The sequence below is a fragment of the Chelmon rostratus genome, chromosome 19, assembly GCF_017976325.1.
Source record: "Chelmon rostratus isolate fCheRos1 chromosome 19, fCheRos1.pri, whole genome shotgun sequence".
Lineage (NCBI taxonomy): Eukaryota > Metazoa > Chordata > Actinopteri > Chaetodontiformes > Chaetodontidae > Chelmon > Chelmon rostratus.
In genome coordinates this window covers 11,928,531-12,038,835 of record NC_055676.1, presented here as the reverse complement: position 1 = coordinate 12,038,835, position 110,305 = coordinate 11,928,531, and the positions used below count along the sequence as shown (strand labels likewise).

Below are 110,305 nucleotides of genomic sequence, written 5' to 3'. Positions count from 1 at the left end.
GGCGGACTCACATTAGCTTCTGGACACTCTTGCTGCATGATACACATTAAAAATTAGTTTCAGCACCAAAACTAGTCTGTTTGGTTTAGGAAACGTTGTCTCAGAGAGTGTGTTATTTAGTACATGGGACTCTACATGGGTCTTTCTCCACTAAGTGCACAGATCAAGCGACCCTTCAAAATAAAAGATTATTGAAAAGTATTTTAACTGGATTTTTTATAGTCTGTTTAAATTTCTTGACATTACATGTCAGATTGTATCATTTAAAACATTAATTATAGAATGATCAGTGATGAGGCTCAAATTAACATCCATGGTAAAAACAATGGGGGTTCCACCTTTATTTACATTCAGCATTAATAATATTGTTACTCCAAAATGTATAATATTTATTTAGTATAGTATCTAGTAATTTAGTACAGTTGCATAACTTAGAATGTATAATGTAGGCAGGTTTTGTAACGTCTCATCAGCAAATGTGTTTAGATTTAGTACAGCCTTTGCGTTTTAAGGGCTTTTACTATGAAACTCAATTGCAAGCGTACCCGGAAGTGTGTCGCAACATATGCACCGTTCACGGTGCTCCGGCGTGATTCGACGGTTGAAGAAGTTTAAACAGTTAGTCAGTTATTGTCATTTCTGGTCTCATTGTAGCTTTTGTTAACCTTTTGTAAACAGGAGACGGTTTTACCGAGCTTTCAATTTAGTGTCTGTTAGTGTAACGCCGAGTTTAACTCCGTAAGGACTACTTGTGTATCAACAGCAGACCTCCTGTAGTGACTTTTGAAATAGTGAGTCCATGCCGGTCACTTTACTACTGAGCTCTTTCTCTCTATAAAGTTTTAAATATCAGGCGGTCATTATAGCGTTCGCCTCGACTGTGTAACAAGTTATATTACTACTTCTTTGTTATTCTTTGCGTGAGTGTAAAACCCCGTGAGTGTAACCTTTGACCAAGACTGATAGTGGCTTGTAGTTATTAGCCTGTTTATTCCTCTTGTACAGATGCTGCGCAGTGACACATGGCCACAATGAATCCTGGAACCCTGACCCTGAGGGCGCTGCTGCTCCTGGGGCTCTGGAACACCGGGAGAAGGAGTCTGGCCTCAGCCCCGGAGCTGCATGAGCAGCCCCAAAAGATTGGTAAGCCAGTCCCAGCTCAGAGTGAATGACAGCAGAGCATAAACACATCAGTCCTCCTTTATAAAACTACCTCATCTTTCCATCTTTTGGTCAACTATTTTCCTCCCCAGGATGCTTCATGTAGAGGGTTCATATTCTATATCTGTGGGGGAGACCTTACTGTGAACTCACCTACAGTGCAAGTGCATTGACGAAAGCAGGCAAATTACACAAAACTCACAAATTATGTGAGCTGTCCTGGGCATCCCGCAGTGCCTCCCAGAGGGAAGCTTGTCAGATTCATTAGTCAGTTAGTCAAAATGAAAGATCAATAATCGGATGGAATGGTTTTTGTTTTTGTTTTTGTTTGATCCATAAGATGTTAGATACTACTGTGATATTTTCTTTGATTTAGCTGAATCAGTATTTCAGACTCATGTAGGCCACTTCTAGGATGATCTTGTTGTTAACCAAAACTATGAGGCCTCCTCAGAGGGAACAGAATTGATAAGGTGATCAATCAATGGTGAGAAAATTACAAACAAGGCTGATAACAGACTGATCACTTTAAGTCATTTATTAAGCAGAAATGCCAAACATATGCAGGTTATATCTTCTCAAACGTGAGGATTCTCTGTGTTTCTCTGTGTGAAATTATTGTAAATTTAATCTCTCAGGGGTTTTGGACTGTTGTTGAGACTGAGTAATCTAAAAATAATCTGCTCATTACTCTATAATGAAAGTGATTATTAGCTGTTGCCCTGGTACAGAAGTTTAAGGAGAGTACAGTGTATCTGTGACAAAGTTTCAGGTGTCAGATAACATAAAAATGATGAAAGAAGTTTATTCTGTAAAAGTGCACATGGATCTACAGTATGACCAGTGTTATTAACCAGGTGGAATCTGAAATATTCACTCACGTTCACTCAAAAGAACACATCCAGCTGAGCCTGATGCAAAGTTGGTTAACTCTGTTGTCGCTGCTGCTTTAAAGCTGTGGTTGGAGCAGGCATCGGTGGCACAGCTGCAGCGTATTACCTGAGGCAGGAGTTTGGAGTCTCGGTAAAGATCGATGTGTTTGAACCTGGCGCTGTTGGCGGGCGACTAGCGACGGTGAAGATGGGAGATAACGAGTATGAGACGGGAGGCTCGGTCATCCATCCCCTGAACCTACACATGAAGCACTTTGTGGAAAAATTAGGTAAAATCAACATTTCTTGAGTTAAACAGGCTCAGCACAATACATGAATAGTTGAAACCGTAGTTAGCATGTAGTCCAGTGTATTTGAATCCAGATATGCTTCCTGTTTCTTTCAGGTATTCCTCCGAGGAATGCCGTCCCCTCTAAAATGGCGATCTTCGATGGAAAGGAGCTCACGTTTGAAGAGAGTGACTGGTTTATAGTAAATTTCTTCCGCATGCTCTGGCGATATGGGTTCAACTTCCTCCGAATGCAGATGTGGGTGGAGAGTATTTTGGACAAATTTATGAGGTGAGGGGGAGAAGAGCAGCTGTCATGGCTCTTAAACCTCATTCCTTCAGCACAAGATCCGCAAATCACTGCTCCTCCTCTGTTGGGCGTCTTAATGATCATGTGAATCCTTTCTCCTCACAGGATCTACCAGTATCAGCAGTATGGTTACTCATTCTCCAGCGTGGAGAGGCTCCTGCATGCCATGGGCGGTGATAGTTTTCTTACCCTGATGAATCAGACTCTGGAGGAAACGATGATGGGCGATGGATTTTCACAGATCTTCCTCAACGATATCGTTACACCCATCACTCGCGTCAACTACGGCCAGAGTGTCCGCATCAATGGCTTTGTGGGTATGTTTTACAATGTAAGAATTTGGACTGGTTCATCACATATCTAATAATAATAATATTACGTGTTTTTTGTTGAAAAGCTGTAAAATAAAAGCAAGTTCCTGTATGTGTTGTCTTGTAGGGGCTGTATCATTAGCAGGAGCAGATTCAGGCCTGTGGGCAGTGGATGGAGGCAATAAGAAAGTATGCTCGGGACTGTTGTACCACAGCAAAAGTGAGCTCATCCCTGCCAGAGTGACCTCCATTTCAGTCAAAGTCCGACCATCCAAGAGAGGTATCTTTCTCATTCCTTCAGTTTACTCATTTTCTCTCACTGATGGATTTCTCACGTGTATGTTCACAATTCTTAAATGCCAAACTTCCCTCTGTCTCCCATTTTCAGGCACCACGGCCAGCTTCTATGAGGTGAATTATGTGGGAGAATCAGGCTCAGCACACTCTCTGTATGACATAGTGATAATAGCAACGCCGCTTCACCAGGGAAAGTCTGACATCACCTTCTCAGGTTTCTCCCCTCCGATCCCATCTCACTACCCGGGGCGTTACCACCAGACCGTCACCACCCTGGTCCACGGCCTGGTGAACATGTCCTACCTCGGGACCACAGAACCGGCCTCGGACTTTACCGTGTCCGACGTCCTCACCACAGCCTCAAAGGGTTGTGTCATCAACAGCCTGAGCTCTCTTGACCCTGTCCACATCCCTCAGGGTTATAAGCGACCCCCTGCCAGCCAGCCCAATGTCTGGAAGGTGTTCTCCCCACAGCCGCTGTCCCAAAAGCAGCTGCAGGACATCTTCCTCTCCTGGGATTCGGTGTCTGAGACTCAGTGGCTGGCTTATCCCTCTTACCGCCCTCCGCAGCGTAAGACCCCTCCTTTTATCCTGCACCACCGGCTGTACTACCTCAATGCCGTGGAGTGGGCGGCAAGCGCCATGGAGATGAGCGCCATCTCTGCGAGGAACGTGGCCCTGCTGGCACACCACCGCTGGCACCAGCAGGTCAGCAAGATCGACCAGGAGGACCTGCACACCCGACTACGAGGAGAACTGTGAGGAGGGAGAACTAAAAGCAGTAAAATACAAGTTCACTATAAACCCACATGCCTGCTGCGCTGCAGAAGCACTCCTGTTGGGGCAAATCCCATATCTATGTCAGGTATCTGGGTGTTCTAACCTCTTGTAAACCCCAAAAAACATTCTGTTTGTTTGTTTTTAAACTTGGATCTTATTGGCCTAGTTTGGCCATCATTTCTCTCTTTTACTAAAAAAAGTAAGTGCTGAGGTCTGGAAGCATGGTGACATCGCTATATTAAAGTCAGCAGCCAAACAATCAGACAGGTTTAACCAAATTATCTAGACCACCTTAACTGGGGGTAAGTAATCTCTCATTGCACATGAAAGCTGCTTATGCACACACAACTACTTCAAATATGACATTTTAAAGTTGAACCAGGAAGGTGTTAATGTTTGTTTTCTCTTCAAAATAAGAGGCCAGTCACTCAGCCAGGTTGAGAACACATTCCCTTAACCATGTCTCTGCTTTCCCAGATCTCAGCAGTTACCTTGGTGAGTATAATGTCATTATTAGCAATAATGTGGTTGAAACTATGAAAAAAAAGACACACTAACAGTAGCCACAATTCATCATTCACCAGCAACAGAAGCACAAATCACACTGAAAGGTGGATCAACATTGTACTGTGCTGAATTTAGTAATCACTGTGAAACATGCTGCACTGCAGGGTAGACACACTCCTCAAGTGTTCCTCTGTCTACAGGAGAGTCTTGACCAGATGTATTTTTTAATGTGCTTTCCTGCTGTTTCGAACACGGTACAGCTAACATTCAGGAAATCAGCTTGTCACACAAACCAGTCGTCATTACGTTCTGGCCAAATTCCTTTTTATTGATAGATTTATGTGTATTTCAGTGATTTCTCAGCCGCTCCCTTCAGGTCTTCCTGCGTCATTTTTAATTAAGTGAAATTTGCCATCAGAGTCAGGCCACTAGGAGCGAACTGGAAAGATGCATTTCTCTATTACTGTATACTAGTTAATCAGTTTCAAAGCATTCTGTACCTGTGATTTATCAGATGTCATGTTGCTTAAACCACTTTCATGTTTTTTAGACACTTTGGGAGGAAAATCGTAGTTTGCTAATTGTTTCTCGAGCACTTTAGAGGTGTATTTTTCTCAATCTTTGAAAGTTTCTTGGTTGTGAGTATACGTCAAGACATACTGTAGCAAAAATAATATTAATAGTGTGATTAAGTGACAGTAAACTTTCAGTTTTACACTTAAGTCCTTGACCAACCATGTGAAGTATTTAGACAGGCTTCTTCTGCACAAATAAAATGAGACTTTGACAAATTTAGATGTCAGACAACACTGAAACCTCTCTGATCACACTGTATGTTTTCTAAGTGTTTACGATCGCAATAAAGTGATGAGGCCTTGTCTGCTTTGTACTCTCATTTACCGTTTTACTCCAAGGCCTTCACCTAAGAAGCCAAAGCCTGATTAAATTATGTTTGAATCACTTCTTAAGGCAGACTGCACACATATATGAAGCAATCTGAAGACTCACTTCACGGATAAAGTGTGTGATTGTGATATTGCTGACCGTTTCAGTCTTGTCTTTGTAGCAGAATCTTCATTTCTTTTTACCTTGTTTCACTTTTAAAATCCATTTTAAAATACAGATTTTTCTCATTTTTGAGGGTGAGAAGAGTAAAATGTTCTCCAGCCCCTTTAAGGACTGAAAGAAAGCTGCAGCTGTTTGCACTCTCTCTTTGATCTGCATGATTAATTGAGGAATTGTCTTACTGAGTCACATTGTGATATGCAGTGAAGTCACCATTTCCATCCCTAAAAGGAAATGAACATTGTTTTCAGCTCAGATTGCAAAGACCCCCGTTTTTCAAAAAAATCAGACACAGTAACATCCCAAATAACGGCCCGTGTGACTAAAGAGCCAACAATGGGTGGCATTGACGGCCTGGATAAGGCCACGTCTGTGTGGTGATGTGCCACCCAGCTGTCCTCTCAGGTAGGGAGGGACAATGGTACCAGAGTCGCCTGTCCATGCAAAACATGTGATGCAGCTGAAGATATAAGAGGCTGTAAACTGACAACAACACAACACAGTTTGGAGGGACACCCAAAATCTTCCATCCACAAGCAGACCAGCAGCCAAGATGAAATTTCTAGTGCCGCTATTTGTTTTCCTTGCTGTGGCAGCATTTCACTCCGGTAAGAGGAATAAATAGCTTTGTTTACGATTTTCAAAGAAACTAGAATGTGGCTATAATTTACATGTGATGATCTTTATTGGTGGAGGCTTGAAGGTCGAAATCAGAGCAACATTCTTGTATTTTGTTAATTTTTGTTTATTAGTTGCTTGATAATGTGCCTTTAAACATGCTTACAAGTAAGATTTGATGTTCAGTTTTGCGTTTAATTGAAGCCTGACTGCTGTACTTATGATGACTTCTAGCTCTCTCAGCCTCCCTGGAATCTGCAGAGAAAGAGGAAGTAGCTGCTCAGCACGGTGAGGAAATTATCATCAATAATGAATGTCAAGAATGATAACGTAAAAGTGATACTTGCATGTCTCAAAACAGACATAATTCAATCCAAATGTCTTGTTTTCTTTATGCAGATGGCCTCACTGAACTGCAGAAAATAGGTATTGGTCCCATTGCAAACCAGCTGACTTTGAAACCAGTGTTTGATATGTTATTATGTTATTTTTGTGTGTGTGTTCTCATTCGCCTGAGTTGAGTCTGTGTGTGTTCATGCACCTGACAGTGAGAGCGGCAGCCTTTGTTTTATGATGACCTTCCTGACACTTTCATTGGTTGAATCATTTGATTTTTCAATTTGCTGTCTTTTTACGTTCCTCAATTCATTCATCTTTTTCTCCGTAACACTACATTACTTCACTTCCAGTATTACACAAACTGCCAGTATTCTTGTTTGGCTCTGGTTTTGCGTCATTTTCTCACTCTCGTCTCCTCAGATCAGATGGAGTTCGAGGCCGCTCAAAAGGCCGAGGCCGCTCAGATGAATGGTACATTTGACCAAAGTCCACAGTTCATAAGCAAATATTCCTTTCAGCCACTGAAACAAGTTCTAATCATTTTTTAACCCTTTCCTGTCAAGTTACAGAGGAACAGAATGAGGACAGCCGCTACCTCGGTAAGAGGAACTATGTGACCTTTTGACATTTAAAACTAATAACGGCTGATTCAGGTGCAGCTGGTAATGCAATCTTCCAAATGTTTAACATGCAGAGGCTGTTCAAGATGGATCTGGTAAGTTCAACTTAATCACATGATGAATATGCATATTGATGGTGTGTGAAACACCAGAATCACCTGTTGAAATGTTTCCAACAGTGGAGGAGCGTGTTGAAGCTGAGAGTGACAGCACAGGTGTGTAAATAAACCCCTCGTGCCGGCTGTAATAGGCTACCTATGATCTTTCATTTTCCTGAGAGCATTACATAACTGTGCCTCCTCCCCCTCCTCCTCCTCCTCTAGCAGAGGGAGGCGGGAACTCTGACGCTGCGGCTCATGAAGGTAACAGATGTTTCACTGTTCGAATATCACCCTGTAGATGGCAACAAAGGACAGTTTAGAAGAAAAAGAACTAACATACGCTAACGTTTACAGTAAAATGTCACAGTCCTGTGGCTGATTTGGCTCTTCTGTTCACCACAGAATCAGAGTCCTCTGAGGAAGCAGATGGTAAGTTTGTGGCATGAAGTTTTTTCTGCACATCAAAACTGTAACTTCAGCTTCTGTCACTCTATCAATGGCAGTTTGTCTTTTTTTGATTCTGACAGGGAGACAGAGGCGAGGTAAGTGTTGTAAATCTACATTAAAGCACCATAACTAACAGTCAACAGTAAAACAAACACTACATCATGAGCTATTTTTCTTTGAAACAAGTTATCCCCTTATTCATGAATTACAAATATTTATTCAAATAAATGGAAAACCCTTTTTTTTACTCCTTCGTCATCTTTGTTTGAACTCAAAGTACATTTGAATGTCTTCCCAGAGCGCCATGAGGCAAAGGCAGAGACTGTGAGCAGTGTGGGTAAGAGACAAAAAAAGGGCCACTAAAAACTCACTATACTTATGAATCTCACTTTATATCTACTTCCAACAATTCCTCATTTTCTCATTTCTCCTCTGCAGATGAAGTCAGCCAGGATTCAACCAAGGAGCAAGGTGAAAATGTCTAAATGCTACACACATAGACACAAAGATCCACATCTGAGTGTAACCTGGTCTGTTTACTGTCCTCATCCTGTTTGCTGATGATCTGAACTCGGGGGCTTTTTTTTTTGTCGAGGCGGACTCGCAGTACCTGCTGAGGCAAGATGTGGTGAACTGTTTTGAGCAACGCAATGAGAGTTAAATTGTAGGTTATGCAATGATGGTGAAAACACAGCCAGACAGAGCCAGTCTCAGCTAGATTTAAAGCTTTATAGGTTGGGTTCAGAATAAAATAAACAATAAAATGCCTCAGGAGCAATTACAAATTTACAACTCTGCAGCTTGTAAAAACTGTAGAACTGTTTTCTTTCCCCCCAGTTTAATGTATCCAGACATTCAAAACACATCTTTTGGAGAGCTATTCAAGTCACCACAGATATGACAGAATCTGTTTACTGCTTGACCTCAAAAATAAGATGCTGGATTGTTTATTTGAACACTCCTCCTTGTATGTGAGTAAATCTAGGACAAGAATCCAGGGCACTCCGAGACATCTGTCCCCAGGTGCTTATTGTGCTTGATTTATACTGTATCATCTGCTTCTGGTTATTTTAGGACCAAGGATGCACTGTCCCTGCCCTAAAAGCTGCCCAAAGAACAAAATTGATCCAAGGACATAGATGCTGTGATAAAGGTCGTCTTTATGATTCTCTAAGCTTTCATGGGCTGGTGTAAAAAAGAGAAAGTCAAAAGAGAAAGTCAAGCTGAAGCAGTAACTCCCAGTCCTCTGGGGATAGAGGAGGCCTCACTTTGTGCTCTACAGCAGTAAAATCACACACAGCCATCATTCACCAGTACCTGCACAGGAGTGAGTCATGACAGAAAAACCTAGGAGGGCGGTTATTCATATATGCGCTTTGAGAGTGCTGGAAAACTACTGAATTGTGGTGTGTTTGCAGTGTAAAGCTAGCGTAAAGGAATCCTCTCTGTCTGTCCCTGCGTCACAGATGTAATGGAGTGAGAAAGCACAGAAGCATGCGGATCCCGACGCACATTCATCACCCGGTGCCTGAGCTGCACTGAGCTTACTGTCAATAAAAAGGGAACTATTCCACCTCTCTGCACAACCTGTCTTCTTTTGTTCCATGTTAAGTGTTATGACAAAATACTTCTATTGAGCAGAAATGCTCTTTAGTGCTGCTAATACTGCATTATTTTACCAGAATTGTCCTTTCTAAACTGTATGCTTTAGATTCAGAAGCTCTCCTTTAAAATTAGAAACAAAAATAAGTTCAACACCAGTATTTTCCCATTTTTATTATCATTTTTTTAATCCACAAGCGTGGATTAGAGTATGTTGATGTGCAAATAAAAAAAACAAAAACAAAACTCTTTTCTTTGGTACCTAAGGGAAAATAAAACAGTTAAGGCAACTACAGCATCTATAGGTCTGAAATGCAGTTAGTACTGCAGCCAGATGACTACACACTGGTGGCATGCAACATATGTCTGCCCTCATTCAAACAGAAGACCACATCAGCTCAATATCAAACCACCCCACTGGATAACTTCCAGGTTAAAGTTCACATTCCTCTGATTTACAACCATATTCAGCTTCTCGTGGGCCGAGGGAGAAACAGGAAAGCTGGAACAACCTGAATGTCTAGTTAGGTGCAAATTCCACAGAAAAACCAGACTGGGATGTAGCTGATGCAAGGTCAACTAAAAAAACAAGGCTGAAGCAGCCCTAAAGCACTGAACCCCAAGGATGATGCAATCAAGTTTTAACAGGAGACTTAAGGTCTTATTTGACAGCATGTGTTTGCTTTAGTTGACATTCTGCTGTTACATTTTTTTTAAATTCAAGTAACCAAGTTTTTTTTCCAGGCAGTTATTTCTGTGCTCATCAAGAATGTAGAGCCTCAGGAGTATCTAATGAAGAACTGGATCGCAGATAATCTATCGAATTAAAAATGTTGGGCTTTGTCATTTCAGAATGCCAGAAGTGTGCTCACTTCTTTTGCTAATGATACAGTATTTCACATATCACTCCTCAGGTGGTCATCCAGTGTGTACAATTAGTGCTTCTACCATAGTAAATTGTTAAGGTAGTATGTCGTTAAGACAAAACTGCTAGTGCTGTGAATGTGATCACATTATTTTAAAATATGGTAGAAAACACTGTCACCAACTTCTCTGAATTTACAGTCAATTTTGTTCCATAACAAGAGAAAGGGAAAACCGATGTCCCAATTTTGGGGATACTAGGAAGCCAGATGCAAAATATGAATTCATCAGTAACAAATACTTGGAATTATGGGAAAAAACGCACACATACACACCAATAACCTTGCCTTTCACCTAAAAATGCTCCTTTCGCATCTATGCAATTTTTCAGCATGTTATGACTGTTACATCTGCAAAAGGCTAATACTGCATTTTAATTGTTCATTTCTTTCTAATGTGTAAAACAAAATTAAAACAGAGCATGGTTGTATATACATAATTGCAAAGTAAAAAAAAATGGAAGAATGAGTATTAGAAAAAAACAAATCAGTTGATGCTTTTAGGTTAACTCTTTACAGAATGATGATATGAAAAAAGCAAGTCAAAATAACGAAATGCAAGCTTCCCACTGGAAGTAATGTGGCCCAACTGGAACAGACAGCAAATTCTACGTTGGAAATGATGCAGCCAAGAACCACAGGCCCATATCACAAGTCCTTTCAAACATTTCTTTTTTTTTTTTTCCTTTTTCTTCCAAAGTCGTTGGCTTGAGGTAAGCGATATATTTTGGCCTTCCAACTTTACTCCTTTTCTCACTGGAGCGATTTTTCTTTTTCCTCCCCTGCTGGGGGTGCAGCTGTATGCTCACAGGATGCCATAGATGAAGATAGCCATGATGGCAGCACTGATCAGACCAGAGATGGGCACAGTCACAAACCATGCCATGAAGATGTTTCTGAACAGACGCCAGTCTACTGCCTTCCTTGAGCGCAGCCACCCTACTGCAACCACAGAGCCGACCTGGAAGCACAGCAGTCGTCACATAAATCCTGTCATCTTACTTAACTTTGGGACTAGAAACTGTCTGCAAACCTAAAACGTTACATTATGTTAATTAAGTTGATCCACATTTGATCCGTCTACCAGACTGCGTTTCTGTTTGCTGTAGCCTCCCTCACACTAAATAGTCTCTTCCCCCGTGTCTCAGTCTAGTTCCCAGACCGCAGTATTTGACCAGCTTACCTTGCAATGGGTGGTGGAGACAGGCAGGCCAATGTTAGAGGCTACAACGACAGTCAGGGCTGAGGCCAGTTCAATGCTGAAACCACTGCAGGGGAATAAAAACAACATGCATGTCTCTCAGGTGGATGTGTCAGAGCACACTTGCTAAATTCAAAGACTGGTAATGTCCGAGGAGGATGTGGTTTTATGGCTAAGGAGAAACTGGTTTTGCACTGTCTGGAGTCCATACCTTGAGGGGGTAATGGGGGTAAGGTCCCTGCCCATAGTCTGGATCACTCGGCGACCCCACACCCAGAGTCCAGCGCAGATGCCGACGCCACCGTAGAGCAGCAGCCAAATGGGTGTGGGTTCAGCTGAAGACACGCTGCTGGTTGTGTAAACCAGCCACAGAGCTACCAATGGTCCAATGGCATTACTGCATAGGAAAGAAAGAGGTTATTTCAACAGTGGCCAAAGAAAGTTGAACTTTGATCGGATAAGTCAGAGACAACATGCAGGGGTGCAAACTGGTGATGGTCCAAAAAGGTGAGAACATTTTTTTTTTTTGCCTGAAAACCAAGAAAATGATTAATGTGCAGCTCAGACCCCTTCCCATGATGCATGCTAGTTTTCTATACGAGCTCTGTTCAAGTGAAGTTATATTCAACAATAAAAAAAAAAAACTTGTTTGCATCCATTTGAATTTTTAAAGATGCATTTTTGTTTACAACAGCAAAGTCACTATATATACACTGCATGTCACTGAACCTAAAATGTCAGTAAAACATCAAAATACTGAGTAAAGTTTAGAAAACATGAAGAACACAGCCATCACTATCAGTCCTTCCTCCTGTCCTCCCTCTGTTGATGTGACTCACTTCCTGCACACAGAGAGAGGAGGGCTGCCATCTCAGCCAGTAGCAAAATGGTGCCTGAGAGACAGCAGGCAAAGTAGATAAAGCATAGAAAGTGATATGTTCATCTATTTTGATAAATTACTTTTACTGACTTTTATTCATAAAGACTTTATTGCACTTACATAAACAAACAATCATAGTTATTGTCTGCTTGAATAAAATGTTATCTTTCACTTCAACTGGATTACTGTGTCATGATGTAATGATCCACCCTACTGCGCCTCAGGTTGGCTAGTACTCACTGCATTCGGTTTTTGGTTAGGTGTTTGCACCCCTGATCATCCCAGACAAACAAAAGTACCATCTATTAGGCTGATGACTGGTAAAAACATGACCTTTGTGAAGGAAATCTGCATACCTCACATCGTTTCCTCCATGGGCAAAGGATCCGAAGCAGGCGGTGAGAATTTGGAGGAACTGAAAGAGAGTTGAGACTTCTGGCTTGTCTGCCTCAAGTCCATCTTCATCCAGAGAGCTTTGGCTGCTACCTGCATCCTCCTTGCCCATTTCTAGTGTTACATCACCCTCTCCCAGACCTTCAGGAGTTGTGTGCTCTGCCACAGCATTGCAGTAGCTAGTGTAACTGTCCATACGCACACGCTTCCTGTCCTGACTACCTGACCCTGGGCCCTTGTCACCATCTTCGCTGGCACGGAATTCCCCTTCTTTATGCTTGAAGTCTCCATGCATGCCAATGATGGCCATGGTGTAGGAGGTGTAGCTGTTGTTGCGCCGGATAGGTCGGTCACCACCCTCACCCATGCAATCACCAACCTTGGCCAGGTGAAGCTTGTGCAAAAGATCCTTGTAGAGGCCGGAGTCCTTGTGGACCGTGTGGTACTGGCTGTAACCATTACTTGGTATCTGTGCTGGCCTGTTGTTGAATTGAACCTGATTGTTGAATTGGACCTGACTGGAAGCATTTGTGGAGCCATTGCTGTGCTGGACTTGCTGGTTGTTTACCTGGACCTGACTGTTTGACTGAGCCTGTTTGGGAGCTGCAGAAAAGGGTAAAAACATAAATTAAAACTCGGAAGTCTTAAGTTGTATCAACTTCATGTGTGTTGTTTCATGATCATATATGGAGAAAAGTTACCATTATATACACCAATAAGCTGCATCATTACATACATACATGTTGTTTCTAGGCATACTTACCACCATTTGACATGCTGTAGTCTGTGTCATCAGAATCTCCAATGTCAAATGCCACCTTGCGCTCTTTATTACTGTCAACATCGTCAGAATCTCCAATGTCAAATGCCACCCTGCGCTCCTCGGGTGCAGCCTGGGGCTGAGCAGAGGGGTTCTGACTGGCAGCTGGGGTGGCAGGTGTAGACGTCTCCTTGGCAGTCTGTTTCAGGATTGGACAGTGGGCCTCTCTCAGCTCCCTCTTCTCCATCAGGGGGCTCTCAGAAGGGCTGGAAGACTTAAGATCTCCTATAAGGGGAGGAGATAGTGTGAGATATTGCTTGGACGATGTCTACACATATAACAATACGGCAGAGAAAAACTAGCATAGCACATGTTTTCTTCAAACCTAAGCTGTAGGCAGTCATAAGAATTGCATAACCAGAGTGAAAAAAAACCCATTGTCCTAAAAAGGCAACATTATCTGTGTTCAAAAGTGAGCCGCTGTGTTCACATGATCAGATAAATGGATTATGAACTTACAAGGTACATATTTACACAACCACTAGCAGGTCAACTTATGACAGATGATAAGACTTAACACAGCCTGTGGCTCACATGACATTTGTTTGTGGTTTTAAAAGTGAATCAGATACTTGGTGCCAATATTTTCAATTCGATAATCCTATGAGTATTCTGAACAGTTGGCCAGATTGCATAATACAAACTGGTCAAAGCTGGAGCTGAAGCAGTCAATCACCCTCAGCCTTCTCCCCACACATGATCTGCAAATGCCAACACCTTAAGTCAACCTAGGCTTATTTTAGTCAAGGGGGTAAAGACCAATTAGTGGATCACTATGACCCAATTAGGCTGCTTGTCTAATGGATGGTGGCTGATCTAGACAGATCATGCTCAGTCAGATAAACCTGCTGTTTCTGGTACCAGAAGAGACAACACTTGAGAGGTGGACTATATCTCAAAAATATTTCAATATCTGTCTCTCTGACAATAAGCAGGTTTATTAACATTGCTTTATGTATTGGCTTTAATTTTTGGATTTAGAAGTTTTGCACAAATGTTCAATTGAAAACTAATGGGAAACTACATCTGTGGGCCTACGCCCTAAAATACAAGTCAGATACGGCTATTCCATAATTTACCTTTATAGATTGTTGATCCAGTAACAAAGAGGGCAAGACTGAATCTGACTAAATACAAAAGCACTATATCGTTAATAATAGAGGGAAGGACAAAACATTCATAAAGGTTAAAATGTATGGTGTTACCCTTACACACCAAAACCACACTATTGTTGTGTAAATGCAAATGGATATTTACTTTAATCCAGGATAATAGAATAAAAACTGGTGACAATATTTTTGGATGATTTTTATTAGAGCGACTCCATTATGACAAAACATCCCTCAGCTCCATTTGCTGGATTAATGAGCCCTCACTGTGAAATAGGTTGCTGTTACATGTGCCATGCTAAATCCCTTGCTTGTCCAATGGCTTAAGTGAGGAAACCATCTTTTCAGTGGTTAGCACAAACTGGTGACAGGGATTTGACAACAGTCATCAGCTTGCCAAAAATCAAAAACATGAATGTGACTTACGTTCTATCTTCTTCTTGAGGCGAGGGCACACAATAAACCAGACCACAATGGCAGTCAGCAGAGAGAAGCCCATTGAGATTAGCAGGGTGCCCCACCAAGGGATCTTGTCAAATCCCAGCACTGAAGGGCCGCCAGGTGCCACAGACACAATACAGAAAGACAAATAGAGAAAGGCAGTTTTAAAAAACAAGGCAGCAGGTGCTACCTTCCTTAGTGGACAACACAAAGTTGACTGAAATACCAAATTTAAAGCTGAGCAGTTTTATAAAACTATGCAATATGCAGGAGAAGATAGCACTTACAATCAACATGATGTCATATCAGGAATGAATGGCACCAGTAAATAAATTGAACTGCACGCAAACAGCAATAACTTCAATGGCAACTGACCATGCAAGTTTGGCTGTAGTTAACATTACAAGCATGACTGTGTTGCCTCATTGTGCCACATCCTAGTCAAATGTGAAAAGCATGTGTACCCCTGGATGTGAACAGTTATGTAACACCTAAAAGGTGAAAGAGCACAAGTGTCACCATGACCCCAAAATGCCTTGCTAACACAGCACATAGACAATGAGTTCCTTAAAAGGCGACATTACTTAGTGAGAAAAGGGAAAGGGGAGTGGGGGGTCATTCACTGGAGCTGTTTGCTGTAGCAATAAAGGCACCCTCTTGCCAAGACTGCAGCAAAGCTAATGCAGCAGAGGTAGGTATAATGCAGCACATTGTAGCAGAAAGCAGCTATCTAAATTTCCCTTGGGAAGCAGTCATCTTTGTCATGCAGAGAGGATGCAAGCCAGCAGTGTGGTTAGGAGAAAACAAAAACAAGAGCTGCTGAAAATTCCAACACCAACAACCACAGTGAGGTGAAGTGACCTTGGCCGTGCACAAATAAAAAACAAACAAAGAAACAAACACTTCCACTTAGACTAGCTTGGGACTGTTTGGGAAGTTTAAGATAAACAAAAGGAAATGAGGGCCAAGGCTAAGTGATAAGTGTCTCGGTCACCGTGTTCATTTGAGGGCAGAGTCCACAGTGCACTCTCTCCATTGAGTCACGCTGCAGCATGAGACTGCAGAGCACCTAACTGATGTTTATTTAGTTACGCAATGGAGGCTCACTCCCTTCAGGACTGAGGAGGCACAAGAGGAAAAAACGGAAGGCGGCTCTATAACAGCTGAAGCCGCCGTCTTCCACCAGAGTGTGTTGGCTCACATGTAGTGAGACATCCAGAGACAGGTGTGATTCAGACATTAGTGTACAGTAACTCTACAGGAATTCAACAAAATAAAAAGGAACAAAGACTGTAAAAGACAAAGGGAGCCTAACAGCATTCACATAAATACTTTGTCACAGTGACGTGTTTGTGGGTAACTTCTTAAAAAAAACTATAGAAGAGGATTTAAAAACTAGCCTGGGTCTAGCGGTCTGATAAACACTCCCACACGAAGGATGAGTTTACAGCACAGCCACACAGTGGGATGAATAGGACTGCACAGGAAATTGAACTTAACCACGGCTACGTTCCAAACCCCTCCCTGAAACCTCTGTATTCCATGGCCTACATTACACAACAACATGGTTTGTTGTTTTTTCCACTACTATATATATATGTCTCGCCACAACTTCAATTACAATAACAGTTAAAGTGGCAGTTTATGACTCACTTGGCGGACAACCTTTGGTTATCTGCCCTCACTTTTGTCGAGGACCCAGTGTAGCACTTACCAAGAGTATTCGGACTAAGGCACAGCTGTATTAAGTATCAGCACTGAAAGGATATCAAAGCCGAGTGTTCACACCTTACAATAAGCATCTACCCATGACAATAGCAGCATCTGACAATAGTAAAGATTTTGTTTCAGGACTAAGGCTCATGTTAAAATAAGTCATGTGTTCCGGGATGTGAGTATTGGTTTTATGTGGCTCATTGTTTGATGTCCCCAGAGCAACCAATGCCACAGGGTGTTTTTCAGAAGGTAACCCAGGCAGAAAATTCGTATCCAGCTAAACGCATTGAAGTTTCATCAATGGAGGCTAGTGTGTGGGAGTCAAAACATACTGTCACTATGACACTCAGCACTTTAATACACTGGTGTGCAAAAAAGGCCCTGCATATAATGACAGCTGTGTGAAGGTAGACTCAGCAGATGTAGGGAAGAGTTCTCTGAGATGCTGACTTAAACATTTGTGGAACATTTTAAGAGGGTAGGAATTATATCATAAGTATGTTTCTGGGCAGATTTTAATTTGACAATGAATAAGGATAAAGTGGAGTGAGAGCAGAGTGATTGATGAGGTGTGAAGAAACCAAGTCACACCAAGCCTCATCCATAAAGGATCAACAGCTGACCCTCAAATTCTTTGGCCCAAATTGCAAGCACATGCTGACTTGAGGTCTCTGGCACTGGTGCATATATTGAGTATAGGAATGTGCTGTGGGATGCCTGGTGTCCAATCGCACCACTATGCTAGGACCTACATCAGGGGAACGCCAAGTCCTATCACAGGAAACCAAACATACTGTACTCAGTTGGCTGCAGATAGCACTGTTGCATATGAGTGCATATATCAGCATTAATGAGTGTGTGTGCCAGTGTAATATCTAAAACTGAGCTCGAACTAAACATAGGATTTCTGTGGGGTGGGGGAGCTATGGCTCATGCTTTGTCTCATTATAGGATATTGATCGTGCAGGAATAGATGGTTATTCTCAGTATCAAAACCGGATCCACTGCAGTCTGGAGACTTTCAGACTGACCTGTGAGTGTGTGGTGACAATTTGCTCACATCTCCAGTACATGTGGATACTATGATGTCTATGTGAATACAAACTTGAATCTAAATCCAGCTTCATAGAAAATGCTGTCAGTTTGTTAGGGTGTCTGAAATGCAATTTCGAACCTTTTTCATGTGAGGTACCCAAGTACAGGTCCTCATGTACAGTGTGTTGAGGTGTGAGGGACTTCACACAACTGTACAGAACATGCCTGACTAAGCAGGGATATGGGCTACGCTGGAACTGCAAGTGATCTCCTCTCTGAGTGTGCTACTGATGTGCAGGCACACATCAGCGCACCATATCTGGTCAAACTCTGGCCTGTAGCAGCCATTTAATGGCCCAGGCCAGCTAACATCTTGAACTGTTAGGCCCTGTAGAGAGAAGAGAACAAAGGAGCAAAAGTTGCTCGTTTAATGAAGGGAAGACGAAAAAGCCAACAAGTATTCAGTGCATTACTATACAACTTCTGAGGAGCAATACAACTATGGGCAGCGGACAACTATGACCATTTCAAAAACACCCTCTTTACTTCTCTTTTCCTCCATGACTGAAGGGCACAGACAGTGACGTCAAGAGTTAAGTGAATCTTATTTCCATCTCCCTGTTGTGCTTCGCGCTAAAACTTCATTCCAGATATGACCCACATAGAACCACAAGCAAGAGGGCCCAAAAAAACATGTTAAAATAAACACAGCTTCTGTGAAAATGGTAAACACAGACTGGGTCAGTCTGGAATACATGTGGGCATCCGGCTGTCTGAGGGAGCAGTTTATTTTAAGCTGTGGCTTTGAGCAGGCATGCAGAGCAAACTGACTCAAACAATGATACTCACTCGGTGCTCCTGTGAACATGATGGAGAACAGGTTGATTCCCATAGTCATGGCATAAAAGACAGGCAGGGCCCTCAGTCCATTAGGCACAGGGTCTTTCTACAGTGACAAAGCAGAACACCAAATCAGAAAAACAAAGAAAAAGAAATGCCACATTTTGCTGTCAGGTTACAGCTGATGACATGTCAAGGGCAGAGTGGTAATTTGAACATTGCTGCATGATGCAAGTGAGGAACTGCTTCAGAGGAAGAGTAGCTTTATTCTTGCCATGTAACAAACATTTCCTCAATTTCACTTTGGGTGTAAACTTGTACAGCATTGAAAGTGACCTAAATGTATCATTCCAGAAGGTTCTTGTCTCAGATACTATCTACAATTTGAGTACAGCCAGCTTACCTTGTGTAAGATGAACATGCGCACAAAGTAGAAAACAATGCCTGACATTATTCCGGACAAGAGGGGACTCAGGAACCAGGAACCAACTGCAAATTAAAAGAAATATGAGCATTGCAATTTAGTGGAAATGTAATATCTGACAAACCCCCATCCTCCTACTCCTGTTTGAAATCATTAATCATTTCCTTTTAAGAGATGCACTGCTGTTTTCCTTCTCAGAAATGTGATTCCTGGTGGGACATAATCCTGACATGTCAGGCCATTTCCCTGTTAAAGTAGAAATTTTTTGGCAAATGGCTACCTGTCCTGTTGAGAGGCCAGTTGGATCTTTTTACACTTCATTTCAGCCATTCATTTAATAAGGGATCTTATTGGGACCTCAATATAGAACATCAGGCACCTCCCCCTGAATGAGGTAAAGATATTATTATTTGTGATCGAGTTTTGTTGTTTGTCTAGAAAAGGGGAAACAGTCGGTTTACATCAGGTTTGGGCTTTCTGTAGAGGAACATAGACCTGAAATCCACTATCTAATGCAAATAACGTGAGAAACAACTTGTGATTAGTACTGCTGCTGTATTTTCCTGCAAAGCTGTGAGTAAAATTGACTCAAGTTCTCTTACATGACTTGAGAGCTTATCAAACATCTTCCCCGATCTGGACAGCCCACTCCAAACTTTTCCAAAACATTAGTGAGTACTGGAATCACAGATTTACATATTGAACACATTCCATATTGTTTGTGTTATGAATTTAGCGCTGAACATGAAAGGGTCATTCAATTACTGACACTGGATTGTTGACCTGGACATTGAAGGTCCTAAACACAGACAAAGCACTGGCTAATGTATTACTATAACACTGCATTACCGGTCACACCCTGCCATTACAGTTATATAGTACATGATGCAATTCAACCAAACACCAAGAACATTTCTAGGTCAGCTGATTGGAGTGTCTGACTTACCAATACGGAGGAGTTCAAGCCACTTGACTCCCTGCTGGCCTCTGGCAACCAGCGAGAAGCCGATAGTAGCACCAACAATGCAGTGTGTTCCAGAAATGGGGAGCTTAAGGAAGGAGGCCGCCAGCTGCCACACAGCAGAACCTAAAGAGAATAAATTAATAGATCACATTAGACCCTACATGTTGACCTGACCTTTTCCAAATAACTTGTCAGACATTTTTTTTTTTTTTTAAGTACACACAGTAATACATTAAAGGGCTTCCAATAGCAATAGCCGAAAGTAATTTGGGCATTGTTTCAATTAAATGATTGTCATGAATCAAAAAACTTAAGTGAAAATGATTCAGTAATTTACACAGTTAAGTACAGTCCTATTCCCAGGTCTTGGTTTGACATCTACATTTTGTAGTTGTAATAATCAAATAGTGCCAAGCCCTGCATGCCACCAAGCTCTCTTCACAGGGTTCAATGACCCCAGGTCTAATTACAGTACATATGAGATAAGCTGTCAATACTCACCAAACATGGAACTGATGGATCCAGCCATCAACACATGCTCAGAGCCATTGTACATGCCCACATCGATGATACCCTTGCGGATGGTTTCGCTCACTTTGGCCCCAAGGAGCACAGAGCCCAGAGTCTCAAACACTGTGGCCAGAATGCATGCCTGTCGCAAGGTGACTACTCCAGAGCCTACGGCTGTGCCAAATGAGTTAGCAACATCATTGGCACCCACAGAAAAGGCTAAGATGAAGGCGATGATGAAGCCAACAATCAGCAGCCACGTGTACTCTGTCAGAGCAGTATGGGTCGCCAGCCCTACGGTGGTGGTCAGTATTATTGCAGTTGCAGTTGTTGAAACCATGATTGTAGACTAAAGAGGAATTGCTTCACAATCTTAAAGGGAATGAATGCCTGTCAAAATAGCTATTTATATAATGGTTCTTCAAAGCAGCAGCTAGTAAAATAAAGAGGTAATTGGTAAAATAAATAAATATTCTTTAGGCCCACCTGTTTTAACAGGATTTCTGAGATTTAGCAGTGCAAACTTGTAATGTGTTTATCTGGTACTGACCAGAAAACAATTAAGGTAAATAGAGGTATAGTATGGGCTTATTGCTATCCTGTAATTAAACTAGGTCTGTTGCTGTTTCTTTGGTGCTGAGCTATCAAGCAGAGTGAACAGACAGCCATTGTGCAACTGTAACTGCAGATGAGCAGGAGTACATCCTGAAAAGACAAAAGACAGAGAAGGCCAGCTTTAATAACAGTTTCTCCTCATTCTGTCCTAATGTAAAAGCAGAAAGAAAAGAACGAGACTGACTAACAGGGAGGTAAGGGAGAAATCAGCTCCTGGAAAGACTGAGTAACATAAGGTTCTCATTCATCCAGGTCATGGTACTTCTAAGGTTTTCCAAAAATCCTGTGCACAAGTCCAGTTGCCTTTTGGAAAACCTTAAAAATAACACAATGTAAGAAGCGTGGAAAACCAGTAATAAACGCTTGAACCAGAGCACCACCAACGTCAATAGCTGCCTATTATAAAAACCCAATGGGAAGCCATTTTTAAATGTCGCAGGAGGAAGCCGAAGGTTAACGTTATATTACATAAGCGTCCTGTAATTTTACTCAGACACCTCACTTATTTTTTGGTTCACTGTCGTGTTTGTTTAGCAATCCTTGCCATAAAGACCGTTGTATATGCCGCTAGATAAGGAGTGCCTCAGCTATAGGAGACAATTCTTTCCTGCGTGCGCACGTGTCGTCATCCATTCATAGACCACAGCTCTGAACACGAGCCACGTCTGTTAATACCGCTTAACGCGAATATAGAACAGAAAATTGCTCGACTGGAAAAGACATTAAACGTTTAATTTCGTTATTATCGATATTACCGGCTGCCCTGCCATTATCTACAATTTCATGTGCGTTTGACGTGGTTTTTCGTAAAAGAAGACGCAACCGGATGTAAATGAATTAAGGGAACACAAGCTGTTCCTGGCTAACCGGGTGAGCAGTCACCTTAGCGTGTATCTCGAGCCAGTTTTAATTTAGCGTTGAGTGTGTGCTGGACAGATGGTGAATACTGCTAACATTAACTTAACATTAACGTACAGGACAGTTTTCACTGCATCTTAACCTTGGTTCGAGCCAGGCGTTACACAAGCCTCGTGTTTACGGCATTTCACAGTCACCAACTTAGCGACCAAATCATCAATCTATCCTTGGTCAAGCAAAATGTTTAACATACAATAGCGTTAAGTACCCGTCTTCGTTTATCCTAGCTAGCTAACAAACAGATCACTCAGATCACTGTCGCATACGTAGCACAATGGTTTATTACTCCGGCTAACCTTAGCATTCGAATTACGGTGAAATTAAATGGTGATGTTCTTCTAAGTTACTGTGTTCAGTGAATACACCACAATTAACTCGTTATTCCAATAGGAAGTCCGAATTGTAAAACTTACCACACTTTGCAGTTTTCAGTCCGTGAAGAATGGCGCTTGCTAGCCAATAAGCTAATTAACGATAGGGCGCGCACAGACGTTACGATAGCGCGCGCGGGATAATGGAAAAAATTACACAGATTCTGAAATGTATCTTCAAAAAGCTGCCTTGCGTTAAAAATAAAGAGTTCGTTCCAAAAAAGCTATTTACGACTATCTGATTCGATGTAAAATAAGTCCGTATTTTCAGATCCAGAAATATCTCAGTTTGAATGGAGGTCCGCTACCGCATGTGTAGAACTTGCTCGTGCCGGTGGAGGGAATAGGGGGTTTCTTTTTTTATTGGATGCGCCTTTCAGGAAGCACCGCCCAGCTGTCAACATGACCTTCTTCCTCTTTTTTTTTAACTCGTCATGCGCTCAGTGGATGGTTGCTGTGCTCGTCAGAAAATCCCGATTTAGAGCGAAGCCTTTTTTTCTACATTACGTTTCTCTTTTCTATATCCCTTCACATATAGTTGGCCACAGCCATCACGAATAAAACACGATTACAAACACTACTGAAATAACCGTGACGCTTACTATCAATTTATGTGGTATTAGGACACGTAACTCACATATCACATCGCATACATTACTGTATATTATCTGTGCCTCTGTACATAGCTGTGTATTGTGTGCTGGAATAAATACGTTCCCTCAAATACTGTACCTTTTTTGGGGGTACATTATACTTAAGTATTTCCATGTTGTGCTGCTTTATACCTGGATTCCAACACATTTAAGAGAAAAAACTAAATTGTGTATAATTGCATAAGTTCACCTTAGCTCTACCTCAACCAGTTCATTTGCAACATAGAAAGCTGCACACAAATTAATGCATAACAAAAAATAATGCTAAAATATTATACTTATATTATACTTACATTATACTGATATATAACACATAACATTTCTGCATAACAAGTACTTTTACTATTGACACTTTAAGCACATTTTACCGTTAATACTTAAGATGTACATTTACTTAATCTTCATCTTTAGTGGAGTGTTTTTACAGGTGGTATTGAGACTTTTACTTAAGTAAAGAATTTTAATAGTTTTTCCACTACGTCTTGTCTGATCTATCTATCTATCTCACAAGACTGTGCTTTTATCCACATACTGCCTAAATTGTCATGTGACCATATTTCAAGCCTTGCAGACAAATAGGCACCTATATGAGACAAACATCACAATTACCCCAACTAACCATTGCTTTCCAGGCAAAGGGAAACAAACAAATGTTATACAATGTCGCATTGTCAAATAGAGTCAAATGTCAATGTCAAACAATGTCACGTCAAAACAGTGCAGGACAACAAAACACCCAGAGGTGGTGATGTTAACTGCATCAGGGAGACTCGTCTTCATTCAAGTGCATCCATCTGGAAATGATAACAACATTCACTGACAAAGGTCGTTTACTTTGGTCAGTGTTGTCTTATTGTGTCCAAGAGAGACTTGATGTGCTAAATGGAAGAAGTGCTCAATAAGCATAGCAAATTATGTTTGGCTGATTAACTGTTAAGCCAACACTAGTTTTTCATTTGCATATCAGCAACGAGGAACCAGTGAGAATTTCCTGAACACACCACAGTAGATTATTTATTTACATGGGATAATGCTTTAGTGACAGCACATATGATTACTATTTTACCCCTCCCTTCATTGTCTCTCCCCACCTGACGTCAGTTCTGTAGATGATCGTGGAAGATTTCCTCACTCAGAATCTATTGGGCAATGTTTAGGGTCGGCCATGATCTGTTATAATTACGATTCTTTTCTCAGCACCTGAAGGCAGCATTTCACAAAGAAGGGAGTGGCAACTGCATCCGTTTCAACACCACATGATTGGCGAGTTTTACACTCGCAATTTCCAGACCGCCATACGTAACTCCAAAATATGTAATTTGTGTCTTCTTTAACTCCCTCTTCAGCCAAACATAGCAGTTACTCACCTTAACAATAAGCCTCCTTTTTTTGCTCCCTTGCCAGGAACCAGAGGCCAGTCACAGAAAAGTGAACTTGGTTTAATAAAGAATTGGATTAGACTGGACTGCTAGTGTAAACTGATACTTACTACTGAAACTTTGTTTTTCTAACTTCCACACCAAGAGTCCTGTATAGACTGTGACATAGACCTATTTCAAATGTGTTCAAAATTACAGTGTAAGGCTGCTTAAATTTTAACTTCATGCTCAATGGCCAAATGTCAGACTCACAGAAAGGATACCTGATTGGATCTAACAATTTCCTTTAATACAATATAGCCTATGTCCTGCATGCAAATCAAGGAATCAAGGTCATTCGTTTGCCATTTTATTTAATTCATCGCAGGGTTGCAAATGTAAGTTGTAGGCCCCTTCATGCTACACACATATAGAACAAAAATACAAATATTTTCATTTAGATTAGAATAAAACAAAACAATATACTGTATACAGACATATATAGTGTATATACATGTATAGATGTATATAAATAACTGTATATAACTCCCTTGAGCAGAAAACTAATGCTTATGTGGATTTGTTTGCTTTGGAGATAAGTAAACAGAGATAGAGGCACAGCAGGCTGTGTTCTTTAAAAACATCTTGCCTCATGGTCTCATGATACTGAAATCCTTCACAGCTTTCATAAGCAAAACACACAACTTCAAAGAAATTTGTGATGAATCGAGCTAACACGTGATCTGGAGTGTTACATGAAGTGCTTCCCCTACACCCACTTCAACCATGTAATGCCACTGAAGGGAAAAATAACCATAGAGATTGCGTTGAAATTTTGTTTATTTCATCACCTCTGGCCCATTTTGGGTATAAAAGTTTTTGACAATCTAGGCTGCAAAGGATAACTGAATGAATGACTGAATGCATAATTGAATGACAGGGTTGGACAAAGGGAAATGCAGTACATTAGACGGTTGCTTCCATTGATTCCTTGGGAGCCTAATGGTACCATAAAGCCTTTTCAATGTTAAGTTCAGTGTATACAGTACCTCTGTTGATCAAAACCATTGAGCCTAGTCCTCTGGTGTATTTATTTATTTATCATTATGTAACTTAGAACAAAGAATTAAGCTTGTATCAGTTATACAGGTTTTCTAGACTGACCTATGGCAACGTCACTTGGACTTGCGTGGTTAAACAGCGTCATCTAGCGTATATTACTCTCATAACAGTTTAATAATTAAGATTTGTTTCTTATCCCATATCCTCTCATAATACGATTCCAATGTCAAAATTAGTCTTTTCTTATAGTTTTCACATACAACCCCGTTTTCCTACAAAATTTTACACCGAGGACGTGTTAGACTATCAAGTAACAATTAATCACTGCTACATTTGCTAGTGAGAGAACAACTACGAAGTAATTAATCTATTAACTATCTTGCACAAAAGTTTTATCAGACGTCTAGAAAGTATTGTTTTTACCCAATCGTACGTATATACATACTTTCAGCGAATAAAATAATTTTGCCACAACAATGTAACTGCTCTCTCCAGATGTGACAGATCTTTTCAACTCAAATACACGTGCTAAATCCTTGCTTACTACTTGTGACTTCGGGTTTGAACAGCACCGCTGGGGGGCGACTCTGACTTCCTGTATGGGCTCATCTTTGCCTTGATACTGATCCTGGACGAGGTTTCAACTTCTCGCTATTGACTATAGCTGCTTTCCTGTGCTGCTGGGGCACAAAATCTGATCCCAGTTCATTGATGAACCTGCAGCTTTGGAGGAAGCGTAAAGCTGGACAAGCACACATGCTGGTGCCCTGGCAGCAAAAGTTAAGACAGGCTCCCTCTAGAACCAATCATATTTTCCCTAGTATAACAAACGTCCAATTAACGTCAGCCTAACAATTTGTAAGGCGGGTTTTCCGGGGTGGGTGTGTGAGAGACATTAGCAAGAGGAGGTCAAATGCGCTGCAGGAGTTTGAAGAACTGCGAGGCTGTCTTTTGGGAGTGATACACAGGTAGCTAAATGTGTTAGAGTTATAGCTGACGATACATTTTACTGTATAGCTGTTAAAGTTTCGATTCGGAAATAAGAGCGGCGGTGTCGAGGTGTAGTTTGTCTGTGTCGCACTCGTAGGCAGTTAGCAAAAACGTCGTTAGCTAACGTTGATGCTAACACATGTCGCGTGCTACTACACAGCTCGATAAGTAACCTTACAAGCATAGTAACATTATGACTTTTCCTCCCCAAAAGTATTTATTATCATCTGTTTAAAGGTAATGCATGTTGCATCTCCGCAGACCATTTACGTTGGCTGTGCAATTCGTTAGCTAGCTACTGAAGTCGGTGGCATTTATTTTGTCTTTGGGAACTTGTCACGGTCACACCAGTCATGTTTCACTCTGTTCCTCGTCGTCCGATCTGCGAGATCGGTGTAAACACAATGAGGCTCCAAAGCAGCACGTCATTCAGGCGGACTGTCGAGGAGGGCAGAGAAAAGCTTGACAGGGTGCCATGGTTGGGCAGGAGCATGGGCCTGTTGTTATCCTGGCTCCAGAGGACAAGTGTCGGTGTCAGTGAGGCCGCGGGATCTGGCCAAAAGAGGAAGGGTTTGCTCTCTATTTTTGCGGACCACTGCAGCTTTGTGACCGGACAGAGGCTCCGGCGTGCTTGTCAGATCGGCGAACTTTACTCCAACCTGTACTCCGAGCGGACCAGGTGGACCCTGGTTGGGAACATATGGCGCAGATTTCAGAGCAAGCATGCCCCCACTGGGAAACTTATCGCGGCCATGGCTGGTGTCTTCATGTGGGACAATGAGAAGATTGAAGATGAGGAAATTCGCAGGTTTGAATGCTTACTTTAAAAGCACATATGCATGTATTTATGCTTAGACATACAGTTAGATATGATAAATTACATGAAAAAAAGCTTGAATAAATGATGGGAGATGCATAACAAATACAGATGCGTCTGTACAGGGTTAGAGGGGGTGACTGAATGGTGGCTCAACAACTTACCATACTAAAACACTTATTTTGGTTTCTCCTTTATCACCCATTTGTATTTGCATTATAGCATCACATATTAATGTGACTGAGCTGTGATATCAGCTGTGCAGAATGCTGAATAATCTGTTCTGTTATTTGAATTCCTTTTAAAGATGTGGACTTGAGCTGCAGGCACTGGAGGCTGTGAAATGTCTAAGCACAGATTCAAGGACAATGGCTGGACAACTGGAACCTGGCTGGGAAAGTGTGGTGGAGAAGAAGAACTTCAGAGTGTGGAAGCGCCCTATACCCAATAGTCACCTTTATGAATACAGAGGTCAGCCATGTCACATGTGTAACTAGGGCTCTGAAATGCAGATAAAGCACACATTCTCTGAGTTATCTTTTTTTCCTGGTACTTTTGGTTGTGATGCTATGTGTATGATTTGTTTGAAGACTCAGCGTCCTTTATCCATGTTTTACTTGCAGTGTTGGGCTCCTATGACGATGTCACCCCAAGACAGTTCTTCAATGTACAGGTAAAGACTTTTCCAAATTTTCTAGTGTGGAACTACAGTATGTATAATTATTTGGCAATATTTTTGGCACTCTTAATTCCTCATCAGGATTTTGGATGTGCTGCAATGTCATCGCTCCTGAAGTCTGACATATAAACCGTGTGAAATCTTTGTGTTACTGAAATAGAATTGCATGCAAGTGAATCTCTACTGGTAATGGCAGTGATTTGGTCAAATATATAATATTCATTGCAGTGGGACTTCGGCATGTTTATTTTTTCATGGGTTGAGCTTTGGTATGTTTATGGCAGCTTGTTTTGAGTTTCCACGACCAAAGTACTGTTGCACAACCACCACAAAAGCAACTGTAACACTCACTCTATGTGCTATATTAAGCATCTTACCCTTGACTTGTGTTTTCCCCTTTCCCCCAGTTGGATACAGAGTACAGGAAGAAGTGGGATGCTCTTGTTATTAAGCTTGAAGTGGTGGACAGAGATGTCAATACAGGATCTGAAGTTGTGCACTGGGCTACACACTTCCCCGTGAGTTTCTGTTGTTTGCTATTTTGCCTGAGGGGAGGAGACTATTTCTTCCAGATAATGTGTTTACACAGGGAATGAGCAAACTATGACCTTGGCTTATCATTTGGTCAAGAGCAACCACTAACCAAGTTGCTGTATATTCATTTTTACACCCAGCTGTTACTTGATCTTGTTTAATCTCTGCTCACAGTATCCCATGTACTCGAGGGACTATGTGTATGTGCGCCGTTATGATGTTGATGTAGACAACAACCTGATGGTCCTGGTATCCAGGTGGGAATCGAAAAAATAATGGATTTCTGGAGTCAAATTTGGTTTGGTTTTTGATGCATGACTTGCAAATGAATAACATATCTGTCTTTATCTTCTCCCTTAACTCTGTTGTATAGAGCTGTGCAACATCCCAGAGTCCCAGAGACTCAGGAATTTGTAAGGGTTCATTCATATCAGTCAAAGATGGTCATCCGCCCTCACAAGTCATTTGATGAGGTTTGTTATGAATGTTTTTCAATGTTTTTTGAATGTTCTACAAGGATTAATGCACCTTGCATCCAGGGCACTGTGTTTAGTAGCCACTCAGTTTGACTGGTATGCTTTCGTTTTTAGAATGGATTCGATTACCTGCTGACCTACAGTGACAACCCTCAGACTGTCTTTCCCCGCTACTGTGTGAGCTGGATGGTGTCAAGTGGTGAGCTCTTTTCACTGGTTGAAACTCGTCAGGGTTGCATATAAGTGTACTTCATCAGTTGTTTTTTTTTTTGGGTTCAACCAATAGTCCACAACCCATAGATATTCAGTTAACAATGACATAAAGCTATGCTAGAGAAGCTTAAGGTGGAAAATCTGCATTTTTGCTCTGTTACATTCAGATTTATGTGATTGGCAAAGAAACTTTGCGAATGTATTTTTTTTTCCTCAAATAAGTTTCATGTTTTCCCACTGAGTATGCATATTCTACTCTGATAGTAAGGAGGCTTTCCCCTTGCACCTGGCAGGTATGCCTGATTTTCTGGAGAAGCTGCATAATGCTGCCTTGAGGGCCAAAAACTTAGAAGTGGGGATCCACGACTACACAGGTGTCATTAAATCCAGCGACACCAATCGCCAGCCAAGCCAGGAGCGCCTCAGTGGAGAAAACACACACACAGGTGGTCCTGGACAGATCTATGCTTGATGGTTATTTTATAGACGAGGAGTTATATTGGTGTGTTGTCACTTGCACTTGAATCAAAATCAAACCCTCCAGCCAGCTTTTTCGGTACGTTGCATGAACTGCAAATGGAAGTTGCAACCTACTTTAAAGACAAATATACAGTATGTCCATCCGTAGACATGGTTATATTGGTTGTAGATGAGATCTCACAAGAACAATGGACTGTGTTGATGACAGCATTACTGTCCTTTGGAGAAAACGTTGCCATGGAAATTTTCATCCAGACTCTTGGCATTGGCACTACTTTTGTGTTGCCAAGCAATGCTGTGACATTTTTTGCCTCCTTTGCTAATGATGTATGTCTTTGAACTGTTGGTAAGATCGAGCCAAAAATCGTAATTGTAGAGACGTTTTTGCCAAATCACCATCTCTCCTGTTTTAACATTGTATGTCTTGTCATCAATTGTTTGACAAGGCGTGACTTCAAAAGATGTTCAAATAGCCAGTAGCCAAATCACCATATTAGTGTCTGTGCTGTGATTTCAACAAGATGTTGTGGGAATGGTTGTACAGTATTTGACATAGAACAGTAAGTGTGACTGGCTTCTGGTTGACATAATCGCTGAAACCTAAAACTACAGTAGAGATTTCTGCACTGACAGATGAACAATTGAGGTCTCTCTGTGGAAATCTTTATAACATCTTTCTTCATTTCATGGATTTAAAGGCAAATGGTTTCCCGTTTGCTTGCAGCATTTGATCTTCAAATGAGATGACAATGGGATGGATTAAAAAAAAGAAGAAGAATCTGAGCCAGATGTTGCCATTTTAGGAAGATGTGTCTGCCGAATTGAAAATGAAGACTCTAGGGCTTCTCTTGGTGTTTTGAGGATGGTATTGTTTTGCTGTCAACACAGTTGAGAGTTCACACTGTCCATCTTACCGTGTTTGTTTGAAACTGCCAGCGTTGACAAAGCAGCCTTTCTGAAGATAAACCAGTCCTTCAGCATTAGGGGCATAGTGTCTTATAACAACCACATAAATCCTCAGATACAATGGTACAGAAGCACTTCAGTTTAGTTCTACTCGCAAGAAAAAGCCCCTTTTAGAGGAACGTAGAGTACTTATGCCTCATCACAATCTATTTGCATTTCATAAGAAACATAAGGTTGTCCCATTTCAGCTCTGATTCTTTTGTTATCCTGGTGTTCACAACAGTTGTAGCAGACATCACCATTGGAGTTGTGGGTTTGTATTTTCTGTATGTTACTGTTGATCTTGTATATTCACAAAACAATTGTCAGAGTACTGGAAAACCCTCTTATGACTACAACAAGCTCTGTAACATGTTTGTCCTGTGTTGTCATTCTTCAGTTTAGTTATTACTGTGGGTCCTACTGAAACTCTATAGACTTCATCCTTCCATCATCCTTGTTGCTTTTGTAGTTTAACTGTTTGCAGGGGGTGTTACGAATGTACAGAGAGCACCACATGCTGTGGAATACAACATCGCCTAATAAAGTACACTGTTTACAGCCTGACAATCTGGTGCAGGTGTCATGAAATCCTTTTGTGTAAAAAAAACATCTCATCTTGTAAGAATGTTTAATGTCATAGTTGTTGTAGGTGATGTACGTTAGATTGAATCAGCTGCAGTAACTGTCTCAAAGCAGTACAGTGGGATCCATGTTTGTAAAGGACTACAAACTATTATCCCCACTGTCTCAAAAATATGTATAATTCTGTAGTGAAGTATCTCCTGCTATTTAATTTTAAAAAACAATGGCGATGCGAGATACACTCGACATGTTGAAAGTGTGAGTGAGGAAATAAAATGCTTGGTTTTGATATTTATCTCTTGTGTGGTCAAACAAAACTGACATTAGGGAGATCACGATAACCCAAATAAAAAATTATGCAACATTTGCTAATGTTGAGCTTGCGAATGTAACAGTGTAATGCTCTGTCATTTGAAGACACATGCATGCCAGATGCAGTAGTCTAAAAGAGTTGTCCCTTGCTGTTTTTTCTTTCTGCAGCCAGTATAACTTTTTGATTAGCTACTACATGAATTACTGAAGTAACGAAAAAAATTGTGTCGATATGAATTGATACACTTATTACCCTGTGATTTCAAGCATTGCTGACATGGAAGCGTGACTAATCAAATCAAATAAACAGGTCTTCATATGTATCTCACTGTGTTCTGCTGTTGATTGCATGGCATTCTTGGTTTTGACCTTGCCTTGGTAGAGAAAAGGGTGAATTGCGTTGTTCTTCTGCAAAGCAGACACCTTAGTCCAGTCTAATGGGATAATCTGTAAACCCTGTATTCCCTCTCTGGGCTTAAGGTCAGTGACGGACTGCACAGAGAGGCTCCACAGTTTACTGAAAACACTTTCTGCTCACGTGATCAGCTTGGAAAACTACCATAACTGTATCCCAAAACCAAACTACATACTAACTCTGTACAGTATTTACTACATATTAATCCTCAGTATAATGTTTTAGCAGTTAGTGCTCAAAAATATTACGTATCTTCCAATTTTATACTCAGGAAATGTTTCAATATGTTTGACGTTGGTTGTCAAACTGCAACTTTGGAAGGCCACTGCTGATGGATTATTAATTACTTTTTTTTTTTTGGTCCAGGTGGTCCTGGTATAGTGGATGCTGACTCACACTGTCATTGTTTATTGGTACACTTGAGTAGCATGGAGCATTAAGGTGATTAGTACTATGACAAGTCAACATGTCTGCAGTGATTAAAAAAAAAAATACATTTGATAAATTGTATTTGAAATAATAAATATACTACCCGCATTCAGAAAGGCAGCAACAATTGAGGAATTACATCACCTCATCCACGATGAGAGTGCAATCCCATAAAATAAAGGTATAACCTAAAATCCGCCACATAGTCTGCCAATATTAAAACTTCCAAACAAAGGGGGGTGTATTTTTTAGGGAATATGTTGCATATGGCAAATCCATGACTCAATACTTCTCCAGGCTGGAGCTCATTTATTCAGTACAACATAACTAGACAAGGCTCTTGGTGTACTTCATTGCTGTAAAGCTCATTCGGACAGTGATTTAAACCCAAAAGTATTACATCAGTGTTTTATAGTGTACATTATCATCTACTGTCTGCAGCACATGAGGTGTGAGTAAAGACTGAATCAATCAAAATAAGAGTTATAAAGAAAGGAGGAGTCCGGTTTAATCATTTTTAATTTATTCCTTAAATGCACCACTTGTGGTTTGACTTATGGGACAACAGACTGAATAAAAATAGCAGAGAACTGTACCGAAACAAAACTCATATAATTTTACCATCATTTCAAGAGCATAAACTGTCTGAACACATGAGCTTGCATGTCTCCAGGTTTGATTTACACATCAGTAATGTGTCCGCAGCCTCAACAGAATGACCTCCACTGGCTGAAATTATTAGCCATAGTTAAAAGCCACTGAGCACTTACAGTAATTGATCGTTCCACAAATCTGCCACATTGACGCCAACCAGGTTGTAGAAAATGACTATTCTGTCTACATGAATGTTATAAACCCCTGTGAGCCCCAGTCCTCATTCAACGTCAAAAAAAAAATGTTACCAATAAAACACACAGGATGTTTAGATAATTTTTATTGGTCAAAGTCCTACATCCTTGATGACCTGGTGATCGTCATCAAACAACAAGAACAAATTCTGATCCTGATACACAATAGTTTAAATTACCCTGTTTATTGGTCCTGTTGTACAAACCACACAAACAAATTTCCTCCAATTATTTTGAAGCTTTATTGCCCTATATAAGTGTTCATTTTTATTTCTATATTTCAAAAAACACATTACTGCCTTGAAAACAGAAATCAGAGTTCTTGAATTGCTTGGGAACACACAGCAGATGGAAGATAGCGCTCACAAGCCTCCAAGGTGCTTGGCACAACCATGGACAGAAGATGCACTGCATGGTTAGATCAAGCACAATGGGGTCCTGGGCAAAGACAAAACTCTCAAAGCGGATCACAGGGGATCCACCTCAAAATAATGCGTCCAAGGGATTCGAAAGCTCGGCCATTTGGTTTAAATGTAAGCAGAATTAAAGGGTGAAAATCAGTAAAACAGAATGTATTTGTTTGCTTTCGTCAGCCAACTCATCCTTGGTGAGTATGGTGAAGTATCAAAACTCCTACAAGAAACATGTTATCATCAAAGTATTTTCTGGGTTCTTGCCGTTGAAGGACAATCCCACGGCTCCGTTTGTATCTGCAGTCCAAGAGTCGAAAAAGTCCAGAGGTGTGAGGGAGGGGATCCGGGGCTTGTTAACAGATTGTTAAAAAAAAACCCCACACACATCACACCGCTGGTTTACAGAATGATTAGAAAAGAACAGTTACGCGGTTGCAGTTAAGAACATCTGCAGAATTTAAAAAAACAAAAAAACATTAGTCATAGGTCACACTCACACTGCGGAAAAAAGGGGCTACACCCTTCCTGCGCACGAACTGCGTCAAACCCCACCCTCCCGCCCTCCGTGCCCGACTCTAACACATCCGACCAAAAAAAAAAAAACAAACCTAAAATTCTGTCACTATTTTATAACGCAAACATTCAACATTTTTAAGAAAAGATTTACAGCAGGCCTGAGGAATGGTGGCTTAATCGAGTTAGCTCTCCATCACTCTGTTGGGCGTAACTCAACTGATCAATGGAAACAGAGTTTGGGCAATTTGTTGGAGATCTTGTTTGGAAGCGCAGCATGTTATAGAGTCCACTCTGAAATTTTACAAGAAATTGACTAAAAAATAAGTCTTGGCTGCCGGGGATACCATTGACCTCAAGAATGGTACTTATTGCTGTTGCTGTTCTCCATTTGAGGACGTTGCAGTCTTCTCAGAGTGAAAAACGTAACCGCTCATGACGTTTTAGTCCTAACTGTGTTAACGGTCACTGAGTGCAATGTCAAGAGTCATGATACCATCAAGCTAAGGGAGCTGTTTGTCCGAAAGGTTTGACAATCTTGTTACCTTCTCGTGTGTCTCCTCCAGCTCCCCGGGGACATCTTACTAAAATGAGGAGGCACTGGTGCGATAATCAACTTAGAGTTCTGGCAACTGAACCACTTTGTGTGATGAAATTACACCACAATACACATTAATGCACCAAAGAGAAACCCTGCATTTGTTGGGACCAAATGGCACGAAAATGGGAGTACTTTGGGTGAAAATGGTGGGCGGTGGCGGTGAAACAGACCTCTGTTTTCAGAACAATGAGGATGTTTCAAAAGGGATGTAGGGTGGCTGATGGGATGGTGTGATGATTTTTTATGCATGGATGATTGTGATACATAATTATGCGTCCTTACCTCGTGTCTTTCTTCCTCCGAAAATGGACCGCAAACAGAAATTACTGTTCAAACTCGTGCAGCTCAGAATCTAAAGTCTAAATTTGGCTAAAGAAGGGTTTTTTTTGTTCTTATCATCTATCAACTATCAAAATGATCTGATTTAAAGCAAAAGTAGCACATTAAATATTCTTGTGACTACGGGTAACAGTGACCAACCCAACAAACTATCAATACAACACTACAAATGTGAGTCTTAGTCATAACTTACTCTGTATTCTACTGACAACCTCCAGTTGCTGTCTTTGGAAAGTCACTTCTGCACATCTGGTCTTTCCAAGAAACCCACCTCTCCATCTTCTGGCCCCAAAGTCGATGTTAGGTGCAGGCGGTTGATGGAGGCGAGTGGGTGCTCTGAGCTGTGTCTTGGGGTCTTCTAGCTTGCTCTACTAGAGGCAGACTGTCCTGACTGCGTCCTCAGCACCCTTCAAGTCCCCATCTCCTGCCCCTCCTTCAAGCTAGGAGGGGTTGGCGATGTTCTCTTGGGATAGGTGCACTGGCAAGGAGGACTTGGTCGTGCTGGGATTGGACGTGGGTTGGGGAGTTTGGGGGGGGGGGGGGGTGCTGGTTCCGCATTTCATAAATATTAATACAGAGTCCTCCCTCTCCAAATGGGTAGATTCTTTAATTTTGTTAGAGGGGGAAGTGCTTTATTCACTTAATGGCTTTTATTAGTGCCCGGTCTTCAACTCTTTCATTAGCTAAAGTGCTGCTATAATTTACAGGGTAAAAGGGGGTGGGGTAGAGGTGGTGTCTGAGGAGGGTTGATCCTGCTGCTGCGGGACAGGCAGGCAGTACCCTCAACCACTGCAGCCTTTCCAAAAAAATGGCTTTTCTCTCAGTGAGAATTGTAGTCTGTAACACGAAATGCACTCGACGCCATCCTCGTTGACCATTCCAGTTCACCGAGTGTTGTCTCTCTTGCACATCTGCTTTTAAAAGATGCATTAAGTTGAATCCTGTCGCATTTCTAAATCCTTGTTAAACATCCAAGACTAACATCGTCCAGATACGGTGTAACCAATAATTAATGGACAATATTGATAGCACTTCTGACAATTTAATGGCTTCTTATGTATAAGCGGAACAAGATCATTTCTGTGGTCTGACAAGCAGCTTTTCTCCTCCACCACAGAGAGCGGATTTATTTCATAGAAGGATTTTCTTGTCGCTTCTGCATATTGTACGATTTCATATTCTTTTGGGTAAATGCTGATAAGCACTATTGATAAAATTGCTGTTTTGTATACTGGGTTTTTTGCATGTCCATCTCAACCTTTTCCTGTTCGATACATTTCTTGTGTGTTACATGAAATTGAAGCATCAGTTTATTTAACCAGAAAGAAGAAACCATGAAGCTCAAATTATAAAGGAAGCACCACAGATTTGCAGCATACTACATAAGCTATGAAATGATCTCCTATGCCTTCGTATGCTGACCTGTATGCAGCTTTATTGTTTAGTTCGATGAAGTGCGGTCTTTATTCTGTAAATTTCCACTCTTACTGCATCATATCATAGTCTATATACTTGTGTATACACTGGCGCCATCGACTGCAATCGCTGGCTAGCATTGGGTGCTCAGGCACAAAATGGCCGCTACACAGGTTGCAACATAACGACATTAGATAATGCAAGCCTCCAGAAGTGGCTCTGATGAAATGCTCTTTATTTTGCTCTGTGGAGTCTTGTTAGCTGCGAACAGCTGGTGTATGATGTCCCCAGACTGCGTCTGAGTGAATGAACTGATTAACCTGAGTGGCCGTCCCTACCAGAGAAAGGGGGTGGGCCACCAGCCTGCTTAACTACCTTCATCATCAATGTCACATAAATCACTTAGCTGGACAAGGCTTTCAAATGAGACCTTTCTTTTCCTCTGAGCCAGACTGAAACCGTCATCCTAACACTGTTGCTTAGTGCTACTGCGTTTCCGAGGGAGACCATGTAACTGTGATGGAGCACAGGAGGAAAAAAATAAATAAAATTGTGGCTACACTTTAAACCTGATGCTAACACTCATGTAGAGGGGTGAAAAAAGAGATAAAAGGGTGCACAAGAATAAAAACGGCAACATTCCTTGATGTTTTTATTGTACAGATTTTTTTTAGATTTTATTGCAAGCCTTAACCAATATTCAATATGAACTATTCATGGTGTTAAGTACTGTTGGTTCTTTTAAACGTGACACTTACATTCATGTCATTGTTTTTAAATTAGAGCAGAAGAGTGGGAACCACATGACACAGACGCTCTAATGGATATGTTTGGTGATTTACCGGGCAACTGTACACAACACTTTGTGATAGAGAGGCCATGCAGCGAAGACTCCTTTTACTTTTTCACCAGCTGGATAACGTCTTCATCCTCCAACACGTGGTCCTTGCCCACCTTCTGAGGGTTGTGTTTCACAGACGCTCCCCACACGAGTGCACTGGAAGAGGAACAGTTATAAAACCACTGAAATTATCGGCCATGGATGATTCCTTTAAGACGGTAAACAGGATGCATGTTTCATTTTATTGCATCTTATAAAAAACACAAAAAAGCAAATAAGGCTCGGCATGCGGTAATTGACACCGTAAGTTCAACAGACAATTATTATATATATACTATTATTCTTTCTTTGCTACAGCAACAATGGCTGTGCATTATACATTAACCTACAGGGTACAATGACACCCTTTAGTTACAAAGGCTTTCTAATTGCATGTGTCACCGTTTGACCCATTCATTCCCTGGAGGATGGGTAATGCTCTGCAGCATTAACATATCGACTGATTGACGATCTTGGCTCTCCCATTTGTAGATGGCGGTGCAACACATCATCTCAGATCCTAATCCAGACTCTCAAATTAATGCCTATCTGGTGTACCTCGCCATACAGAGGGCAATGGCTGTGGCATAGCAAGGTGCTGATTAAACAGCATGATCATTGCACAGGTGTGCCTTGGGCTGCTCACGATGAAAGTTCACTCTAAAATGTGCAGGTTTTTTTTCACACAGCTCAATGCCACAGATGCTGATTGTTTTGAGGGAGCGTGCCATTGACTGTGGGTAAAGTCCACCACAGCCGCTGCCCGTGGATTGAATGTTCATTTCACTGCCATAAGCTGTCTCCAATGTTGCTTCAGAGAATTTGGCAGTACATCCAACTAGCCTCACAACCACTACATTTATAAAACAAGCATGATCATAACTCACTATCCATTCCTCCATTTAGCGTGTTTAAAAATGATTTGAATTCACTCAGAGGGCCTGTTGCCCACACACACACTCAGACAGTGTGTGAGGGCAACAGGCAGTTTCTCTCCAAAAGATTTTACAGCTCTGATGAACAGAATAAGATAATGTCACCTGTTTGGATAAAGACACAATGAAATACTAACAAGAAAAGGAAGGAGAGAAATAAACTCTTCTGTAGGGAGCAGTGTTCAAGGCTGCACAAATAGTCAAATCTGTGTCCATAACAGACAGAATTCCCTTTAAAACGTGGAACATTAAGAAAAGTCTACAGTACTCACTACTTAAATTCTTTGATGAGGTTTTTGTGAATCTTTAAGCAGAAATCCTCGACTGCGGTCCGTTCGTCAGGGAGTACAACAGGAGATGTGTAATCAGGAAGCTGGCCCTTAGGTTTAGTGTAGCTGCAAATGAACACATGATCTCAGTCAAATTCTGCAGTCTGAACCCACAAAAAATTATTTTTCACAGAGGCTCCTGTTTCTGCACCACTGAAATCCCCAATGGTCTTTCACCTCCATTCACGCCCCCTTGTGGTGACTGTATAAACAACTCTTACATGCGCACAAGCTTTAGGTAGTCCCACATCTTCTCCAGCAGGTCATCGAAGTTCCAGCGATGGTGGGCCGAGATGGGTACGCAGTGGGGCACCTTGTAGATGATGTCGAGTTCCTCGATGGAGATCTGATCGATTTTGTTGAGCACATAAATGCAGGGGATGTAGACCCTGTTGTGACAAGAGACTGTAAGTGCTGCTGTCCATGAAACTGCTGCATAATCAAACATAAAAAGGTGGAATATGTAAGAATTGGCCACCTTTCAAAGGTCACTCCACACAAACAAGGGGCAGCATATTACCACGGTAACTGCTAACAGCTGGTCACTACAATATACGGTAGCTACTAAATGCCGTTAGCTTATTAGCTCAGATAGCCAAGCAGCTAGTGGCCCTATCAGCTGACCAGGAGTTCCAGGAGAGTAGCAAGAGGGAGGCGGGGCATCAGCAGCTAAGTTTTTCACATCCAGCTGTGTGAATTAAGGGTTTACTTCAACCAAACCAAAGCTGGTGATTGTGCGAACAGTAGAAAGACTAACCAACACAGTTTTGGTGAGTCTTATTTTGTTTCTCGCAAGTTTGAATGAAGTGTGTTTTTCAGTGAGTTAACAAGGCAAGTTAGTTCATTCTATTTTGGTGAAAGAGAGAAGAATTATTTTAGAAGGTGTGTGGTTGTATTTTGTTTGTATGTTTAATAAGGTAAATAAGTGTAAGAATAATTAATTTCTTCTTTGAGAATTTCTTTTCTTTATTTTTGTTTATTGTGAAACTGTTGCTTCACATTCTATTGATACCTTGTTAGTTTTGAATGTTATAAACTACTACCACTACATAGGTATAACATATTACACCTTTAATGGAGAGCAGTCTGAAGTGAGTTCACACCTTTGTGACGTCTATTTTGCTTGATAGAACTGAAATGAAAAAAAAAAGTTAACAATTACCAAGAATCTCAAACTTTTTAAAAACATTTCAGTGCATTTGTAAACTACAGTAAGGGAGCTGTCTCAGGCTATGAGACTTTAAGGCACAAACCTTTGTTGGTGTGTTTTTTATGGCAGAAATATGTTTTCATGTAGCATTCATGTGACTTCCTATATAAATGGAATGTTAGTGTCTTAACAGGAAGTTTAGTGACTGTTTTATTTATGAACCAGACTATATCTGTTTCACTTCCTAGCTACCTAGATGTACTTCCTCTTTTGCTCTAAACATGTAGGTAGGCATGTTCTTTGCCTTTGCTATTAGTGACGGTTACTTTTAAACTAAAGTGAATGTACTGATATTTTTATATCTTGGAGCTAAAATTGTATTTATTGTCACACATTTTACACCTTCAGGTTACAGTGTACTGTTGTGGCTATGTTGGTCAGCATGGAGCATTTTGTGACTGTCCATGGTATGAGAGACACAGAGCATTTATGTGAATGGCTTTATGCATTATTTTTTGTCAGAATATTTTACAGAATTAATATATTTTGGTTATTTAGTTTTATTTGTTGCATTGTAATATTAGTGTGCATTATGCTGTTTTTTCATTCTAGTCTTTTCCCTGGGAAGAAACAGAGACCACTGATGCAGGAGAGACCCTGCGAATGCTTTTCTCTACAACTGTTATGCTGTCACTATGTCTGTTGCCGTAAAATAAAATGCTCAACAGTCCTGGGAAGAATCCAGTATGAACACTGTGCAGCGCTAGACCCACTACACATGCCCCGCCCTGCTTTATCTATGTCTAAGATTTGAATGCATTTGTTGAGTTCATATATTCAATTACCCTGCGGAATGGTAATCCTATAGGATTTCCAGTGGAACATTGCTTGTCTAGAGATTGCACTTAATGCACCACACACGTATGAAAAAATGGCAAGAGGTCTGAAAATGCAAGTGTGGTTGGAACTGAATGTGAAATATGAACAGCATTTTCAAATGTATCTGCATTGGTGTAATGGGAATTGGAATGGGACTGAAGATTTCAACGGGCCACACCCACTGGGAATGACTAAGGAAGCCCCATTTTGGCACTTCGGCAGCTTACCGATTTCCCTCCACCACATCAATGAGGTCATCAGCTGTGGAGTCGCTGCGCAGAGTGATGTCGGCGTTGTGGATCTTGTACTCTGCCAGGATACTCTTAACGGTTTCAGCATCCAGCTCACTTTGTGCACACTAAAAGGGAAGAGGGGGCAGACAACATGTTATCAATCAACACAAGACAGTGAGACAATGAAAATACTAATAATTCATACATATTAAAACAGTCACATTAATAGTTAATTTCACACTATGCAATTTCATCATTCTTCAAGGAGAAGAAAATCTAGGAGGATAGGACATTAAATATGCAGGAGCACCTATGGTAAGTGCAATCTTATGTGTCCACCAGAGGGCAGCATGGAAAAGTGATTGGAAAAGTGTTTTAAGCTTTGGTGGGACATAATTACGTAAAAATGTGTTTGGTTTAAACCTTTAACTTCCGTCACACACTCTCTCACAACACTCTCTCTCACTCACACCCTCACACACGCACTCACTCACACACAGGCGTTTACATGTTTGTTTAATGCAATGACAAGCCTGAAAATGGCCATCATTAAAATGATTGACAATCTACGAATATCCCTGACAACTAAATTCTGGCATGCCAGAATAAGGGACATCCTTGAATTGACTATCAATATATAGAGTGATGGTTCTCGTTATGATGATCTTACTTTTCCGGCTCATCAGTTGGTTGAACGACAAGTAGACAACCAGTATTTATAATACACACAAACTGCCAGTAAAATAAACTGAAAACTCTGATCAGCACTATTCATTTCATACTAGAAGTGTTCAATTATGAGAAATTTGCATTCATGTGTTTAAATTGCTGTCATTCTGTGTGAGACATACTGTAGCTGTGAAGTTGATGCCTCCTTTGTCCTTCTTCTTGAAGCCGATGTTGGGTGGTTGCTTGTTAAGTCGGATGCCAAAGCCCTCCAGCTCATGTTCTATCAGCTTCTTATGGCCAAGAGGCTTCAACACATCGAGCACTATCAGGATTAGGTTGCAAGTACGAGCCACTAAAACAACGGGAGGAGGGAGAAGTAGACATTGATTGGAGCAGAACGGATGAAGGAACCACATCACTTCTGTAGAGGATACAGTGTGGATCTGCAGCCATTTAATAATAATAACACCCTTGAGATTTAACTTTTTCCTGCTAGCACTTAAACCGCGTGTTTATCACAGTGAACACTGTATGATAAAGTAATAGCTGTAAGCTGATAGTATATCAAAAAGTAAGCTTGTTTTTCTTCTGGCTTGGATGAAATAAATTTGATTAAACCATGGCCTCTACCTGTCACCTTCCACTTTTAAGTATCATTCTGCCTCTTTGCTGACATTAGAAACACATAAAAGCACACAGCAATGACAAAAGCGTCTCAATAAATGGAGAATCGGAAAGGGTCCCACTTTTTTACATTTTATTTTGTCAATGAAAACATCACTGAAGACGTCTTTTACCTGCAATGACCTGTCTGCCTCTTCCCTTGCCATCCTTGGCCCCCTCAATGATTCCTGGAAGATCCAGGAGCTTAGAGTGAAGAAGAAAGACAGTAAAATAAGTAATGAAAATACAGCAGCTTGAGAACACTCACTGGTCCTGAACAAGAAAGAAAAGTACCTGAATTTTGGCACCTTTGTAGCGAATGACTCCAGGTACCGTCGTAAGAGTGGTGAACTCATACGCGGCCACCTCAGAGTAGACACCTGCAAGGTTACTTAAAAGTGTAGACTTTCCCACTGAGGGGAAACCAACAAAGCCAATACGAGCATCACCGGTTTTCGCAACATCAAAACCTAAAAAATAAATAGAAATCAGAAACCTGAATTAACAAAATATCCGCTATGATGCAGGCTTAAAAGCATGTTTGGAATAAAAGCCAGATAAGAGTAGAAAGTGTACAAAGTATCCAAAAATCATGATCTTACCTTCTCCTGTTGCACCACCGCTGCCTCCCTTTGGTGTGATGAGCTCCCTCCTCAGTTTGGCAAGACGTGCTTTGAGCAGACCCAAGTGGTGAGCTGTGGCCTTGTTCCTCTGCGTCCTGGCCATCTACAATAAACAGCAACAACACCAGCATGAGGTAAGATACTTGTTATTTTGCAAGACAGTTTTGTAGTAACAAGCAAGCAGTATCTTAAGACAGTTTTAAAGGGTAGAACTAAATATTATATAACTAGAGAAAAGCAACAGCTGGTGCTCCCTGTAACACAGTCACAGCAGTCTCAGGTGATTCCCTGCCTTTTGCCCATTGAATGCTGGGATAAGCTTTTGCCCTTCACAATTCTGAATAAGAATAAGTGGGTATAAAGGGTGGGAGGCTGGCATATTCTGGACTTTTTATAGCCTTTTCTAAATCTATTGCACTAAAAATACTTCACAATAAAGCCCTCCACTGCCACTCAAACAAGGAAACACTGTCAGGCATGGGAAAGGGGAGTATTACACAATAAGACTTGGATTGCTGAAGGTTCATATTAGCTAAAGAAAAACTTTGGAATACATTTTTGCAAACAGAGGATTGTAGATGTTGTCTCTCACAATCAGGGAGTGCATTATGAAGAGACCTTTTAATGAACAGTTTCAGTGCTCATATGGGCACCTGACTATTGAGTTAAGACAGACTTGAAAAACAGTGACATTATACTTTAAAGTAACAAGCAGGTGGGATATAACACAGTAACAGTAGGCCATTAGTGTGATACTACCTGATCTGATTTGTAGTGAACCTGCTTTAATGGGAGGTCAACTATTTTCCTTAACCTGGAGTCCCTGTATGAGCCCTGCTCTGTTGAGCCCTTTAAAGACGGCACTACCATCTACAGTTACCTTGGAAGGGGTTATCACTCACTGGATCATCTCTGCTGAGGTACTTTAAGATAATCAGAACTATAACTATAAGATACTTCACAAACGTTCTTGTCCAGGGCTAATTTCAAGACTTCCAAATGCCTAACATAATCTGAATAAGACAGCACTGCGACAGGTTCGATTAGATGGCAGAATCTGTTTCATACAAACTTTGTAGCTCAATTTATTGAGAGGAAACACACTGACACGTCGAAAACGCCGGTTACTAAAACGAAATTGTCGTCTTTCATTTCACGTTAATTTAGGACTAACTTACGTTTGGATTTTTTATTAGCTACGGGTACCAGAGTGTGGTGTGGATGGCAGATTTAACACGACACCAACACTGTACGTGGTCGCTAATTTGTTTGCCTGGCAATCAAACGGTATCTGGAGTCAGCACTAACCCCATACATGCTACTAGCTAGATGACAGCAACATCCACTAAATTAAAATGTTTGATTCATAATTCATCTACAGGTCGAATGGGCGCGTAAAGCAACTTTTCAACTAAGTTTTGAAAGATATGCTTTACTCTGTCAATATATATTACAGTGTACAACGAGGCCCAGCTGTGATAGCTAGGCTAATATTTGCTAGCGTTACAAGCTAGCAGTTAGCTAAAACGTGACTGATCCATTGGGTTAGCCAGCTGTCTGGTTATACCTTACCTCATTTTCAATCTCTGCTATTTTGGCGAGTATACTCATGGTGACGGAGATTCCCGTGTACAAGCGACGATACGGAAATTAGTTGGAAATATATTAACATGGAAGTTGCCAAAGTTAGATGTTATTTAGCAAGCACACTAGCCTACACTACGCAAGCGGCGCCGCTTCTTAGGAAATCTCGCGAGGACATAGCGCGGTATTGCGATACACCCGGTGCGTTGACTAACAGGACAAAAACTAAAGAGGCAGGAGAGAAATGACCTGCCAACTAAAAGAAAGTACATAATCATAGCTGGTGGTTCATTTAGGAAGCGTGACATTCAGTTTTGACGGTGATAGTGCAGTTGTATTGAGAGTTCTTTGGACAAAGGCATCAGTAAAACGAGTACATTTAAATGAAGGTGGTTTAAATATTTTGTCCAGTCCTTTTTATGTTAATGAGAGTCAGTGGTGGAAAGTAACAAACTATATCATTTAAGTATTGCCCTTAAATACATTTTTTTGGTATTTGTACTTTACCTGAATATTCCGCTTTATGCTGCATTATACTTTTATGCTGCATTTCATACTCAAATACTATACTTTTTGCACTATTTTACAGCAACAATCACTAGTTGCCTTTCATAGTAAGATTTTACTTCCTATAGAAGAAAATGTTTTGTTGAAGATTAAACCAGTGGCTCCCAATCTTTGTGGTTTTTGTCCCGTCACAAAAGAGCAGTGTCTAATGGGAACCCCCTTCCCAGGTTTCAGATGTCCAAAGGGACATATCTCCACTAATGTTGTGATGGTTTGATTTGGAAAACCAAGGCCCTTTCCTACCACATTAGTCACCTCATGACCCCCAGATTTATTTTGTAATCTTTTGGATGGGCCCAACCCCTAGGTTGGATACCACTGAACTAAACGTATGTACCCAGTTGTATGTAAAAATGTTAAAACTAGCTACTTAATGTAGGATTTGGATGTCAGATGTTTACTTGTAATGGAGTGTTTTTACATTGTGGTAGTGACACTTTTACACAAGTAAAGGGTCTGATTTCTTCTTCCACCATTTATGGTCAGCTTCTTACTATCTATTACAGTGCCTACAAGTTACAGTCAGGGCAAACTTTACCCAAAGTCACACTTCCTTAATTCACCTCCACTAATCCCTTGATGAGTGAAAAATCAAGAAAGGTTGCTACACTTAATTAAATTAACTTAAATTTAAAAGTGATTTAGATCGCAGAGGATAAAGTTATGTGTCAGTTTCATTGTCTGACTAGTTTACACAGGGACACACACAAACACACATTTCAATGAGCCAAATTTAATACAAATTCTCACACAATAAAAAAAGACACAGAACTGTCAAATTGTATATTTTTATTGTTTAATTGCTTATTGTTTAAGTCGCATACAGTATAATCTCTCATTGGATTTATGTTGCTGAAGTTTGTGGACTGAACATCTGTCATTTTGTTGACCATCTGATTGACTTATTGGTTAGTGGGTGGGCTGGTTAGACAAGATCAGTGCTGCTGATTTGACCAGATTTCCTCTGAGCCATGCTATTGTCTGTCAACCTTGGAAAGGTTGCATTAGCACTATGCTAATATGGTGAATATTATTGTCTAGAGGGTATATTTTCCACACCATGGCTTTTGCACACAGTTCATATGGAGATAGATTGCAGGAAAGGCCATCCAATCAAATTTAAATATCTTGATTGACTGAACCTGACTTTGACATTAAAACTTAATCTATAAACCTAATAAATACCAGCCACTGTAGGTAGATATACCAGTTCTGCTCTTTAATATTACTCTTCCAGCTCAGCCAGCAGTGTCATCTAGAGCATATGCTGTCAAAAATAAATGCAATCTGGATAATAATACAATTTTTAAGTAGTTTATAATTAAGATCCGGAGAGAACCTAGATAACTTTATGTATGTACCTTAACTCCAGTCCAAGATATATTAAACCATGTGCTAGATATGCTGAATCTGTCACTTCATACATCCCTTTTGTTGTTTGTTTAGTTGTAGGAGGTGTGCTTGTCCTCATCAAAATATATAAAAATAGGCATTTTCTTTTTAAAAGGTAGATACGGTTTCAGCGAGTTGTTGTTCAGCATTTGTTGTTGCCCAGCTGGGGTGACAGCAAGCATAAATAGCACAGGAAGAAAGGACAAGAGGTGAGACACAGCAAGACAAGGGGTAATTACTGAGTTTGTGATCACTCAATACATTTCTGCAGACCTCTGCAGGTCTCAGTTAATGCTTCTTTTTGAAAAACAGAAAAAGGGCTTTGACTTGATTTATCAACACTAGCCACAACTTGAGAATTGACAATAATAAACCCATGCCCAAACATCTCAAATGTTCTTCTTTTAATGAGCAACGCATCTTTATATCGTACGTCAGTCAGCATTGAAGTGCATTGATTAAAAAGTAAGTGCAAGTACAGATTTTGATGCATTCATTTTGACTAGAGGATTAAATTATTTGCAACGTCTCCCCAAAAATAGTCATTCTACAGGGGCACTCTGCAAAAGAAAACCGCTATAGTTGATGCTGTTTCTAACCTAAAAGATATATGCTTTTTTTTCCTCATTTCAAGCTTTTTAAGTTATCTCTGAGTGACAGTGTGTAGGAGCAATTTTCATCTGCCTTCTGGTGTCAGTTCACTCCAGTCCATCAAACACAGCACTTTTCCTCAATATCACTGTCATGCTCCCTGACTAATTTCTCAGTGGTTTCTCAGTTTGCTTTGAGGATCACGGCAACTGAATCAAGCCAGCAGAAGCACAAAGTCTGTGAGAAGCACTATTTTAGTGCAATAGTTTCACACATGGTAACCTTGCCACCTAAAACTGGCTATCTCTGCATAGAGATGGAGTAGAGCTCTTATCGTACCCCCATCGATAGGCCTTTTAAGGAAGCGCCATTATTTGTGGTCATGTCACCAGAGCAAGGATAACAACATCTTTTGAGGTAATAAAAAACAAATAACAGCATGAAGTTATCCATTAAAATGCATTGTCCGCAGTATCAGTATCTTGGATTCTGTCATCAGAATTTGGATAATACTTATTGAAACCATAAGGCTTTACGATAAATGCAACTTGGCCATATGATGGCAAAAGTCTTCAGTGGAGGCATTCCCCTTGGACTCTAGCTGCTCTCGGAGGAGGTGGGCGGTGCTGTGGAGGACGACCTCCGTCGGGACACTGACTGTGAGCGCTCAGGGCTGTGTTTGTCATAAGGCTGGAGCTGCACCTCCAGGAAGTCCCTGTGCTGCTGGCTGATGACCTGGCTGATGAGTCCCGGCAGAGCCTGCAAGTTACTCAGTAGAGTCTCCAGCTTTGTCTCCAGCAGGGCAATCCTCTTCTCCATGTCCTCTCCTCTCTCGTTCAAGTCCGATATCATGTCATACATGATGTTCTGAGTCTGGAACAGGGGAGAGGAAACACACTTTAGCATGATCATTTTCCAAACTGGTATTAGTTTCTGACGGACAGTTCTGTGTGCGTCCACTATGAACAGATATGGTTACAGATAAAAGCACATTCTTTTTCAATACTTCAATAAATATGTTGTTGAAAGTGCTCTGAGCTCATTCTGCAACGGAGAGGCAAGGAAAAAGAGGAGATTAACTTCCCCAACACATTCTGTTCAGACTGCACACTCATTTTAATTAATGGAAAAACCCACATGACTAGAGCAGCCATTACCAAATGTTAATTGTCTGACACAAAAGCAATTAAAGGATAGGTTCAAACTTTTTCGAGTCTGTCTGAAAACACTACTCAAATGCCAATATGCACATTGAAAGCATTAATTGTACTGATGGGAAAGAGATTCCTTTCTAAAGCGATTTAATATAAGTGACGGGGGACAAAATCCACAGATTTCATGGTACGTAAAAATGCATTTTAAAGTTCCACTGTACGGTTATGCAGGTATTGTTTTACGGCACAGTTGAAAAAACATGGACCTATCCTTCAATCTCAGCATCTAACACAAAATGCCAAATAGGATATCTGATTAGTGAAGCAAAGAAAATATCAGTTATCAACAAGAAAACCAAGCTGTTTTGACAAGACAAATTTTACAAGTTCAAGTAAATGTCTGTCTCACAGCGACTGTCTCATTGCCCTCCAGTCTTGGGGGAGCAGAGGTTAGAAGCAGGAGAGTAAATTTCACATTAAAAAAAGGTCAGGGGGTCAGTTATTTTTATGCTTAGTTGTTCCAACCTTGAGAACCAGCAGTTTTCTGACTGTCTGACAAGGGTAGAGTTCATATGACCAGTTTACAAGAGTTCACATTTCCATGCAGAGCAGAGTATATTTCGCCTATGACCTTGAGGGGACAGGAAAGGAGCCTGCAGATGATGCCCTCTGCTTCTTTGATGCATCAAGCATCTGTTCACAGACCTTTAAAAATACACTGTAGCTGCTGCATTTTAACTCCCGAGGTTCAAGTCTTCAAAAACAGTCAACAACACACTAAGAAATGCGTGTCACATTTCGGATGAGGAGTGGGAGTGATGCTGCTGGAGGGCGGTTTCTGAGGTATTATTCAGCAGAGGACTAATAATCCCTGGCAGCCTGGAGGCAATGCCATCCATCACTTACCTTGTCCTCTCCTGATTTGAGGCAGGAATAATGGGATAGGTTGTTTATGTGAATCAGTGAGGACTAAAGTAGCACTGACACCTCTCACCCTGACACCTAGTAAGAGACAAGGGCTCTACTGTGTTGTATTACTTGCATAAACACTAATCTAATCTGCAATTCAACAGCAGTTCATGTAATGATAACCAAATAGTTTCATGTATGGATATATTATCTAATGCATGCGTAATTCTCCCTGCACCCCGACACACACATGGACTGAAACGACCCAAGTCTGGGCCTCGTTGGTAAATCATGAAATCTGACAAGAACACATTAAATAATGATGCTAAAGACCAAGAAAAGAAGCCTAGTAAGCCACGAGGGAACAAATATCATAAATAGAGGATGAAACTGATGCAACAAGAATATATATGGTTATTACAGTTCCACTTCAACCACAGACTGACACTACCAACCTATTTCTGCACAAGAGAAAGAGAGAATTAAGACAGAGGAGAGTGGCAGAGATCGTTTCGAAACGCAATTTTGCTATTTGACGACCTGTACAGTAATGGAAGTGATGAAAATGCTGTGGAAAGAAACAACATTGAACCAAACTCTGCGTCACTGAAGCCACATTAAATGACAAACCACATTCTATATTAGACCGGAGAAGAGATAATGAGTTAAGGGGATACACTGTGATCTGAGGAATTTCACATTGCACTGCAGTGGCAATGCAGTTGCCAATGATACGTTCAGCTCTATTTAGCTCCAGCTTTCCACTGGGAGGACGGGACTGAAGATGCACTGCCCTCTGATGGTAACAGACTCTAATAACAGGGTCCAGCTGAGTGCCACTGGCTATAAGCCACCTTACCCAATGTCACATCCCAACTCTTCTTGCTGCTGTTTTACAGCACGAGGTGATTGGGCAATATTAACTAATACCGTTCATGACACGCTGGCTCAAATCCAGTTTGACTGTGGTGCACTTCTGAATGTCAAAGCGCTCTGCCTTTCTCTCCTCTCTGTCTCTGCCTTTACTTTGGGCTGAATCATCAGATCACAGTGTGTCTCCCTTCCCAGGTTACTGTTTCTGCTGTGTCAGGCTGGCAGGCTGCCTGGTCTTTCCCTAAGGTTTGTCAACTTCTGTTTAGTGCATCTGGAGACAAACATCAGAGAATACATAAAGTGAAAAACGGTGCAGACAGGAAAGGGGGGGTTTCTTGTTACTCCCATTCAGTAATTTTCTGACAAACATGTCCCCGGGATAGCAGTTTACACTGTAAAATAAAATGTTATTATTTCAAACCCAAAAGATGAGAATCTCAGATGAGTGCAGACAACCAGAATCATCACACAGATTCATTTTTAATCACCTTGTGAATAGCCTGTCTGTTTATTTGACACCTGTAGACTTTGATTATATTAGAAAATACAACTAATTCAGCGAGTGAACTAGCATGCATTGAATTAAATCACACAAAGGAAAGAAACTTATCAGGATAGTTGTCTATCCTCATGTACAATGCAGCAGTAGTCTAGCTTACCTTAGCAAGGTCCACTAGTGAGTTTGCTTGGTCATTCAGCTTGCGTTGCTCCATTTTAACACTTCTCAATCTGAACACAAGACCATTCAGAACCCAATAAATTAAGGCTATCAGAATTTTGTCATTAAATTTGTGCACACACAAGGCATACACACGGAGAGCACTCCCAGGACATGCACAGGATGTGTGTAGAAAATGCAGGGGTCAGTCTGTTTGGTTGAGCTGCATGCAAGTGGAAAGGAGACCACGAGGGGAGGGGGGGGGGGGGGGGGGGTCCTACTCAACCATACATACATACAACCATACTAAAGGAAGGACTCATAGTATCAGAGCACCTCTAAGCATTAATTATCAAGACCTATAGCTACTTGACAAAAAATAAAAATAAAGCCCACAGTTGTTTCTTTAAAGTTTTGTTTCTGGTTAAACCACCTTTTTTCCATTTAGGTTTATAAATTATTTAGTCACCCAAAAAGCCATATCAAACCTCATTTTAAGTTAACATAAAGACTAATGTTTAACCTTTTCGATAGCACCTATCTACACATTCTCTATCTTTTCCTTTTAAGACTTTGCAGCATAAAGAGAAACATAAAAATCTGTGACACAACAACTGAGAAAAATCCAACGTTCCTGCACAATTTACCGCTTAAAGGAAACCTGTTAATCTGGCATCATGAATAGAAAATGTTACACTACTTGTTAAAAAAAGGCATAAAAGGCCACTTTTTCATCAACTGCAAATCTTACTTGTGAAGTCGGCAAAAATGAACTCACCTACTTCATACAACATGCTTAAATAATTCACATCTCCTGTTCAATTAAGCTTCTAAAGCCTGTTTTTGCTCATCCTCTCAGGGGGCTCAAAAACAGCAACTGTGCAGTATTGTAGCGTGTCGACCACACGTGGTTTTGAGATATTAAAGGTTTTTTTCCCCCCTGAATCACCCACGCATGCTAAATTAAACTGGGCACGATACACAGTCGAACATCATGAGGGCAAGTTTGCCAACGTTTCAGATTTTGATGAAATAATTAAAAAACAAACTCTATAACTAACCGAGACATGAATGCAGTATGAGGTGATCATTAGGTTGTGTGTGTTTTGAAGGCAAACACTAATGAAGATCGAGAGGGTATTGAAAGGGGGCCGTGGGGAGTCTGATAATTAGCTGCGATACGCCCATTCTCATGCAATGCAGGATCATTTCTCTGTTTTCCTGCAGACAGGCAGATGTGGAGCGAAGATGACAGGTCAGACCAACAGAGGGTGCCACAGGCGCCACTACAGGAAACTACAGGCAAGGGAAGACGTCTTGACAACTGAGGACTGAAATGCTTCAGACAGAGCAGACTCTGAAGACAAGTACAGGAATGCTATTGCAAAATTTTTATTATTCAAGTCATTAAATGAAAGGAAAAGAAGGCATCTAATATGATAAGAGATATTCGATGTTGCATGGCTTTGCAGCTGATGTGAGACCTGTTAAAATTACACATTTCACAGTTGGATGACCAATAGCCCTCAGATGGGGTCAAAGCACGAGGGCAGCGCGAGGTCAGGACGAGGAAGCCTGCTCGCCCTGTCTTTTATATTCTGCGCATCTCATTCCCTCAGTCAATCACTCCTCATGGGCAGTTCTCCTTTTGAATGGACACTCTAAATCTGATTGATATTCATCAGGGGAAAACGGCTAAGCAAAGCTTTTCAATACCCCACTAAATCAGTTAAGGCAATCTCAGTTCGTACGGCGCCATATTTTTTACCCCTCCTGACTTGCTTTCTTTGTCATGACCTCTGTTTACCTCATTCTGGAGAGAAATTATCATTTTTCTTCAGCTTAATGGACAAGGCGAGCATTCTGCAGCCTGTCGTTTTGTGTTTTTTTTTTCTCTCTTTCCGTCCCGGCTGACAGCTACACGCTGTCGGTCACAGTCGCAGCCTCTCAGGCTCAAACGGGATTGCTCGAAGGCTTTACCCTGACCTTCCTCTTAGGTCACTTTGCTGTTTCTCCAATCCACTGATCTCTGAGCTAACAAGCACTCACTGTCCCGCTTCATGCTATGATTCCCACTTCAACCTTGTGGATGGACAGGGACAGCGTTCCCAAAGGGGATCCAACTGTGCTGAGACACTCGACTTAACAGCTGTTATGGCCTGAAACATACTGTAAGACGTCTGGATGCATGTGTGCCACATCGTGCCTGTGGCTTTGTAAAAATGCACCATCCGAATGACCTCAGGAGTGTTTAACCTGCGTCTAATGCAAACTCTGCTAATTCTTCTTAGTGCAGAGATGCATGACAGCTGTATGTCCGTGTTATTATGCTGCTTACCAGCCATGATAACACCAGATCAATGTCTTTGCTACTGTGTCATCCAACAGAGAAATGGAGGAAAATGTGGCAAATGTAGTAACAGGCGTAACAATGGTTCCACACGCCGAAAGATGACCCTGAGCCCTGATCTGTATGAACATGACTGCTAAGTTGTATAACATGACTTGAGGGATATTATAAATCATATACTTGTGCTACTGCAGGTCTGTCTCCTGTAGAGCTCTAGTCGTCATCCTTCGGTACGTGAAAGCACAGTCAATTAGAGTTTAATCAGTGTTTTCCTGATTAAAGATCAAATTCTCATCACATCCATGCAGAAATGGAAAGAAAAACACCCTCCCATCACCGATAATTGAAATTCACTTTATATGCATCTGTGGGTGTGATTACAATGTGCAGCATGTGTCAATAATGAGACTGAAAACGTGTTTGTGCCGGCTATTTAAAGCTGTTTGCATCACAAAATGTTGAAGATTGAGTGAAAAATGGGAGACTGATGTGCATCTTCTCAAATTGACATGCTACTCAGTTGAACATACGTCTAATAAAAACCTTTGTAGCAGCTTAAATTAAATAAACCGACAACATTATGATTATGTCTTGTGAAGCAGTTGCTAACTTAACATGTTTTAGTGGCATGAATTTCACTTATCAAATGAGGGAGTGTAATTTTTTAGTACATTATTGGGTTCAAGGACAAGCTCTCGTTAGCATGCAAACAACAGGTCTTTATCTACATGTGAGGCGAAGACTTACTTTCGAGCTCTATTGCATTGTGTCGACACAAACAGGAAAAAAAGGAAACATGAAGTAGACAAATGAATTATTACAACATCAGATAAACATATTCAGATGGCAAAATCTGTTTGCTCAAGTCTGGCTGCTGAAACCTTCATCTCTACACTGTCACCTCACCTCTGAGCAGCAGCAACTATTTATTCTTCATTTACTTTCTCCTGCAACCAGTGTGTTATATCTCTGTGTTTCTGGGAGCTGCAGCTCTGCTTGCTCTCTAAGTCTAATCCCCTTTTTTCCACACTAGTCCGGGTTATCAGGAATACAGTAAATCAAAACAACCGTCCTGTTAACTTCAGTCAACATTCACCAACACAGACAATGCCTCAAAGCATCTATGGCTCCATTTAAAAACTGTCTACAGCTCACATCATTTACAGTGACTGATGAGGACCTCTGAGAAAGTTTGTCTTGCAGCTTTGACCAGAGGAAACAGGTACGCTGATATCTGATTTGATGTTTACCATCCCCTCAGGACAGGTCAAGGATGGCTGTAGGCCTTTTCCCACTCGCAATCTGCTCTCTGTCAGCTTTCTGTCCTACATTCATCTCAATCCGGAGCTTACGAGTCACACCCTGTACCTAGGCTACAGGCAATACTTAAAACTCTCCAAGATAAGGCCTGTGAACGCACCACTTCCTGAACAAAGCAGAACCTTTGTGAGATAAAGGTGTGACGGGAGGATGTTGACACCATGCTGAGTAGTCGTCCTTGCACACAGAGCCTGACGTGACTTTTTCCCACTGAATCTGGTTCAGTATAGATTTAGCTTTAGCTCCAAGGGATTTCCATTATTAGGCTGTCCTAAAGAACAGGAGGTGGACATGAGACACTGTCATCACTGCTGCGAATCGCCTGAATATGACAGCAAGGACATAATGACTCGACAAAGAAACCGTGACAAAATGCCGTTAAACGGCACAAATCTGGATGCGGGTTGCAGCAGCAGCAGACACTTTGTGCATTTCTCGACCTTGTAATCAAACATCCTAATGTCTTTAAAACAGAAATGTATGTTCAAAAGATTCATGAGCAAATCAAAGTTGCACACAGGAGACCACAAAGACCCATATATATACATAAAACCACAGAAAGCAAACGTACAAAAAGGAGACATCTTATCTTATAAAGCTACACATAACAAAATCACTGTGCATCAACTCACTAATATTAATAAAGCACTGAGCTGATTGCCGACAGTCACAGACTGGATGTGCTTGTAAGCACAGTAGGTTGAAGAAAAACAAGAGCGAGGTGAGGCTGAAATCGATACTGTTTTGGAGTTAGATAGCGCCTCAGGAGTCCTCGGGGACCCACTAAAAAACTAGCTGACAGGTAAGTGTCTGACCAACCGCTAGAAAAGTAGAAACCCAGATGCGTCAGCCTGCAAGCCGACGTAGCCGAGAGAGACACACAAGAGTCAATCTGACAGCGAAAGGCGAGAGAGAGGGAGAGAGATCAATATCATACTGCTGTGAATTCTGTAACTCCAGAATATGATAAGGTAAAATTATTGTTATTGTTTCTTTTTGTCAGGAATATTTCTGTAACACTGAGGCTGCTGAAAGAATGACTGCTTCCACATTCTGGGTGTTTTCCCATTCTCATGCAGAGAAAATGCCATTTCACACAGATAAAATATGCAGCTTCCATCCTGACAATTCTCACACTGGTTCAAACAGAAATGGATTAAAAGAACATCTAGTGTATAAGCAAATAGTACTTAAATTTTGTCCCCTTGCATATTTTACCACTCTTTATGATGCAGAACCAACAGGCCAAGTCATTATCACATCTACAAATTCAAAGTTGGTCAAGTCAAGTGAAACATGGTCAAGATTCTTCAATAATATGAGCACACATGTTTGCTACAGGTGTCAAACAATTCAGATTTCAGGTTGGTGTCGCATCGGTGAATCAAGTGAATTCACTGCTGGATTAAAAAAGGTATTAGACCAACATGAGGTGTCGGGGGTCGGGCTTCAGAGCGTGGTACCTACTGGTGAATGGCTTGGAGAAATTTCCTCTGGTGCTTCCTGACTCTGGCGTGGTCCATCTTCCTCACCAGTTTGGTGTTCTTATAGATGAGCCACGTCTCCCTGAGAACATTCGCAGCTGTGTTTTTCACCTAAAATGGAAAAAGAGAAAAAAGGAGGGGAAACATTTGGTCAAGAATGCAGAAAGGAAAGTATCCATGATTTCAAACTGACCGAGTGCGGATCTTTCGCTTACTCTTTTTGTTAGCTGGGTATCCATCATAAAATTGTGGACGTGTTTTTCAGCTTTGGTTAATTCCAGTTTCTTCGCCACCACAGCCACCACCAAGGCAGTGCAGCCAGCACCCTGTGAAATAACAAGAGCAGATAGGCACGAATATGCAACGTGGATTTTCACTTATTTCATTTGCTTGTCGACTATTTTTTTCCCAGCTTTTAAATATTAGTACAATATTAGCTACTTTCTGTCAGTCTTTCAGCACTTAAAGATATACTGACAGGCAAAACAAGACAAACTCTGAAGCACTGGCTGCTTTTCTCACCATAATGCCAGTCAGGAGGCAGACTCCTTTCCCACAGTATGTGTTTGGGACCATATCCCCATATCCAATGGTAAGAAACGTGATTGAGATCAACCACATGGCTCCTAGAAAGTTGCTGGTTATGTCCTGGTTGTCATGGTACCTGAAATAAATAATAAATGCAATAGGTTGACAAACCTCAATGTGCCTGAAGCACTCAAGCTTCGCCTTATGACTAAATCTCATCTTAAAAAAAAAAAAATTCAATATAGTGGTGAACATAAGATTAAATTCGCTGTCAGAATACTGCAGAGCTATAATCTTGTAAATCTTTCTATCTTGATGCTCAGACACAGAGTGAGCTAAGAAGTGTGTACATTATCTATTTTTACGCCTTATCTATGTTTCATGCTGAGCGGCGCAGCATAGCGTGAGAAACTGATCCAGGCACCTCTCACAAGCTCTCACAGTCCATGCAGCGATGATCCACAGCGAGATGGTGAAGACCAGCAGCACGGTGCCAGGACAGATGGTCATGAGGGTCTTCATCACAAAGCGCGTGTTGAAGTTAATCTTGTTGAGGGCACCGATGCTGCGCGACGAGGCGTCCGTGAAGAGCTTGCTGTGCAGCAGCATGACACGAGCGATGAGGTACAGCCGCAGGAACATGGGGATGGATAGGATGATGTCCACATCTGCATCCGTCTTGGATGGCACGTAGGAGTAGGCCAGGCGTGCTGTCCAGGTGAAGGTGTAGTTTCCTGGGATGGGGTGGATGGCGCACACCAGGATCTCCAGGCAGATGAAGAAGATGCGCTCATATGTCATGGCTATCCTCCAGTCATCAGCTGCGTTGTCCACCATAAATAACTGCAAGGCAAGGGCACGGTGAGGCCGATGGAGGGTAAAAAACATCTAACATTTTCATCATGGTGACACAGCAAGCTACAGGAAATCATTAAACCCCATTAAACAATAAGTCACAAATAGCCTTGAGTCATTAAATCACATTTCTGAGTCACATTTTTAAAGACCTCAGCAGTTTTTTTTTTTTTTTTTGCCTCATGCTGTTGCCCAGTTAAAACGAATGATATACAGTATATACAACACATTATCTGTGAGCATTTTCAAGAGAATAGAATTGATCTGAAATAACATTTGGAGGAGGTACAGTTAAAGAAAATAATAAATAACTGTTTACATAGTTAGAATGCTATGCTTGGTCAAGGCCAAGGATATCTGATAAAGGCTGCAACACTCGAATATCATGCCTTTGTGTTTCTGAATGCATTCTCCAAAGAATAACATGGTGTTTTTTATGCTTTCAGATTTTATTCTACCTTGCAACATTTGTTTGTATTAATTTCTGTACTGTATGGAAATCATGATTATCTCCACTCGCAGAAGAATATTGCAACTATTTTGATAATCAATTAATCGTTCATGTCATTTTTCAAGCAAAAATTATGAAGAAATGAAACCTCCGGTTCCAGCTTCTCGAATGTACATCACAGTAAACTGAATATCTTTGGACAATTGACTTTTGGTTGAATAAAACAAGACATTTGAAGTCATCACTGTGGGCGGTCGGCTCTGCAATCTAAAATTCAGCAATAAATGGGGAGAATTACATTTGTAAATATGTGATTTGTAGTAAGATAAGGCCAAAGCACATGTGTCTCCACCACTCCAACACTGAATTCTGCCATGAATTCACCTCCTGCTTTGTTTCCCTCTCTCTCTCACATACACACACACACAAAAAAAAGTGTTACATTAGCAGCATGCAGCAAGCATTTTCAACTTCAAAGCGTTATACTGATGAGAACATCTGCCGCCTCCACATTAGCATTAGGTTCTGGTCGCCTGGCCACCCCGACCAGAAGGTAGGCCGTTCCACTGGGGATTTCAGTGTGGGTGGATTTCAGCACCCTCATCACTCTTCTCCACCCTGTCCTCTGTCATATGCAGCAGCCTCTTCACATGCTCCTGCGCCTTCTTCTTGTTCATCCTCTCCCTTCTCTTCATCACTTTCAATCCAATCTGCAGCTCGCTTGTCTTCGACCAGAAGATTCACTGCTCCGTGTATTCACCCTGAACTAACGACTGAGCCCATGACCGCCATCGCCACCTCATTCGCACTGGTCCCTGATCATCCTTATAGTCATAGATACACTATCTCAATCTTACTCCTCTCACCAGAGCTTACATTAGCTGGTGCAGGTTGAGGATTAAATGCTATCAAACTGTATTAACTTCCTCTACATTTGTCAAATAATTCCTCTCACACTGATATTCCTCCACAGCTGCTCCTGCTCTATCCACTCAATCACCTCAAGGTCCTCTTCCTGTGAACAGGCCGTCACAACTGGCAGGAGATATTTCACAAAATGTTGCTGTCAGCAACAATACAAGCGATGCTTCCCGCCGGCTGTTTTTGCCACGAGAGCAGAAGCCCCTCTAAAGGTTCATTACATTTTGTCGGAAACCTCCTTAGTACGCTTGGTAATGAATTATACAATGTCCAGTGATTTCTCTGGATTTAATAGAAAATGTGCACATGCAAGTACAATGTTTTCGCTTGCAGTTCAGCATCTCTGGGAACTGGATTGTGCACAGATCAGTTAAAGTGTGCAGTTTGGATTTTTAGAGACTTTTTCCACTCCACAAGCACCTGCTGGCATTACCCATGAAGAGGAATTTAGTATATAGGTTAAAGTTTAGGGACTGAACAAATTAGTGGGGGAGATGGGGCTAGAAAAGGGGCATCTATGTATTTTTTCTTTTTGCTGAAAGAAAGATGGTCTAAAATTGGTGGAACTGCATGTGAAGGTCTTATAGTCATTTATGGCCCACATTTCTATTCAGTTTCATCATTTTCTAGCAGGTTTTCTGTATGTATATTTCTGTTTCTGTGTAAAAACACAGATTCAAAGCATACACCATGTTGCAGCATGGGTGAAAATCTTTTGCCATATGCAGATGATCGTGTCGCTGTATCAGGGCTTTATTTTACAGTTTCTGCAGGGGTCAATATGTCAGAAAACATATATCTTTGTAGTTATTAGGAATTGAAGATAATCTCTCCAAAGAGCATCTTTTTTCCACAAGCAAACTTTATTCTGCTTTAAAACAGAACTACAGCAAAGTTTAATATATCATGCAGAGTTAACCTGTGATATAACTCAGCACAACACAACCAGTTTTACTGGAGAGTGAAACTACGAAGGTGCTGAGGTGCCTCTGCAGCCGCAGAGCAGCTGGCTGTTCAGTAATGGCAGTAAGAGCAGCTGGAATTCTTCTTTCACAAAATGCACCAGTTGTTATGCTTATTATAATTTTCGCAATTGCTAATTCCACTGCTAATGTGCAATTCAGGCTCTGTGCAAATTATCGTCCCATTAACACATTAAGGTTGAAATCAGAGTTGAGTTGAGGAATTAGGCGGTTGGGTGTTGCAGTTTCCTCTGTGTCAAACTAAATACCAATAACCTTGGGAGGGGAATAGTGCTGCTTTTCTAAAATCAAACTAAGGTTCAGCTCCTCTCCCCACCCTAATAATTTCTGTACAATCCCTTAGCTGTTTGGAACTGAAATATATTGGCTATATTGATTTATCAGTCAAAACTGCAGCTTTAATTCTATGAGTAATAAAACATTCATAATATTCAACACATACTGGTGGCACACATCACGACTCGGCATCTTGCCAGCTCGTCTCCATTTAGTTTCATTTGGAATTTCTCATTATAGAAGTAAAAAACTGTCCCACTCCTGGAGGGCTAATGGGATCAGTGACCTAGATTGTAAATTTAGCAGCGATATGTTACATAAAAATTGAATTGCTGAACCAGTCATATTTCTCCCATCGAAAAGAAAGTCCCCATTCAACATGTTCAAGGACAAAGACAGCACATGGAAAAATCAATAATACGGCCAATTTTCCTCACAGACATACATGAATGCTCCACAGCTTGACAGCTTTGAAGGCGCCCCCGACACTACGGGCGCCCGCTTCACTTCAACACGCAAACTGCACTGAACCACAGCGTGTGCCTATTATAGCTTCTGAGCCAATTATATGTCCAACTGCCACTGTGGAAGAAATATCAACTGTCAACAAGCTGGCACATTACAGGCAAAACAGCACAAGCTACAACGAACACATGTCCACGAACAAACGCAACAACCGTCCCACAAAGCCTCATTTATATTTATTTAAGAGCTACAATCAAAGTTCCCCCCAAACACAGAAAACACATGAATTAAAATTTCAGAGGCAGTTGTTCATATCAAATGAGCGACACTGAGCTCCTTTAACAAACTGACATCTGCCAGAGAAGTGTGTAACTCTAACCACAGCTCGTCTTGTCCGGCTTTCCAAGTGAGTGTAATGTAGACACGGAAACACAAGCTGTGACTCCTCTCTGCCACGGTTTCATGCTTACAGAATTAGGCCTCTGAAAGCAGCTAAATCTATTGTTTGCACACAGCACAACCAGCGTTTTATTTTACATTTCAAACAACACACCCGGCCTGTCAAAAGCAGTTACAAAGTTTGTTACCTCAAAACAATGTAATTAAACATTTAAACGCAGGTTGCATAAGGAAAGCCTACTTGGTGGGTAGAAGCAATTATGGTAATGGATGACCTGAAACACAATACTCAAGGGCCCTTTACCTCGGAGCATCAAATATTCCATGCTAGCAGCAGAACCAACAGTTATGACGGAGAGGCGGAGCAAACTACATCTGCAGTGGAAAAACCTTAAACTGTGGGTTCTCGCTGGTGTCAAAAATATGACAGAGAGGGAAGACGCTGAGAGTCAGTCGTAAAGACACGCAGCTGATGAGACAGGGCGCCTTTAAATTAGTTACAGGAGGCTGACAAATCATTTAAACACAGCAAGTAAAGGGATTTTAAATGGGAAGTTGACTTAATCACAGTTAAAACCATGTCTACAAAGGCTGACAGCAACTTAGAAGACTGCAGCCTGACAGTCGGCACAACGATGTGCGAGTTTAAAGCAACATGATAGAACAGGTCAAGGTTTAATGGGGACAAATGATCTCTACGCAAATGAATATGCGTTGGTCAAGTGAATTTTTGGTCACCAATTGTTTTGTTCTATTTTTACAGATACAACATAGAAATCAAGAAATCATGCGTGCAAAGACACAGTTATTTTCCGAAAAGCCTTAATCGTAAGGAGGTAACATTTGACCATAGCAAAGAGGGGAAAAACATAAAGAAGGAACGAGGGATGATCTCCCTCTCCCCAGACTGATCAACAGAGACGAACATCAGGTTCAAGCTTAAATTTACAAACATGCTAAATAGAGTATAAAAGTAAAATAAGGACAATCTGTAATCTGATTTACATGCTTAAAGGTTCAATTCACTCAAATTTCAAAAACTCTCTGAACTCCAGCGGTGTGTATCCTGGCATGCTGATAGTTTGGGTTTTATTTGCTCATGTTTTGAGAAAGCTCTCTCTGAGATTTCTACTTTTCAACCCAACACAGTGGAGGTGAGCATAATTTTGTTTGTGATGCTCAGAGCCTTAAAGTATGAAATTTAAGCTAAATGTCTAAAGCCATGCTATCGGCCCCGTGAAGCTGTGCTTTGATGCTTTCAGCTATGTGCTAACATTAACATGGACAAAGCATGTTTATGTTTGCCATGCGCAATGTTTAAATTTAGCATGTTAGAATTGTTACAGTTGCTAATCATCACTAACGTACAACTGAGGCCGATGGGCGATATCATTAGTTTTGCAGTTATCTGGTCATGAACCAGTTAAGAATTTGACCTGATGATGGAGCTAGATGAAAAGTTAAAGCATCTCCAAAGTTATTAGATATAGACAAAGATAGATGTCAATTCATTCAAAAGCCGTTGAAACAAAGCCACATATTTTGACCTCATGGTGGCGCTAGAGGAACAGCCACAGGATCGGCAAAATTAGTGCTCTTCATCATCTTGGGACTTGCGAAAAGTCTGTGGGACATCCATGCAACAGTTGCTGCAACATTTCAGTCTGGACCAGAGTGGTGGACCTACTGACTGACGCTGCTATCCATAGAGCTAATTTGGGAGCATGGCTAAAAATTCGACAGAAGAGACGGAGCCCGTCAAACTCTGGAAAACCCAGACTAAGACAGAGATGGATAGCTCCAAGCTTGGGCAAATCAAAATGAAACTATCTGCATAGTCAGATACCTTTATGGAAAAATTAGGAAACACAGTATGTTTTTCTTATTGGGGTGAACTGACGCTTTGAGTCCTTTTTTATTTTTGTGATTTGTTTATCTTCTTAAATCAAAAACCTTTATTTAATGATGTCTATACACACACGCATGTTTGTACCTCTGTACATGTAAGCATGTGTAAATCCCAACCTTAATCTGAACCAAATGAATATCTAACTCTTTCCAAAATGTCCAAAATGTGACAATAAAGCAGAAGAGCACATACATTAAGCCTCTGCATTGTACAGCAGAGAGGAAGCAGCCAGCACGGCGAACAAATCGAGCCGTCGCTGGCTTCTCTCAGGCACTCTGCTTCTGCTCTGATGGACAGTCTAATCACTCAGAGTGCACGCTCCTCGCTCATCATGGGAAACTTTCATTCACGTCAGGTTGAGGGACAACGCGGTAGAATATGTCCCAAGATCATCCCCTGCCTGTCCTGCGTCTACGCTGTGCGGTCTCAGAGGGGCTCACTTGCGACGCTAGCTGGGTTGGTTACTGGTTTCACTACGCTCAATATAACTAATGGAGTCCAGCTCAATATTTAATCTGTGTAATGTGGAGATGGGAACATATATCTTGTCACTGAGAATGAAATCGCTCAATCTCATTAGTGAATTAGGTTGAGAGGTTCAGCCCAATTAGACATTAATGCAATACTTTATTTATGATATCAAAGTGAGCCACTAAGAGACCACTTTGCTGAGTAAATCTGAAGCTGCTGCAGTTTCGACTTGCTTTTGTTTCTGACATTAAGTCACACATTTGCATATACATTCTTCTATTCAAGCAACATAGGGCCAAAGTAAAAGCTTGGATAAATCTTTCTTTAAAGTCTTGCTGCTGCAGCCAAGTTGCTCACGTCAGTGATCTGAAAGTCATCGGTAGGTTTAAAGACACGTGCGCAGCACAATTTAGTAAATGCCATCAATAAGTAATCTTTCGGATTTGCAGCTCTTCGGGAGGCTGGGTGTCTCTGAAAGCCTGTACGTTCAGTGAAAACACTGAGGTCACCAGCCAGTGGTGGTTATCTGACTCCAGTCTGGAGTCTCAGGTAGAGGACAGATTTCACTGTGAGGAATGCGGAGCGTCTCCTGCAGTTACACCATATCTCTAACACGTACACACCACCCAGGGGCGGTCTGACAACCACGGCCAAGTTTGGCTTTGGCAGGATTCGCTGGCACAGTTTGGGCGTCGTGTTGTTATTTTATCTTTTCTGCAGATTGTAAAATGTAATACTGTGTGACTGTGAAACATCAGCGCTCACTTTTATCACGAAAGTACACATCAAAGGCGGAACAGCCCCCAAAGCATTTTGCATTAGTTTAAGAAAACTCAGCAGAACTGTCATCACAAGGTACAACGACACAGCAATGGCCTGAACACAAATGCCCGTCGGCGAAGAGCCTTTGATGTGAGAAGAAGGGGAAACTTTCAGAGCAGCTTCTGTCTGTTTGGGAATAAGGTGAACTCATCAACCATCTCAGCAGCGAGAGCAGGAAGATGCTCCCAGCTCGTAGCTCATATCAGACTTTGACAATGACAAATCAAAGTCGTGAAGCAGCTACAGACTCTAGCCTCTCCATTTCCACTCGCGCTCTACAGTAAGTCGCTGCCTGCCAACACAGCAAACCCGACTCCGCTAAAAAGTCTAAAAATTCCTCCGGCGGATCGGCAGCTGTCAACAAAAGGCGTGACGGGGACTGAATCAGGCTGATAACATTTCAAGGAGAAGTATAAAAAGACGCTGAGCCACATCAGCATGTACAAGAGGATTAAAGATTAGTATTATTTCTCCTAATTGTAGACACTGGGACAAATGTAAGGACATTTATCAGGACATGGACACACTGTCTCTCTCTGTTAACGCAGTTGGCTCTGTCGTCCAGCCGTCGCTGCCGTTGCAGCACAGCAGATGTATCCCTAAACAATTCAAATGACAGCTGGTGTCCAACATCTATCCTGTCTGACCTGACCTTTTGAGTTTTCAGTCACTCCGAGGAGAGAAAAAACACTTCACGTTGTAACACTAGGTAAAAAATGAGAGGGCGCAGTCTTTACCGAGTTTGACAAGTAAATCAGTTCGGAGTGGCTCGAAGTGGAGGGGAAGTATTTCATCACCCCGACTCATGCCTCCACATCTGACAGGCATCTGTGAGTACACATGGATGTGCATGCATAATCTATTTCACTGCAGGAGCGAAATTTCCCACACGGAAAAGTGCACTTTAGAAGCAGCACTCTACTAATATCACAAACACTTATGGTCCATGCACAGCTTTAACACACAAACCACAAACCAGGGGCATTACATTATGCTGAATAATACAACAATAGATGGAGTGTTAAAAGTGTATTTGATGCAGTGTTTGACCCAGGAGAGAGCACCACATATTGAATCAGTTAGTCAGAGTTTTTGCCCTTTGTTAATTCTTCGCAGAAAGTTATGTTTTAAACGATTGATTTTTCATGTCAGAGTCAATTTACAGGTCACTGGGAGTACAGCACAGCCTATGAAGACAGTCATATACTGTCTGTGACTCTGGAAAAGCTTTGAAAAGTCTGAGAAAATGACTCGAATGATGTCACCTGAGTATGTCAGCCCTGGGCTTAGAGACGGCAGATTTTTTAAAAAAGGAGGAAACCAGTTTTACACATCATAGTCTGTCTACAGGTGTTGGGGAATAGTACTGCATGCTGCATGGGAAAAAGGTCTTTTTGGTGGGAGCCGATCTGAGCGACTGCCTCAGGTGATGTCACTTGAGTCAGTGTTGGTTGGTTCTGAAGGCGACATGTTTGGAAATAAAGACAGACGCGAGGTTACCGGCTCCACTCCTCAAGGCTAGCGGCTTGAGGCCGCATGAGCCGCTACTCGCACAACATGCCCGAATCTCAACCCAGCTCTTGGTGGTTGAGTTGGATTGTGGGTAACGTAGGCGCCAGGTTTTGACAAGGAAGAAGAAAGCAGGAAGTAAAAAAGACTTTGTCTGGTTCTTTGATTTTGATTCTTTGGTAAACTGACTGCTCAGTTAACAGCAGGTGTCTGTTCAAAACATGGATCATGGAGTTTGAAAGACGTGAGAAGAGTCTGATAAACAACAAAGCTGATCAGATGCAAATGAAAGAAGCTCTGAGAAAATGTAAAGGAAGCACACACACATCCAGAACAACTGTGTGTGTCATTAGAGAGATAGATTTAGAATTAATTTGTCTGTGTGTGTGTGTGTGTGTGTGTGTGTGTGTGTGTGTGTGTGTGTGTGTGTGCAAGCACATATGTCAGTCTGCAGGAACCAAGTAATGACAGACTACCAACAACAGGCACAAAAGCCCGTCAGGCAAGGAAGGGAAGGAGCAGCTGGTGTGGTGGAAGTTAAAGTATAAACACTGTGAACTGGATTTAAATAGTAAGACAGAGTCAGCTTCCAGGAACTGGCTGATAGCTGATGAATAAGAAAAGGGACCTTATAATCAATTTGTACATCTAGAGAGAAGCAGAAGGGAGTGAGTAAGAGACTGCAGTGATGCGATGATGTTTTCTGATTCACTTAAGTGTTCAGGCTTCGGCGTTTGAATAAATGGTATATATATCATTGTGGAGAGGGGATATGTGGCGAAAAGTGCATTGCAGTAATCAACTGTGAGGCAAACAATTGCCTTAATAAAGTTTTCTAGGTCAGCAAAAGGGGAAATGTCTTTATCGTGAGAAGAGAGCAATCCAGGGTGAAAAATGTTTTGGATATTGACACGACTGTCAGAGGAGTCTGGATCAAAGAGGTTTGAAACAGCCTTCCGGTGGGGTAAATGTGCAGCTACTGACAATTAAAACGAACGGAAAGAAAAGCTTGTTTTAGAGCTCAAATGAAAATTCCAGCTCGCCTATGGTAAAGGTAAGAATATTGCATCACGGCTGTTTATGATGTGTAAAACAGAGGATTTAAGCTTCCTAAAACTGTCATCGTCTCCATATTTACGAGCACAGATGTGCTGCTGGATCATGACAGTAAGAACATGTGAGGAACAGCGACTGGAAGCTGCCGCACAATTCAGAGCTAAAGCATTTAACTGGTTTACTGTGAACGGGGACCATAAACCCACAGCTGAGGCACAACTGCCAATTTCACACAATCTGTTATAAAAGCCACTAAATGGAGACCTGCTGTGATGAAGAATGCACCTTTGCTCTCTATTAGTCACAACTAAATCGTTACATTATTCAGCATCAAGGAAAGTTTGCGCAAGCAAGAGGTGGAAAAGCTCAGTTTATGAATTAAATAATTCACACAGGATTAGAGTTGAAGGTGCGGAGGCCGAGGGAGGGAAGAATGAATCCAGAATATGATACTCCCAAGCAAACGTACAGTATGCTTTCTAATTTATAAACAGCTACTGGGAACTGTCTGCAGGGGAAATGAAAACACTTCTGTTATGCATTGAAATATGGTAATGATGTCTGTGCATTTCTATCATCCCTCATAAAGAAAGGTTTACAATGAGACATCTGAAGGGGGAGACACATTTTACTGCTGGGCTATTTCAATGACTGATACTCCCCTGGGACTTGAGCTCTAAATATACCAACAAGGCTCATGAACCCTTACGTTTTGTCCAAATTTAACACATTTTACCCAAACCTCTATGTTCTGAATAACAGAATATAAAAAAAACAGCTGGATCAGCTCAAACAATTTAGCTAAAGGCAGTTTTTAAAAAATCACCATCTTGTTTAAAAGTAAGAAAAATCCATTAACATGATTAAACATGGAGTCTTCAGAGATTGGGGAGAAAGCCTGAGCTGTGTTTCTTTTCAACTGAAGTTTTCCTTTTAAGTTGATTTAATTAAAATAAAAGAAAAGAAAGTATCTAATGCATGAAAGCTTTCTGGCAACATACAGTCGCCCCATTAATTTTGTGGCTGTTCAACAAAAGACACAAGTGCTGAAGCACAGTAAGAAATGTAAGCAATGCAACAATGCTCCTAGGCAAGGTCATAAAACTGTCCAAGTGTTGGAACACCTCAGGGGAGCCTGATGGTCTCAATCCACCCACTGAGGCCTGTGTGAGTTCCTAAATCTGATCAAAATGTGCAATGAGGTGTTAATGTGGCTTCGAAAGATAACGATCAGTCCACTACAGCATTCATGCAATCGCAGGGCTGTATGGATTTTCACTTTGGAATGAAGAGAATAAAAATAAATAAAGTTGTTGCAGCCTTCTCCAGATTTCATGCTGGTAATCCAATTTGAGTAATTGCACTGTCCCACGCTGCAGACAAACTAAAATTTAACACTTCACTTGCTTTTACAAGAACTTATTTGCTTTGGTAGATTTCAAGTCAATAATAATAATAAAAAAACATCTTTTCTAATCTGCAAACGCTCGGGGCAGTTTTCTGCACATAAACCTATTTGTGACATCCTGTGAAGAACAGGCGTGCAGACACATTAAACTGAGCATTCACTAAACGTGATGAGTCGGTCAGTGTCAGAGCAGACTGCTGACCCTTCAGCATCACCAGTGAAAGAAGAACAACAAGAAGAAGAAAAGAGTGTTGCAACGTTACCTGTATCTCTCTTGCATGGTATATGATAATCAGCCCCAGGAGAATGATTGTAGAAAGGCTTATCAGGCATTTTAGAGCTAATGAATACAGGGACTCCTGGAAAAGAGCAACAACACTAAAGCCAAACAAGACACAACATCATGACATAAAATCACATTCCTGCATGTTGTTACATGTGTCACACAAATCTGGGAGTAAAAATACATGCAAGTAAGAATTCAGCTTGTTAATGTGCACTGCAACAAAATGTGATCTTTGTGTATAACTGGGGTTCCCCTTCATGGTTCGACAGCAGTGGGCCTTTTTGGCCTGCGTGTGACAGTGTGACTACATGGGACACTTTGCAGTGAGCCCACACTTCTGCTGCCTGTTATTCCAAGTGGCTGCTTTTCTATAACACTTTCGCCAGTTTGCTTTTTATCATCATCCAATTTAAATAGCTTGCTGCCACTAAATGAACTCTGCGCGGCGTGGGCTTTGAGAAAATACGCACCTTTCCATAGGCTCCCCACGAGAGTTCAGTCTCTATAACCATAACAACGATCCCAAACATCCCAAAGATTAAAGCATAGTCGCTGAGCCGCTTCCTCTTCTCAAACAAGGCCCTCCTGTGACCGAGCTTTTCCCCAATGTTCTGGTTCTTCTTTTTACCCGATTTACCGCCGCTGTGGCCGCAGCCTCCCCCTCCGTCTCCCGATGCGTAAGGCATCAGGGTGGTGGAATTATTCTCCGGCTTGGATACTAAAGTGTCCGACGCATCTGCGGCTGAGATCGGCTGCAAGGGCTGGGACTCGGAATCAAACTCGTGTATGTTTCTGCGGGACGAGCTCAAGTTGCTCAGCGGCCGCATTACGCCGCCGTTGTATCTGCAGCTGCTCATGGCTATTTCATTGTAGGAGTTACTGTCTTTGTGGCTGCTGCCCAGGCTGCCCCGCTGCCGATCGCGGCACTGCTGCTGCTGATGGTGAGGATGATGATGCCTGGATGAACTACCATGACTAGAGGGTGTGAACTCGCAGACGCTGTACTGGCAACCTTGCCTCGAAGACGTTTCCGAAGGTGTCCTTAAAGTTCCCACAGTGGTCGGCGACGTCCCGCGAAAGACGAGGCTTTTTCTCGCATCACAGGTGCAGCTATTGCAGGTGCAGCATTGGTCGTGCTGCTTGCCGAGCCGATCCTCCCGCCCGCAGTAGTGCTGGTACTTACAGTGCTGGAGCTGCTGCTCTGGAAAGAAATCGTTCTGCAGCTGCAATGGGGTTTCCATGTCAGTGCTGCTGTTTAAAGCAGCAGTCGGGTACCATAGAGCACCCGACGAAGGGCGTTATGGTACTTACGGGAGGACAGAGCCGCTGCATGAATAGACCCATTTCGGCTCCGGTAGAATGTGAGCGGAGCCTCCGATTGGGCAGAGGGGACCAAAACAACTGGCTCGACGTCATGAACAGGTTGCAACCATGGGATGTGAAGCCCATCCTTATTTCATCAGGATCAACATAAACTATGCAGAATTCTTGCTTTTTCATGTTTGCAGATCTACCTGCACTTTTACACCTTTGCAGAACAGAGATGCCTCACATCTCTCTGAAGCTGCAGCCAAGAGGAAAGTAAAAAGTTGACATTGAAGCATATAAATGGGTTTTGTTTTTACTGGCTTTACATGTCACACCTCTGCATCGTGGCGCCCTTCAGCCAGGCCTATTCATAAATTGCTGAGCTGATTTCCCATGTATTGACTTCATAGGAAACACACGTAGCTCGCTGTCACCCCTGATTAACAAGGTGCTGGTTCCATTCAGCTCATTGGCCGCTGACCATGTGACCGTGCGGGCCTGCAGCACCTACACGGCCGGGGCTCGTGTCTGCAGCCACAGATTGATGTGACCGCTGGTGGCTGCGTTATTAATGGAGTAGAAGAGTTATAACACCCTGAGGAAATACAGCCAACTGCCCGAGATTGAGCAGCTGTGGAGGCATAAACCAAAGGCTGAAACCCAATCATCCACACGCCCTGGCGTTGCAGCAGCAACAAATTCAGTCTTAGGGCTGTTAGGCTATATTGGAGTTATGTTTTTTTATTTGTAGTGGGATTTTAGTCAGAGCTGCACTGTTTGCTCGCAAGGCTTTCCTTGCTTCACTTGCATCGGAGTCGGAAAGTTGTCTCTCACCATATATATATATGCATCATCTGATGATCCTATGTGGAACCAGTAAACGACATTAAGAAATCTGAATGTCTGCAAAGTTGGGAGGGACGTCTTTACAACAGATAGATGCAGTATTATATGATATATAAGTGCTCATATGTGTTGTTTCTAACAGGAGTTATGAGGGCAGAGCTGCCCGTGGTGTTGAAAGTCAGCCCATCGTGAAGTAACTTTCAGCACCGTGGACAGCTCCACTCACTCATTGATCATTACCAACCCTTTAATAAAACAATCCTTCTGCACAGGATCGCAATGCGCACTTACTCCTGATTGGCTGGGGCTGCGTACCACGTGACACCTCCCACCTTCTGGAGGCGGAAGGTTTCTCTCTCTCTCTCTCTCTCTCTCTCTCTCTCTCTCTCTCTCTGTGTGTGTGTGTATACCAGTGAATGAAGACAGTCTGCATAAATTCAAGCCACGGGATGGACACGGCATCCTATCCGGGCATCATTTCAACCGTGTAATTATTCTGTGCAGACAGAGAGAGTTGTTCATATAAACTGACCAATGATCTTTCCATACGGTTTTATTACCTGGGCGCACACATCCCACGTGTGTCGTTATTTTCCAGTTATCCTGGTAAAAATCCACCCGAAGTAGGCCGTGTTTTATCCGGCATTTATCTAATCCGTCCTCGAGTAGCCAGCAATTTAATCAGAAACTCCCTAATCACTACCTCAGCAGTTTTACTCCCATCGTGGCTTTCTAACAGTTATGAATTTTGTTTTATGAATCTGAAACTTAATGGAACTTTTCCAAATATAGCACCTATCTATCTATCTATCTATCTATCTATCTATCTATCTATCTATCTATCTATCTATCTATCTATCTATCTATCTATCTATCTATCTATCTATCTATCTATCTGTCTGTCTGTCTTTCTAATCTAATTCTATAGTCAAGCTTCTCATACAATCTTTGTTTAATCAAGGGAGCCCCACTCAGATTAACATCTAATTTTCAAGGGATACCTGATTACATGTTAAATCTTATTAGAGCATGCTGAAGAACAATAATGTCCATTAATGTAAATAGGGACAAGCAGCAACGTATACACTAAAAGCACAACAAGAAATTAACTAATCTAATTATCATGTGTATTATACAATCGTACATCGATATGATTATTTATATACTTTATATGTAGACACACCAGAGCCCTGCGGAGGTGGCTGTGTGATGAGCCTTGCAATGAGTGCCATGAGAGTTCTAAAGGCCGGTTATTCATTCAGTTAGAGATTTATGATCAAGGCACTATAATTAGCAGAAGTGCATTCATATTAGTCATACACATATTATTCATTTATGTTCAGTGTTATTGCCTGTGGAACTGGTTACTGCCCCCCCCTAGTGGTGGAAATGAGAGTGGAGCCTGACATGCCCGTGTACTTGAAAAGGAAAGGAAAAGACAAGCATGAGTTTATGAGTTAGTCATGATAGTTTACATTTTGCTTTTCTGAGGATAAACCCACTCCATCAACAAGTCACTCATATTCAAAGAAAGGCCTTGAACATCCAAAAATTTATAGGAGAATAATGCATCCTAATCAAGATTTATAACTTAAATCCAACATACAATTAAATACAAATGTATAGATATACATATATAATATGTAACTGAGATTGACAAATAAAAACATTTTGATGCACATATTTACAGTGTACTCAGTTGGTTGTTTGCTGATTCCTATCAAATATTTAATGCAGACATTAGGATGTAAGCCGCCATTCTTTATTATAAATCACTATTAATTCCTATAGACTGTAAATGTAATTCAGATTGAGTGTGGTGTTTATCCTGCAGAAGGCCGATTGTGCTGATATGCCTCCTGTTGTTAGCGTACAGCCTTCTCCTTTCCGGTCTCCTTCTGATGATGTGCCTTGAAAGGGAAACATAATACCTCCTCACACAATTCCAGAGTCAGCACCACCGTGTGCGCCCCAACTCCATGTATTTACCTGCTGGACTGTGTTTTGATCATCCTGACAAGTATGTCGAAAAATGCGGAGTGAGGCAAGTAGCGAAGTGAGCAGCCTGCTTAGGTTGACAGAAACAGCCACTCAGATGCTCAGCAGTCATTTCCCAGTTTCCTCTGGGTGAAGGTACTGGTCCATTAAGACCGAAAACACCAAGAACACCCTTGACCTCAATTGCTTCTTCCTGACAGCTGTGGCATTGTTTACCAACCTTTTACTGCATGTCTCCTCTATTAAAGGCACCTTTCATACAGCACAGCTTTTCCCCTTCAGAGACATCTGTGCATTAGTGCTATTACCACGTGTACATTCCTACAGCTCCTCTGAAAGTTATCAATATGTCATGACAAACTGTACATTTATTATCAGAAGAATTGTTGGTGGTTCAAAGACCATTGATTGCTCTTAAATTCCTGTGTTGATGAGGTGATAAATTGGTTCTGTTACGCTGTTGTTAGGTTTTGTTTCGCTTCAGGACTTTTTAATCACTTCCTGGCCTCAGATGACTCTGACACCACAGATGAGAGAGATCAAAGCAATCATTGAGATCAAGAACCTAAATGATGCTGAATGCCAAATGATGCTATTGTGTCAGATGGTGGAGGTAAATGAAGGTTTTTCATCTTATTTGTATACTGCCAGGTGTTCAATGGAGCCTTAAATAATCAAGAGGACTATTTGTCTGAACCACAGGAGATGTAATGAGATGAATGTAAATCACAATAAACTTCTGAAGCAAATTATAGGTGTGCATTGTTGAGAATATGTGTACGTTTAAGCGTTTTAAAGCCTTAAAAGTTGCTGAAATGAAGGGTTTAACTTTGATGAACTGTGTCTACAGCTGTTCTTTTGCAATTACTTTTGCACTTCATGTGCTTTGTGTAATGGATTTGTACAGTTTATTTCTTTCTCCAATACAGCTGAGTAGTTCTTGTGTTTTTGATCCATTTCAGTGGGTTTGGAAGAGTGTGCGTGTCCTCGTTGAGAAACACCAGACTGGATGAATTTGTGTGCTGATTAATATGCATGGGAGCAGCTCTGATGTGATACAAGTTTATCAAGAGAAATAAAGCATACGTGAGTAATTTCTTCTGTTGGTTGAGCTGTGTGATATCGAGACTTGACAGATTCTTAGCTTTGTTTTGATCATGTCCTCTGTGGCCTTTCTAGAGTTTGACCTCAGGGCCTAAAAATCAGATTAAAACACTACCTTGTTGGTGTTGTTGCTAAAGCTCACTTTCAAGGACCTATTTATTGAAATTATGATAACTAGGCTAGAAAGCTCTGACTATAAATAGTGGAACTCCTGAAAAGTCCTTGAGTCAAACAAAACAGTCTTGCTCCTGTGGTTGCTAGGATAATATTCTGTGGCAGCAGGATAAGCGAAGCAGTCCAGGCGTCCCTCTCTTCTGCTCCTCCTGGAGGATTGCCAGGCGTTCCCATGCCGGACCACAATGGTCTGGTACAATGCATTTATCTTCCTATTGATCTCATGCTCCATTCCAACCTCACTCATGAGCAAGGCCGCAAGATACTTTAACTCACTCCCAACCTGGAGGGAGCAACCTGGCAGAGAACCACAGACTTCACATTTGAGTGTGAACCGCCCCAGTTAGTGCCCAGGGTCAAGGTCTGATGAAACCAACAGAACTAAAGCATCTGCAAAAAGCAGAGAAGCAATTCTGCTGTCCACAAACCGGACACTCTCCTCCCCCCGGGCATGCCTTGAGATCCTATCCATGAAAATCATAAACAGACTCGTTGACAAGGAGCAACCCTGGTGGAGCCCAGCACCCACTGAACTCAGCTCTCACTCCACTTCCAGATAATGAGGTATATGATCAGATCAACCAAATATCAAATATATGTCAGATTAAACATGATCAGGGGTAAACTGATGTTTAAAGTGCTGACCACTCTTAGTTGTGGTATGTGAGGCCACGTAGGGTCAGATCAGGAAAAGATAAAATAGAGGTGGTAAAGTTTATAGAGGGGGCTCACAAAGGAGAACATTCCTCAGTGGGACAGAGTATGATCTGGTCTTTGGGATAGGAAAGGTATGGGTGGAGTTAGACAAAATGCCATGCTATATATTGTGTTGTAAGTATGTTAAGAGTCTTCGGATCTGACCCTGAAGCTCTCTCGGATGGCCGGCATCTGATCTGATGCTGCTTGTTAATAAAGGTCTCTTCAACTCAAGCTTGTATCATCATCGTCACACCACTGCTTGGCAGGACCTGGCTGATAAACTTCAATAAAGACCAGGCGGCTCGTAACAACAACTCCTATAATCCCCATATATACAACTGTGTTCCCCAGGGGACACAGTTGTAAGCCTTCTCCAAGTTCACTCAACACATGTAGAGTGGATGAGCAAACTCCCATGACCCCTCTAGTTTGTTTAGGTTTAGGCACCACCAAAGCCACAGGCCTTCTGCCCTCCAGGCAGCTGTCAGCAGCTTAATCAAAATACAAAAATTGCAAACATTTGTGAAAATAATTAGCAGAAACTAAAGCCTTTTAACTTTAAGACTATGTTTAAGACTATGTCTACATTAAAAGTCCCAAAGTAATTAGATTTAACATGGATCCTACATGGCAGACTGCCCTCTGGCACACCCACATGGCCTCCTCCGTTTCCTGATGTCTCTTTATATATATTTTTATGGGTCTTTTGGCGAAGGGAAGACTTGCCAAGAATCCATAAAAACAAAGGTACAACATAAACTGATTAAAGCAAATGTAAGTGAGTTACCCACTGACTGAATGACAGACTGTTACCTAAAAGGCCTGTGCACACACTAGCAAACTGTCAAAAAACACCAACAATAAAGTGTGTGCTGACTGAAAACAAAATAATATGTGTCATGTCATTACTTGAAATGTTTGTATGTTAACTCTGTTGAAGCAGTTAGAAGAAACTTTCATTTTGTGTTGATTTTGGACAAAACCGGTGGTGTTTACCAGACTGAAGACTGCATTTCCCATGAGCACTACTGTCTCATGTCGTAAAGATCTTCATCTGGCTGTCATGTGCATTTGTTTGGAAGTGAATGAAAGAAAGTTGCCACTTCTCTTTAGAAGTAGTTTGCTTATTTACAGTTTTTCTCAATCGCTTTGGTGCTTTTCTCACATCACTCTTAAAATTTGCACAACAGTTAGTGCATTTCTTAAAACAATCAGTGTAAATTGCAAAACCTAGTGTATAACCTGCAAAAGCACATAAAAAAAAATGGATAGTCCATCCCTCAAAAGAACGTATTTATTTCAATGAAACTGCCAGTGTCATCAAAATGAGAAGTCTTGACACCATTGTGTATGAACAAGACAGTCAAATGGCTCTGTCATGTTTTCATTATGACAGTTTATTCTCTCAGTGTTTTCCAATGCCAAAAAAGGTCAGAAGTCGGTGACACTATCTAAAAATACTCAAGACAGCACTATACACTCCTTGTACAACCACTGAAAACAACAGCAAAGTTACACATTGCTGTAGTTTGGGGAGTAAGTGAGTACAAGACACTGAATACATACGTTTTACATTTTTACTGTATATGTGCTTTGCAATTCTACAGCATTGTGCAAAAGAAAAATACACTGCAGTCACGTATTTAGAACAAACATAAGAAATACCGTTTGGTAGAGCTGTGCACAAATGTCAACAATCTAACAGTACATAACTGAACATAGGTAAATCATTCTGGCACATTCAGATGTTCCTGTCTGTCTGGCCACCTAATTGTTCAATTTAGGAGACATTTCCAGGAAAAAATGATAAATAAAGGTAAAAAATTTGCTCCACAGAATTTGATAACTAGTTCAACAATTTTGTATGCAATGACTCAAGCAATAAAATGAAGGCTGTTAGTTTTATTGGGTATGACTATTCAGCATCCATGAGTATAGTTAATTTTGACTGACAGTTATGAGAATTTTCATTCTGATCTGAGAAAAGCACCAAAGCGACTGAGAAAAACTGTAAACACAGCTGTTTGCAGGATGCGTTGCGATGAGGTGATGTATGTAAGATTAATAACTGTAATATGACGATGGTGAAAGAAAGTAAACTTTGTTTTAGCACCATTCATGCACGTGGGTGACATCTGAGCCTGCAGCTAACACATTCACTTGCTGAGTATACGAACAGACATCTTCTCACTGATGGTCTCATTTACTTATGAAGGTCATATAGAGCCAGACTGTTTCATAACCAGTTAAGAATTCCTTGTTGCTGCTTCAGGAAAAAAAAAACCCCCACCAACACTGCTGTCAGTCTGTGGTGTGGCCATCACAGACTGTAGTAAGAACTAATCAATGCTTAATACTGCAACTAATGTTAACTAATGTCCCTTTTTGTAAAGTATTATCAAGTTTTCATTGCTTGTCTTCCACTCCCAACGTAATTTAATCCAGATAAGAAACACTTTGGTCAAATTTTAAATTAAAGAATGTTTGACTACAAGAATAAAGAAATGATTTTAGGCTGCTGGAATTACACAGAATGAACAATAGCACTGTACTTTTTTCAGTGTACAAAGCAGCTGCTCGACTGCCCAAAAATCTATTTTATCACATCTAATGTATTTTCACACATAATTGCAAATGATATACAGAATATGAAGTATGTTCTAAAATAATACAATACTACAAATACTAAAATTAGAAGTAAACCGGCTCATAATGTGTGTGTCCGCAGACATCATTTCTGCCATGTCAATGCGTGTGTGAGTTCAGTTAAGTGCTTACAGTTTTCAAAGCAAAGCCACAATCTTCTTTGTAATCAAGATATATGAAGGACAGATGCTTAATGCAGAAACATCGCTGAGATAAAATAAATGTCTAAAGAATAAACAAAGCAGCAAGAACAGCCATGATATTAAATCTACACACAAAGAAGATTTAAATAAATAAAAACTGATAAAAACCTGCCAGAGTATATTAAGTATAATTTTGAAATTGGATTTGGATATCCATCCTTTCCCCAACGCTTCACCAAAAATCCAATGTCACCCGCCTGCATTGTGCTGGAAATTAATTGAACATGATTTATTTAGCTTTGAGTCATATGGACACTGGATACCTGACTTGAGTGAGAAACTTGCCTGCCGGCAGCATTCTGCACCTGTTTTTACTCCAATTCCTGCTCTAATGTCCCTGATACCTGAATCCAGAAGGCTTTAAGGCGCGTCACACCTGACAGAAGAGCGATTTGTGTTGAGCTGGAGATTTACTGGCAATCTGGTTTAAGTGACACGCTCAAGGGCATGATGGCACGATATAAAACATGCAATTCTGAGTCTCAGGTTTCAAGTTTATTTCCACGAGTGAAGTGATATACTGCCGCTGTGGTGGTTCATTTGAAATTTTGTCATTTATAATATGGAGAATGGGCAACAGGCCTGCATGCACGGGCAGGAATTCACAGCCTAATTGGTCTGTCTGTCTTGTTACTTCACACACCCGAGTGTTTTATGACCAGATGACTTTGGCTGACGGAGGATCAATGTGTCATATAAAGTAAAAAGAGTGTTGGTGTCACACCAGCTTTGCAAGGACAAGATTGTCTGGTTACTTCACAAAAACATATTCGACAAATCTGAATGTTTTCATTATTATTGACATCAATACTGGCAAAATTCTGGTATTAAACCTGGTTTGTCTTCAGCTGCACCAGTCTCCTTGCTGCCACTGGAGATTAGAGAATTGATCCATCCTGACTGGCACTTTGAGGACGAATGTGACAAGCTGTGCAGGTTTTATCTTTGAATTTTGTGTGTGCACATTTGTGTGTGTGTCTGACAAAGAGAACCTGAATGCATGAGCCTTTGTCATTTTGTTTAAGTACAAATTATGGTTGCAGACAGCAATGCTCTGTTTATTAGCTCACTGCTGCACTGATGAGGGTTTATCCCAAACTCTGACATGACCTACATCTTTCACCTGTGTTGCTCTTTAATCTCTTCAGGTCTGTAACCTATTATCCCGTCCCAGTATCCACCTGGAGATGAGAAAATATCACTTTAGCAGAGTCTTGCAGCCGAATGCCTTTCAGTGAAAGGGGAATGTCTCTAACATCTGTCAGGAGTCAGATAAAACCCAGAATGTTAAATTAAGCGTTTTTTAGTGTAATATTCTAAAGTGGGGGTATTGATTTTCGAGCCTTACAGTAGGACAACAAAACAAGAGTCGACAGCTGCTCTGTGAGGCTGTGCTTAGGCACAATGGTGCTCAGAGCAAAAGCTAGCAAGCTCACTCTGACAATGCTAACATGCTGATGTCAGGCAGGTATAAAGTGTATCATGTTGACCATTTTAATTCAGTGTGTTTGCATGCAAACATTTGCTAATTAGCACTATAACACAAAGCACAGCTGAGGCTGAACTGAATGTCATTAATTGTCACAAATTGCAGTGATGACCTGATGGTGGCTCTGGATGAAAGGTGGAGTATTAGCAGGGTGATCGTGAATGTTTTCACTCAAAACTACAAATTTCAACGCCATGGTGGCACTAGAACAAAATTAAAGGAATCACCAAAGTTGGTAGGATTTGTCCTCTCTGTACCAGATTTAATAGCAATCCACTGAACAGTTGTTGAGATATTTCAGTCTGGACCAACTGACATTGCCATAGAGCCATGACGCTAGTATGGCTACATATGTTTAGATCAGGCATGTCCAAACTATTCGATAAACGGCCACGTGGCTGCAGGTTTTTATTCCAAGAGAATCAGCCTTGATGGGAAGATTGATGCCAGTCTCATGTAAGAATATGTACACTAAATATGAAGCTACAGGGAGTTAGCATAGCTTAAAGACAGGAAACAGAGGGAAACACCTGGCCTCTAAAGCCGTCTTATTAAAACAATATATCAAACTGAATGTACAAATGACAAGTTGTGGTTGCACAGGGCTTTTTTTGTGTTGGGCTATTTATTGAATTGTTCGATCACACTACATAACTCCCAAGATATAACATGTCAATTACTGAGATTTAGAAGTGCTTGTGGGCAGACAGTTTTGGACAAAGCAAGGCCAGCTATGTATATGGTGGAACAAGTTCTAGTGAAGAAGAAGCCCAGCACAACTTTTTAGATTTTGGTTTGTATATGGATTAAACCAACTAGATACATTATGTTGATTAGTGAGTTTTAAAGGCTAGCTTTCCCCCATGTCTCAATTCTAAGTGCTAAGCTATGCTAATTCCCTCCAGGCTGCTTATTCCTTTAAGACATTCATTTCTAAAGCTCCACATAGATTCAAAAGCACGGGACTAATCCCTTGTGTGTGCTTTACTTCACACATGCTAATCAGCTATGGTGTGTGCTCAATGTGGGCAGCTTGAAAATATACTGTTTAACGGTATCTGTAAGAGTTAAAGAGAGCGTTTATGGAGAAACTGCTGAAGTCTGACTGCCCTGCATATCAAACCTGCAGTGGAAGAGTTGGTGGAGTCAGGATTTGTTGCATTCATGCAACTTTCATTTTAACGTAGCTTAAAAGGTCTTGATTTCTGTTGAGCAGGGCACAGTGACTGTTAGTGGAAATATTCAGCAGAGGTAGAGGCGAAACTGTAAAATCCTCAGTTGCTATAAGTCACCCTGCCCGGACTGCAGTTCACACAGATAATGAGAATATAGTGAGTGTGTGTCTGAACCTGAAAAGCTCCTTGTAAAGTGAACCTAGGAGCCATTCATTATTCATCGTGATCAAGCGTTGCCATGACTCTCTGTCTACTTGGGAGGACCTTACAAGTTTGGCACGACTCCTTGAGTGTCTGTTTTCTGCTGCCAAGTGTTTCTCTGATGACCTGAAAAAAAGAGGCCAGACTCACAGATGCACATAGTTTAAGAGACACATGCTGAGAATATCAGATGTGCTACTGCCACCTCATGGCAAATTTATAGTCACGTCAAGAAACTCTGGGAGTGACGGAGGGATGATGTTGGGATGATGTGCGTCACTGATTAGTCCAGCAACAATTTTGTTTGTTAATGTAGAACTTTCTCATACTAGACCGAGCGCTCTGTGGCTTTTTGCTGGCGCACAAAACAACACAACACAAATCATTTAATCAAATGTTGAAATATCAAATATGGTTTGATGGAGCATTAATCATTTGTTATTTCTATGTTACTAAAATATGGAAATAGCACCTTCCAAGGTGCGGTAAACTATCATTGAATTGTTTTAGGATGTGATGCATATACATATATATATTGTGCAAATGCTTGGATAACAGCAAACGTCATTTTGATCATTGTAATAATAAAATGAGTAAGAGCTCCCATGAAAATGCTGAAGTGACATTTGGTATTTGTCTTGTCTGTCTCCAGGAAGAAAGTTATGAAACGGTTTAGCAGGCTGACTTCAATAGAGACGTTCGCCAGTGATTAATGTCACACTTCCATTAAGCTTAGGGGCCCACAACAGATAGACTGAAACAAGACTCTGCAGCGTTAGCAGCTCTGTGAGGCCATGCTTAGACACAGAACTCTTTTTGCATGAAAAATATATGTAATTAAAATGTATTGTTGTTCTTCTTATTATTATTGCGGTGCTTTGAGCTGAATTGCAACATCAGTGTGCTAACACGAGTAGAGATAATGCTAATATGCTGACATCCAGCATGTAAAATGTTCACCATGTTCACCATCTTAGTGTAGCATGGCTGTATGCTAACATTCACAAATCAGTGACAAATGTTAGATACCAGTAGAGGCCGTTAGGACAGATAGTGGAGTCTGAGGGGCTGCTTGTCTGAACCAGATTTCATGACAATCTAAATAATGATTGTTGATATTTAAATGGACCAAAGTTGTGGACTACATGTTAGCATGCTAAATTAATTAGCTTACCAATTAGCACAAAACATAAAGATTCTCACATTTCAGGACACTGTAAGCAAAACACAGTGTCTTGTAAATGTGTAACAACAGCACAAGTAGAGTCATAAAGTCTGCACAGTGAGTGATTCAGCAGTAGTTACACTACAATATCTATTTGCTAACCTTAGCAAACATTAGCTTTTAGAAACTACTGATCATGCAAGGCCAACTAAAGCCGTAGAAGGGGTGTGCTTTATTGGTTTTAAAGTCGGCTTTTCATTTGGATTTCATTTCAAAACTTATCTAGTTTTACTTTAAAGTCAGTGATCGTCACAGTTCTTAGACCAGTGTGTCCTTCACACACTGCGGCTGCAGTCGCTGGTTTAAAGGGAGCTTTAAAAAGAAGAGCATACACGTCTCTGCGTTTTGCCCACAGTGGGAGGTCTGACAGACAGACTTCCAGATGCTCAAAATAACTCCAATCCGGCAATAAAGTTGACGACGTTCATCTGATTTGCAGTTGAACAGCTGGTCTTTGTGCACGTTGTTACTGGAGAGGTCCAGACGTTTGTAAAATGTGCATTTCAAGGAGTTTCCAGGGGTGTAGTTTTATCCTGCATTAGCAGATGGCTACAAAATATCATATACCTCATCAAGGGACTGTTTTGTTTTCCAAAAACACGACCCTGGAACTTGTGGTAGTTGATGTTTTTATATGTTACAATTTCACAACTGAGCCCTTTTGTTATTCAGTTTCAGGCTTTTCCATTTCCTCACTCTGTTCTCAGTGGCTATAAAACCAGCCATCCTTCTCCTCTGCCTTTGTCAGGTGCAGCATATCCCGCAGTTACCATTTATAATCAGTATCTGCTCTCATTTTCTCCTCTTCAAACACAATGAAGCACATCTCTGTATTTCTCACTCTGGTCTCAGTGCCCCAATTTCTTCTCTTCGGTCTCTGTTGTTTCTCTCAGTCTGACTCTGAAGGAGCAGTGTGGCACTTTTCAGCTCGTTCACCAGGATGTCTTTCATGTGCCTTATCAGACGCCTTCAGGAATTCAACCAGCCTCACACTTTAAGCGCAGTTTACACAATGAGAACATGTCGGTCCGGAGCTTAATTGGGTGAGTTTCCAAAGTAAAAGACAATGTACAATGGTTCTTTCTGTGATTTTCAATAATGTTCATTCCTTCAGAAAAATCATTAATTATGACAGTTTACAACAACAACGACAACGACAAAACAACATACAGCTTGTTGGAGACACATCATCTGTCTCAATCTGTCAGTTCATCACCTGATTCCAGATTCAAATACTGTATCTCAGCAACTATTGGATGGATTACCATGAGATTCATGGTCCCCAGAGGACAAACCCTATTGACTTTGGTGATCCCTGAATATCTCAATAACAACTGGATGGATTACCATGAAATCTGGCACAGACATTTATGGTGCCCAGGGGATGAAGCCTCAGGACTTTGACATTTCCTCCACTGCCACCAGCAGGTCACTGGTTTTGCTTACCCAAGGAAATATCTCAACAATGATTTCAGAGGCTGATTAGCACAAACTTTTGTACAAACATTCATGGTTCCCAGATGATGGATCCTAATGATTTTGCTGATCACCTGATTTTTCTTTGCTATTTTGAGTGAAATTCAACAATTTTAGTTGTGTGTCAGGAGGTGATCGTAGTGCTGCATTTAGCTTTATTGTTGTCAAATCTGTATGTTTTTACTTATGGTTGAAATATATAATCAGTGAGACCTTTGTGCATGCATCAGTGATTACTCATTATTCCAATGAGTTTAGGCAGTGGTGTTAGTGCAGCATTAGCCATTTTCATTTTCATTTGAGAATGGTTATGGGATGAGTATACATTGATACAGATGTGAAAAGGGCTCACAATGCATCTGTTTTCACACAGTGTCAGCCATTCCTGCCTGTGTCAAGCTGTAAATTGAGCCTCTGTGACAGCAGTAGCGGCTTTCATCTCCTGTGGAAAACAATCCTCCTGACAGCTTTGTAGAAGTTTCGGTCTGTCTGGAGCGTGTTGTCATCCAGAGCCGCCACCTCCCGGAGACGGTGCACGGCAGCCGTCACCGGCTCCTTCATGGAGGTCAGCTGTGTGACATCTGGCAGGACAGTGCCTGACATAGAGGAAGTTTCTGTTTTCAGTTGGGTGCAGGCCTCGTTAGAATCAGGTTTGGGTACACAGCTATCACAAGCAACAGATGAGGGGACATGCCTGATAGCATTATTTAGTATGAGGACAAATCAACCGAATGTTTCAAGCTAGCGATGACATGTGCAGTGTTATCAGAGGAATTCACAAAGGAATAGTTTTGAGAAATACTCTGTTGCCACAATAAATGTTGGAATTGTACGTTTCTGCAAATCATGGATATGTTGAAACTTGTTTTTTGTGAAATGTTTTTTGTGTTTTGTCTTTCCATTTGCTGTGGTTAAGGGCATTGACATGATACGTATGAAATGTACAAACTTAACATATCCGTGGTTTGCAAATAGGTACAATGCCAACATTTCATTCTGGTGATTAGGTTTTGAATTTACATTTTCACGTTCTTGCGGAGAGTTAGATGAGATACGACTCCAACTGCCAGAAGTTGATTAAATTAGCTTATAGCTGGTTCTCTCTAAAGGTTTTTAAAAAAATCTGAAGCTATGCAGGTTGCCTCACATCCTCACACAGATTACAAGACTTCAGAATTCAAGTCTTCAAAACACCAATTAACAGTGCAGCACAAAATCCACATGTTGTTTTAACACTAGACACGTTGTCTTTATGCTGAGACAAGCTAATTGCCCGCTAGCAGCAGCTTCATAAACAAAGTATAGATATGACAGTTGATCTTACAAACAGGAGTTCAAGGAGGGTAAGGCATGGAGCCAAATGTGAGCCATACATAAACATAAACATAAACAGCTTTTATAGAGATAAGGCAAACATTAACCTTTCCCAAGTCTTTTATAATGATGTGGCAAACACAGCTCACCCGCACATATACACACAGTTACCAGATATGGTGGGTGCTTTATTGTCTTCCATTGCATTTCCTCTTTGGCCTGAATAGAAAGTTAATCATTTCAGTGCAGTTAAGTGTCCGCCACACCAGTTTAACATGTGAATGATCACAAAAGACTGCAGATCAGACTCCAGCTATGGCACAGTATTTCACTCTCCTGGTAGGTAACATTTAAATTATTATGTGTCTCTACTTCGCTTTTTTTTTCTTTTAGGATATAAGTTCAGAATCAGCTCTATTACAGTTTTTCTCAGTCGCTTTGGTGCTTTTCTCAGAATGAAAATTCTCATAACTCTTAGTTCAACCTCCACAACATTTAGTCATTTGTGCACATCATAGAAGCAAGTTCTCCTCTCTCTGAAGAAATTGCAAATGTTTTTGAACATGTTTCAGTTGCTTTCATACAATTCTCTTGCTGTTTTAAACATTATCAGTTGCTTATGTCAGTCAAAAATTAACTATACTCATGGATGCTGAATAGTCATTCCCAATAAAACTAATAGTCTTCATTTTATTGCTTGAGTCATTGCATACAAAATTGTTGAACTATCAAACAATTGTTATCAAATTCTGTTTTTTTTATACCTTTATTTATCATTTTTTCCTGGAAATGTCTCCTTAATTGAACAATTAGGTGGCCAGACAGACAGGAACATCTGGATGTGCCAGAATGATTTACCTATGTTCGGTAATGTACTGTTAGATTGTTGACATTTGTGCGTAGCTCTACCAAAGGGTGTTTCTTATGTTTGTTCTAAATACGTGACTGCAGTGTATTTTTCTTTTGCACAATGCTGTAGAATTGCAAAGCACATATACAGTAAAAATGCAAAACGTATGTATTCAGTGTCTTGTACTCACTTACTCCCCATAACTACAGCAATGTGTAACTTTACTGTTGTTTTCAATGGTTGTACAAGGAGTGTATAGTGCTGTCTTGAGTATTTTCAGATAGTGTCGCAGAGTTCTGACCTTTTTTGGCATTGGAAAACATTGACAGAATAAACTGTCATAAAAACATGACAAAGCCATTTGACTATCTTGTTCATACACGTCTCATTTTCATGACACTGGCAGTTTTATTGACATAAATACTTGCTTTTGAGGGATTGACTATCCATTTTTAGCAAGTGATGTGCTTTTGCAGGTTATACACTAGGTTTTGCAGTTTGCACTAATTGTTTTGAGAAATGCACTAACTGTTGAAGCAAATTTTAAAAGTGATGTGAGAAAAGCACCAAAGCCATTGAGAAAAACTGTAAATGAAAAAATCTACATTTAATAAAATGCTCTGAGTGATTGCTGTTAGCTGCAGAAACAACAAAACTAACATACATTAAATACAGTAACTGAACATTTATGGACTCAAATATAAGGCTCGTCATTTTAACTGTTCACGTGCTTAATTTCTGCAGCTCAACTGTCCTGTTGTAATTGCTGCCATTTGTGTGGCTGGCATTGGTGGGACATTTCAATATGGATTCAGTGTATCTGTGATGACTTCCCCGTCTGCTGTAAGTAGAACATGGAATCGTGTCATATGCATACTCTATGAAAAGCAAACATGATAAAACAGGCAAATTTTAACAGAAAATAAAACTACACATGTGATGATTGCAGTTTATAAAGGAGCTGGTGAACAAAACATGTCAGCAGAGATACAGTGTCTCCTTGGATGAGTGGCAGCTTTCTCTCATCTGGTCCTTCACTGTGTCCGTTTTCTGCATCGGGGGCTTGGTGGGGTCACTGGTGGGCGCGTCACTGGTCACAAAATTTGGAAGGTGAGTGGGAAGACAAAAGAGACAACTTCCATGAAAGTAGAACCAGCAAAGATAAACAAAATTAAACTTTTATCTGCTGTTTCCTGTTTTTTAATGATGGCTCCAGACTTTAACAAAGAAGTCTCTGTCTCCCTGTCCCTGCAGGAAACAATGCCTTTTGTTTAATAATTTCTTGGCTATAATTGGAGCGCTGTTGATGATCTTGAGCCAAACAGCAATGTCCTTTGAGATGATCATGGTGGGACGACTTCTCTATGGCATTAATGCAGGTGAACCTACTGCATAAGGAAATCCATTACATCTCTTTGTCTGTAATTTCTTCATAAATGGCTGCTCCATCACTCCTGGCTCCGTATTTAACCCTACAGACAATCGATTTTTATTTATACTTGTCACTATTATGCCTTTAAGTTCTCTAGACCATTTGTCACCCAGTTATTGATCATTATTGACTCTTCTCAAAATGTATGATTCCCTTGTGTACACCTCTAGGAGTCGGTCTCACAGTTCAAAGCATGTACCTTGTTGAATGTGCCCCCAAGAGGCTGCGAGGGATGGTGGGCGTGACCATCGCTACCTTCATCTCCTTTGGGAAGTTCAGTGGTCAGCTGCTGGGGATCAGGTGATGCGGTGTCATAGATACTGTGGAGAGTCAAGTGAGGGGTCAGGTGGTGGAAGGTTCAAATGACAGTCATACATGAACAGAACTGTTCTAAAGGCCCACAGTGTCCTCTCCATAAGGGGGAGGGGCAATATGGATGAAATCATGTCTTTCATTTCCATCAGCCTCAGCGCTACTTTGTGTTTAGTGCTAATTGGGAAATTTTAGTATGATAACGTGCTAAACTAACGGTAGCATTTTGAATACGGTAAACATATACCTGCTAAACCTGCATGTTAGCATTGTCTTTGTTAGCATTTTAGCATGCTGGCGCTAGCATTTAGCTCTAACTGCCTCACACAGCTGTTAGCATGGTTGTAGGCTCTTTGTGTTGTTCATAACTTGGGTCTTATTTTCAAGGTTTGGTGCATCATTTTAATTAGTTTTGGTCAATTAGCCTTCACAACTTGGACCCCTTTAAACAAGAAAACCCTTTTAGACAGCAGTTAGTGTTACAGTGATGACATTACATTAGACTTTGATAAAGTTCCATGATGTTGAAGACGATGTTGCCTTTGCAGTGAGTTGCTTGGTACACAGGAGAGGTGGCCCTGGCTGCTTGGTTTCAATGGTTTCACTTCGTTACTCCAGCTCTCCACCCTGCCATTCCTGCCAGAGTCTCCCAGGTTCCTGCTGCTGGACAGAGGAGACCGCCGGGCCTGTGAGGAAGGTGTGAGACAGCATTTCTGGCTTCAGGGAATCCTTTCTACAAATAAATCCGTTGTTAAGCTTGTTTTAGTGGTCTGTGGTGTTATCGCCACCTTAATCTGCTGCTTTGTCACAATCCTTTAGCTTTAAGGACGCTATGGGGCAACAAGGACCACAGCGTTGAGGTGGAGGAGATGCTGGAGGAGAAAGCTGCTTTGCAGAGTGTTCGAAACCACTCAGTGATGGAGCTGATTCGGAGCCAAGCACTGCGCTGGCAGATCCTCACCATCCTCGTTACCTTCACCACACTGCAGCTCTGTGGCATCAATGCCGTGAGTGAAACGCTTTTGCACAAGAGGAGTAAAATGTTCACTGCACTTTAGAATATGGTGCATTCATTTGCATAATATGAGTTAATTATCAGCATTAGGTCTGTGTGTCCCGAACATGAATATTTACAAATGAAAATGCTTCTTTTGCTGTATTCATGTTGGTAAACATTAAAGTCAATTGATATGTCCAAAAAGATTTGACACAAATAATATGAGGTTAAACCGTGGGCTAAACCCAGGGGTGGGTTAGCTTAGCACAGAGACTGGAAGCAAAGGGAGACAGCTAGCCTGGCTCCATCTCGACATAACAAAATCTGCCAAAAACTGGCTGCGGAAATTGTCCTCTTTTACATCTTTTAAATAAATACTAAAGCTGTGAACATGAATCCACTTTAAATGTCTTTAATTTAGGGGCTTTTAAAATCGACATATAATTTGGTTCTTATACAGATACTTCTTTCCAGGTGTACTTTTATTCTTTTGAAGTGTTTCGTGCTGCAGGAATCCAAGAGGACCAGTTGAGTTACACGGCCTTAGGAACAGGTCTGTGTGAGCTGTTCACCTCTTTCGCCTGTGTAAGTCGTTCTATCTTGCTGATATCCCATCATGCTTTATCTCTGTTTTATGCCCTATTACCAGTGAATTTTGAGTGTAATATCCCTCACATATCTATATACAGAGCATATCTGTTTGGTTTTCTCTTTCTACTTTTTGTAATTTATGAAAACAATTATGAAAAAAAATTCTGCTCTCACAGTCCTAATGTATAGTTAGAGCTCCCCCCTGTGGTCACCTCTTGAAAATATGTTTTGATGTCACAGTTCATGATTATTGAGAATACAGGCAAAAAGGCCCTGCTGTTCAGAGGATACATGGGGATGTCTGCAATACTGATCCTCCTCACCGTCACTCTGTACCTGCAGGTGAGTCACGGCAATGCCAGACACTGCTTGTAGAATATTTCTGCATATTTTGATGCTTCAGACACGACTGGTGATGGCTAACAGCAACTTAAACCACTCCTTCTTCCTCAGAGTAAGGTCTCCTGGATGTCGTACTGCAGCATGGGTCTCATTTTCATCTTCATTTTCTTTTTTTCCAGTGGACCAGGTACGTTTATCACTCCAGATGTGAGCCGTTTATCATGGATTTCAATCCCAGTTTTCCCTCTTTGAAGCAAGCACGATTACATCTTATTTCAGTGTATGCAGCCCTTCCTTTGTTTTTCACTCTCAGCTGGAGCGACATCTCCTCTTCCAGGAGAATTATTTACGCAGTCATTCAAATCTGCTGCATTCATCATCGGCTGCACTCTCAACTGGTGCGGCCTGTTTGTGGTGGGGATGCTCTTCCCTGTCTTAGTTGTAAGAACATTACTATCTTGGTCAAATTTGGCATATTTTTCATATATTTTTCATTTTTAATCAAGTGAAATCAGACGAAATGCATCAATCATACTGACGTACAAATGTCCTCCAAAATGCTTCCTTTCCAGGAGAAGCTGGATTACTTTTGTTTTCTCCTATTCCTGTTTTTCTGCGGCGGCTGTGGGCTCTACGTGAGGTTCAACATCCCTGAGATCGAGAATAAGACAGCGCTGGAGATTGCAGCAGAGTTTCAGAAGATGCACTGCAAATCTGAAGAATCACAAAGGGAAAAAGGCACTGAGCTGAAGCTCAACAGTGGCAAAACATACGAGACCAAATTCTGAGTATGTTTGCTGCAGTCCTACAGTGTCAAACAGCAGACATTTAGCTCGAAGAAGTCGGTTTATGTCATGCTGAGTAGATTTAAATTGTTTAACTAAGGAAGAAATATATGATACAACTAGTCGTACAGTTTAATTCAATCAGACATGTGATCATTGCAGCACTGTAAGGTGTTAAAAAAAGTGGTTTTACTGACTTTTAAATGTCCCAAAGTGGCCCCAGCTGAAAGACGAGACTGTGCTCGTCTTGTTTTAAGCTACAAAAATAGCTTAAAACAAGGGTTGGTCCTCGAGGTTATCAGTGGGGTCTGCATGCATGTTTGACCTCAGGCTGAGGAGATACGCATCAAAGCGTGCAGTGTCCAGTTGCATAAACATCATGCTGCATGTGTGTTTGAGTGTGTGTATGAGGCGGTATTTCATTTGCATTGTGTCTCCAAGAAATGTGTGTTCATCTACTGCTGGAAAAAAAACATCACCAGTTTATGCAACACAGTAAAATAGTAAAAGATTTGTAACACCTAATTGAAATGCAGTTTGCTTATTGATGTGATAGTTATTATGAAATACAGTAATTTAGCACTGACAGGACACATATGAAACATGACACTGCAAACACAGAGCTGTGTGTCCTCTGCAAACCTTCACACACAGAAAAGTAATTTATCATCACCCAGCATGACCTCAGACATGAAGATCATTGTGTAAAATGTGAAGCCTTTAATAAAAAACCTCCCTCAGTCCAAGCCGGCACAGAGTCCTGCTCAAACATCTCGTCCTGGTCATGTGTCTGCAGACTTTTGATCACAGGGTCCGACACATGAAAACATCAAGTGTCATGGCTTTAAATCGCAATTTCAAGTCACCTAAATCAAAGAGCAAAGTCTTAATTCTTCTCGGGAAGACCATGAAACCTGTTTGTGCAGCTGAATGTACACAGATGACATGAGTTTCTGCACACGCAGATGGTTTTCACGAGACAAACTGTTTGTAATTGACGTTTAAAACGGCAATTGTGACACTGTGAGTCGTGCAAACTGAAGACACATGAATCATGTCATGTATCCTGTTTTGCTTTGGATGAAAACACTGCAACAGTCAGCGCCACAGCGGGACTGACAGTCATCGGGAAACTCCTACCAATTACGCAGGCGTGCAGCCGCGGCACATGTGTGTCGCTCTGATAACACAATCTACACGTTCAAAGCGAAGAGCCCTTCGCAGGACGAGCGTGTGACAGACGAAAGAGAGGCCGGATGCGCGTGTCCTGCAGCCCTTCACATCAGCAGCGAGCACAGGGTCGCAGGGAGGAGGTTCAGCCTGCGCACGATACAGAACCCAGCACTCCACCCATCTGCATTTTTGGGACATTTGGTCATTTAAATGTCTCCCCGTTGACCAGCGGCCAAGCAGTGCTGAGCAGCGGAAGGTCACAGCTGAACATCAGCAGGCAGCTGCGCCGACAATGGACGCAACGGACACAGACCCCAGCATCTCCTCTGAGCCCAGAGTGAAGAGAGGCTTTGAACAAAAGTGAGTCCATTTGATCCAGAAATGCACAAACATACATCTGAAGTTATTTAATCATGAGGCTGCCGCAGTTTAAGATATTTGTTGTGTTTGATTACCTGCCTCTGTCCTCTGAAGCTTTGCACCACTTAAATATTTTAATCAGCAGATTCTGAAACCAGTTGCAGCACCACCTGTGCAGTAAGTGCTCGTGCATCAGAAACACTGTATCGATCTCTCAGGAGAAAGATCCTCCATGCTCAGCAGCTCACAAAACGGCCTGCAGGTAAATTATTTACAGCAGGCCTGTGAGTGTGGAGCGTCAGGGAGGGCTGAGCCTGCACGGCCATCCGGGCTGGAGGCGCCGCAGATAGGCCTCTGCTCCTCTGTCAGGGCGGCGCTGATAAAGAGGAGCGTCTGAAACTCAGGAAACCACGTACAGTTACACGTACAGCAGCGTGCTTTGAAACAGTGGTGGAGGTAGTTGAAGGTAGTGACAGCGATAGCAGAAGTATTTAGATCATTTACAGAAGTCAAAGTAGTACTACCACACTGTTAAAATACTCCACTACAAGAAAAACAGGCTGTTTTCAGCTTTGTGACGATGCATTTTGCTGCTAATCCAAGAGGGGTGTTAAATAGTTTGTTTATCTTAAGGTCCATGCAGGGACTCAATCCTTCAGTTTATCAGAAACATTCAAATTCAGAGCCATCAAATTTGGAGATACATGGTTTTCACTGTATGAGAAGGACATACAAAATTGTAATCTGAAAAGTAACTAGTAACTAAAAGCAGTCAGACAAATGTAGTGGAGTAAAAAGTCTAATATTTGGCTCAGGTGTAGTGGAGTGGAGGTATTAGGCTGCATAAAATGGAAACACTAAGGTCAAGTACCTTGACGTATTTGAGTAAATGTACTTAGTTATATTGCACCACAGGGTGATGATAACATCTCTACACTCCACCCGGCTCCACCTCTGCTGCAGGGACTTGTGAGTCGGGTTGAGAGCTAAAACTACATCATTGAGGTCGAAACGTAGATGAAGCTTCTGACTTGTTTAAAAAAAAGTTTTAAAAAAGTAATGAAAGAAACCAACAGGGTAAAAGAGTTTTAAAAAAGCCCCTCAGGCCTGCATTAAGACAACTTGTGGGCAGACTTGATTCGTATAAGTAAATGAGGAAGTACCTGATTGTGTCTGCAGACCTCAGCTGTCTCGTTGTGTTTGATTGCAGGGTGTTCGTCAACAGAAGCCTAACACTGGAAAACATCAAGTGCTACGGCTTTGACATGGACTACACGATGGCAAGTATGTAAAGGCACAAACTGACGGACCTGCGTGCATCAGACTTTGAGATTTTCACGTTTTTAGTGCTGTGTGTGTTTGCAGTGTATAAGTCTCCTGACTACGAGAGCCTGGGCTTTGAGCTGATAAGAGACAGGATGGTGTCTGTTGGATACCCTCACGAGCTTCTGCGCTACACATATGACCCCAGCTTCCCCACACGGTTAGTCTGAAATCTGACTGAGGATTCATGCAACAATAAAGCAGCTCATTTATCGAATGTGCTGCAGAAACAGGAGACAAAATTCAAGCACAAAGACACTTTTTACAGGTTTATTACCTCTGGATTTTTATTGTCTTTGTCTCTTGCCTCTGGAGCTTCATTTGGGATCTAAGTTATTATGTTGCACTGATCATGTAATCAATGATGCATGACTTTTCCATAAAGATAACTGCTTATTTTATTTCAGAATTTAAGGATAAACCCCTTTAAAATGAGCCATTTTTTTTTAGACAAATTAATTCTCTTCTTTTTTTCCCACTCCCAGCGGTTTAGTGATCGACACCACTTACGGGAACCTCCTGAAGGTGGATTCCAATGGGAATATTTTAGTCTGCAGTCACGGCTTCCACTTCCTCAAAGGGTAAAGTCGGATACAGCGCAACAACGCTTTCACGTTCTCTGCTGAATTTTTAATGATGGACATCTCTACCTGTGAACTCTGCGGCTCAGGTGTGGTCAGGCAGACACAGGGAAGAGGGGTTAGAGACAGGTGCGCAGTCAAAGATGAGAATACAATCATGTTGCATCGATAAAAGACGTCCTGGAAAGTTAGAAGAAACAAAAAGAAAGGTTAGAAGTGAGTTGAGATGCGAACCTGAACACCATAAACATTTTCAGAGTGGACGGATGGAGTAGCACTCATACAAAACAGGAAACAAAGATATACATATATATAAAAAAAACAATTACAATGACTTTAATAGTTGGAAGTATGTATTTAATTACATACATTACATTTAATTAATGGTTTATAACACACCTTAATGTAGGAGTATGCAGCTGTAAGAACATTTTAAAGTGTTTCTTAATGTACAGTATACAACAATTATAACTTCTCCTGTGAAAACTGTCTACACCAGCCACTTTTACAGTCAGATTGTTTAAGACTTTTACTTGCATTTTTTTATAGTGTTGCTGCTTTTACATTCTTTACATCATTTAATTTTGACTTTTTTGAAGTTTTGATTTGATCATACAGTAAAATTTCTTCTGTATTTTTACAGCATTTTTTCTGTGACTGACTGGAAAAAAAACCCAAAGGCAGTTTAGTTAAACTGCTGCTTAGCTATTCAGTGAGAAGGGGAACACACACAGCTAACAAAGAGCGCAGCGTGACGGTCAGCAGAGATGAGCTGGCTCAGTGCGGCTTCACTCGCTCTCTGGCAGAAAAACTCAGTAATGTGTTTTGTTTTTGAGTCACGAGATGGCGCCGAGGCGTCTTTCTGCGGCCCTGACACGTCAGTTCATGCACGTTCGTTTGCAGCCTTTCAGTCAGCGGGCTGCCTGTGTGATGTTGACCTCTGTGATGTTTGTGCCCCACAGGCGAGACATTGACAACTACTACCCCAACAAGTTCATCCAAAGAGACGACACCGACCGCTTCTACATTCTCAACACTCTCTTCAATCTTTCAGGTGTAGAATTCACCTTCCGGGTCATTGAATGTTTTAAATATGACAGATTTGTTCATATTCCCTGTTTATATATGACATCAGCAACTTGAACATGTTAACTGACCTGTGCCTCCATGCGCCCTGCAGAGACGTATCTCTACAGCTGCCTTGTGGACTTCTTCACCAGATGCACCAGATACACAAAGTGAGTCGACATCCCCCATCCCCCCATCCCCCGCCCTGCTGGTTTCTTACCTCTCAGCCCTGAACTATTAGAAATCAACCAGTGAAGGATTTGTCAAACTTCACCTCTTTCTCTCCTGTTAAACGTCTTCCAGCCACCTGAAAGGCTACCAGCACGGCGACTTGTTCATGTCCTACAGGAGCATGTTCCAGGACGTTCGAGATGCAATGGACTTCATCCACGACACGGTGAATTATTGATTAAAAGATGCAGGATTGTGTCCCACTGTTGGCTCGGGGGAAATTGTGCTTCACCCTCTGTTGTACAGTAACCGTGACGCTGTCTCTGTGTGCTGTGCAGGGAATCCTGAAAGATCGAACCATCAAGAACCTGGAGAAATACGTTGTTAAAGATGTGAGTGAGCTGACAACTTTGTGCACAATAATGTTAAAAATAAATGTTAAGCAATTGTGTTCTTTGCAGCCGAATCTCCCTATACTCTTGACCCGGGTTAAAGAGGTGGCCAAAGTCTTCCTCGCCACCAACAGTGACTACAGCTACACTGAGGTGACCTTCTCAACATGTAGTGTACCACGACTAAACACTCTTAACAGCAAAGTATATAAAAACTGTCTTTTCTCCTCCTCCATTCAGGCCATTATGAAATACCTGCTTGAAAGTAATGTTAAGGTAAGACAGTCTGGTGGTTTGAATATTCCACAAAACGTCCATTTAATGGAATCAGTGAAATTTTAACGTCGCTCTTCATTCCAGCCGAAAAATTCCTGGCGCTCCTTCTTCGACCTGGTCGTCGTGGACACCAGGAAGCCACTGTTCTTTGCAGAGGGGACCGTGCTGAGACAAGTGGACACGGTACGAAAAAGTCTCAGAGGATTTGCATGTTGATGTCGAGCAGCAGCAGGTCTCAGTGGTGTGTTGTGCTTTGGACACAGGACACAGGAAAGCTTCGGATCGGGACTTACACGGGCGACCTCCAGCATGGAACCGTTTACTCCGGAGGTGAGAGTTTTAAGAAATTGTCACTTAATATTAAGAGCAGAACTATGATTTTGAGGTGCAGAAGAGGTGACTTTTCGATACTTTTACCACTATGAAGCCAAGTTGAAAAGGATTCTGCTTTGGAGAGTTTGCACACTAGATGATTATTTATATGTCAAGTTTTGTCCTGTTTTGGTCGCTGGATATGTCGTTTCCTGGACAGAAAGTCAGTGGGATTCTGCTCAGATAATGGTGCAGCAAGTAGGATTTGACTCCTACAGGTTTATTATTAGAGTTTGGTTGTAATTTGGGTGAAGATTTGATGCTGTAAATTAATATTATTGATCAGGAAATATAATTAGAACCCAAAACAAATTCTCACTCTTCACAAGGAGAGATAAATAAATGTTTTTTGAATTTCATAAGCAACTAAATACCTAATTGTGAAATTCAGAATTCATAATAGAATTAATAGGGTTGAAATGTTTTTTACTGTATTTATAGGTATTTTATTTTATTCTATTCGCTGCACTTTCATTTCCTGGATTTTGTTTGATTACTGTGCAGATTTGTTTTTATTTTGTTTTTCCTTTATTAGATTATTTTGAAAAGTGCTTTTTAAATTAAGTGTATTATTTTTTATTATGCTTGTGAAGTGATGGGATTTGAAAAAAAATCTTTTTGTTTTCAGTTTCACAAATTCAGATATAAAAATGTTGTGTTTCTATAAGATTTTTAATTAATTTAAATTCTTCGATCAGATTGTAACCTGATGGTCATCAGTCCAGATGTTTGACTTTAAATGTTTCACTGTGAATTTTACTGTCTGAATTTATCAAATGAAATAGAAATTTGATCTATTTATGACTACATCCAAAAATTACCAAATGAATCCCAATACTTTTGTTTTTTCAAATGCAAAATCACATAATGATTTTTTTTAAGTAAAATATTTCAATGCTATAAATTCAGTGGTTCACTTTAAGTTTTCAGTCATTAAATTTCACAAGTACATATACAGTTTCTTATAAAATTAGAATTATTATGGCCTTTCTTTGCTTCGTGTGTGTTTTCATGTGTGCTTGTGGCGTGACTGTTATAATTGAGTCCCGTGTTATCAAATGTAATATTTTAAATAAATGTCTGGTTGCAGGCTCTTCAGACATCGTCTGTGATCTGCTGGATGTCAAAGGTAAGGACATCCTCTACGTCGGCGACCACATCTTTGGCGACATCCTCAAATCTAAGAAGCGTCAGGGCTGGAAGACTTTTCTGGTCGTGCCAGAGCTCACCAAGGAGCTGCAAGTGTGGGAGGAGAAGAGAAGTAAGAACAAGTCAGTGGTTTGCTGCATTATGATCGTTTTGTTGCTTTTCAAAGTCTTGATGACTTATGTATTTTTGCAGGCCTGTTTGAGGAGCTGAAACGTCTCGATGTCTTCTTAGCTGAGCGTTACAAGTGAGTTTGTGTCCATCTGGACTTGTTGCATATTTGAATGTTTAGAAAGTTTATATGAATATATGATATATGATTTATCATTTATATTGTAAGACTGAATGGCCAAATAATTTTTAACATTATATCATTACTGAAGGCATTATTTATATCTGTATCAAGTATACTTTCAGTGTTATATTATTTAGTAAATTATTATCTTCTGCAGTGCTTGTAAGAATACAGATTGTTGAGGAAAACTCATGTGTGTCATGTTCATGATTAACAATTAAGTTTAACTCTGCTGATGTTTTGCACCTCCTGATTTAACTTTTATGGCATTTTAGTGCCATTGTTGCCATGTCAGCAGCATTTTATTGTTCACTTTGTGCAAGAACTACGGTGCAGTTACATGAAACGCTGAGGTAGCTAATGGTTTTGTGTCGGTCATCTGAAGGCATCTGGACAGCGGCAGTCCAGAGGGTCCCGACATCAGCACCATCCAGATGAGAATGAAGGTGAGCTCCACCCACTAAAACACAGGTCGTTACACACAAAGGGTTGATTCTATTTTACCTTCCTCAGATGTGACACTCCCCAGGAGTTTAACCCTCAGCTTCACAGTCATCAGAAATATTCAAGCACATCAAAACTTCACTTAGATGAAGGTGAGGCAGTCCATTCAAAGTCTGCCTCACTCCCTTTAATCAGACAACTTTGGTCACAGCAATGAATGAGATAATTAACAATGCATGAATGTTATGGTGCATCTGTGTCCGACAAGGAGGCTCTTAGTATGATGCTAAATATGTAAAGTTCACCATGAAGACAGTAACACATCATATTAAGATACACATATTCACCATTAACTAGTTGCCTATGAGTCTGCATACAAGTTAGCTCTTTACTAGTCATTATACAGAACTAATGTCAGGAAGGGGGGATTTACAGGGAACTGTGAGGGATAGAACCCAGATGCAGACACAAGACTAAGGCAACACAAGAAACTCACTAACACAACATGGTAAGACTATGGACAATACAATAAAAGGAAAACTCACTCAGGACATGAACACAGACAAACCAAGGGATGCGCAAGATTCAAATTTATTGAGACACAACGAAAAACCACAACTAAGGAAACTAACACACACACACTAGGGACAAGGGCTATACATACAAGGCAACACAGGGAAAAACTGAGCAATAGGAACACACACACAAGACACAACGGGGCATGGATGAAACAGGGACAAGAACTAACTTGGAACGAGACAAGTTAAGATAGACGAGACTAGCAACTGGTGTTAACATAAAACATGGCACGACTAAGACAAGGCAAGAAACACATACATGAAACATGGCAAAACTAAAGCACTACGGCTACAAAACTAGAAAACCAAAAACGCTCCCGAAGGAGGAAAACACAAAGGGCTATGAGACGGAACTGAACAACTGAAAGAACTAGATATGAAAATCTAACAACTCAAAATTCACTACCAGCAAACGGAAGAACAAGAATCTAAATAACAAAAGTAATCAAACAGAAAATCGCCCTTAACGAGGAGAACAAATCGGCTAGGCAGAAAACTAAATTATAAACTTTACAAACACTCATGAACGGAACATGGCATGGAACTTAAACTATCAAGGGAAACGCAGACAACACTTAGGACAGGGATCCTACATAAAACAAGACATGAACAAAGACAAGAACAAGGCGATAAACTAACCAGAACTGTGGACAATAAAAGACAAAGACGAAACAAGGAACAACTCAGACCTGAACAGAAACACGGATATGAACAAAGGCAATGCAACAAGAAACACTTACATGAAACATGACAAACACTCACTAAGGGACTATGGCTAGAATTATGACAATAACACAGACTTTGACTATCGCGAGGAGCGTAGACAGCAAGGTATCACAAACAACGACCCGACAAGGACAGGGGGGAAGACACGGACTTATATACACAAAGAGGAAACACTAATGGCACACAGGTGAAACACATCAGACAATCACACGGGAGGGAAAACACAGGAAGTAAAGCAAGACAAAGAGACATAACATGAACCTTCAAAATAAAACAGCAAGTAACAAAAACCAGGCAAAGACAACACACAATGGGAAACTTAACAAAAACACAAACACGATGGGGCAAGGGTTGAGACTAAGACAATACAAAAACTCTTACATAAAACGTGGCATGACAATAAAGACATTAGGGATAACACAGACTTGAACAGAGAAACGAAGATGAACTAAGAAAACACTACAATGAACACTTACAAACTGAATGAGGCAAAAGATCAACAAGAGAACACTAAACAAAAACTGGCGTGCAAGGCACGGGTCTTGACAATTAATGGCTTATTCTGAGGGTTAGATTACTACTTACTATCAATAAGAACTAATTATGAGGTTATTGAGGGAAAACTATTAGTTAATGGCCTGTTTTTTGTAGAATATGATCATGCAGAATAAGGCATTAATAAGAGCTTTATAATGACCAATAAAATATAGTAACATGCATGCTCATAAGCAACTAGTTAATGGTGACTATAGGTACGTTAATATAATGTGTTACCAAATAGTTTTAGTGTCAAGTGTGGAGGATCAAAAACCCACTTTAGTATTAGATCACAAACATTGTGTTATATCATTATTATTACTTTAGAGTGAGTTCGAGTGCAGGATTCTTTGGTTTTCTTTTCAAGACCTGGATAAGAATAATAATAATGTAAGTTTGAAAATGAATTATTGCACCAGAAACCAAAAGCGACACATCTGCTAAGCTGAGCGGTTGTGTCTCAGGTGTTTTTCCTGGTTGTTTTGCTGATGTGGTTGCTGCTTTTTTTTGCAGGTGCTGACCTACAGAATGGACATGTCTTACGGGCAGATGGGCAGCCTCCTGCGCAGCGGCGCCAGGCAGACGCTGTTTGCCAGCCAGCTGATGCGTTATGCAGATCTCTACTCGTCCACCTGCATCAACCTGCTGCACTACCCCTTCAATTACCTCTTCATGGCTCCCCCAGTCCTGGTCAGTCGTCCGCCTCCCACACAAACCTGTGCAGAAAATGAATCTTTTTCCTGTCGTAGTTTACCCTCACAGCCGTTCTTCACCTCTCTCGTGAACTCTTTCAGATGCCTCACGAGGCAGCGTCTCAAAACTCGGCGGACTTTGCTTCATCGGAGCTCACTGTCACCAACAATACAATCAGGATGAGCAGAAACTGAGGTCATTATCATTCTGATGCAGTATTTGAGCTGTACTCCGTCTGCACTGAATCCTGTTAAAGAGTTTGTTAACATTTCTCTGTCTTGCAGTGCTGAAGACAGCTGATGTTTCAGAGGAAGAAGAGCACATGAAGATGCTACCTGAACCATGGACAGTTCTCACTGACAAAGCTGACTGTTTGCACCTGTGCTTGTTAAAAGGCTTTGCTGCAGCCATGATGTGCCTCCTTTTCAAAAAAATATTGTATTGGTCCACCTAGTGGACATGAATTGCTACACCATGTAACACTTAAACGTATAAATGATGCATGCATGTTGAGATTTCAGGGCTCAAAGCAAACAGATTCAGGGTTACTGTATATACGAGTGCTGTATATACATGCAGTGGTGCAGACGCACTTTTAATCTCAGGTTTGTGTAATGGTTTTTAAGAAGTAAGTTTATTTATTTGTTGTTCGTGCAACTTCTGTTTCAATAAATAATTCATATGATTTGTTGTCATTGTTTTCATTGAAGTCCAGTAACTTTAAGTAATTGTGCCTGCATTCATGGCATCAGATGCCATGATCACTTTCTCATTTTACATTGTGTTAGTGGAGTGTTTTTTTGATGTTCCAGTACGAGCTGTTAACCGTGACACCTGTGGATTATCCAAGATAACACTTGAATGAGGTGGAGGCAGACATCTTGGGGACAGATCATGTAAAACCTGTGCAAATAAAAGCAGAACTAAAGGTGCTAGAAGTCACCAGAAGCTTGAAGTAACAACTTGATCCTTCACTGTTTTCCTTTTGTGCTGCAGCTGCTGTCCACTGGATGGCAGTGAATCACCTCTGCAACAGACCTGCAGGTCGATCTGTGTGTGCGCCTGTGTGTGTGAAGGGCGGTGAAGTGGCAAAATGATGCAAACAAGTTAAACTGTTTTATCTGACAAAACAAGGATCCAGCTCTGTTCTTCCCACGGAGACAGCAGCTCATCGACCGGAAGGTTAAACTGCTGCGTTGTCCCTTAAAGAAAGCCAATCTTGTTTGCTCTTTTCATAGCGCAGGGAATGTTAAAATCAGGTCAAACTAAATCATAAACACAGTCAAAATGTGATATTTGTAATACTAATACACACATGATCTCCAACACGTGCTCACACACACTAACACACACACCTGTGTAGTTCTAATGGAAAGAGCAATAAAAGTAGCAAAACCATCAAGTGGAAATACTGTTACAGGTAAAAGTCCTGCATTTAAAATCTTAATATAAGTGAAATCAAATAAGCATTAGCATCAAAATATATTTAAAGTACTCATTAGGCTCCTTTCACCTCAATATACACCATTGGATTATAAATAGTATTGCATTCATGTGTCAGCATCATTAATGTTAACTTCAGCCACTGTAAAAACTGTCAGGTATCTTAACCTATGACAACATATCAGAATTTATCACTTTATTATATTTTGTATTGACAGTTGACAGCAAAGTATCTAAAACTGTGAAATAAATGTAGTGAGCCAAAGTACAATATTTAGTAGTGGGGTGGAAGTATGAAGTAGCATTAAATTGAAAGTACCCCAAAAATGTACTTAAGTAAATGTACTCAGTAACAGGTACATAAAGGTTTAGTACTTGTGGTAGTACAGTGCACACAGGCTGTTTCTCCCTCTTGTTCTCGCTTTGGTTGTGACAGTTCTTCTCCCACAAGTGCTGAACCTTTATCAAGAGAGAGCTGAGAGGAATTTGTTCTCTCTCTCTCTCTCTCTTTCTCACACACACACACACACACACACACCCTTCCTTACTGTGTGATATCAGTGCTCACGCTGATTATGCATGAGTGTGTTTTTTTGTCTCTCACAGGAAATGATTGCAGGCTTCATGTGTGCAGCGTATCACTGTTTTCCTGCTGTGCTCCTGTGCAGGTGAACAGCTCGTTTATGGAGCATCTGCCCCACATTTCACCTCACAGTGATCGTTCACACCTCGTATGGTATCAGAGTCATCTTTTGATATTGATATTGGCATAGAGCAGTGATGATGATGCAGCCTCACTGGTGTTTAAGCTTTGGCTTAAACTCATAGGAGGGAAAACGGAGAAATAAAAACTTGTTGTCAGTAGGATCCAGAGCTGAATTCACACACGCCAGAAATATGGATTATTAAACGTCTTTTGGATTTCCACACACTCATCACTTGCTGCTGCATTGTTTTGGCGTCTTTCAAATGAAACGCAGGGAAAACCAAATTAGGATCCACCCTCTGCATTTATTGGCACCTCCCCCTTGCAAACACACACACACACACACTCACACGTTTCCTAGATGATTTCATTTCCTGGATCTGGGCTATTTCAGGTTATTTGGATTTCCCTTGTCATTGTCTGCTTGTCACCTGGATTTATTGTTGTTGTTTGTTGTCTTTCTTTTCATTTTATTCACTTTGTTGTGTTTTATTTTCTCACCTGCTTTCATCTCTCCTTGCTACTATTTCATTGTTTTTTTAATCACTTCCCCATTATGTTTTGTCACTGAACATAAACTAACCTCAGAGCCCCCAACCTTCATTTGTTCATCTTTGTATCAGTAAGTAATGAAGCATGAACGATTATATCGAGGTCACCAGTGGCCAGATTTTTGATTCTGCACACGTTGGACAGCAATCTGCTGCCTAAATGTGTGGACACAGGCATGAAGTTTGTGCTGAGGCTTTGTATATTTATTTATCTTGGAAGAAGCTAAACTGTTGCAGGAAACTGAAGGAAATAACATAACTGCTTATAATATTTAGTCTGCAGACAAGCCTTGCATCTATTTCAGAGTGTAGTAAATAATGCTTCAGAAATCTTTAACCCTTACTGAAAAGAAGACCTTCAACAAAAACACATTTCCCCCCTTTTTTTTGTCTTAATGTCTTTCCCTCTGATGGGAGTTAACACACACAGAGCTGCAAATGGACTTTTGGTCCTGACAAACACACACACACACATACCTGTTCTTCCTCTCCTCCAGACAATATACTGCACTGTGATATAAGAGCTGTCGTCTCACACGCTGCGTACCTGTACCACAGAGGTGTGAAAAGTGTCAGTTTCTCTGTGCTGTTGTTTCCAGTTTCACCCACATGTCACTCTGCACCAAATATCTGTTTACCTTCAAATCATACAGCACTGGATCACACCTTTAATAATGATATTAACATGGAGGAGGAAGAGGAGGAGGCCGTGTGCAGTGCTGAGGATGTCCCTGAACATGATTTCTGTTTTATTGCATCACCAAACATGAGAAAGTATTTTTGCAGAGGACATTACAGCGATCATAAATGTACAGAGGCTGAGATCGAGACTGCACAGCGTCATATTGCGTCAAAATGTAGTCACCTATTGATTTTCACACAAGGCACCAAACTTTTAAGATTTTTAACTTGGGTTGCCCTTGAATTTCATTTTGAGTAAACTGTAGAAAAATGACCCTTTGCCGCATTATGTGACAGCAGGCTGTGTGTCTGCTCTTTGCATGAACTTCACCATCTACACCGTGTGAAATATTTACACCTCGGACGTCGTGTATTTTCAGCTGCACCGTTACATCAAAATAGACATATTGGACATATGCCGCATAATGTTCTTTACACATTTTCCCAAAATTCAACTCGTTCATTTTGTGCCTTTGGGAACGTCATCTCCTCTGGATCTGAAAATAAACTGCTGTGTTTGACCAAAGCTTGGCTGCACATTGAGAGTTTATAGACAGTTAATGTGATGATGTTTTCACAACCTGAACAACCGCAGAAGCAAGCAGGCCGTTATCAGGCCTGAGATTTCAATGTTTCAGTGTAATAATGAAATAAACTTAAACTGGTTGATGGATTTTTCAATGTTTAGTTCAGTTTTTTTAATTCTTTACTACAACAGTCAGTCAGGGATAAAGGTGTCAGATTGGCTATTTCAAGTCTATGTAATATTTTTACACCTGATAGCCAATCAATTGATTTCTTCATCAAATTCTGCCTTTTTAATTTGTTTTTCCATTAAAATAATGACAAGCAATTGAAAACATGCATTTAATCATCTTTATTCAGAGAGAGGGCAACAGAGAAAAACAACAGTGGCGTCTGTCATCAGAAATGTTTCATAAACTGCAAAAACTTAACAATTAAAAACAGTTTAACACTGTTTATTTCACATTAATTTCACATGTTTAAACATTTCACCTTTTCTTTCCAACACATTCTCTATCAGTGATTTCATTTCTGATTTAAGAAAGCTCACACACAACAGGCCCATAGACACACTACAAAAGGCAGCAAAAAAAACCCCTCTGTTTTATGTGTAGCACTTTGAGTTTGTTGTGTTTTATGTATTTAATGAAATGCAGATGTCATTATCTCATTAGCTTGTATTCTCTGCAGTTTAATCTGCACATGAAAAGCTGCTCAAAAAAAAAAAAAAAAAAGCACTGCTGACATGTTGGGTTTCATTGCAGGATACTTGCTGCTCTATGCAGTCACATAACTGCAGAAGCACCACCGTCCCCCATTCCACACATTCCAGGATTTCCCAGCAAGCATTGCAAGCAAGCCTAAACAAGTCACGTTCTTTACCCAGGGAGAATTTCACACAGTCAAGTGACTGAGGTCTCCTTTTGCCCTCCCTTTAGTGTGCAATCACACACATGCACTTTTACATCTGAGTCCTCTTAAATTTCTAGCTATTTTTTAAAGCCGCACAGACATGATAAGACTTTGCAAACTGGCTCTAAAACAGTCACCATGATGGTTCTTTCACCTGAAACATTGCACTGCAGCGGGCTAATCTCCACCCAAAACTATGCTTCCTTTCTGTTTTTAATAATCACTTGTGTCCTTCTGCTGCAGCTTGTAACAGCAACTGGACTGTGGTTAAACATTTCCACCCTGAGAGGTCTGCTGACAGTCATCAAAACAAACAAACCCCTTTCCTCTTTTACTTAAGGGCTCGAACATGAGGCACGCACAGGAGCAGTGACACCTAATCTCAACACAGAAAGAAAGAAAGACGGAGAAGAGAAGGCAAAACGTGGGGGGGGGGGGGGGGGGGGGGGCTTGCTCCCTACATTCCTCCCGAGCCTCCCCTCCCCCCATCGACCTGCTGCTGCCACTGAGGATGCTCAAAAACACACATCATCCCCCCCTTTTTTTTTCATCTGCTTATTTTACCATCAGCACACTGTCCCGGTGTTTAGTGTGACGACAAAACAGCACACAGGTAAAGAAAAACACAGGAGACTGAACTCCATAGAAAAAACTGTGGATTTAACAGTGAATTAATTTGCCATAAACTCTAGAAACTTGAAAATCCAGTTCTGATCATGGAAAGATTTCAGCTAAGTTCACCAGAAAGATATATTTACGTCTTTAAGTATTTCTGGTTTTATTTCAACTGATTTGCTCTTCTGATGTTCATCCTATTTTTTAACAGTTCACTTTACACAATTAGCCACATTTTTCATGAGCGATGGTGTAAATTAAAAGGTGAGTAACTGGTGACTTCCAATCAATGTAGCGTCACATAAGATGTCCAAAAATCAAGACTGTTCTTGTTGAAAACAGCATTATGTAATTTGTTTTCCCTCCTTTAAAATGCCTCATTTCCAAATGCACACATACTTTAAATTTAGGTCACGTGGGGTTATGTCAGCCTACAAATGTGTGTTAACTCTCTTCTGTAAATACAGAACTAGGTAAACATTTCATGGCGCTTTGCTGGGCGCCATCAGTCATCAGCTCCACTTCTATACCAGCCCGTTTGAAGCGGGCCCTTTTGCACCACTTTAGTTTGAGCTGAGGCCAAATGCTATGACAATACTATTGCACTGCTAGAATGGATGGTACAGTAGTGCAACATTGTCAAAGCAGCTGACCTCAGCATGTGTCAGCACGTGGACAAGGGGACAGCCATTCCTCACTGCCAAACTCCAATTACATTTAAATAAGCAACAATGCTGTTTATCTGGATCGACTGTTGGGTGTTAAAAAAGAAAAAGAAAAAAAAGGCAGGTACTGAAATGCTCAAATTGTGCTGAAATCTGAATTTATCTGATTTCTTTGGTGTTTAAGTGAAAATGGCTGTTGATTGTGGGCTGAAAATTACAAATCTGGAGCTCAGATTTTTGACTGATTCAACAGCTTGTTTACTCCTACAAAATAAAGCACAACAACAAGAGGGGAGTTTTTTATGCAGATGCACACAAACACACACTCATTATCACATGAAAGGACACCCTCATATCTCCATGTGCAGGTTTAAGAGTTAAGGCAGTAAAGGGAGGTGTGGGCCTCTGTTTCATCAGCCAATGCCCTTTTAATATTGCACTGCTCATCTCAATGTCCAGTAGTGCAACAGAAAAAGGGCAGTGGACAACAACATGGACACCATCAGACTCCACTGCACATACTGACTCAGCTATCCACCCTTTTCTCAAAAAAAAAAAGAAAATCCATAAATTACACTGATACTACTAAATAAAGGATTATAAAATCCTGTGCTTTTATTTCTAAAAACCGAATCACAACTATAGTTTGATGGCAGAAATCCTCCAATCAAGGAGAAGTTAAACTGGATTTTAAAGTTTGCATAAAACTGTTAATATTCCTGCTGCACAAAATCAACCTGTTGAGGCGATTTTCTCCTTTTTTTCCACTAATGCTCTGTGGGAGACAAAAGTTAGGATATAACAGATTAACAACATAACTTTTCTATGGTGGAGCTAAATGAACTTCCTAATTTAAACAGCATTGGTTACTCTCACCCTGGGAGAATGGGAATTTCCCAGCATGTGGGCCCATACTATTCTCTGCAGTGAATGACACGCATTCTAATTTTGGGGGAGAAATGGGAGGTTGGAGAGAGAGGGGACACACACACACACACACACACTCTCTCTCTCACACACACACACTCGCAAAGCTTTCAAAACAGGCTGCCACCCTCCACACCTCCACTATCACACACATTTTCTATCATTTCAGGATTCCTCCCTCTGCGGCCAAATTAGAGCTGAGAATAAAGCGCGAGCAGGCCGCGACGACATAAAGCAGCCTGACTGATTTCTTCGAAAGACGGAGGAAAAAAAAACTTCAGTAAAAAGTTGCTTTGCTCCTTTGCAGTGAAAATGTGTCGTGTGTGATAAAACTACAACAACACCTTAAATCCTTCGACCCAAGCAAAGTGGCTCCTGCAAGTTTGCACAATCAACGCGTTTGTTACACAACATAGAGAATCTATACCATGAGAGCAGAGGGGAGGCTGGAAACCTCTAGAACACCGTGCAGCTTTCTCATACCTGCTCCGCGTGGTTATTCCTGCGTGAACACGCCAAGGTGCTCTTGTTTTTTCTTTTACCTGTCCTCGAGAGCTTTACGTTTTCTCCGCCATACATCAGCGTGAGCGGCCTATACGCCTCCTCGGCGTCAGGAGCACTGGATCTCCATTCCTGCCAGCTCACGAGCCCACAGTACAATACTGACGACTTGTTAGATTGCACAACAGCCTATAGGCTGCATACACACACACACACACATGCTCTCTCTCTCTCTCTCACACACACACACATGCACACCAGCACCGGGGAAAATGTCCCCCTCGGAGACCCATTACACTACGATAACAGCCCAATAAGGCGCAGGACGCGTTTATCTGGCCGCACGGCGCTAAATCGTGTCCTGATCAAGTTTTGAAGCGGGCTTCCAGATGCGCAGCGCTCGGGATTGACTCAACTCCTATCGCCGATTTCCTCCCTCAAGTAGCATAAATAAACAGCCAGTCTTCGCGTCTCGACCTTTGCAACTTCCAAGTTTGCACTGAGCTCCTGACAATTCACGCAAAATCGGCTACAACTCACAGCGGACAACCTCCCCCTCCTCCTCCTCCTTCTCCTCCTCCTCCTCCTCTCTGCACAACCACCTCCTCCAAAATCATGAATAGTATCTAGCCAAGGGAGGGACAATCCGTTATAGGCACAAAAAAAGAGAGAGAGAGAGGGAGAGAGAGAGAGAGAGAGAAGGGGGGGAAAAAGTTGTCCATAAAACAAAGAGAATGAGCCCTCTCCACAAACCACACCTCGCGGTCCGCTGCTGTGCGGCTTCGTGCCGTCGTCCCTGACGCGCCGGAGGCGAACGTGGATCAAATGTGCGGAGCTCGAAGAGTGAGGGGGGGGGGAAGCCTCCCATGCACAAGCACACGGCCTCGCAGATCCGGACTCCATCTTTGACTACTTGACATTCAGAGCCTGCCGGAGCAAATTCCTCGTTTGCATGCCTCCCACTGATTGGCCTCTTCCTGCGCTAGTCTTTGCTATATGATGAGCCATTGGTTTGGTTTCGGCGTGTTCGACATTTCCAGCCGCCACGGGATTGGCTGCGCGCAGGGAAGCGTCACACCATACAACGAATACCTGATGACAACTGTCCCATTCACAAATTTCTCCCCGTCCCCGCCTCGCTGGATCTGGATACTTGATCACTAATTATTTTATTTACATTTTGGCGCAAAAACCCTTTTGTACACGTACAAAGGGGGTTGTAATTAGCCTCAAATTGGCCTCAGGAGGGACAGTAACGCTGTTCATGAGCTCAAATGTGGACTGAACCCGGCTTATCTTCTCACATAGGCAGCGTGGATTGGGCCTTTAGTATTGATCGATTTAAAATAATCGATTTTAATATAATTATACAAACCTAGACGTAGATTTGGCTCTTAATTCCGATCTATGTGTCTCCAATTGAGCGCTATAAGCAACCTTTATAGAAAATAATAATTCGACGATGTTAATTAAATACGAAAAGTTGCTCAGCGGTCCCAGTTTGAGTAAGAATACGCAGAGTGAGCGTGTGTGATCCACTTTCTGAGGGATCAATGGTTGGATCGGATCACACGGGGCTGGAGGCGGACCCAGTGGGCGCCTCGGCCCCTTGCGAAGCTTTGATTGACGCACAGAGAGGAGTAGCGGGCTGTGAAATTTGGCATTCCTGGCCAGGGGAGCTGAAATAATGGCATTATCCAGTGGGAGAGGGCCCACTTTTTACTCCCCTCACACCCACCCGACTCCAGCCCACTCAGAAGGGATCTGATTGTGCAGCCAGTCGGCAAAAAAAATGTTTGATGTAAGGCGGGGCATGATGGATTCGGTGAAGGTCTGGAGCAGCGATGCCCCCTCTGCCTCTGACACTGAGGCTTTCCCCGGTGACTGAAAAGTGTCCAAGTGTGCGACACAGAAGTGAAGTTCAGCTCTGAGGCTGAACGTGAAGGCTTGTCACACTTTGCGTGTTTGTGTCTGCAGATCTCAGAGCTGCTGCTGAACACTGTGTTTGCACATATTTGACTTTCACAAGCTGACAAACACAGAGACAGGAAATTCAGGCTTCGGTGGCTGAATGATTATGTTATCAAATGCGTCTGAAATACGCATCATCTTAAGACAATGATGATGGTTATTTATCTTCACAGAGTGGCTGAAAGCAGAGCCAGGCGTTCACACTGTGGAAATGAGTGAATCCAGATTATGTAAAAATAAGAATCTGCAGCTACCTTGCACATAATGAGATTCATTTCTGAGATGCAACAATTAAAAAAAAAAACATTTAAATAATGATTCAGTACAGATTTGGGATTGGTTCATACATTTGAAATCTGATTTAACAGAGAATAAAAATCTATTATAATCACAATTTCCTCACAGACCCTCAAAATGTTTAAGAAGTGATTCAAAAGATTTTAAAAAGGATGACAGAACTTTAATGGCTTTGGTTGCATTTCCCTTCACCAGCACTTGTTTGTTAAAATCATTCCACTGTGGAAAAAGACACGCAGGCAACATAACTAATGTTTAATATGATTAACTGTTGTGTTAAAATGATTCACTGTTCATCTGTTTTTGGTGCTTGAAAACAGAATAAACTCAATAAAAGTGCATTCACAGATTTTAGATCACGTGCTCTGGGGAAGAGAAACCAGCCCACTGAGAGATAGTTTAAGATTCTCCACCAGATTCATGTGATTAAAATGTCAAATCAATTCTGCATTTTATATTTCTTAATAAAACATCATCTGATAAAAGGAGATAAAAAGGTCATTAGCCATTTTTTCCTTCATCTAATTTACAGATATCTTCAAATAGTTTTTCATTTCTGTTATCAAGTGCTTTTTATGTATTTCAGGGCACGTTAAACCTGTTGTTTAATTTAAATTTAATATTTTTCAGTCTTTAAATAAGGAAAATCACACTGCCACTGAATAACTACTAATTAACTGATAGCAAAACCCTGAAAATTATAATTATTAATTGCGAGAGGCATCTGTGATCACAGAAATCCACACTGAAAAGACACTGAAACAATTTTACGTGATTATTTCAAACGTGTGTTTCCTGATTTAGACGCCACATTTAGCTTATTTTTAGGAAGTTTCACAAATTCAAACATACGAGACAACTGTAAGATTTTAAAATCAGACAATGAATTAATAAAGTCATTGGTAAGGAAGCATTGGAAGTAAATGAATTTCTACTGTTGGTGAAAATGCTGAAAACAGGCCTGAACATTAATTCATATAAGCACTACAATTCTTGAGGCATCTGATAGTTTTAAGTGAGCTTTATATATATATTCCTGCTCCATAAAGAACTAATGTAATGCCACTAAA

The 110,305-nt window shown here is 41.2% G+C and overlaps 7 protein-coding genes across 8 annotated transcripts; 4 read left to right on the top strand and 3 right to left on the bottom strand.

The window, feature by feature from the left end:
- Nucleotides 1-558: 558 nt before the first annotated feature.
- On the top strand, nt 559-5,407 carry pcyox1 (prenylcysteine oxidase 1). 2 transcript variants are annotated; one of them, XM_041960242.1, is made up of 7 exons: nt 559-618; nt 1,006-1,143; nt 2,117-2,323; nt 2,440-2,614; nt 2,738-2,949; nt 3,071-3,223; nt 3,332-5,407. In XM_041960242.1, the coding sequence occupies exons 2-7, from the start codon at nt 1,023-1,025 to the stop codon at nt 4,000-4,002; spliced, it is 1,539 nt and encodes a 512-aa protein (XP_041816176.1). In that variant the 5' UTR covers nt 559-618; nt 1,006-1,022; the 3' UTR covers nt 4,003-5,407. The 2 variants fall into 2 exon arrangements, with proteins under 2 accessions (XP_041816176.1, XP_041816175.1); XM_041960241.1 differs by having other exon boundaries at nt 584-791.
- A 5,520-nt stretch (nt 5,408-10,927) lies between these two features.
- slc20a1b (solute carrier family 20 member 1b) lies at nt 10,928-22,805 on the bottom strand. Its single transcript, XM_041960119.1, has 11 exons — nt 22,522-22,805; nt 20,567-21,280; nt 20,048-20,188; nt 19,081-19,166; nt 18,687-18,783; nt 15,072-15,191; nt 13,480-13,761; nt 12,680-13,319; nt 11,655-11,840; nt 11,426-11,510; nt 10,928-11,203 (listed from the first exon to the last, which is right to left on the bottom strand). The coding sequence occupies exons 2-11, from the start codon at nt 20,913-20,915 to the stop codon at nt 11,048-11,050; spliced, it is 2,142 nt and encodes a 713-aa protein (XP_041816053.1). The 5' UTR covers nt 20,916-21,280; nt 22,522-22,805; the 3' UTR covers nt 10,928-11,047.
- A 3,642-nt stretch (nt 22,806-26,447) lies between these two features.
- On the top strand, nt 26,448-31,895 carry stard7 (StAR-related lipid transfer (START) domain containing 7). The gene is made up of 8 exons (XM_041960174.1): nt 26,448-27,350; nt 27,667-27,830; nt 27,983-28,032; nt 28,446-28,556; nt 28,747-28,829; nt 28,946-29,045; nt 29,163-29,247; nt 29,555-31,895. The coding sequence occupies exons 1-8, from the start codon at nt 26,896-26,898 to the stop codon at nt 29,731-29,733; spliced, it is 1,227 nt and encodes a 408-aa protein (XP_041816108.1). The 5' UTR covers nt 26,448-26,895; the 3' UTR covers nt 29,734-31,895.
- Nucleotides 31,896-37,204: 5,309 nt separating this feature from the next.
- drg1 (developmentally regulated GTP binding protein 1) lies at nt 37,205-44,653 on the bottom strand. Its single transcript, XM_041960156.1, has 9 exons — nt 44,491-44,653; nt 42,898-43,021; nt 42,590-42,765; nt 42,430-42,499; nt 41,815-41,984; nt 40,958-41,088; nt 38,923-39,090; nt 38,645-38,767; nt 37,205-37,554 (listed from the first exon to the last, which is right to left on the bottom strand). The coding sequence occupies exons 1-9, from the start codon at nt 44,527-44,529 to the stop codon at nt 37,455-37,457; spliced, it is 1,101 nt and encodes a 366-aa protein (XP_041816090.1). The 5' UTR covers nt 44,530-44,653; the 3' UTR covers nt 37,205-37,454.
- A 2,996-nt stretch (nt 44,654-47,649) lies between these two features.
- kcnn2 (potassium calcium-activated channel subfamily N member 2) lies at nt 47,650-69,380 on the bottom strand. Its single transcript, XM_041960386.1, has 9 exons — nt 68,610-69,380; nt 68,117-68,212; nt 56,753-57,171; nt 56,323-56,464; nt 56,016-56,126; nt 55,784-55,911; nt 53,744-53,752; nt 50,648-50,717; nt 47,650-47,925 (listed from the first exon to the last, which is right to left on the bottom strand). Exons 1-9 carry the CDS (start codon nt 69,378-69,380, stop codon nt 47,650-47,652), a joined length of 2,022 nt encoding a protein of 673 aa, XP_041816320.1.
- A 14,932-nt stretch (nt 69,381-84,312) lies between these two features.
- On the top strand, nt 84,313-89,309 carry slc2a11l (solute carrier family 2 member 11, like). The gene is made up of 12 exons (XM_041959822.1): nt 84,313-84,336; nt 85,592-85,690; nt 85,797-85,957; nt 86,102-86,226; nt 86,450-86,579; nt 87,140-87,288; nt 87,411-87,598; nt 88,063-88,173; nt 88,420-88,521; nt 88,633-88,708; nt 88,835-88,962; nt 89,094-89,309. Exons 1-12 carry the CDS (start codon nt 84,313-84,315, stop codon nt 89,307-89,309), a joined length of 1,509 nt encoding a protein of 502 aa, XP_041815756.1.
- Nucleotides 89,310-90,792: 1,483 nt separating this feature from the next.
- nt5c2l1 (5'-nucleotidase, cytosolic II, like 1) lies at nt 90,793-100,120 on the top strand. Its single transcript, XM_041959821.1, has 18 exons — nt 90,793-90,839; nt 92,050-92,119; nt 92,205-92,322; nt 92,648-92,743; nt 93,706-93,797; nt 93,924-93,981; nt 94,115-94,208; nt 94,321-94,374; nt 94,444-94,527; nt 94,615-94,650; nt 94,735-94,833; nt 94,914-94,980; nt 96,113-96,283; nt 96,364-96,415; nt 96,849-96,909; nt 99,262-99,438; nt 99,543-99,636; nt 99,726-100,120. The coding sequence occupies exons 3-17, from the start codon at nt 92,258-92,260 to the stop codon at nt 99,633-99,635; spliced, it is 1,299 nt and encodes a 432-aa protein (XP_041815755.1). The 5' UTR covers nt 90,793-90,839; nt 92,050-92,119; nt 92,205-92,257; the 3' UTR covers nt 99,636; nt 99,726-100,120.
- Nucleotides 100,121-110,305: the final 10,185 nt, after the last annotated feature.

Coding starts and splice junctions, on each gene's coding strand:
- pcyox1 (XM_041960242.1), top strand. CDS start 1,023: ATGGCCACAATGAATCCTGGAACCCTGACCCTGAGGGCGCTGCTGCTC. Junction 2,615..2,737: donor ATTTTGGACAAATTTATGAG/GTGAGGGGGAGA, acceptor TTCTCCTCACAG/GATCTACCAGTATCAGCAGT. Junction 2,950..3,070: donor CCGCATCAATGGCTTTGTGG/GTATGTTTTACA, acceptor GTTGTCTTGTAG/GGGCTGTATCATTAGCAGGA.
- slc20a1b (XM_041960119.1), bottom strand. CDS start 20,915: ATGGTTTCAACAACTGCAACTGCAATAATACTGACCACCACCGTAGGG. Junction 19,167..20,047: donor GCTTGAACTCCTCCGTATTG/GTAAGTCAGACA, acceptor TTTAATTTGCAG/TTGGTTCCTGGTTCCTGAGT. Junction 13,762..15,071: donor CCTCAAGAAGAAGATAGAAC/GTAAGTCACATT, acceptor CTCCCCTTATAG/GAGATCTTAAGTCTTCCAGC.
- stard7 (XM_041960174.1), top strand. CDS start 26,896: ATGTTTCACTCTGTTCCTCGTCGTCCGATCTGCGAGATCGGTGTAAAC. Junction 28,033..28,445: donor GACAGTTCTTCAATGTACAG/GTAAAGACTTTT, acceptor CCTTTCCCCCAG/TTGGATACAGAGTACAGGAA. Junction 28,557..28,746: donor ACTGGGCTACACACTTCCCC/GTGAGTTTCTGT, acceptor CTCTGCTCACAG/TATCCCATGTACTCGAGGGA.
- drg1 (XM_041960156.1), bottom strand. CDS start 44,529: ATGAGTATACTCGCCAAAATAGCAGAGATTGAAAATGAG. Junction 41,985..42,429: donor AGGCAGACAGGTCATTGCAG/GTAAAAGACGTC, acceptor CCGTTGTTTTAG/TGGCTCGTACTTGCAACCTA. Junction 41,089..41,814: donor GCATCAACTTCACAGCTACA/GTATGTCTCACA, acceptor CTTCCCTTTTAG/TGTGCACAAAGTGAGCTGGA.
- kcnn2 (XM_041960386.1), bottom strand. CDS start 69,380: ATGGAAACCCCATTGCAGCTGCAGAACGATTTCTTTCCAGAGCAGCAG. Junction 57,172..68,116: donor ACCATGCAAGAGAGATACAG/GTAACGTTGCAA, acceptor CTTGCCTTGCAG/TTATTTATGGTGGACAACGC. Junction 47,926..50,647: donor CACTAGTGGACCTTGCTAAG/GTAAGCTAGACT, acceptor CCCCTGTTCCAG/ACTCAGAACATCATGTATGA.
- slc2a11l (XM_041959822.1), top strand. CDS start 84,313: ATGGCACAGTATTTCACTCTCCTG. Junction 87,289..87,410: donor CCGCCGGGCCTGTGAGGAAG/GTGTGAGACAGC, acceptor ACAATCCTTTAG/CTTTAAGGACGCTATGGGGC. Junction 88,174..88,419: donor TGTTCACCTCTTTCGCCTGT/GTAAGTCGTTCT, acceptor TTGATGTCACAG/TTCATGATTATTGAGAATAC.
- nt5c2l1 (XM_041959821.1), top strand. CDS start 92,258: ATGGTGTCTGTTGGATACCCTCACGAGCTTCTGCGCTACACATATGAC. Junction 94,651..94,734: donor TGCTTGAAAGTAATGTTAAG/GTAAGACAGTCT, acceptor TCTTCATTCCAG/CCGAAAAATTCCTGGCGCTC. Junction 96,910..99,261: donor CCATCCAGATGAGAATGAAG/GTGAGCTCCACC, acceptor TTTTTTTTGCAG/GTGCTGACCTACAGAATGGA.